Source organism: Stegostoma tigrinum, chromosome 1 (assembly GCF_030684315.1).
Source record: "Stegostoma tigrinum isolate sSteTig4 chromosome 1, sSteTig4.hap1, whole genome shotgun sequence".
NCBI lineage: Eukaryota > Metazoa > Chordata > Chondrichthyes > Orectolobiformes > Stegostomatidae > Stegostoma > Stegostoma tigrinum.
The window spans coordinates 158028949-158137690 of record NC_081354.1 but is presented as its reverse complement, the minus strand read 5'-3'; the positions used below and the strand labels follow the sequence as shown (position 1 = coordinate 158137690).

The window sequence follows — 108742 nt, the reverse complement described above, 5'->3', positions numbered from 1 at the left end:
CCCTCTCTGATGAAGGGTCTAGGCCCGAAACGTCAGCTTTTGTGCTCCTGAGATGCTGCTTGGCCTGCTGTGTTCATCCAGCTCCACACTTTGTTACACTTTAAATAATTGCAGGATCCGGTGTCCTGAGAACGGCAGTGGCTGCTGTGAATTGTCAGACTGATTTTTATACCTTATCTCAGATTTCCAGCATCCATTGACATTTGTCCAACTCTGACAGTAAACTCTAAGATCGGTCAGAGAACAGGCCTATCTTCCGCCGCAATGCTGCTCCTAATTTCAAACAATAACACCGTCACCACGTCCCCGCCCCAACATCGCGCGCTCTTGACTTCTCTAAATCCTATTGGCCAGATTCCAGCTAATGGCCCCGCCTCTCCCTTTCCACTATCTTTTCCTCCTATTGGTCGGAGGGCTTGTCGGACTCTAGGATGCGGCCCCGCCTTTCCCTGTTGGTCAGAAAGGCTGTCGGTCAGGGCATTGCCCCTGCTGCACAATTGCCCCGCCCCGCGGTTCGCTTCGTTTCCCCCAGCACCTGAGGTGTCTGTGGTTGTGGAGTCGTGCTGCAGATTCGGGAACCGTCAGTGTCGTAAGTTGTCTTTGGTCGATGTTTAAAGGTCTTCGGGTGACTCTGGTGTGTGAGCCTGAACCCTTGGGGATGGGTATATCAGGCGGTTCTCCTGGGTCTGACTTACCTGCTGAAGACACTGTTTGCTCTCCTTCTCGGCAACTTCACTTTATTGAGGGTTGGGGCTGGGCCGTTACACCAGTGCGTTTTCGGTTGTGAGCAACCACATGCAGAATTTTTCATCTTCTGTTGTGTTTTTGAAAACCACATTGGAGTTTGAATCATTGCCGCTTCTCTTCCAGGGTTGATCGCCGCGAAGAACTTCATTCCTCCTTCTCGACGTGTTTTTAACCTTTGTTCGTCTTCATTGTTCTTCACTTCCTGTGTAATCAAAACTCGCTTTCATATCCACTTCGCTCTCCTCAGCAATTGTCTTCGGACTGCTCACTTATTCAGTGTGGATTTCAGTCGGTTTTCCACCTTCCATGCTTGCCCCGATTATTGCTTACATCTCCAAAATAATTTGTTCCTTGAACCTTGGCTCTTGTTTGCACAGAAGCCGAATTCAGTGTGACTCCAGCTCGCACCATCTCGAAAGCTGCTGTGACTTGTATTTCCAGTTCACAAAAACGGGAGAAATAGTAACACAACGGCCTATTGAACCTGTTCCTCGTTCAGTTATGATCGTGGCTGATCTCCGATTCAGCTTCCCCCTGCCCGTCTGCTTGTTTAAAGGGCCATATATTTGCTTATTGCAGCCTTAGACGTGTTCAACCATGGACTATCCACAATTCTTTGGGAGAGATTATTCCAAAAACTTTCACAACCTTTCAGAAGGCCAAGGTCTTTGCTTCATTACTTTGCTTTATGCACCCAAATCAATTAATTTATGGCTGGGTACATTGGTGAGCTTTCCTTGTGAGCACAAAGTTGGAACATATTCAACCAAAAATTTTTGTCTGCCCAGTGGACCCTTTTTTACCTTCAGAATTCATATTCACCCACACCCCTTCCTTGTTTTGCCCCCAAGCTAGAGTGTTTTACCAAGAACTTCTAATGTGAAAATATCCATTACAATTCTAGTCTATAACCTTTTTTTAAGTTGCAGTATTCTATTCTCTTAGGTGTAGCCCTAATATTATCCACAAACATGGTGAAATAAGAATGACCTGAAATGTCAGCATGTATTTTTCTTTTCTCCACAGATCTGCTTGAACTGCTGAGTATTTCTGAGGTTTTGTCTTTATTTCAAACAAATTGTATGTAGTATTTTGTTTTTGGAATGTCAAGGGAGGTACTGTTTGCTAAACTGACCTTGCAGGGACAAGAGTTAGCATGCCAGCTTTCTGATATCTCTCCCAACACTGAACGTGAAGAAGTTTCTTCCAGGAGTATCACTGTCCTCACCTTACGTATGGACATTTCACTACAGCCTCTAATGTCATAATTCCATGAATGAGGTGGTACCTCTTTGAAACATTCCTGGAGGGTTTGACAGGGTAGATGTTGAAAGGTTATTTCCTTTGTGGGAGCATTTAGGACAAGAGGGCAGCGTTTCAGGATCAGGGGTTGCCTGGTAAGGACAGAGTAGGACTTTTTTCTGACTTTGCCACAGAAGGTTTAAAGGCTGTATTGTTAAGTATGTTCATGTCCCAGTGTGGATAAACTTTGTGACTTCATCTCCTCAATCATTTGTAATACAGAATTGGGAGGCGATGGCCTAGTGGTACTATTGCTGGACGGTTAATCCAGAGACCCAGATAACATTCTGGGGACCTAGGTTCAATTCCTGCCATAGCAGATGGTGGAATTCAAATTCAGTACAGTATCTGGAATTAAGAATCTAATGATGACCATGAACCCATTGTCGATTGTTGGAAAAACTCATCTGGTTCACTGTCCTTTTTAAGACCATAAGACATAGGAGTGGAAGTAAGGCCGTTCGGCCCATTGAGTCACTCTCCCATTTAATCATGGCTGATGGACCTTTCAACTCCACTTACCCGCACTGTCTCTGTAGCCCTTAATTCCTTGTGAGATCAAGAATTTATCAATCTCTGCCTTGAAATATAATCCCTCTTTGTGAAATATAATCCCTCTTTGTCAAATATATCCTTTTCTTAAATGGTAGGGATACTAAAACTGCATGTAATACTCCGATCTGGTCCTTACCAAGACCCTATATAACTGCGCTAAAAGTCCTACTTGTGATGTTTTGGCTTTCAGATCTTACAAATGTCATTAACCTGAAACTGCGTTATCTCCATATCTCACTTGACAGATGTTGCCTGACTTGAGTATTTTGTTTGCATTTAATTGTATGATTGTGCAATTGGATTTCAATTTAATTTTCTAGTAGAAGGTGCACTTCTTATTGAAAATATTTCAAATTTTGCAGACTACATTAAACTTCCCTTATGTTGAATCACCAGTCATATGACTTGTGGCATTTGGTTTTCCACTTGCGGTTTAATTTGGCTTAGGCTGCAGTAAGATAAGCTATGCAGTGATTGCAAAACGTGGATTTTAAATGTTCATCCTGGTGATGGATTACCAAGCAGACTTTCTGAAAATGCTGAATAAATGTAAGACTTTGACATTGGATAATGACCCAAATGACAAAAATACATGACTTGTTAAATAAGGCAATTCACTTATGTGACTTACCAAACTGGTTTCTGGGATGGTAGGACTTGTGTAAGAAGAGAGAGACTGGATTGGTTAGGACTATATTCGTTGGGTTTTAGAAGAATGAGAGGGATCTCATACAAATCAATAACATTTTTTTTACAGGACTAGACAGGGTAAATGCAGGAAGGGTGTTTCTGATGGCAGGGGAGTCCAGAAGGAGTCACACTTTAAGTGTGTAGGGCAGGCCATTTTGGACTGAGATGAGGAGAAATGCCTTCATCCAGAAACTAGTGAACCTGTGGAATTTTCTGCTACAAAAAGTGTTTGAGGCCAAAACATTCAATGAGTTAGATATAGTTCTTCAGAGCTAAAAGATGAGAAGTATGAGGTAAAAGCAGAAATGGTGTACTGGGATGGACGTTCAGCGATAATCATACCAAATGGAGGAACAGGCTCCAAGGGCTGAATGGCCTACTTCTGTTGCTGTTTTCTCTCCTTCACTAAAGAATGTGAGGGAGAGTAGAATCTTGACAGGATGTGTGCTTGTAAAGAACCACCTGACTGTTTCACAACTGGAGCTATACTACTTAAAATACAAACTGCTGAGTATGTGACATCTGACATGGATTTCTGTGCAACTTGAATCAGCTCAATCGTGTTGTGATGCTGCTTTTTCAATGTTAATTTAAATCCATATCTTAATTGAGAGACTGGCTTTTGATATGTGCCTTTCTTCCCCAATACCTGTATAAGCAAATTTTAATTAAGGTTCCGCAGAGATTCTGAGACTTGTGTGGCTATCTCATGGGGTGGCAAAGAAGAATGATGAAAATGGTGATAGATGATGTCTCTGGACTTCAGCAAGGCATTCCACAAGGTTCTGCATGGTAGATTGGTAAGCAAGATTACATGACAGTGAATCCAGAGGGACCTAGCCATTTGGATATAAAATTTCCTTGAAGATAGGAGACAAAAGGTGGCGGTAGAGGGTTTTTTTTGGATTGGATGCCCGAGACCAGCTGTGTGCCACAAGGATTGGTGCTGGATCCGCTGCTTTTGTATTTGTACAAATGATCTGGATGTGAATACAGTGGGTACGGTTAGAAAGTTTGCAGATTACACCAACATTGCTGTAATGGACAGTAAAAAGGTATCTTGGAGTACAATCAGACCTTGATCAGATGGGCTGACGAGTGGCAGTTACAGGTTAATTTAGATAAAATGAGGTGCTGCATTTTAGTAAGGCAGACCAGAGCAAGTCTTGGATAAATAGGTAAAGCCCTGGGGAGCATTGCTGAGCAAAGAGACCTTGAAGTGGAGTTATGTAGTTCCGTGAAAGTTGAACCCCACGCAGACAGGGTGATGAACACGTTTAGTCTTCTAAATTGTTTTAACGCATGCATTATTTGAGTGTAACTCAATTTTTACTGTACTTCCTCTACACCTTTTGAACACTAACCACAAAATTGAACACTAACATCAACACCTCAAAGAATTCCTGTTTTTCTCCCTTCTAAACAACTTTTAATCCAACATTCTATCCTCCCCATAATTTCATATCCTTTTAATCTTCACTGTCCCCTCATCGTTGCTCCATTTATTTTTTGACATACATGTTGCACCTTTGTTGTCAGTTGAAAGTGTGACAGATTTGACATCAGTGCAAATGGCACTCAACTGTACTGTGCTCAGCTCTATTTTTGTCTGCTGCCCTGCCGAAGTCTTTTCAAGCTGCCAGTCCAACATTTATTCCACAGTGCCGATTTAAGATGGTGAAATCAAAAAGGAGCATTTAGGAAGTATTTAAATGTGTACTAGTGATACCAGTTGTGAGTAGTTTTAATTGTCCGCCACCATTCCCAACTCGATGTGGCAGGACTGCAGAGGTTAGACCTGATCTATAGATAGTGGGATCACTTAGCTCTGTCTACCATTTGCACATCAAACAGTGAAAGCAGTAAGTAATCTTGTTTGGCTTCACCAGGTTGACACCTCATTTTCAGGTATGCCTGGTGCTGCTCCTGGCATGCCCTCTCCATTGAACTGGGGTTGATCCCATGGCTTGCTAATTGTTGAGGCGGGTATATGCTGGGCCATGAGGTTGCAGATTGTGCTGGAGTATAATACTGCTGCTGATGGTTCACAGTGCCTTGTGGATGCCCAGTCTAGAGTTGCCAGATCTGTACAAACTCTGCCTCGTTCAGCACAATGATAATGCCACACAACGCAATAGAGGTTATTCTCAATGTGAAGGCAGGACTTAGTCTCCACAAGGACTACTTAGTGGTTATTGTTACTATTACTGTTATGGGCAGATGCATCTGCAGCTGGCAAATTGTGAAGGATGAGATCAAGTGTAATGATTCCTCTTGTTGGTTCACTCGCTACCAGCTGCAGACTCAGTCTAGCAGCTTTGTCCTTAAGGACGTGACCAGTTCGATCAGTGGTACTGTTGCTGAGCCCTGGTGGTGGTAGACGGTGAACTTTCCCACCCAGAGTACATGTTGGGTCCTTGCCATCTTCAGTGCTTCTTCCTGGTGTTAATCAACATGGAGTACCAACTCACTCACTAAGGAAGGCGGTACGTGGTATTCAGCAGGAGGTTTTCTTGCCCGTGTTTAACTGAAGCCATGAGACTTCTTGGAGTCCAGAGTCAATGTTGAGGACTCCCAGGGCAACTCCATCCTGACTGCATATGACTGTGCCGCCCCCTCGTTTGACTGGTCCTGTTGATGGGACAGGACATATTTAGGGATAGTGATAGTGGTATCTGGGACATTGTCTGGAAAGTATGATTCTGTGAGTTTGACTGTATAGTTGTTGCTTGACTAGCTTGAGACAGTTCTCAATTTTGGAACTAGCCCCCGTGTGTTAGTGAGGAGTACTTTGCAAAGTTGTGTTGTTTCTGCTGTGGTCTTTTTGGATGCCTAGGTTGATGCCAGGTGATCCATCCGGTTTCATTTCTGTGAGCAATTGTTTTGAATTGGTACAACTGAATGGCATACTAAGCCATCTCAGCGCACAGTTGCGAGTCAACCACATTGGTATGGGTCTGGAGTAAATGTAGGCCAGATCAAGTGAGGATGATAGATTTCCTTCCCCGAAAGGCATTAGTGAAACATGTGAGTTTTTTCTGACAATTGATTTTGATGTCATGGTTATGGTAGATTCTTCATTCTAATTTTTTTTTGTTTCGAATGTTTGTAGCCTGTCATTATTTCATGAAATAATGAATCTGCTGTAGTGACAAATAGCATGTTATCCTGTGCAAGTTGATGATGCAACTTCTTTTAAACTACTGACGGTCAGACCAGGTAGGGACAGTAGTTATCTTCCCTAAGGTCATTGGCAAACAGAACAGGTTTTTTTGATAATTGACAATAGTTCCAATGGCCATTATTGAATTCAAATTCTGCCATCTGTTGTCTCAGGATTTGAACCTAAGTCCCCCAGAATATCACTGGGGTCTTTAAAATAATGGTCTAACAATAATACCACTAAGCCATTGCCTCCCCTTACTCCTACCCTAGATGAGATGCATCCTGGGTTAATGAAGGAGATGAAAGGGGCAATTGCAGATGCATTTACAATAGTCTTTCAATTTTTTTCTGGATTCAGGAGTGCAGTTGGAGGACTGGAATTGCAAGTATTGTGCCCCATTTCAAAAAAAGGATTGTAAAGATCAGCACAGCATTTACAGGCCTGTTAGCCTCCCTGCCTCCAAATTTTCAAAGTAGAATTGCTAGCAACAATCCTTGAGGATAGAATTAATAATCACATAGAAGAATTTGAATTACTTGGGAACAAGCAGGATGGGTTTGTAAAGTAAATGTTGTACAAAACATTAGTTGAACTTCATGTGGGTTATTCTAGATGTCACATCTTAGAAAGGATGAAAATGACACACTTGCTAGAGTTTGTTTTTTGAAGGGGGAACAGAAGGTTGATGAGGGGAATGTTGATGTGATGTGCACAGATTTCCAGACAGCATTCAATAGTGCCACATGAGCCTTATGAGAAGTTTTAAGGCTCGTGGAGTCAAAGGGTCAGGAGCATTGTGCATAGAAAACTAGCTGAATACAGTGGTGATTCATGTGTGTTTTTCAGGTTGGAAGAGGATTGATAGAGCTGTTCCTTGGATCAGTTTTGGGATCTTGCCTTCCTGATTTGAATATAACTAATCTTTGTAGGGGACAATTTCGAAGTCTTTGGCTGACCAAATTTGAGGGCATTGTAAATGTTGAGGAGGATAGGGTAGAATTCCTAAAGGACATAGATAATTTGGTGCAGTCAGTGGCAGATGAAGCTTATGCAGAGAAGTGTGAGGTGATACATTTTAGGTACAAAAATATGGACTATTCTAAAGGGTGTGCAGGACCTTTGGAGAAAGTGCAGAAAAGCTTTCCAAAAGGGTGAGAAACTTCAATTATGATAAATTGGAGAAACTGGGACTATATTTTCCTTCAAGAGGGAAGACTATGAAGATTTAATAGAGGTTTTCAAAAGCATAACTGGCCTGGAACAAATGCAAGTTGAGGGGAATGCTTTTTCACAAAGCAAGTTTGCAGAGCGGTGAAGGTCGAGTGGTACTATAACTGGGCTGTTGATCTAGACATCCCAGCGATGTTCTGGGGAACCGGGTTCAAATCCCTCCACACAGAAATAAATCTGGAATTAAGAGTCTCATGATGGCCATGAGTCTTTTTGCCAATAACAAAGTTGCTGGAAAAGCTCAGCAGGTCTGCCAGCATCTGTGGAGGAGAAGACAGAATTAACATATTAGGTCTGGTGACCCTTCCTCAGAACCTTCCTCTGTTCTGAGGAACGGTCACCAGACCCAAAACGTTAACTGTGTTTTCTCCTTCACAGATGCTGCCAGACCTGCTGAGCTTTTCCAGCAACTTTGTTTTTGTTCCTGATTTGCAGCATCTTCAGTTCTTCTGGTTTTTATGAATCTTTTGTTGATTGGTGAACCTGATAGGTTTTCCCCTACAATGTCTTTTTAAGAAAGAAAGCCGGCATCCTTATCTGTTCTGGCCTACTAGACCCACAGCAATGTGATTAACTCTTAATTGCCCTGTGGGTAGTGAGGGATGAGCAATGAATGCTGGCTTAGTCAGTGAAACCCTCACCTTGTGAGTGAATTTTAAAAAAAGTAGTTAGGGTGTAGAATGTGCTGCCTGGAGGTGTGGTGGAGGTAAGTTCAAGAGGGTATTAATAATCATTTAAATAGAAACGATATTCAGAGTTATGGGAAAATGTAGGCGTTTAGCCTAAGTCAAAAAGGGCAGAGAACCAGTCACTTCTGATGAAGGGTCTAGGCCCGAAACTTCAGCTTTCCTGCACCTCCGCTGCTTAGTCTGCTGTGTTCATCCAGCTCTACACCTTGTTATCTTGAATTCTCCAGCATCTGCAGCTCCTATGATCTGAGAACCAGTCAAGACAAGTCAAATAGCCTTTAGTGCAATGTAACGCTGTTTTGTTCGACCGTTGGTGGACAGGCCTTAGCTTAATGAGAGTCCTTCCTAAACCTTTCAGTCTCATATTCTAAATGCTTTTTGTGAAATTTTGGTCATCTTACTAAATTTCTGACCAATACTATAGCTCACATGGGTGTAGTATTATATAGAGAGAGCTTCATCAGAATGACAAATTACATGAACTTTGAGAGAAAATCTTGTCCCCAGCCTGAGTTGTGCAAGAGTTGCTAAACTGATATTTGTTTTTTTTCTTTGAAGCAAGTGTTGTTGCAAATTTACTTTAGTTTAACTTCGTCTTGGCAGGAAGGCAAATGATAAGAGTGAACAAACAAATAGATGTGCAGTTGAGGGCATTTCTAATCTAATTGTTTTTATCTTATATGTAGTTAGTGCTATTCAAAAGAATTAAACATGACCTTTTTAGCTTTCCTCAAACATTTCTATTTGTTGTCCTTTCTGTGCTGTCCCAGCTTTCTACTAATGTCACAAATTTAATGTAGGTTGCAACTATTGACAACAACATTCTTACGTAAAGTTATGTCTAATAATTTTTGCTTTCAAAATGTAGGAAATGACTTGGAATCAAAATTCAGTGTTTTGTTTTCCTAATTCAGTTTTGAAGCAAATTAATATACATTCATGCCAAAAACTGATACTGACCAGTCATAAAGCACAGAAAGAGCCCCCTTAGTCCATGTTTATAGATCTTCAAGACCAAGATGATGCCTAGACAAAGATTAAGGGATGCTGCTGCTACCTGTATTTTCTTTAAAGTAAAAACTTGTCTTCTGAGCTGCAACCTTTTCTTTGGCTTTTCCTTTCTTCCCTCCTTTTTTTTTATATATTTTCCTTCTGTATTTTAATTTTTGCTAGGCTGCACCTGGAAAAAAAACTTGAATTCCAACATCATAAATTCTGCATAAAAACATCTGGTGAGAACACTATTCATGAGCTATACATAGGGGTGTGAAAATTAATTGTAAGCCAGCACCCACCTCAATAATCAAAAGCATAAGAAGTTTGCCTTACACTGGGAAAGGACAAAAGTAAGAGTTGCTAAACATATGGGATGAAATAAGCAAACCTTTGTTAGCTTTTTATAAATTTTACTTCGGTTCAGGATTTTAACAATCATTGCTTAAAGAATCAAATTAATCAGAAGGTAAACAAAGTTAAACACTGCTTTTTCTGGTCAGTGTGTAATCACCAGCATGTTTTTGCACTTGTCATCTAACACTGTTGCTGGATCAATGCCACTTTTTTCAAGTCACATCTTTTTAATTTTCTTGCAAAAGCTCCAGCACATTGATTCTAAAATTCAGCCAAACTAATGCTCAACCAAGGATAATCTCAAATCCAGTGTGGAAACCATGTTCTTGGAAATTACTGGGTCTATTTTCAAGTACATTTCTTGAATTCCACATTATTGTAATGATTTCTAAAAGTAGTAGTACTATTTTTAATTCATTAATTCAGGGTTCCATGAATCGTATCTTATGCAGTGAATGCATAACTTTGTTCTGCCTCTCCTTTTGGTGAAAATTTAAATTGTCAGTAGCAGCATTTGGAGGACTTGCAATTCTTAGCAACTTCTAGTGTTGGAAAAATTCACCAGGAATTATTGGGGTTTAGATGCTCTTGCATGCTTGAGGATTAAAACCCTCCAAATAATGACCTGCAATACATTACAACGTTGTTACATGAGTAAATATGTAACTAGGCTTTAACGTCTATGACTATGGTGTTGCCATACAGTTAGTTATACCTTGAATGGGTGTGGTTCTTCATGAAATGATAGTTATTGAACTATGATCATTATTTGTGTACACAAAATTTTCAGGACGTTGAATGTGTCTGGATCATTAACTTTCATTGCTAACTACACCAATAGTAGGCAACTTGGCAGCCTTTTAGGCTTTGTTGCAATGTGAATGAAAATTTGTTAGTTTTACTTCCTGCTAACCTGAAGTAACTTTTTTTAAAAATGGAGATCCAATACAGGCACCCTGTTTGGGTGCATAACAGCCTGGTATGGTAACTGTTCTACCAAGGACTGTAAGAAACTACAGAAGGTGGTGTACAGAGCCCAGACGATCATGGAAGCCAGCCTTCCATCCGTAGACTCCATTTACATTTGCTGGCAGCCTTTCTGTGGCAACATCATCAAAGATCCATTGCATCCTGGTAATGCTAAGGCAGAAGATACAGAAGCTTGAACATGTGCACCAGCAGGTTCAAGAACAGCTTCTTTTCAGTCGTTATTAGACTGATGAATCGACTGTCTATCTTCAAATAGTGTTGATCTTGTTACTGTTTTTCTTGTCTCATGTTCTGTGTGGTCTAACCTGCCCAAGTCGTCTTTTTTTTTCACCCTATGATCTGTACATCCTTACTCTACCTGTACTGTTTGCAAGCCAAGCTTTTCACTACTTGGGTATACGTGACAATAAATCCAAACAATCAATCAAATCATTTCATTACACAAAAGGAAACTGAAATGTGTGGTGAAAAGCAAGTTAATTATATTAATCTCTGCAAGTCACAATCAGTTGATTTTCCACAAGTTCACATGAACAGGATGAATGGAGGTGTACCCCTCCATGTTTTTGTTTTTGAAAATTAGGCATTTCTTTCTGGAAAAAAAGTACTGGGGAAGAAAGAGACATTATTACCACCTAAATGCATTTGGATTCACCTTCTTAAACCAGCTTCTTTGGGCTTTAAATAAACTTGTATTGATATTAGAATGCTGTGAAATTATGTTATTAAAATGGCTAACATGATTTACTTGAACTCCTGAAGTCTAAATATTGAAGATGTTGTCGCGACTTAATTTGGCTGTAAGACCATGTGTGCATATGTGCCGTTCTGTCCACACGAAGGAGAAGGGCAAACCACTGATGTTGAGTCCCAGGACAAATAAGGTAGTAATTTTACAAATTAACATATTTTTCCATTAATATTAGGTGTTATTAGAATTTCCTGCATGTAGTGACCAAAAGCATGCACTTTTTAATATTGTATATTATGCTAAGATAAAGAAATATAGACAGTGCTGTGAGTGTTAAGTAGTTGAAGGGTTTCAGGCCCTCAACCTTTCATCCAGAAGTTTGCATTTTTCCTTACTTATGTTCCTGTATCAGACACACGATTGCTTCTTTCTAAGAAAAGAGGTCCGAAATTCTAAAAGTTTCACATTTTGCCTTCGTCTGTCTGTACCACTGCATATTTATATGCTACATTGGAAGGTGGGGAAAGAGTGCTGTTTTGCAATAGCAGCACTTGCTTTTCTTTAGAACAAGATGCTTGGGGGAAAAAAAACTGATGAAAGATCTTGACCCAAAATACTAATGAGGTTTCTCCCTACAGATGCTATCAGCCTTACTTTTTCTGTTTTGTTTTGCTCTTGTGCTCAATTAATGCCAGTTAGAAAAAGTTCGAATATGTATTATAGGGTTGGGGTAATAAGCTAATACCAAAAGCAGAACACTTTACGAAGAGTGACCATAGTTTGTGTAAAAGGTTACGTTTTAAGGAAGAGAGAGAATTTGGCAACTTGAGGTATAGGAAAGGAATTTCAATGACTAGATATGGATGTTTGTCCCACCACTGGAGATCAATGAGGGAGAGAATGTACTGGAGGTTGCAGTTTACATTTTGGATATCTGCTGATCCTGCAGATTCAGAATTTTGAAATGAGATTGTCCTTAACCACTTCCGATAAATACAGGCCAACAACAATCCGGAATAAACCAAGTGCTTGACTTGAGCTGAATGTTTGTTTGCTTTTAAGTAATCTTATTTGATGAGAATGAGGTTTGTTTAATGGGATCTTGCAGTTTAAAACTTTAATCTCTAGTTTTAACCTAGTCATGGCAAGGCCATAGTCTCAAACAATGTAAATTGCACTTGTCAAATATGACAATACATGTACAAATTAGATATAAATCTCTAATATTCTTCTAATATTAGAAACAAATGTTTAATTGAAATAAATGAATAGAAAAGACTTTGAAACATTACTATAAAATGGTTATAGCAGCATTTCATTGTTCCTGAAAGATGCAACTGTTGAAAAGGGGTGATTTCCTGTTCCCTAGAATTTCCATGAAACAACATAGGCAACATTCATTGCATTTCCTTTTAGACTCCTAACGTCAAATGTACAATTCAGCTTTGAATACACTTTGCAATACGCTGTCAGGGCTGCGACATTGTGAATGCACTCTTTTCAGGGCATGGCATTCACGTTAGAGGAACGACAGATTCTTGGCCTGCATGGACTTCTACCTCCTAAAATAGAAACGCAAGAAATTCAAGCAATGCGCTTTAAACAGAATCTGGAAAAAATTCATGATCCTCTAACGAAGTAAGAGCTATCTTATTTATTGTATTGTACAATAGAACCAAAAGAACAAAGTTGGTTAGATCCTTTGCATGCGAAAATAGTACTTTGAAAAGTCTGCATGTATTAATATTGACTGTACTCATTATATGTAAAATTTGAGTTTACTTGTGACATAGCTTTACTGTCCTAGGTGGATGAAAGTCAAATCATTATATGTAAGCTTTTTTCAATTTAATGCTAATCTTGCATGTTTAAAATCAACTGTTGACTTGCTCAAGATTTGTCCATTGATTTTTGTCAGCAGCTGCTCCAGCTGTGGCAAAGCTTTTTTAAAAAAAAAACAAAAAATGCTGACCAAAAACAGCTATTTTTTTTGTTAACTTTTGTCAGAAATATTTGTTAATATAACAATCCACTGATAGTTAGGAAGTAAGGACTTTTTTAGTGGCCACTTTGCAGTTCCAAAAAAATTGAAATAAAATTGTCTGTTTCTTAAAGCAAAATCTGAGTTGTTTTTGTTTGAAGTTACAACTTGTGGATCAGCAAATCAGTTACACACAAATGCTTGTTTGTGTGTTTCCAATATCTTGTAGTTTTACAACTGGTCACTTCTGTAGGAATTAGCATAAAGACATATAGATGGATACAAATATATAATAAATTTATTATGCTCTTTCATACACTTTTAAACTTTTATTTCTTGAAACCGGGATAAAGTCATTGAACTTGAAACAACAACTGGTTCTCTTTCCACAGGTTGCCAGATCTAGTAATTTTCTCTAGCATTTTTGATTTTCTTTTCAGGTCTCCAGCTCCTACAGTGTTTTAGATTATAAAAACTTGTTTCCCTCAATTTCTACTCCACACATTAAAGCTCATGATGAATTCAATTCAGTCTGGCTAATGTGACCAATGTTTAGAAATGCCTCACTTAACATTTGTTTTTTTTTCCCCCCAAAGAAAGGGGAAAAATAACTAACAGTACTATCAATTCCTATGATATAGACACTTAAAAACAGCTGAGGAGAAAAATTTAAAGCTAGTGTTGATCATAATTTACTCTTCTGATCTGGCCTCAGCCACTTTTAGACTTCATCCCTCGCCTTTTTAAGTTTACATTCTGAGCTGTAGGATTCAAATATGTGTTGACGACAACATGCTGATGACAATGGGACATCTGGGATCTTGGTGAATCACAGAACCAACTTTAATTAGTGACATTTAGAGATCAGAAAAAGAATCTGGAACTCTAGACAAGCAGAATGGGTAAATGAGATTTAAAGCAAGTAGAGAAAGAAAAATGGAGAGTTTTTTTGAGAGGGAAAAGACAATGGAAAGTTAGGGATTTTAAAAATCTAACTATAGGAATGAGGTTACACAAGTTAAATTTTCCCTTTTTGTATGTGGAGTGGTTGATTAGCATTGCAGGAACTGAAATCTTGCAGTTAAAAAGGTAATCAAGTTGTTAGGTACTGCCCTTGACTTTAGAACATAGAAAAGCGCAGCACAGTACAGGCCCTTCGGCCCACCATGTTGTGCCATGGAATAATCCTAATCCAAAAATAAAATAACCTAACCTACATTCCCCTCAATTCATTGCTGTCCATGTGCATGTCCAGCAGTCGCTTAAATGTCACTAATGACTCCGCTTCCATGACTACCACTGGTAAACTATTCTATGCGCTCACAACTCTCTGGGTGAAGAACCTCCCTCTGACGTCTCCTCTATATCTTCCTCCTAACACCTTAAAACTATGACCCCTCGTGGCAGTCAATCCTGCCCTGGGGAAAAGTCTCTGGGCTATTTAGGGAAAGTTTTGGTCACTGTCAATATGCAACGTGAACTCAAGATGATATTCTCACTTCTGTTGAGACCAAACTTAAAATTGTTGCCAATAATTCAACAGGGCATTGGGGTGTTTCTTGTTTCGCTGCAAAGAATGATGAGAAAGTGCAACATTACCACGAAGAGGGGTAGTTGTGTTGAATAACATTGATTTTCAGGGTGGGAGGTGAAACGTGGACGAAATGGGTACAAGGGTGTGCGAGTGGGAAGGGAGGAGGATCTGTAAATGCTGTTGGCTTGATTTTCTACTATGTTCTTGCAATAAAAATGGGCTTTTTTTCTCTTTTCCACTTGGAAACGTGGAATGCGTTAAATTTGTTTTTTAATTCTCAATTATTCTAAGGCCTTTACAATGCTAAAGGAAAATATCTTCACAATCATGATCCAGGAGAACTTTGCTGTCATTGTTTTTGTTCTCTTGTAGGTACGTTTATGTGATGGGGATACAGGAAAGGAATGAAAAACTCTTCTATAGGGTTTTGCTTGACAACATTGAAGAGTTGCTGCCAATTGTTTATACACCGACAGTGGGCTTGGCCTGTTTACAGTATGGACACATCTTTAGAAGGCCAAAGTAAGTCAAAAGTTCACCGTTCCCCAGTTATGCAATGTCATAGAGCTTTTAGTTTTCTAATTTCTAGATTTAATCTTGAAGGCTATTGTTGATAGGTGTGTGGATTACTGTATTCTTGCATTCAAACATAATCGTCCAAGCTGAAACTTCTTAGCATGTTATTTAATCATTGTTGTAGCATTGGTTATTTACAGTAGTTAGAGAACATTTAATCGCAGCAATAGTCCAAGTGTTATAGCTTTTGCCACCATAGCACATTATTCTATATAATATAATGCACACTTATTCATTTTGGTGGTGATGTTGGACTGGATGGGCTCCAAATTTTCTTTTATCACAGTTTTTTTTTCCCCTGAGTGCAAAGAAAGTGTTGGGTGAATATTGCTGATATGAGGACCCTGGGAAAGAGCTTAACTTTACAAGGAGTTGAATTGCTTCGAAGGAAGTGAAACAGAAAATGTAGACTTTGAACCATTTTCTGATGCTTTTATTGTCAGATAGGAAGTATAACCTGCTGAAGTGTTTAAAATTGTAAACTTTTTACAGAAATGACAACTAGGCATTTTCTAATGCTAGCGAGTTTTGAGAAGATTTGTAGCTCAGGTTGAGGTTCTGGATGTGAGTTTGCTCGCTGAGCTGGAAGGTTAGTTTTCAGACGTTTTGTCACCTTTTTATTTGAAAAAATATGCTTTATTCATAAGATGTACAAAAAATAAAACATTTATACACCTACCCAGTCATACAAGCCGCTCCGGGTTACCCGGGGGTACGTACACCAACTAAACGGAAAAAAACAAACAAAAGGAAAAAAAACAAAGCAAAGAAAATAGCCTGGCAGTCATTGCCCCGCACAGTCCCATTTGGCCCCCTGACCAGTTGGGGAAGGCGCCAGCTGGGCCCAGTTACCAGATAGGGCCTTTTTCCCGATTCTGGACAAGGGGTTTCATACGGTGGTCTTCCCCACCGCGCCTTGGCGGCGGCTGCCCCAAGCTGTAGCGCGTCCCTCAGCACGTAGTCTTGGACCTTGGAGTGCACCAGTCTGCAACATTCGGTCGGGGTCAGTTCTTTGAGCTGGCAGATCAGCAAGTTGCGGGCAGACCAAAGAGCGTTTTTCACCGCATTGATGGTCCTCCAGGCGCAGTTGATGTTGGTCTCGGTGTGCATCCCAGGAAACAGCCCATAGAGCACAGAGTCCCGCGTCACGGAGCTGCTCGGGACGAACCTCGACAAATACCACTGCACCCCCCCTTCAGACCACCTGCACATAGGCACACTCCAGAAGGAGGTGATCGACAGTCTCGTTTCCCCTTCCCCCGCAGCCGCCTCGAGGGCAGCGTGCAGTGGCGCAGAGATTCTGGGCATGCATAAAGGATCTCACTGGCAGAGCCCCTCTCACCGCCAGCCAAGCAATGTCCTTGTGCTTGTTTGAAAGTTCTGATGATGAGGCATTCTGCCAAACAACTTTGGCAGTCTGCGTGGGGAACCACACGACGGGATCCACCCTCTCCTTTTCCCGAAGGGTCTCGAGGATACTACGTGCTGACCACTGCCTGATGGCCTTGTGGTCAAAGGTGTTTCCCTTAAATTTCTGAACGAAGGACAGGTGGTATGGGACGGTCCAACTACTCGGAGCGTTCCGCGGCAACGAGGCCAGGCCCATCCTTCGCAACACTGGGGACAGGTAGAACCTCAGTAAGTAGTGACACTTGGTGTTTGCGTACTGAGGATCTACGCACAGCTTGATGCAGCCGCACACAAAGGTAGTCGTCAGGGCGAGGATGGCGTTCGGTATGCCCTTTCCCCCATTTTCCAGGTCTTTGTACATGGTGTCCCTGCGGACCCGGTCCGTCCTCGACCCCCAAACGAAGTGGAAGATGGCCCGGGTGACTGCAGCGGCGCTGGTCCAGGGAATAGGCCAGGCTGCGCCACATACAACAGTACCGAAAGCCCCTCGCACCTGACAACCAGGTTCTTACCTGCGATGGAGAGGGACCGGAGCGTCCACCTGCCCAGCTTGTCCTTCAGTTTGGTGATACGCTCCTCCCAAGTCTTAGTGCACGCCCCAGCTCCACTGAACCAAACACCCAGCACCTTCAGGTAGTCTGTCCTGACGGTGAAGGGGATGAAGGAGCGATCGTCCCAGTTCCTGAAGAACATGACCTTGCTCCTACCCCTATTGACTTTGGCACCCGAGGCCAGTTCAAACTGGCCGCAGATGTCCAACAGCCTACTCACCGACCGATGATCGGTGCAGAAGACGGTGACGTTGTCCATGTACAGGGAGGTCTTGACCTGAAGGCCTCCGCTGCCTGGGATAGTCACGCCCTTCAGGCTCACGTCCTTCCTGATGGATGCGGTGAAGGGCTCCACACAGCACACGAACAAGGCAGGAGAGAGCGGGCAGCCCTGCCTGACTCCAGATCTGACGGGAAAACTGTCCGATTCCCACCCATTGATCGAGACCGCTAACGATGTTGGTGTAGAGCAGCCGGATCCAATTGCGGATGCCCTCCCCGAACCCCAATTTGGAGAGGACGTCCCTCATGTAAGCATGAGAGATCCTGTCGAAGGCCTTCTCCTGGCCCAGGCTGACGAGGCAGTGTCCACCCGCCTATCCTGCACGTAGGCGATCGTATCCCTAATGAGCGCGAGGCTCTCGGTGATCTTCCTGCCCGGCACAGCACAGGTTTGGCCAGGGCGAATCACTGACTCCAGGACAGACCTGACCCTTGGACAGGATTTTGTAGTCCACGTTCAATAGTGAAATGGGACGCCAATTCTTAATTTCTTCCCTTTCCCCCTTCCTCTTGTAAACAAGGGTGATGATGCCCTTCCTCATGGACTTGCACATTTCCCCTGCCCGAAGCGCACTATCGTACACCTCCAGCAGGTCCTGGCCGACCAGGTCCCACCAAGCAGAATACAGCTCGACTGGTGAGCCGTCGCTCCCAGGAGTCTTATTCCTCTCCAAGGACTTGAGGGCTCTGGTCAGCTCGTCCAAGGATATCGGCCTGTCCAGCCACTCCCTTGTGGCATCGTCTAAGACCTCCGTGATAAACGACAGGAACGACTCGGAGGCCGTGCTGTCCATGGGCTTCGCGTCATACAGTCTGGCATAGAAGGATCTGCTGATCCTCAATGTCGGGCCGTGACGACGTCACCGAACTGTTGTCCTCCTTCAGCCGGCTAAGCACAGAGCTCTCTTTGTGCACCTTCTGAAAGAAGAAACGCGAGCACGTCTCATACTGTTCCACGGACCGGACCCTGGACCGGAAGATTATCCTTGAGGCCTCCGCGGCAAAGAGCGAGACTTGCTGGCCCCTCACCTCGCGGAGGTCCTCTGTGACATCGACCCCCATCGTCTGCAGAAGGAACAGGTTCTGTGCCCTTTTCTGGAGTCGCGACAGCTTTCCCCGCGCCTCTCTCGCCTTCCGAACACCCTTGAGGACAAAGAACCTCTTGATGTTCTCCTTCACCGTCTCCCACCAGTCACCCGGAGACTCAGAGGGGTTTCACGGTTCTCCAACCGGCGTACTCCCTCTTAAGCTCCTCCATGTTCTCTGGGGTCAACAGAGTCATGTTGAGCTTCCACGTCCCCTTAACGGCTGGCTGGTCGTCCTGTAAGTGACAGTCGGCCAGCAGGAGGCAGTGGTCAGAGAAGAACACCGGCTCAACGCCGGTGGACCTGATCGAGAACGCCCGTGACACAAACAGGAAGTCTATCCTTGAGCGAATAGACCCGTCTGGCCGCAACCAGGTGTACCTCCACTGCGCTCCGTCTGCAGTGTGATGAAGACGTCGAGCAGCTTGGCGTCCTTCACCGTGCCCATCAGGAATCTGGATGTGACGTCCAGTTGACTCTCTCTCTCCCCCCCACCCCCCACCCGCTGTCCCCACTCCGGATTTTCCATCTGCATCGATGATGCAGTTGTAGTCTCCGCCTACGATGACCGGCCTGGACGTAGCCAGCAGGGGTGGAAGCTGCTGCAGGACGGCCAACCGCTCACTCCGTACCGCTGGGGCTTAGATGTTGATCAGCCTCAGGGGAGCGTTCCTGTCGGTGACACCAGCCACTAGGAGGCGCCCCCCTACCACCTCCTGAACTTGAGAGATGTTGAAGTTGTGCCCTGCAGGAGAATAGCCAGGCCCAAGGAGCGACAGTCGTTACCCCCCGACCAGATCGAAGGCCCACAGGTCCAGGCGCCGGACCATTTCCCGTACCTGATGAGGTGCGGTATCCCGCACTCCTGCAGAAACAGGAGGTCCGCCTTGACGGTGGTCAGGTAGGCCAACGTGGAGACACGTCTTTCAGTGGACTTGACGCTGCGCACATTAATGCTTGCAACTCATACCCCCATTGTTGGCAGTGACCGCAGTACCCTCCAAGTCCAAGGTCCAGCCCCTCCATCTGTCCCTTCATGCCCATTGCCCGGGCTAACTGCTGGACACTCTCCAGGCTCAGGAAACCATCCGTGCTGCCTTCCGGGTGGCATCCCCCCCCCCGTCGTGGGTACGGAGGCAGGAGAGTCCGGCTCTGCGTCAGGCTGGGGACGCGCTGTTTCCTCTTTCCCACCTGGAAGTTCTGGGGGGCCCGCGCGGCACGTGACTTGGTGTCGGAGGGAGCCTCAGGACGCCTCCCGTCACCTGGAAGTGGGGTGCTGCTTTCCTTCTCCCTTGAGATCTTTAGCTTCTGCTTTGGGTGGGCCCTCTCCGAATCTCCCTCGTCAGAGGAGCTCTTTTAAACCCCCCTGTAGCTGCTTCTTCCTGGCTGATGGTTGCGGTTCCTGGGCCCGCCGATGCGCCTTCCTCCTCGCTTTCCGGACCGTCGTCCACTCCCCTGGGTTGCCTGTCGCCGCCTCCGGGTTGTCGGGGGCGAGCGGAGCCTGGAGGTGTGCTTTGCTGGCCTCGGGCCCATCCTGTGGGGCTGGGCCCTCCTGCACGACATGGCCCTCCTGCATATTAGTGGGGTCCTTGCAGGGCCCTGGTGCCTTCCTCTCCTCCGCAGGGGGCTGGCCCCGCATTGCCCCTGCCGGCGACCTGGGCGTAGGTGGTCCCCCGCCGCGGGCATGCCCTATAGAGGTGGCCCGCTTCCCCGCAAAGGTTGCAGCTTTTTTCATGTGGGCAATCCTTAGTAAGGTGTCCCTCCTCCCTGCAGATGGTGACTTTGCAGTCGGCCGCCACGTGACCTGACCTACCACAGGCATGGCAGACTTTACGTTGCCCTGCATAGGTCCGGTAGCCCTCGCTCCCGCCGATTGCGAAGCTGGACGGTGGGTGTACAATGTTCCTGTCCACGCCCATCCTCAGCGTCACCTTGACCTGCCTCTTACTGGTCCAGATGCCAAAGGGGTCCATGATGTCAGTTAGGTCCCCTTCCACCTTCACGTACCTTCCAAGGAAGGTCAGGACATCAACTGCTGGCGCGTGCGGGTTGTACGTGTGTGCAGTCACCATACGGCTCCTCTGCGCTGGCATCACGAACAGCGGGACAGCAGTCAATACAGAGAGGGTGCCCTCACCTCCTTTCTCCTTAAACCTCCAGGAAGCGCTCGCAAAGCTTGGCACTCCTGAAGGTTACATCGTAAAAACCTCCTCTGGGGAAATCCTGTAGGCAGTACATGTCCGCAGCAGCGAACCCACAACAGTCCAACAGGATCCTCTTCACGAAGAAGGTGCGGTCCACAGGTGCACCTTCATCCACCTTCTTCACGGAAACACAGATGGTGTTCCCGACATCCTGACCTGGGGCACGAGCACTTGCTGCAGCTGTCGTTGCAGGTTGGCTGCTCCCCTGAACCAGCGTTAGGCCGAAGCCAGCATTAAGATCCACCGGTTGCAAGGGTGCGCAGCCAACCGTCTTCCTTCCACTTCCAACACAGAGCACTCCTCCTCTCGGTCCACAGAAGAGTGGGTCTTTATTTTAAGAGATAATGGGAACTGCAGATGCTGGAGAATTCCAAGATAATAAAATGAGGCTGGATGAACACAGCAGGCCAAGCAGCATCTCAGGAGCACAAAAGCTGACGTTTCGGACCTAGACCCTTCAGACCCTCTGATGGGTCTAGGCCCGAAACGTCAGCTTTTGTGCTCCTAAGATGCTGCTTGGCCTGCTGCGTTCATCCAGCCTCACGTTTTATTATCTCGGGTCTTTATTTTGTTTCAGATGTAAGCTGGTCCACTGAGCTGGGAGGTTTGTTCCCAGACGTTTCGTCACCATTCTAGGTGACATCAACAGTGAGCCTCCGACAAAGCGCTGGTGTTATGTCCTGCTTTCTACTTAGATGTTTAGGTTTCCTTGGGTTGGTGATGTCATTTCCTGCGTTGGTGACGTCATTTCCTGTTCTTTTTCTCAGGGGATGGTAGATTGGCTCCAAATCAATGTGTTTGTTGATGGAGTTCCGTTTGGAATGCCATGCTGCTAGGAATTCTCGTGCGTGTCTCTGGCTTGTCCTAGGATGGATGTGTTGTCCCCAAGTGGTGTCCTTCCTCATATATATGTAAGGATACGAGTGATAGTGGGTCATGTCGTTTTGTGGCTAGTTGATGTTCATGTATCCTGGTGGCTAGCTTTCTGCCTGTTTGTCCAATGTAGTGTTTGTCACAGTTTTTGCAAGGTATTTTGTAGATGACGTTCGTTTTGTTGGTTGTCTGTCTAGGGTATTTTAAGTTCATTAGCTGCTGTTTTAGTGTGTTTGTGGGTTAGCATGGCTTACGTACTTGACATCACACCAGTACTGAAATAAATCTACAACATTACTTGTTTGCGTAAGTGAATTGTTTGCTATTTTGGAATTTGCAGCTGCATGTGACAATTTCCTTACAAATCTTAACAGACTCCACCCTGTACTCAAATTAATCGTTGAAGTGGCACTGTGAAATAAGCACCAGTTTCTTTGAGGATGAAGATCTTTTTGATTTGACAAGTGCCATGTTAGTGACAGTCAGTATCTGTGTTGCTGCTATACGGTGGCAACATGAAATAGTGTCATCTTTTGCTCAAATATTGGAGATACGTTCCAGTGTAATTTGTATAGACTAGGCACCTTTTTCAACTGGAAGTGATGGCCTTGGATCTGTGAATGAACTTGTGCAATACGCAAGGAGAACTGATCTGGTAAGGCAGACATTCATCTACAGGATGAGTCTTGTGAGCCTGATGCCTTCCTTAAGCTTGTGTGGTGAACAAATGGCTTAAATGCTATTTACAAGTTTGCCAATGAAGACAATTTTCCCAACTGTTTATACTGACTATGAAAGTGGGTATTTTGTACACAGTTCTGGAGTACCTCTAGTTGATTTTCTCAAGTAGGATGTGAAGAAACTAGTGCTTCTTTCACTGTGCCACTTCAAAGATAAACTTGAGTACAGGATGGAGTCTGTTAAGATTTGTAAGGAAATTGTTACATGCAGCTGCAAATTCCAACATATTAAACATTTTCACTTATGCAACCTCCTACCGTTCATGTATTTCTGATGGGTGTTATTCCATCAGACGTTTCTCATGGATGCCAACAAATATGTCTGGCGGAACTGCACACCGTGGGGATACCTTGGCAACATTTTGCATTTGGTGCATACCCAGGAAGAATAAAGTATCTCAAATGTTTTGAGCAGCGCGTGAAATAGTCACAACACCAAATAGTACTAAACACCATAAGGATACTGCTATTAAACTAATAAGACATTCTGTCTATCTCCAAATACTGGTCGTAACAAACAGCATATCCTCATTGATAATGGGAACTGCAGATGCTGGAGATTCCAAGATAATAAAATGTGAGGCTGGATGAACACAGCAGGCCAAGCAGCATCTCAGGAGCACAAAAGCTGACGTTTCGGGCCTAGACCCTTCATCAGAGAGGGGGATGGGGGGAGGGAACTGGAATAAATAGGGAGAGAGGGGGAGGCGGACCGAAGATGGAGAGTAAAGAAGGTAGGTGGAGAGAGTGTAGGTGGGGAGGTAGGGAGGGGATAGGTCAGTCCAGGGAAGACGGACAGGTCAAGGAGGTGGGATGAGGTTAGTAGGTAGCGGGGGGTGCGGCTTGGGGTGGGAGGAAGGGATGGGTGAGAGGAAGAACCGGTTAGGGAGGCAGAGACAGGTTGGACTGGTTGTGTGGTGCAGTGGGGGGAGGGGACGAACTGGGCTGGTTGAGGGATGCAGTAGGGGAAGGGGAGATTTTGAAACTGGTGAAGTCCATATTGATACCATATGGCTGCAGGGTTCCCAGGCGGAATATGAGTTGCTGTTCCTGCAACCTTCGGGTGGCATCATTGTGGCAGTGCAGGAGGCCCATGATGGACATGTCATCAAGAGAATGGGAGGAAACACAACTGCACCTCCAGTCGCAAACCATTTCCCCTCCCCCTCCCAGGAGGGAGCTGTTGCTGTTGCAGGAACAGCAACTCATATTCCGCCTGGGAACCCTGCAGCCATATGGTATCAATGTGGACTTCACCAGTTTCAAAATCTCCCCTTCCCCGACTGCATCCCTCAACCAGCCCAGTTCGTCCCCTCCCCCCACTGCACCACACAACCAGCCCAGCTCTTCTCCCCCCCCCCCCCCCCACCCACTGCATCCCAAAACCAGTCCAACCTGTCTCTGCCTCCCTAACCGGTTCTTCCTCTCACCCATCCCTTCCTCGCACCCCCTGCTACCTACTAACCTCATCCCACCTCCTTGACCTGTCCGTCTTCCCTGGACTGACCTATCCCCTCCCTACCTTCCCACCTATACTCTCTCCACCTATCTTCTTTACTCTCCATCTTCGGTCCGCCTCCCCCTCTCTCCCTATTTATTCCAGTTCCCTCCCCCCATCCCCCTCTCTGATGAAGGGTCTAGGCCCGAAACGTCAGCTTTTGTGCTCCTGAGATGCTGCTTGGCCTGCTGTGTTCATCCAGCCTCACATTTTATTATCTCAGCATATCCTCATCATTGTTCACAGCAATCAAACTACTGACTGTGCAACCAGCTCAAATTCAAAACTTAAAGTATACAACTTTAGATGTGATTGTTTCACAAACGTTGTTCAATTTGGAGTGGCAAAGAATTAGGCAGACAGCTAGTTAGTCGGGCATGCAAAATTGTGCATGTCTATTTGCTAGAAGCTACACGTCAATACACAGTGCCCTGATCTTTATAGGCATATAGAACATGTGCACACACTACCAGTCTCAAATCAGCAAAATAGGTGATAACTATTGTCTAGTTCATTTCTCGGGCAAATGCTTTCACCCGTCAAAGTGCGGTGTGTTAATGGTGGCTGACACAAGTTAACTGGTGCACTGTTCATTGCAGTACCCCTGCAAATCAGAGTACAACTGCCAACCAGTTAGTGCTGTCTGCTTGTTCAGTATAATTATTATTTCCCCTTTGGCATTTGTTGCAAATTTGTTTTTGTTTTTATTGAAAATTGAAAAGCTTCAACAGACTGTAATTTTTCAATATTCAAGTTCTGTGCTACCAAAATAACTTTGTACCTTTTCAACATTTTTAAACATTTCACGTTTGTTTTTTTTTCTTTCGCATTACCACAGGGGTGTCTTTATTTCCATCCTGGACAAAGGTCATGTTAGATCAATTCTTGACAACTGGCCAGATACGAATGTAAAGGTAAGTAATAAGTGGTATATTAAAATTGCAGTCAGTAGCGTGCCTGGTGATTTTAATGTTTGAGCACTGCGGTAATTTTTTGCCCGATTATCTCTTGGAGTTTATCTCAATTTGGACATTGTCCAACAATAATCAGATGATTCCTTAGATAATAGACCAGGAACTCATATCACTTAGTCCTTTTTTTCCCCTTTCTGGTTCCCAGTTCTAGAGATTCATTCATGTGCAGCTTTAGAAATGAAATAGAACATAGAACAGTACAGCACAGAACAGGCCCTTCAGCCCACGATGTTGTGCCGACCATTGATCCTCATGTATGCGCCCTCAAATCTCTGTGACCATATGCATGTCCAGCAGTCTCTTAAATGACCCCAATGACCTTGCTTCCACAACTGCTGCTGGCAACGCATTCCATGCTTTCTCAACTCTGTGTAAAGAACCCGCCTCTGACATCCCCTCTATACTTTCCTCCAACCAGCTTAAAACTGTGACCCCTCGAGTTAGCCTTTTCTGCCCTGGGAAATAGTCTCTGGCTATCAACTCTATCTATGCCTCTCATTATCTTGTAGATCTCAATTAGGTCCCTTCTCCTCCTCCTTTTCTCCAATGAAAAGAGTCCGAGCTCAGTCAACCTCTCTTTATAAGATAAGCCCTCCAGTCCAGGCCGCATCCTCGTAAACCTCCTCTGAACCCCCTCCAAAGCATCCACATCTTTGCTATAATAGGACGCCCAGAACTGGACGCAGTATTCCAAGTGCGGTCTAACCAAAGTTTTATAGAGCTGCAACAAGATCTCACGACTCTTAAACCCAATCCCCCTGTTAATGAAAGCCAAAACACCATATGCTTTCTTAACAACCTGTCCACTTGGGTGGCCATTTTAAGGGATCTATGTATCTGCACACCAAGATCCCTCTGTTCCTCCACACTGCCAAGAATCCTATCCTTAATCCTGTACTCAGCTTTCAAATTCGACCTTCCAAAATGCATCACCTCGCATTTATCCAGGTTGAACTCCATCTGCCACCTCTCGGCCCATCTCTGCATCCTGTCGATGTCCCGCTGCAGCCTACAACAGCCCTCTATACTCCAACCTTCGTGTCGTCTGCAAACTTGCTGACCTATCCTTCAATCCCCTCATCCAAGTCATTAATAAAAATTACAAACAGCAGCGGCCTAATGACAGAGCCCTGTGGAACCCCACTCACCACTGACTTCCAGGCAGAATATTTTCCTTCTACTACCACTCGCTGTCTTCTGTTGGCCAGCCAATTCTGTATCCAGACAGCTAAGTTCCCATGTATCCCATTCCTCCTGACCTTCTGAATGAACCTACCATGGGGAACCTTATCAAATGCCTTGCTGAAGTCCATATAGACCACATCCACAGCTCGACCCTCATCAACTTTTCTAGTCACATCCTCAAAGAACTCGATAAGGTTTGTGAGGCATGACCTGCCTTTCACAAAGCCGTGTTGACTGCATTTGATCAAGCCATGCTCTTCCAGATGGTCATTAAATCCTATCCCTCAGAATCCTTTCTAACGCCTTGCAGACGACAGACATGAGACTTAGAGGTCTGTAATTGCCGGGGATTTCCCTATTTCCTTTCTTGAAGAGTCGAATTACATTTGCCTCTCTCCAGTCCTCAGGTACGACTCCAGTGGAGAGCGAGGATGCAAAGATCTTCGCAAGTGGCGAAGCAATTGCATTTCTCGTTTCCTAAAGCAGCTGAGGACAAATCTGGTCCGGGCCTGGCGACTTGTCAATCTTAATGTTTGACAAAATTTTCAGCATATCTGCTTCCTCTATCTCTATCCATTCCAGCATGCACACCTGCTCTTCAAAGGTTTCATTCGCTACAAAGTTCGTTTCTTTCGTAAAGACCGAGGCAAAAAACTCATTTAGGGCTTCCCCTACCACCTCAGACTCCCCACACAAGTTCCCTATGCTATCCCTGATCGGCCCTACTCTTTCTTTGACCATTCTCTTATTCCTCACATAAGTGTAAAATGCCTTTGTGTTCTCCCTAATCCGTTCTGCCAAGCCTTTCTCGTGCCGCCTCCTGGCTCTCCTCAGACCATTTTTGAGCTCTTTCCTCGCCTACCTGTAATCCTCTAGAGCTGAGCTTGACCCTAGCTTCCTCCACCTTATGTAAGCTACCTTCTTCCTTTTGACGAGAAGCTCCACCGCTCTCGTCATCCAAGGTTCCTTTATCTTACCCCTTACCTGTCTCAGGGGGACATATTTATTCATCACTCGCAACAACTGTTCCTGAAACAGTTTCCACATGTCTATAGTGCCTTTACCATGGAACAATTGTTCCCAGTCCATGTTTCCTAACTCATGTCTAATTGCATCATAGTTTCCTCTTCCCCAATTAAATATCCTCCCATTTTGCCTAATCCTCTCCTTCTCCATAGCTATGTAGAATGTGAGGCAGTTCTGGTCACTATCACTAAAATGCTGTCCCACCACAAGATCTGATACCTGCCCCGGCTCGTTTCCGAGCACCAAGTCTAGAATGGCCTCTCCCCTCGTCGGCCTGTCAACTTACTGAGTTAGGAAACCCTCCTGAACACACCTTTCAAAAACAGCTCCATTCAAATCTTCTGCTCGAAGGATGTTCCAATCAATATTGGGAAAGTTAAAGTCACCCATTACAACAACCCTACTACGTCCGCACTTTTCCAAAATCTGCCGACCTATGCTTTCTTCAATCTCCCTGCTGCTATTGGGGGGCTTGTAGTAAACCCCTAACGAGGTGACTACTCCCTTGCTGTTCCTAATTTCCACCCACACTGACTCGGTAGGCAGATCTTCCTCGACAATGGAAGCTTCTGTAGCTGTGATACCCTCTCTGCTAAATCAATCTAACTGATCAGGAATGTTTATTTGCAGCTTCAGATTGTGTTGGCGTTATGTAAATTAAACCAGAAACATGGGCTTTAGGATGGATGACGTTTTTGTTTGCCTTGTATGATGTAGTCCTGTTTCTGCTCTCTGATTGGAAGGGCTAGACATGAAAGATGTGCGATAGGTTGAAAGAAGGATGTGCTGGTTCTTTTTGGATTTGGACATGAGTGAGTCTTTAAGAATAATGAACAGGTGGCATGATCGGAGGCAATAGTTTTATCTTTCTCAGCATTAATCTGCGGGCATAGAATATTGTGAGAAGTGGGAGCAGGAATAGTTGTCTTCAGCTTTCTGCACCACTTTAATAAATTTCTAGCTGATGCTTAATTTCAAATTAATTTTGACACCTGATCCACGAGCCCAAAAATCCATCAACCTCACCCTGAATACACTTGATGGCTGAGCATTTATTACTCTGAATAAAGAAATCAAAATATTTGCAGTCCAGTGGGTGAATTAAGTAATTTTTCCTCATCTCAGCAGCCTTTTCTATTCATTCAGGCCCTCCATAACCATTTTGTATATTTGACCTCCTCACGATATAATTTCCCACCTAGCTTTATCCTTCTCATGACATAATTTCCCACTTAGCTTTGTATCATAAGTTTGAATATGTTTGTATGCTCTGGCCCCTCATCTTAAGTTATTAATATTGCCTAGGTTTAACTGAGAAGAGCGCCCAATATTGTGCTTCCTGTTTCACAAACCACCTCAAATTTTGTAAACATCTGAGATCACTGACCAATTTGCTTGACTGCTATTCAGGACAAAAGCAAATCTGACTGGATTCCATTATGAACAGAGCAAATATTATTGCAACACACTTGCTGTGAAAATTTTTCAGAAAAAAGAAACAGCATGCAATGTTCTAAGACTGGCCTCGCCAAGGCTGTGTACAATAGCACCAAGACAGCTCTGCTTCCGTACTCTAATTCTCTTGGCATTCCAGTACTGGGGGAATAGGTTTAAAATAAAAGGGGAAAGATTTTAAAAGGGACCTCGCATTTTTTTTCGTGCAGAGAGTAATAGAATGAGCTGCCAGAGGAATTGGTGGAGCCTCGTACAGTTACAACATTTTAAGAGGCACCTGGATGGGTATATGAATAGGAAGGGTTTAGAGGGATATGGGCCAAATGCTGGCAAACGGGACTGATTTATTTAAGATTTCTGGTCGGCATGGACGAGTTGAACTGAAGAGTCTGTTTCTGTGCTGTACATGTCTATGACTATATAAAAGAGGATTTCTAATTCACTATGATGCAACTTAAAATTTAGCCCTTCAAAACCTTTTTACATAATCGTGACAAAACCAGACAAAGGACAAATTTTATATCACGCACAGTTTTGGTGCGAAAAAATATAGACTGGATAATAAAGAATCTAAAGTCAAGTCCAGACCACAAGATGAGTTGTTTTCTTAAATCCACTTTTTAGCAATATTGACATGCTGTTGTCTACAGGATGATGACCATTGTTGATCATGTGGACCTAGGTCTTTTAGGATTCTTTCTCATAAGCTTTCTTATTATTCTACTTTTTGCTCAAAGAGTGAGAGGAATGGATGCTTTCTGTAAGTTTCTTCCTGCTGCCGTGACATTTGCAGTTATTTTAACACTGCTCAACCAATTAGAGGACTGTTAGTCAGAATTTCTGTAACTTAAGGTTTGCGATGCCACTCAGAATTGCATTCTCCCCATCACTGCTTCAAAAAGCAATTTTTGTATCAGACAAATAGTGGGGAAGCTTTGGAAAGAGTGCAGAGGAGACTTACTAGGATGTTGCATGATCTGGAGGGAAGGTCTTATGAGGAAAGGCTGAGGGACTTGAGGCTGTTTTCATGAGAGAGAAGAAGGTTGAGAGGTGACTTAATTGAAACATATAAAATAATCAGAGGGTTAGATAGGGTGGATAGGGAGAGCCTTTTTCCTAGGATGGTGACGGCGAGCACGAGGGGGGCATAGGTTTAAATTGAGGGGTGAAAGATATAGGACAGATGTCAGAGGTAGTTTCTTTACTCAGAGAGTAGTAAGGGAATGGAACGCTTTGCCTGCAACAGTAGTAGATTCGCCAACTTTAGGTACGTTTAAGTCGTCATTGGATAAGCATATGGGCGTACATGGAATAGTGTAGGTTAGATGGGCTTCAGATCGGCACAACATAGAGGGCTGAAGGGCCTGTACTGTGCTGTAATGTTCTATGTAATGATATATGCAGCTGCTTTTTCAGTTGCAAAACGCTCCTGTTTTTTTTCCAGTTAGAAATAGGTTTTTCAGTTATTTCAGTTTACAGACACAAAGAAAAGTGTGATCTCGCCAATGGAGATCAGAAATAGTCGAGTGTTTCAGCAGCACTGGCCTTCACAGTGACCCTCAATGAGGGTCTGCCAATCTGAAAATTCCAGGTTTTTGAGCATTGCATTTTTTCTTTATAAAATGGCAAATTTTGAAGTTTTTCATCTTGCAGTATTTGGGACAATTTGCATGCAAAAACAACACATTAGCCTGCTGCAGTGTCTGAGCAAATTCCAACAAGAGCTGGAAGAATAACAGCTCCTTTTCCACTTGTGCAGTTTACAGCCTTCAGAGCCTGACATTTGAGTTCAGCAACCACAGAGTGTAAACTCTGTCCTCCATTTTGATTAAACCGCTTCTGTCCACTACCCACCCCCATCTTGATGGCATGAGTGTGCTTTTAACAGAGCTGACCTATTTTCTATTAAACAGACCTATTATTAACACCTATTTTTGTGTAATGACCTAACCTTTACCAGCCTTAGCACTCCCTTTGTCTCTTCCTCTGGACACTGTCACCATTCGATCCATTCACACCTCTTTCCCTTTATCAACAGTGTAAAGAAAGTCATATTTTACAGCTACAATCATTCTGAAGGAAGTGGACCGAAGATGGAGAGAAAAGAAGATAGGTGGAGAGAGTATAGGTGGGGAGGTAGGGAGGGGATAGGTCAATCCAGGGAAGACGAACAGGTCAAGGAGGTGGGATGAGGTTAGTAGGTAGATGGGGGTGCGGCTTGGGGTGGGAGGAAGGGATAGGTGAGAGGAAGAACAGGTTAAGGAGGCAGAGACAGGTTGGACTGGTTTTGGGATGCAGTGGGTGGAGGGGAAGAGCTGGGCTGGTTTAGGGATGCGGTGGGGGAAGGGGAGATTTTGAAACTGGTGAAGTCCACATTGATACCATTAGGCTGCAGGGTTCCCAGGCGGAATATGAGTTGCTGTTCCTGCAACCTTCGGGTGGCATCATTGTGGCACTGCAGGAGGCCCATGATGGACATGTCATCTGGAGAATGGGAGGGGGAGTGGAAATGGTTTGCGACTGGGAGGTGCAGTTGTTTGTTGCGAACTGAGCGGAGGTGTTCTGCAAAGCGGTCCCCAAGCCTCCGCTTGGTTTCCCCAATGTAGAGGAAGCCACACCGGGTACAGTGGATGCAGTATACCACATTAGCAGATGTGCAGGTGAACCTCTGCTTAATGTGGAATGTCATCTTGGGGCCTGGGATGGGGGTGAGGGAGGAGGTGTGGGGGCAAGTGTAGGATTTCCTGCGGTTGCAGGGGAAGTTGCCGGGTGTGGTGGGGATGGAGGGCAGTGTGGAGCGAACAAGGGAGTCACGGAGAGAGTGGTCTCTCTGGAAAGCAGACAGGGGTGGGGATGGAAAAATGTGGTGGGGTCGGATTGTAGATGGCGGAAGTGTTGGAGGATGATGCGTTGTATCCGGAGGTTGGTGGGGTGGTGTGTGAGAACGAGGGGGATCCTCTTTGGGCGGTTGTGGCGGGGGCGGGGTGTGAGGGATGTGTTGCGGGAAATGCGGGAGACGCGGTCAAGGGCGTTCTCGATCACTGTGGGGGGAAAGTTGCGGTCCTTGAAGAACTTGGACATCTGGGATGTGCGGGAGTGGAATGTCTTATCGTGGGAGCAGATGAGGCGGAGGAATTGGGAATAAGGGATGGAATTTTTGCAGGAGGGTGGGTGGGAGGAGGTGTATTCTAGGTCGCTGTGGGAGTCGGTGGGCTTGAAATGGACATCAGTTACAAGCTCGTGGCCTGAGATGGAGACTGAGAGGTCCAGGAAGGTGAGGGATGTGCTGGAGATGGCCCAGGTGAACTGAAGGTTGGGGTGGAAGGTGTTGGTGAAGTGGATGAACTGTTCGAGCTCCTCTGGGGAGCAAGAGGCGGCGCCGATACAGTCATCAATGTACCGGAGGAAGAGGTGGGGTTTGGGGCCTGTGTAGGTGCAGAAGACGGACTGTTCCACGTAACCTACAAAGAGGCAGGCATAGCTGGGGCCCATGCGGGTGCCCATGGCCACCCCCTTAGTCTGTAGGAAGTGGGATTAGTCAAATGAGAAGTTGTTGAGGGTGAGGACAAGTTCGGCTAGGCGGATGAGGGTGTTGGTGGAGGGGGACTGGTCGGGCCTGCGGGACAAGAAGAAGCGGAGGGCCTTGAGGCCATCTGCATGCGGAATGCGGGTGTATAGGGACTGGACGTCCATGGTGAAGATGAGGTGTTGGGGGCCAGGGAATTGCAAGTCCTGGAGGAGGTGGAGGGCGTGGGTAGTGTCACGGACGTAGGTGGGGAGTTTCTGGACCAAAGGGGAGAAAATGGAGTCCAGATAGGTGGAGATGAGTTCGGTGGGGCAGGAGCAGGCTGAGACAATGGGTCGACCAGGGCAGGCAGGTTTGTGGATTTTGGGAAGGAGATAGAAATGGGCCGTGCGGGGTTGGGGAACAATGAGGTTGGAGGCTGTGGGTGGGAGGTACCCTGAGGTGATGAGGTCATGAGTGGTGTTGCAGATGATGGTTTGGTGCTCGGATGTGGGGTCACGATCGAGGGGGCGGTAGGAGGTGGTGTCGGAGCGTTGGCGTCTGGCCTCGGCGATGTCGAGGTCAGTGCGCCATACTACCACTGCGTCACCCTTGTCTGCGGGTTTGATGGTGAGGTTGGGGTGGGAGCGGAGGGCTGCCCGTTCTGCGGGGGAGAGGTTGGAGTGGGTGAGAGGGGTGGAGAGGTTGAGGCGGTTAATGTCTCAACGGCAGTTGGAGATGAAGAGGTCGAGGGAGGGTAGGAGGCCTGGGGGTGGTGTCCAGGAGGAGGACTTGTGTTGGAAGTGGGTGAAGGGGTCAGTGGAGGGTGGGTTAGGCTCCCGGTTGAAGAAGTAGGCATGGAGGCGAAGATGGCGGAAAAACTGCTCTATGTCCAATCGTGACTGTTATTCGTTGATGTGTGGTTGTAGGGGGACAAAGGTGAGCCCCTTGCTTAGGACTGACCGTTCGTCCTTAGTCAGTGGGAGGTCTGGGGCGATGGTCAAGATGCGGCAGGGTTCAGTGTGGCTGTCTTCCCTGGGGTTGCTGGCTGTGGAGGTTGTGGGCGGAGCGATGAGATCGTTGGCTGTGGGCGGGGTTCCGTCGGCGGTTGGAGTATCGGGGTGGGCGGCAGCAGCTGCGGGGAGGGTGGTGTGTGAGGCATTGTAACTGGAAGTGGAGGTGGCGACTGCAGCAGCGGTCCCGGAAGTGGTGTGGCCGGCGGAGGCGGATGTGACGTCATCGGTGGGGTCTCCGGCCGTGTCTTCGTGGTCAATGGTGGGGGAGGGGCAGGGACAGACTCGGGATTTGGGAGGCGCAGGAATCCTCTGTTGGGTGGCAGGGGCCAGTGAGTTTGTTGTACTTCTGATTTTTGGTGTCCAGTAAAGCTGAGTGGAACTGGGTGTTCAGTCTGTGGATCCTGTGGAGGATAAAAAACAGCAGAGGTTCTCTGCAGGTCTGGGAGAGGGAGGCTCTGAGCTGTGGCAGGTTGGATTGCAGTGCCTGGAGGTGCCGGCACATGGCTGTGAGTGCTGTTTCAGGACTCGCAGGGAGAAACGCTTCTGAAGGGTCTGAATGTTCTGGGTGTAGAGGTGGTCACGGCTTCCTCTGCATTGGGGAAACCAAGCGGAGGCTTGGAGACCGCTTTGCAGAACACCTCCGCTCAGTTCGCAACAAACGACTGCACCTCCCAGTCGCAAACCATTTCCACTCCCCCTCCCATTCTTTAGATGACATGTCCACCATGGGCCTCCTGCAGTGCCACAATGATGCCACCCGAAGGTTGCAGGAACAGCAACTCATATTCCGCCTGGGAACCCTGCAGCCTAATGGTATCAATGTGGACTTCACCAGTTTCAAAATCTCCCCTTCCCCAACTGCATCCCTAAACCAGCCCAGCTCTTCCCCTCCACCCACTGCATCCCAAAACCAGTCCAACCTGTCTCTGCCTCCCTAACCTGTTCTTCCTCTCGCCCATCCCTTCCTCCCACCCCAAGCCGCATCCCCATCTACCTACTAACCTCATCCCACCTCCTTGACCTGTCCATCTTCCCTGGACTGACCTATCTCCTCCCTACCTCTCCACCTATCTTCTTTTCTCTCCATCTTTGGTCCGCCTCTCCCTATTTATTCCAGTTCCCTCACCCCATCCCCCACTCTGATGAAGGGTCTAGGCCCGAAACGTCAGCTTTTGTGCTCCTGAGATGCTGCTTGGCCTGCTGTGTTCATCCAGCCTCACATTTTATTATCTTGGATTCTCCAGCATCTGCAGTTGCCATTAATTCTGAAGGAAGTCATTGGACTTGAAACATTGACTCTGTTTTTCCCTCTGGATACTGCCAGACCTGCTAAAATTCTCCCCAACACTTAGTTTTTATTTCAGATCTCCAGTATCTGCTGTAGTTTACTTTTATAAATTTATTTGTGCATTCAGGATTATTTAATAAATGCCAAATAATTTCAGAATCACAATTCATGGCAGCTACTATTAAGTTATTTTTTTCAGATGTAGACATGTACTGAAATCCATGGAAACCCAATTCACTGCATCTTGTTCTTCACTGCTGTGATTTGGTGACATGTTGCTAAATTAATCCTGAGTGTGCAAAACGTTATGCTAATGTCTGATTTAGGATTGTAAATTGGGGCATGTTTACATGTACTGAAGTTGCGTATACTAGGGCCTTTTGTAAGCACGCACATAACACCTGCCCCATCATTGCAATATAGGTGATGGCTATTTCCTGGTTCATTTCTCTGTAAAGTGCATTGACTAACGAGTTCACTTGCTAATAAATCAACACTGCTCTCATGGAGTAAAGCTGTTGTTTTTCCCTTTTAATTTGGTATTACTTGTGAGCCGCCCTAATGAATGCACCACTAACAGCTTCAAGCAAATACGCTCCTGTTTATCAGTTTTAATGTCCCGTAATGCCAAGTGAACATTTGTATGACTTTGTTTAGAATAGGGAGATATTGGCTTGATATTATTGCTAACTATTAATCCAGTGACCCATGTCATGTTCTAGGGAGGCAGTTTCAAATTCCACCGTGGTAAGTGAAGTTTGAATCCAAAGCAGAAAAATAACTCTGGAATTAAGAGTATAATGATGACAATGAAACAATCCTTTTGGTCCACCAAGCCGTGATTGGTGAACCATATGGATTTTTCCTGACAATGTCCCTTTAGGGAAGGAAACTGCCATCCTTGGCTCTTCTGGCCTACATGTGACTCCAAGCCTCAGCACTGTGGTTGATTCTTTACTCCCTCTGGCAGTTAGGGATGGGCAATAAATGCTGGCCCAGCCAATGGCTGACGCATCCCATGAGCAAATCAGAAAAAGTCTTTCCTGTGTTTCCCAAACTGCATCCTTGCTTTCACATAAACCCTTCCACCTCAGGAGCTTTTACCCTGTGCAACAACTTGTCATGCGGCACATTGTTTAATATCTCTCAAATCCAAACATTCTTCCTCCTGTAGGGCATCTCTAATAGTTTTGTCCTTGAAAGTTGTAATACATTATCAGGCATGATTTGGCTTCCATAAAACCACATCAAGTATCTTGTGATTTTTCTCCATGCTCTTACCAGATCCTTGGAAAATTCTGATCTCCCATTACTAGCAACAAATTCAGGAAAGTCAGGCTTGAGAGATGTGTATGTAGAAACTGATTCTAGATGATGCTGATGAGGTCAGAAAGTGGGGTGGATGACCGAAAGGGAAACAAAGCATGGCCTGAAGGCAAGCAGTGATTTAGATATCAGAAGTGGAGTTGAAGGAAATGGACAGTGAAGGTTAACTTAATGAGTAGATATGGAAGCTGTCAAAAGAGATGGTTTTCCTGGCTGGGGTGGAGTGTATCTGTGCATGGGGAAGGGGTGATTACAGGTTTGCTGGCTAAGGAGAAGTAACAAAGTGGATAGTCTTTTTTTTGTTGAAAATGTGTAAGGGGAGTCACTGGTTGTGGAAGTACAGTGGTGAGTAGAAATCCATAAGCTAGACCATGGATTTTTAAGTGGCTGTTTTTTTTTGTATGGAGTGAGTGCTTCTTTTTTCTGAGGAGAGATGGGGGAGGAGACTGAGGAATTCAAGATATTGAAATCTCTTTCAGGCTTGGAAAGAGTGGAGCAGGGAGGCTGCAGGAGCAGTCATTGTCAGGATGGATTTAAATGTTTGTGGAACAGTTTTTATAAGAAAGAGGAAATTATGTTTGGTAGGGAGGTACACATGGCAGAGCTGGAAATTGAAGTCTGAGAATGAAGAATCAGTATAAAGGCTGACTGAAGAAGATAAGGAAGGAGAGATAACAAGGTGTAGAGCTGGATGAATACAGCAGGTCAAGCAGCCTCTGAGGAGCAGGAAAGCTGATGTTTTGGGCTTAAACCCTTCAGAAATGGGGGAGGGGAAGGGGGTTCTGAAATAAATAAGGAGAGGGGGGAGGCGGATAGAGTAGAAGATCGGTGGAGAGCAGACACATAGGTCAAAGAGGTGGGGATGGAGCCAGTAAAAGTGAGTGTAGGTGGGGAGTTAGGGAGGGGATAGGTCAGTCCAGGGAGGACAGACTGGTCAAGGGGACTGGGATGAGGTTGGTAGGGAGGAAATGGGGGTGTGGCTTGAGGTGGGAGGAGGCGATAGGTGGAAGGAAGGACAGTTTAGGGAGGCGGGGACAAGCTGGGCTTGTTTTGGCATTTGGTTGGGGGAGGGGAGATTTTGAAGCTTGTGAAGTCCACCTTGATGCCATTGGGCTGCAGGGTTCCCAAGTGGTTTCCAAGAGGTGCTGTTCCTGCAACCTTCGGGTGGCATCGTTGTGGCACTGCAGGAGGCCCAGGATGGACATGTCGCCTGAGGAATGGGAGTGGGAGTTGAAATGGTCCTACTATCTCCAAGATAAGGAAGGATACAGTTTTTGGGGGCCAACAGACAACTGCCACAGTTTTAAAGAGAAAGGAAATGTGATGCAGCAATCTGAGATTCTTGGAGACTGGGATGCCACTTTGCACCTGATCTTGAAGTTGCTGATGTTCAGATTATTCCTCAGCGTGGTATCCTAATCAGTACAATAGATCTGAAAGTAGTGGGCAATGGAGATGTGAGGTACTTGTTCAGAAACAGAAGTTGCTGGAAAAGCTCAGCAAGTCTGGCAGTATCTCTGAAGAAAAATCAGTTAACTTTTTGGTCTGGTGACTCTTCCCCAAAACTGTTTTGTTCATGGTTCACAGCATCCACAATGCTTTGTTTTCATTTGAGGTATTTGTTATAGATTATGTGCTAATACTTTAGTTTTTTGAGCCTTTGCTCTCCTTCATGTTTAAATTTATCTCCTAGTTTAATAATCTGCTATAGGAACGACATTATATAATCAGTTTGTTTTATATCCTTCTGGTGCTGCTAATCTAGCTGCTACACTGTTTTTAGAATATTATAATACTGTTGCCTCCATTTGTATTTGGAAGTTTAACCTATATTCTTAACAAAGTGTACCTCGAGTATAAAGAAAATTGGGAAATCCTATTCCCTCTCATAGTAATTTACTTGGTATTTAATTTATATGTGAAAGACTTGATTTGAAGAGATTTATTGCGCAGGATTACAAATTAATTTTATATATCCTAGGCTGTAGTCGTAACAGATGGAGAACGGATATTGGGACTTGGAGATCTCGGTGTTTATGGGATGGGGATCCCAGTTGGAAAGCTGTGCCTATACACAACTTGTGCTGGAATTGATCCCCGTAGTTGTCTTCCTGTGTGCATCGATGTGGGCACTGACAATGAGGTAACTGCATAAATTAATCTCATTGTACATTGTGTTTGCATAATACATTCCATCCTGACTAAATGACACTTTGGCTTGATTACTGAAAATCACATTTTAAACACAACCACTTTTTATTTAAAAAGCATTTTAAATATTACTAAATACAGGCTTTAAAGCTACGACATGGGTCCCAAGAGCTCCCATGTACTCCTGCTTTGCAAACTTCCATTTTCCCCCCTTGGAACTCTCAATTAGCATAAATTATTTAATTCACCAGAATGCCTATCCCCGGTTCAAGTGAAGCCCATCTCACCAGAATAACCAGGGTTTGATTCGTCCTTGGGCGACTCTGTGTGGAGTTTGCACATTCTTTCTATGTCTGCGCGGGTTTCCTCTCAGTCCAAAGATGTTCAAGTTAGGTTGATTGACTATGCTAGTAGTGCCCAGGGATGTGTAGGTTACATGCATTAGCCATGGGAAATGCAGGATTACAGGGATAGGGTAGGGGATGGGTCTGGGCGGTATGCTTCTCGAGGATCCGTGTGGACTCATTGGGCCAAATGGCCTGTTCCCACACTCTGGGGATTCTGATTTCTACTTGGCATCACCGGAAACGTTATGTTATATGCTATATATTGCTCTCTTCATGGGTGAATCACTTTTTCTCTTGCTCCTGTTGCACTCATGCTTGTCTTGCTCGCTTTCTCCTGTTCTGCCCTGATGAAAGGTGCGATAAGAGGAGAGTGAGTTCTGTTTATGGAGGATATCATTTCTAGTTTAGCTCATTAGTGTTTTTTTTTTGTAATTTAAAACTGCAATATCTAATTCAGTAATTCTGTGGGAGTTCTGTAAAATATGGCTAATATGCGCCAGAATATATCTTCTCATTACTCAAATGTTGTATACTTTCCTCTTTTGTAGATGCTGTTGAAAGATCCCTTTTACATGGGTCTTTACCAGAAGAGAGATCGTTCACACTGCTATGACGAACTTATTGATGAATTTATGGAAGCAATTGCAGACAAGTTAGTAGAGCTGCCTTCTGACTGGCTTCTGTGTGGAGACTTATTTTCACAAGGGGGAAAAGGAACCGCAAAAGGGAAAATTATTTATCAAGCATTTATCCTCAGTGTTCGGTCCAGTGATTGGCATTCATACTAACTGTCATGGTTTTATTAGTTGCCAGGCTAGGTTTTGTGGCTTCGTTCAACTAGTAGTAATGCTAGAGCTTTGGAGGAATATGACGGCACAGTGGTGGGATCCAGGTTTGATTCTTGCTTCTGTGTCTGATGTTCTTCCCAGGTCTGGGTGAAATACTCCTTTTGGATGGCTCGTGTAGGGTTGATGAGCCAAATGTTGTTTTTTGCATACAGGAATTCTGAGCATAGAAATGAGCTGTGATCACAAATCTTCCATGTTGTCCCACAAATTGGTAATTTCACACTATAAATAGAACTGTAAACATAATAATATTAACCTGAGTTTTAATAATGTCACAAATTTATATAATACATCTAATTATCGTCCAAACCAAAAGTGCAGCTTGTATCTTTGTCATCATTCCACGCTGGCACCCACCTTCATTCCAAATGGAACAATATATAATATCTGTGTTCTGGAGAAGGGTCACAGGACTTTGTCTAACAGTTTGTGTTTTTGCATTATATGTGCATTTCTTGATTGTTAAGGGGATCAAAGGTTACTGGGAGAAGGCAGGAGAATGGAATTAAGAAACACATCAGCTGTGATTTAAATGGCAGAGCCGACTCAATGGGCTGAAAGGAACAGAATTTGACCAGTTATCTTATGGACTTAATATTGAGTCAGTGAGATCTTAACTTAGCAAGGGCCCATTTATAGAATTTGCTTCCTGGGAGTCAACTGAAGGAAAGCAACAGGCCCAGATGGTGTCCCTAGCCAAACACCTCAGATCCTGTGCGAACCAGCTGGCCGAGGTACTCACTGACATCTGCAACCTCTCCCTCCTATAGGCTGAAGTCCCCGCCTGCTCCAAGAAGACGATCGTCACCCCTGTAGCCAAAAAAACACATGCAGTGTTCCTTAATGACAACCACCCAATAACTCTGACTTCAATCATCACACACTGCTTTGACAGTCTTGTCGATACCCACATCAGCTCCAGTCTCCCAACCTGCCTTGATGCCCAACAATTTTGCCGACTGACATAATAGGTCCACAGAAGATGCCGTGTCCCTATCCCTGGAACATCTGGACAACTATGACACCGATGTAGACTTCTGCTCATTGACTACAGCTCCACCTTCGACACCATTATTGCCTCCAGACTGATCTCAAAGCTGTGACCTTGGTCTCGACTCTGCAGTCTGCAACTGGATCCTTAGTTTTCTGACACATGGTTGCAATTAGTGAGGATAGGTAACTGCACCCCCTCCACAGTAATGCTCAATAGTGGAGCACTGCCCACCCCCCCCCCCAAAATAAAATGCATCCACAGCCCCCTATGGCACTCCCTATACATTTACAACTGTATTGCCAATTTCTGAATGCCGTCTACAGGTTTGCTGACAACGACATTGTAGTGGGACAGATATCTAACGATGACGAGTCAAAATACAGAAGGGTGATAGAGGGCTTGATGTGGTGCAATGAAAACAATCTCTGCCTCAACATCAGCAAAACTAAAGAACTGATTATTGACTTCAGGAAGAAAGGAGGAGAACACGTCCCCATCTAGATCAGCAGAAACCGAGGTTGAGAGGGTGAAGAGCATTGACTTCCTTGGAGTGACGATAACAGATGACCTGTCGTGGACTTTCATGTAGAGACAATGGTCAAGAAGCCACAACAACACCTGTTCTTCCTCTGACAGCTCCAGGAAGTTTGGCATGTCCATAAAACCTTTCATCAACTTCTGCAGATGCACCATTGAAAGCCTACTGCCTGGGTGCATAACGGCCTGTTATGGCAACTGCTCTGCCCAGGACTCTAAGAAACTGCAGGAGGTGTGTGCAGAGCCCAGACCATCCATCAAAGCCAAGCTTTCATCTGTGGGCTATATTTACATGGCTCATTGCCACAGAAAGTTGGCCAACACCATCAAAGACACATTGCAGCGCAGTAATGACCTTCTACAACCTGTTCCATCAGGATACAGAAGCCTGTACACACGCATGAGTAGATTCAGCAACAGTTTCTTTTATCAGACTGTTGAATGGACTCTAGCTTCAAATAATGTAACCTGGTATGCCTCCCAGCCTTTATCTGTACATCCTTTGCTTGCTGTGATCTGCCAGTACTACTTGGAAACAAAGCTTTTCACTGAATTATGGTACACATGACAATAAATCAGTCAATCGGTAGCCATTGATTGACATTGTATGGGAACTTCCCTTCTTTATCTTCAACACTTCCCTTTTGAGAAAGCGGGTTATGAGGATTCAAATACATCGCACTGTAATGCAGACATATTCAGTGAGTGCAAAAGAATGAGAGATGAAATAAACTATGAAGAAATTTCAGTTTATATTCTGGGTAAAGAAATAAAGCTACTATAAGTGTTGAGAGATGAGGAAGAAATATTGAATGTATTCAGAAAGGCGGATTTGCTTAAATGACAAAGTAGAGATGCAGGCGTGGAAAACTATTGGTACTTTTCAGCTTGCAGTTCTAAATGGATTGATGAGGTCACTCCTGAAGTATCATGAGCGGTTCTGATCTCCTTACCCAAAGAAAGGATTGCTTGCCAGTGAGAGTACAACAAAACTTTTCTTAACTCAAGAGGTTGTGTTTCTTTGGACTCCCCTATTAAGTGGTTGCTGTGATTTTTGGTGGAAATTGCATAAGCACTTGCAGAAAAAATTCCTGCAGGGCTGTGGAAAAGGTGAGAGGGACTGGTTAAATTGCTGTTAAAATTAGTTGGCACTCGCACAGTGGTCTGAATGGCCCCTTCCTGTAACATCATAATTCTGTCACTCAATGATCATCTCAAATAGTGTTCTCCTTTTTAATTCTTGATCTTATGAATTATACAGCCTGAGTATCCTGGTGTATAATTTTACCTTTGTTTCACTGTTGGACAGTAATCTGCTAAGTGATAGTGATGTCCAGTTATTGCGTAATTTAGGAGTTTTCAAAGACTACTAACTTACTCCCATAAGATGACATCGGTCAGTAGTTTTTATACTTCATTCTGTTCAATCTCTTGTGGCAATACACTCCTATGGTGATTTCCAGGGACAGAGTGAAATTATGGTGTCACCCTCTTAGCCCTCCAAGCCTGGCATGCCCAATCCTCTAGCTAGTTTTCTTGCAAGGAAGATTCTTGACTTGTAAATACAAAGAACACACAAATGGTGTAACGATTTCTGTCTTCAAAGGGTCTTCATTTTTAATTCTATCATTATAGAAATGTAATGAGGGTTCTAAATACTTCAGTAAGGGGGGAAATGTCTTTAAGAGCCAATAACTTTGGCTTTATCTCCTTTTTAGTTGTATTAACAATCATCATTTTAATAACAAAGCTGCATGGAGCTACTAAGCAATTTAACCAAACAAGCTTATATTATAGAGAGCACATTCTATGCAAGAGATAATAAGAACTGCAGGTGCTGGAGAATCTGAGATGACAAGGTGTAGAGCTGGATGAATTTAGCAGGCCAAGAAGGGTCTGGGCCTGAAACGTCAGCCTTCCTGCTCCTCTTCGTTCATCCAGCTCTACACCTTGTTATCTCGCATTCTTTGCAAGAATGGATTATGTTGATTTTCTAATGATATGCAGGGCAAACTGAGCTAAAGTTCAGTATCCGTCTCCCCTTTGACTCCCTGTGATAAGTCTTGATGGTCCAACCAAATTCAGAAACAGAATTACAATCACTTTTATCTTTGATTACAAATGCTTTTAATCCTTAATCTCTCATCTGATGCATGTCCAGCCATGTTTCTAAATAGTTATTTTTCTTCCAATTTTTGTTCCTTTCAATCATGCTTTTTAGATGACCTCTTTTTACACTTCAGCCAGGGCAATAGTTCAGATGTCTCTTAGCCAAGCATTGATACACCTTGTAGCTCTATTGGAGAATAGTGAAACACATCCTACAATGTTTTACTAAGATATTCCAATTGTACACCAACCAGGGATTGAACCAGATATCTTCAGATAAAACTGACTATATTTTACAGTTGAATAGATTATTTTATACATTGAAGATATTTTTAATAGCCTTATGCATTTGACTGACACAATCTAGCAGTCGACTAATTTATTGAATATTTTAAAAAAAAACAGGTATGGTCGCAATACCCTTATTCAGTTTGAAGACTTTGGGAATCAAAATGCCTTTGGATTTTTGAGGAGATACCAAAATAAATATTGTACATTTAACGATGATATTCAAGGTAAGTTTCTAACAACATGATTCTGTCAACAACTTTTCTTAACTTGAAATAGTTAAACACACAAATTTTGGTGCAAATAACTGGTGAACCTTAGGCACCTACACAAGTGACAAAGACTAGATAATGATGACAAGTGTCATACAGAATGTGTAGAATATGGGTTTTGGGGTCAGTGCAGTTGCAATAAAATGTGTTAAAGTAATGATTGCAAATGACTTAAAAATAATGACACTAAATAATTGAGAATGGAAGGAAAATCTTAAGACTAGCATCTTAATTAACTAGTTTCACCCCAGATATTTTAACCTCTCTTGTAGTTGAAAGACTGACAATAAGGATACTAAGGTTGAATGATCAAGCTGGTTGATAGTGATTAATTTTGCTGGGGACAGTGGCAGCCAAAACAAGAGATTAGAGTAATTTGAACAGACTTATAGCTGTAAAAGTATCATGGTGAGGGGCAAGAGCCAAAGATTGTGAGTTTAAGTTTTTAGATCTAATTGACTTGGAAGAGAATTTCAAAGGTGAATGCGCAAAGAAGTGGAATTGAAAGAGAGGCCTCTGTTGCACGTGAGGAAGTGATGACCTGGTTGTAGTCACTGGATTTGTAATTCAGAAACACAAATAATGTTCTGGGGAAATAGAGTTTGAATCCCAAAATGGCAGGTGGTGAAATTTGAATTAAATAAAAAGTCATTCAGTTGTTAGGTTTTGTTTTTAAAAATTAAACATCTGGCTTACTGACATCCTTTAGGGAAAGAAAATTGGTCTGGCCTATGTGATTTCAGACCCACAGAAATGTGACTGACTGATTGTTAACGACCCTCTGAAATGGCTTTGTGAGCAGCCTGGTTGTATTGACTGTTTAAAAAGGAACAAAACCAAATGGATGATGCACAATGCCTCAGACAACATCACCGATCCACTGGCAGGGCAGGCCCAGCAGATGTGGTGACGGAGAGTCTGGACCTGTGAAGTCATATGATATCAAACGAGGGGATGCTCAAGTTTTAGGATAATGTCTTGGAGTTCAGAAGATTGAAGTACACAATTCTGAGCATCTTGATGGGGTAGATGTGGAAAGGATGTTTCCTGTTTTGGTTTCACTTCGATAGTCAGGGATCACACATTTTATAAGAGATTAGGTTAAATATTTTGAGGGTCATGAGTCTTTGCAATACTCCCTGAAACATTTGGTATATGCTGAATCCTACAATGTACTTGAGGCAGAAGTAAATAGATTCTTGTCAAGCAAGATTGAAAGGTTGTCAGGCCATTAAAATCAGTGATTCCGATACTGCTCAACCGCCAAAGTCAGTTCTGGTTTGGGCATTCTTTGGTTCAGCATTTAGCTGCTAAGAGTTTGTTCATTTTTCTTTCAACAGTGACCAGACTTAGTCCTTGTTTTCAGCCATCAGAGAGACTTTTTTTAAACCAGCACAAGGTGGTGTATAGTGGAAGCTTTGAGCTGTGACTTGATACAATAATTGGAGCTGAACCACAAGCTAATGCACTAACGTGCCACTAATGTAGCATACTAGCACACAGAGGCCAAGGGATTTTTTTAAAAAATCCCTCCCCGCCTTGTCTTCCTAGAAACACAAACATGTCTTTTGTCCTGACTGGCCTTTCTTTTGACTCCTATTACATGCAGTGCTTAATACCATCCGCAAGAGATCACAGTTGAGTTCCTTCAGTATCATTTTTACACTTGAACTGCCACTATCTGAAGTTCCATTGCTTCTCCATGGGTGAGACATTCCATGATTCCCCTCCAAAATGTTGTGTAATCCACACAGGAATTTGAGAGAACCACTGAATTTACATAAAAAGCAGAAATTGCTGGAAAAAGTCAGCTTTTTTGGAGAGAATTCAGTTAATTTTTTTTGGGCCCTGTGCCCCTCCTTCAGATTGGATCACTGAATTTACATTTTTGGTCATTCATTGAAAAAAAAGTGAAAGATATAAATGTACTCAACATCAATATATCTAAATGTAGTTCATGGTTACGATTAGTTTTCATGACAGTCAAGCTTTGCAATTAACTATGGTGCCGTACATAGCTTTGGCAGAAGCCATTTTGGTAATATGGTAGAATTGAAACCTTTTTTGGAAGAATTTTAAAATGTAAGTCCCAAAAAAGATGAGCACTGCTTTGGGAAATGACAAATTTTAAATTTGGAGAGGGAAGGAAGTCTATAGATCATTGAAACATAGAATTCCTAGAATGCAGAAATAAGCTATTTGGCTCATCACATCTGCACTGACCATTGGAAGATCATCCCACCCAGCCCCAAGCCCCAATCCCCAATCTGTCTCTCTAACCCTGTAACCCTGGCCATTTACCATGACTAACTCACCTAACCTGCACATACCGAGACACTATGGGGCAATTTAGTATGACCGAATCACCAATTCTGCACATTTTGGACTGTGGGAGAAAACAGAGGCACTTGGCTTGACCCCCTCAGACATGGGGAGATTTTGGAATTGTACTTAGTTACTTAAAGCTGGAATCGAACCCAGGTGCCTGGCCCTGTGAGGCAGTTTTGCTAACCACTGTGCCCCCATGTCACCCTGGATAATGTGGAGTCATTTTCAAGAATGGGGTGGGTGAGAAATGTAGTCTTTGGAAGAGAAACAATGTTGGCAGGTCTTCAGCTGATCACCCAAGGGGAGGGGGAGATGCAGACAGACAAGGAGATGGGGAGCATCAATAAGAATGTGGGAGTGATGATTAAATTCAGGAATGACATATAGATTGGCTGCCTGGTTAACAGTGAGGAAGGTGGTCCTGGGTAGCTAGATGATAATTTGAACAGATCAATAGCAAATGAAAGTTAACTCTGAAAGGTGAAGTAAGAACTTTGGAAAAAGTAACAAGACAAAGGAGTACTCAATATTAGCGGGTCACTAGGAAGTACAGACCAACAGAGATCTTGGAGTGTTTGTTCACAGGTCCCTGAAGGTGGCCAGACAGAGATATAGTAGGGATATACCACAATTGCCTTTCAGTCATGGTGCATATTATAAGAGTAGGATGGTCACATTGGAGTTGCGCAGAGCATTGATTAAGTCACAGCTAGTGTACTAAATGCATTCTCGATTGCCACACAGAGGGGAAAAATGTGATTGCACTGGAGGGGGTGCAAAGGAGATCCACCACAATGTCTTTTGCTATGGAAAGAGGCTGGATAAGCTTGGGCTGTTTCTTTAAGAGCAAAGAAGGCTAAGGGGGCACCTGATTTTGAGATACGTCAGATTGAGGGGTATGGATAGGAAGCAGTAGTCTCTTGGAGTTGAAGGGTCCAGGATGAGTGGGTACTATTTTAAGATGAGGAACAGGAGATTTAGAGGGCGGTTTGAGGTTAAACCTTTTTTCACCTAGATGGTGGGTGGAATCTGGAATGCACTATCTGATATGATAATGAGGTGGGAAACCTTGCTATATTTTTTTAAAATGTATGTGGATGAGAACTTGAAATGTCATTAACATTCAAAACTAAGGGTTGGTGCAGCTAGATCAATGCAAATTCGATAAACATTCTAATGAATCAAGGAAATTCTGGATGGAAAGGCAGACCAGTAGTGATGATTCCCAGTACAGATAGATTGCCTTATGAGCAAAGGCTGAACAGGTCAGGATTATAACGACTAGGGTTTAGAGTGAAAAGTAATCTCATTGGAACATACAGGATTTTTAAGGAACTTGACGGGAAATGCTGAGGAAAATATTTCCCCTTAAGGGAGAATAGTGCTTGAGGGCATAGTTTCAGAATAAAGAAGTGACTCTTTAAGAATGAGAAAGAAGAGGTTGAGAGTCCTTGGAACTCTTTGCTTCAGAGAGCTGTGAGGGCAGAGTCCCTCTGTATGTTTAAGGTTGAGTAGATTTTGGATCATTTGGGGAATCAGACATTGAGAAAAGGATGTGAGGGTGGATATGAGGAATGTCAGATCAACTATGATCCCACTGAATGGCAGATCAAGCTTGGGGACCAAATGGATAGCCCCTGCTCTTCTTTTTATGGTCCCATAATAGAGGCAGAGCCCAAGGTTATGGAGATTATTTCATTGTGAAGAATGTTGGAACAATTGATCTAAAGTAGATGCCTTGAGTAGACCTGAGGTAACCTTTTCAAGGCTTGTGGGTTGGCCGAGTGAAACACCATCACAGGCTTAAGCTCCATTGGCATTGGCACCAAGCAGCACAGCCATACGATCCTTTTGTCACCTTAAAGTCTGAAGCGTGTGCTTCATTCATAAGAATGTAGGTTCACGATGGCATTCGCTTCCAATATAAACCTGTCTTGTCCAGACTGAAAATTTGATCTCAGTTGTAGCCTCCTTCCTCAATTTTTGTTTACTATGGGAGGGAATGCCATCGCATGCTCCTTGCCTGAGTTGGCAGCTTCGCCATATAACTTTACATTATGAAAACCATAGCGGTTCTTAAAACCAGCCACTGCTAGCGCTAAAGACAGGCACATGTGCAGGATTTTTGCCTCCCTAACCTGTTCTTCCTCTCTCCCATCCCTTCCTCCCACCTCAAGCCGCACCTCCATTTCCTGCCTACTAGCCTCATTCCCACCCCCTTGACCTGTCTGTCTTCCCTGGACTGACCTATCCCCTCCCTACCTCCCCACCTATACTCTCCTCTCCTCTCCACCTATCTTTTTTTTTCTCTCCATCTTCAGTCCGCCTCCCCCTCTCTCCCTATTTATTCCAGAACCCTCACCCCATTCCCCTCTCCGAAGGGTCTAGGCCCGAAACGTCAGCTTTTGTGCTCCTGAGATGCTGCAGGGCCTGCCTGCTGTGTTCATCCAGCTTCACACTTTGTTATCTTGGGAACTGCAGATGCTGGAGAATCCATTATCTCTATTATGCAGGATTTTTTAGCTTGTTTTGTTAGATCTTCATAAAATAGAAAGCCTTAACAATTTAAGGTGAGAAGGACAGTCCCAGATCACTTCTTTGCTTGCTCTTCTATTCACACACTTCGGAACCACATCATCTCCCTAAGTTCCTCTGTCTGTGACCTCAGACTTGCTGGCACTCAGACTAGTTCCAGCAACACAGTTTGCTTTAATCTTGCCTGCTTTGTCTCCTGTGGTGCGTAAGGTAGACTCCTTCATTTTTCTTGCAGGAGCAACATCACGTGCTGTCATTACACTCAAAATGCTTTACAACATCTATCTTCTCTTCCAGTCTTTATAGCCTTTCTTTTACGTACAGCACCCTCAACTTTATTACCAGGATGCTGCTTGTCATATTCTTGCTACTGGCCTTCTCATTTTCTGGGTAATATGGCAGAATTGTACAGTGCCTCTGTCAGTGCGAGGATCCTTGATAGTGTAGGGACTGTTTTGGTGAATGGTCAGGATTAAACCTGTGAACCGATCATGTGATGTCAACGTTGGAATCATGTTGTAGCCAACACAGTTCATGTTTTACAAATACTGTTCTCCTATTCATCAGTCGCGGTATAGCCAATTTGTGTTGCCAGAACAAAAGTTGTATGGGAGACCCCCTTGTAGTGCCGCAGATGTGATCTACCCTGATCTCACCATGGCCAATATCAAATATTAATGTTTCAAGCAAGACAGGCCTTTTTAATCTTGACAATGTTGCACGGCTAAAATCATTCTAGTTTGTCACAACCATTCTGTTTTAATATATATCCTGCTTCTTGAATCTGCAATGCTATCGAACCATGGCTTCATGACTGAGATTAGCTAGCTTGTTCACCCATTCATCCACAAATTGAAAAGCGGTTTTGATAACCCAAGCATTTGTATGTTATAAACACTTCAGAATATGACAGCTAATGGTGCAAAAAGCAGATATGGCTTCACTGAGATCATTCATAAATGTCTGAGGTTTCCTGCCCAAATGAGCCCTTTAGCATTCTGCATCATATGAGGCAGGCAAGTGGGCAGATTGTTCTTATGATCAAGATATGGAAAGGAAGTCCAATGATGGGAAAATTTGGGACATAACATCTAAGTTCTGTCATTTTATTTGTAATTACACCTTCGTTTACGCAAAGTTAAATCTATAATTGATTTTTAGTTTAAAGTAACCAGCAGATACAAGTTCTTTAAAGCTGATTTTTAAACTTTGCTTTACATAGTCAATGTTTGCCACCTAGTGTTGATTTTGTAATACACAGGCACAGCAGCAGTAGCACTGGCGGGACTGTTCTCAGCCCAGAGAGTGATTAACAGACCAATCAAGGATCACAGGTTTTTGTTCCTCGGTGCAGGGGAGGTGAGTTTACTTCTTTCCCTTAACACTGTCTGCAAAACTGGAGACAATATGACAAGCTATGTGGGTGGATTTGATGCTGAGCTAGTGAAGAAGTATTTGGTGAACAGGCCTTGAGCCTGTTTCTTGATTCCTTTATCCAGATTACCAATCTGCAACCAAGATGTATGTTGTGGGTGGAAAATGAGTTTGTGAAATGCCCTTATTAATAAACTGGCATGATTTCCTGTGCTTAGCTATTTCTATGCCTGTTATAATTTTGTAAACCCCAATCAGATGCTACCTGAGCCTCCTCTGCTCAGAGGAAAATAACCCAGCATATCCAGTGTCTCCTCATAACTGAGACTTTTCATTCCAGGCAACATTTTGGTGAACCTCCTGTGCATCCCCCTCCAGTGCAATCATGTCATTCAATTGTGTGACAACCAGAACTACACATGGTATTCCATTTGTGGACTAACCAGTGTTTTTATAAAGTTGTAACAAGACTTCCTTCTACTTTGTGTCCTGGCTAATAAAGACAAACATATCATGTGCCACCTTCACCATGCTGTCTACCTTGGCTCCTACCTACAGGCATTTGTGGACTTAGGCTCTTTGGTCTATTTGTTCCTTAGTACTCCACAGGGACTTGCTGTTCATTGGTATATATTCTTCCATTACAAGACCTCCCAAAATGTATCAACTTGCACTTATTGAGATTAAATTCTGCCGTTGCTCAGCTGATCAATATCAAACTGTAGCCTAAGGCTATCCTCCTCACTGTCGTCAACACCGGCAATTTTCATGTCTTCTGCAAAATTACAAATCAAACCTTTCCACATTCACATCCAAGTCCTTCATTAACATTTTTGTGACAAAAAAACAAGCGCTCCAGCACTAATTGTGGTGGTACACTGATGGAAAACCTTCTGAAAGGTTTTCCATAAAAGTCCCACTTAAGAGATTAACATGTAAAATTTTAAAGCACAGGGGTTGGCTGTAACGCACAGACATGGATAGAGAAGTAGTCTCCAGACAGGGAAGGAAAAGTAGGAATAAAGAAGTCTCTGCCGTGCGTGCGCGCGCACCCCCCCCCGCCCGCCCTCTGCCGCCGTCGAAGTGGTAGCCAGTGACCAGTAGGTTACATAGCTGGGGTCCTAGCTCTGCTCCCAATTTATAATCTGTTGATTTTGATGAGGGAACTAAATGTAACCTCGAAGTTTGCAGATGATACAAAGCTGGGTGCAAGGGTAATAGCAAGAATTGCAGCTGCTCAAGTTAGTCAATACAGCATGGAGCTGGAAGAACGCAGCATCAGAAGAGCAGAAAAATCGATGTTTCAGGCTTGCACCCTTCATTAGGACATGGATGCAGAGATACTGAAGTATGATTTGGACAAGCTGAGTGAGAAGGCAAATGCATGGCAGCTGAAGTATAATGAGGTAGCAAAAACAGGAAAATGTATCGGAATGATAGATCAGGAAAGGGAGAGAGACCCAATACCCGAGTGTCCTCATACACCAGTTGCAGAAAGTAAACGTGCAGATATAAATGGATGGTGAAGACGGCACTGTTGACCTTCGTAGTGAGAGGATTCGAGTTCAGGAGCAGGGTATTTCATTGTAATTGTGTCGGGCCTTGGTGAGATCATTTCTGAGATATGATGTGCAGTTTTGGCCTCCTTCCTCCGAGGAGGGATGCTGTGGCTTTGGAAGGAGTGCAAAGAAGTTTACTAGAATGATTCCTGGGGCAGCAGGACTGGCCCACGAAGAAAAACTGAATTGGTTAGGAGTGGAGTTAAGAAAAATTGAGGTCAGGGTTGAAAATCACAGAAAGCTATAAAATTCTAAAGGTCTAAACAAGGTAAATGGAGGAAGTATGTTCCTGATGACTGAAGAGTCTGGATCCAGAGGTAATGGTCGCAGGACACAAGGTAGGCTATTTAAGATTAAAACGAGGAAAAATTTCTTTACCCAGAGAGTGGTGGAATTCTGTCTCGGAATGTGCTTGAGGCCAAAACTTGAAATGTTTTCAAGGAGTTAGCACTGAAGACAAGAGATCAAACGTATGGGGAGAAAGCAGGAACATGTTGAAAGGTGGAGCAGGATAAAGGGCCAAATGGCTGCTTCCTGTCTTTATAAAGGAGCCTAAACAAGGGTGGTGAGGAGACAAAGGGGAGAACTGTTTTAAGCCTGTCATGAGGACTGTTCAACCAGGGAATCCTGAAATCAGATATATGAACCTTTGTAAATTAACGTGGAATCTCTGACTTAAGACCTGCATATATTCATGAGTTATTACCTGCAGAGAACAATGTAGTGGGTGCTATTTTAAATAATACTGTCAATTGTTATATTTAAATCTGAGATGCAGCAAGTAGTGTCTGCCTCATTAAAATCTTCCACCTTTGTGCACATCCAGTGGACACATTAGCTGTGACCTCACCAGTTTACAGCAGATTGTTTAGACTGATCTCTTGTAGATTATATCAAAGAAGTTGAGCCTGTTGTTTTGTCGGCTTAAGTATGTTAGCACCTAGTTACCAGTTAGATACTAGTTATCTAAATACCCTTAATTGAATCTGCATTGGTGCACCCAACCATTTGACTTGAGTAACAGAAGGTGCTGATGAAAATGTGGACATTTCCTTCATAAATTTAAAGTGGAATAAAATTAAAATCAGTTTATTTACGAGAGTAGTGAAAATGTGTGATTCTGACAAATGGATAATATTAAATAAAAACCAAAAGAACTACAGATGCTGTAAATCAGAAACAAAAACAAGTTGATGGAAAAGCTTAGCATGTCTGGCGGCATCTGTGAAGAATTGATGTTTTCGGTCCATTGATCCACCCTCAGAACTGGTGATAGCTAGGAAAATGTTAATTTTATATGCAGAAGACAGGGTGGGGGTAAGGAGTAAACGATAGGTCAGGATGGAGTCTAAATAGAGGGAAGAACAGTTGGACAGGCAAGGGAGTGGCTAACAGTCTGGCTGGGAGAGTGAATAGCTGTTCATGGACACTCTTAGTGGCTAACAATAGGTGGTGTGTAATGGCAGACTGATAAGGCCTGGCATGTGGGGTTGGGGGATAGGAAATGGCAGCATTCAGGCCCTAAAAATATTGAACCCATTTGAGTCTGGAGGGCTGCACAGTCCAAGTGTAAAATTAGGTGGTGTTCTTCCAGTTTGCTGAGTTGTGCTAGAACACCTGAGACAAAGATGCTGGCCAGGGAACAGGGTGCTGAGTTAGTGGCGGGCAACAGGAAGTTTTTAAGGTTTATTTTCAGGCAGAATGTGGATGTTCTGCAAAACGGTCACCAGTTTATGCTTTGTTTTCCCAATTGTAAAGGAGACCACATTGTGAGCAGTGAATGCAGGAGACAAGGTTGTGGGAAGTGCAGGTGAAGTGTTGCTTCACCTGGAAGGTACATTTAGGCTCCTGGATTCTGAGGAGGGAGGAGGTAAATGGGCAGATGTCTCTCCACTGTGGGAGTGTGGGGTGGTGTTGAGGGTGAAGGAAGTGTGGACCAGGTTGTCTCGGAGGGAATGACCCCCTCCGGAAGGCAGGCAAGGGAAAGCAATATGGCCTGGTGGTGGGGTCTTGCTGGAGATGGCAGAAATGCAGTCTGATCTTCTGGATGTGGATGCTGGTGGGATGGTATGTAAAGACAAGGGGATCCCTATCACTGTTGCGGGAGGGAAGAGAAGGGGTGAGGGCAGAAGTGCAGATGAGGGTTCAGACCTGGTTGAGTGCCCTGTTGACAGTGGTGCTGGAGGATCCTCGGTTGAGGAAGAAGCTGGACATTTCAGAGACTCCATTGTCAAAGTTCACCTCATCTGAACGAATGCAATGGAGGCCGAGAAACTGGGAGAATTGATAATGTTGATGCATTTTAAGGTTGTGCAAATAAAAAAATGATGAAAACAGTAGAAGCATAAGTTGGTGAGTTATGGTGAAGAAAGAGACGAGGCTCATGTGAAGTATAAATACCAATTTTAAGCCAAAATGAATATGGAGATTCCTAATGGCATGCAAGGTGTGTGATTTATACATAGCTTATTTATCATTATCATTAATTTAAAAGTTTGGCTTTGAACTTGTGGCAAATAGATTTTGGTCTGTGTGAGAGGATGGTTTTGTGGGGAGTTTGTCAGCATTCCTGGATTTATGGTTCTGGATAAAATATCAGTTAGAGAGTAAGAGAGACTTCCTGAAGTGGTGATGGGAATTGTTTTGTATAGGGACTGCTTTATAAAATCTAAGCTCCACTCTGTTAATACATGAGGAAGATGCTATGAAATACTCAAGACACAGAATTGGAAATCAGCAGTCAAATCAAACTTGTGGACATGATAGAGGAGAGAATTTGGTCTTGTTTGAACTGTAAAAGAATATGGTGGGGTAGATGGGATATGTATTTAATCTTTCTAATTGTGTTGTGTGTCAATAGCTTGGTTTGTTCATTTTTTTTATTCACTTCTCGAGTAACAAACTTTGTCACATTACTAAAACCAAATCTGCTGTATTGCGTGGCTTTCACTGAAAGCCAATTGCATGAAATAAAAACAAAACATGATCTATTTAGCCAAATTTCAGTCTGGGCTCTGACTTGTCCAATAATAACAGCTGGGATCATAACAGTAATGATGTTATAGAACTGAACATAACAAGGTATGCAGTCTACAATATAAGACTGAATTTTGCAGTAGAAATACTGATTAGACTGTTGCAGGTCACCATTTTAAAGTGCAATTCAATAGCAACTTATAAATTAACAGTCTGGAGCCTTGCTGTCAGAACTGTCCTGTTCTTCACTTCCCATGTTTAAACAACATCTGGCCGCTGACTGTAAAACATCACTCAGCTTCAATTGAGGAGGAAAGCAGTTCTGTGGTCGCATGCCTTGCAGTTATTGGCATCAAATTTATTTAATCAAATAATGGATGGATGCCAGAAATCTGAATTGAAGACAAAATGCCAGAAATATTCAGCAAGGTTAGCAACAACTGTGGACAGAGAATTATTGAACATTTCAGGTTGATGTTCCAATGTTATATTTATTGCCGATCCTAGTTCTCAGTTTATTTTCCAAATGTCTGCCAAAATATACCAAATAATTTAGTACCTTTATGGAGATTGTCAAATTAGGCAGAATTTCCTTTTCATTTTCCAATCATGTTTGTGCTGTTGTGTTCTCATAGAATCACGACATTGCAGAAGGTGACCATTCAACTGGTCTGTGCCAGCTCTCGCCAAAATCAACTTGGCTAGCCCCGCTGCCGCCACCACCAACAATAATTACTCCACCAACCTCCATTTTCCCTGTAACCATGCAATTAGTTTTCTAGTCACAAGCAGAATGAGTTGCTGTTCCTGCAACCTTCGGGTGGCATCATTGTGGCACTGCAGGAGGCCCATGATGGACATGTTGTCTAGGGAGTGGGAGGAGGAGTTGAAATGGTTCGCGACTGGGAGGTGCAATTGTTTATTGCGGAGGTGTTCCACAAAGCGGCCCCCAAGCCTCCGCTTGGTTTCCCCAATGTAGAGGAAGCCACAACAGGTACAGTGGATTTATTTCAGAACCCTCTCCCATCCCCCACTCTGATGAAGGGACTAGGCCCAAAAGGTCAGCCTTTTTGCTCCTGAGATGCTGCTTGGCCTCCTGTGTTCATCCAGCTCCACACTTTTGTTATCTTGGATTCTCCAGCATCTGCAGTTCCGATTATCTCTGTATATACCTCGATGATTTTGCAAGTAATTTCAAGTGATGATTTGCTCTTTATTGTTTCATGCAGGCAGCCCTGGGAATTGCTGATTTGATTGTGCTGGCCATGAAAGAAACCGGAATATCAGAAGAGGAAGCTCAAAAGAAAATATGGATGTTTGACAAATATGGCTTACTTTATCAGGTGAGCAAGAGAACTAAAACATTCACTTGCATGTCAAACTTCTGAACAAGCAACTGGATGTACAATTGGGACATCCAGGGGGATTCCCAGCTTTCCAGAGCCTGGAAAATTTGGGCCACATGGAACTGCATTTATGCAGTCACTTATTTTCTGTAATTGAATTGCAAATTTTGAGATTCGCATGAGGAGTAGTAAGAAATCTTTACTTAGTTCTCAACTTGATTTTTAATGAAATGAGAAGTGCCAGGCCAATCAGTGTGTACCTGCATGATGTTGGAGGTGGTGAATCCCGTTGTGGTTAAGTGACCACATCTGTAGCAAGTTTTGAGTGCTTGTAGGACTCAGACTTTGAGTCACTGAGAGATAATGAGAACTGCAGATGTTTGCGATTTCAAGATTTCGAGATAACAAAGTGTGGAGCTGGATGAACACAGCAGGCCAAGCAGCATCTTAGGAGCACAAAAGCTGACGTTTCGGGCCTAGACCCGTCATCAGAAAAGGGGGAGGAGGAGTGCCTAGACCCTTCATCAGAAAAGCCCCTGGCCCCAAGAAGACTTCCCACATCCAGCAGATGTTCACCTGCACATCTGCCACTGTGGTATATGGCATCCGCTGTACCTGTTGTGGCTCTCTCTACAAGTGGAGGCTTGGGGACAGCTTTGCAGAACACCTACACTCAATTTGCAATAAACAACTGCACCTCGCAGTCACGAACCATTTCAACTCCCCCCTCCCATTCCTTAGACAATATGTCCATCCTGGGTGCCACAGCGATGCCACCCGAAAGTTGCAGGAACACCAACTCATATATTCTGCTTGGGACCCCTGCAGCCCAATGATATCAATGTGGATTTCACAAGCTTCAAAAACTGCGCCCCCCACCCCCCAACCAAAAAAAAAAGCCCAGCTCGTCCCTGTCTCCCTAACCTGTTCTTCCTCTCATCTATCCACCCCTCCCACCTCCAAGGTTCACCCCCATTTCCTCCCTACTAGCCCTATCCTGACCCCTTGACCCATCCTCCCTGGGCTGACCTATCCCCTCCCTACCCTCCCCACCGATGCTCACCTCTACTGGCTCCATCCCTGCCTCTTTGACTTGTCTGTCTCCTCTCTACCGATCTTCTTTTCTCTCCATCTTCAGTCCGCCTCCCTATTTATTTTAGAACCCTCTTCCCCATCCCCCTTTTCTGATGAAGGGTCTAGGCCCGAGACGGCAGCTTTTGTGCTCCTGAGATGCTGCTTGGCCTGCTGTGTTCATCTAGTTCCACACTGTTATCCACAAGCAATGAGCGGAATTTGAGCTTCGAACGTTTAACGCAACACACCATGAAGAAGGAGAGTTACCTGGATGCTGTGTTTCAAGGTGCAGTTGGATCCCTTATATTAACTAACTAGAATTTGATCAGCTCTCAGGGACACGAGGGTGCGACAAAAACAAGGCAGAAAGAGGGATATAGGCACTTGACTCAAGGGAACCTTAGCCCTTGAACTTGTCTAACAGATTTGCGATTCTTGCTTCCAGTGTAGATGAGTAGAGGCTGTAGGAAGGACCAGCAAACTGGCCCCACCACTATCGTACAGGGAGCCATTCAAGAGAGGGAGAAAAGAGAACTGCTATTGTTATCGGAAATAATGTAGTCGGGGAATAGACACTTTTCTGTTGGCTAGGATAGAGAGTCCCAAAGGCTATGTGACCTCCCTGATGTCTAGGCTCAAAATATCTAATCTGCATTGCAGAGGAACTTTGGAGTGGAAGGGGAAAGGTCCAGATGCTGTGATCCATGTAGCTACCAATGCTACCAGAAGATCTTTGGACTGTGGGAGGAAACGGGAGCACCCAGAGGAAACCCAGGCAGACACGGGCACAATGTGCAAACTCCACACAGGCAGGTGCTAGAGGCTCGAATAGAACCCAGGTCCCTGGTACTGTGAGGCAGCAGTGCTAACCACTGTGCCATTATGCTGTCCCACATGAAACAAGGTAAATGAGCTTGTGGTGCAGATTGAAATTGGCAGGTATGATGTTTTGGGTTTCATCATGTAACACCCTATTTGAGAAGGGAAGGATGCAGAAGACAGGAAACCATGGGCAGGTTTGCCTGACTTTGGTCTTGAACAGAGGATTGATGGACTGGCAGAAGGCAGCAAGTCGGTATATAGGGCATATAGATTTTCAGGATGGCAGCCAGTACCTCGTGGCATTCCACAGTGTCCATGTTGGGGCTGCAACTGATCACATTGCTCGTGTTGCTAAGTTTGAAGATGGCATAAAGATAAGTGGCAGTAGTGCTGAGAAAATAGGCTGCATAAGGTCTTGGACAGTCTAGAAGAGTGGGCAAAGAAGTAACAGATGGAATCCAGGGTAGGAAGGTGTGAAGTTATACGCTTCAGTAGAAACAATAGAAGCGTAGGCTTCGGAAATCTGTAGTCCAAGGTCTGGATTAGAATCATAGAATTCCTAAAGTGCAGAAAGAGGTCATTTGGTCTGTAGAGTCCGCATTGAGCGCTATAGAGCGTCTCACTCGGACCCAGCTGCCCCAAGTCCTATCTCTGTAATCCCTGTATTGCTGTGGCTAATCCACCTAAATCTGAACATCCCTGGACACTGGAGCAACTTAGCATGGCCAATTGGCCTAAACTGCATATCTTTGAATTATGGGTTGAAAATGGCGCACCTGGAGGAGACCTTTTGTGGACATTGACTGCTGGAGTTTCCCAGCCATGGATAACTGTGCATCAAACCTGAGTCCTTAGTGCTGTGATGCAGCAGTGCTGACCACTGAGCCACTGTGTCACACTTGGCCCTTTTAAGGTTAACGTTGGTTGGCTTGCTAGGCTGGTCTCTTTGTTTCGCAGACATTTCATTACCCTGCTGGGTAATACAATCAGTGCAGTCTCTGATGAAGCACTGGTGGGTTTTTCCGCCTGGGTTTTAAACTCTAGTCCATTGGGCTGGATTGCTTCCCTTCCGGTTTTACTTTGTAGTGGAGTGTATATGGGGGTTGAGCTCTGTGTTTATTGATTGCTTTCTTCGTGGAGTACCAGGCTTCTAGGAATTCCCATGCTTGTCTTTGCTTAGCTTGTCCGAGGATTTTGGTGTTATCTTAGTTGAATCAGCGGTTCTCCTCATCTGTGTGGATTCAGAAGAGTGGGTATTGGTTGTGAGATAGTAGGATCTGCAGATGCTGGAGAATCTGAGATAACATGGTGTAAACCTGGATGAACACAGCAGGCCGAGCAGGAAAGTTTTTGATGTTTTGGGTCAAGACCCTTCTTCAGAAATGGGAGTCGGGAAGGGGATTCTGAAATAAATAGGGAGATGTGGAGAGGCACATAGAAGATAGGCTGAGAGGAGACAGACAGGTCAAAGAGGCGGATAGAGCCAGTGAAGGTGAATATACCTGGGGAGTTAGGGAGGGAGGTGGTCAGTCCAGGGAGGATGGACAAGTCAAGGATGCAGGATGAGGTTAGTGGGTAGGGGATGGGGGTGGGGCTTGAGGTGAGAGGAATGGTTAGGGAGGCAGGGACTAGCTGGGCTCGTTTTGGGATGTAATCGGGGGAAGGGGGAGATTTTGAAGCTTGTGAAGTCCATATTGATACCATTGGGCTGCAGCGTTCCCAAGCGGAATATGAGATTCCTGCATCTTTCGGGTGGCATTGTCATGGCAATGCAGGATGCCCAGGATGGACATGTCAGCTGAGAGTTGCGGGGAGGGGAGTTGAAATGGCTTGCGACTGGGAGGTGTAGTTGGTTGTTGCGAACTGAGCGTATGTGTTCCACAAAGCGATCCACAAGCCTCCACTTGGTTTCCCCGATGTAGACGAAGCCACAACTAGATCAGCAGATACAGTACATCACATTAACAGATGTGCAGGTGAACATCTATTTGACAGGAAACTCGTCTTATGGCCTTTAATGGGGGTGAGGAGGGAGGTACGGGGGCAGGTGTAGTACATGCTTCGGTTGCAGGGAAAAATGCTGGAGTTGGTGGGGCTGGAGGGGAGTGTGGAGCGGACAAGTGAGTCACAGAAGAGAGTGGTCCCTCTGGAAAGCAGATAAGGGTGGGGGAGGGGAAAATGTCTTGTGGTAGTGGGGTCAGATGGCAGAAATGTTGGAGGATGATGCGTTGGATTTGCAGATCAGTGGGGTGGTTCGTGAGGATGAGGGAGATTCTGTTTGGGTTATTGCAGATAGGGGGTGTGAGGAATGAGCTGTGAGAAATGCGAGAGACACAGTCGAGAGCATTTTTGATCATTGGAGGGGAAGTTGCGGTTCTTGAGTTGGGAGTGTGGAAAGAGGACATCTGGGATATTCAGGAGTGGAATGCCTCATCTTGGGAGTAGATGCGGCGGAGGCAAAGGAATTGGGAATAGGGGATAGCCTTTTTACAGGAAGGTGGGTGGGAGGAGGAATATTCTAGGTAGTTGTGGGAGTCGGTTGGCTTAAAATGGATATCGGTTTTCAGGTGGATGCCAGAGATGGAGACAGAGGTCCAGGAAGGAGAGAGGTGTCAGAGATGGTCCAGGTAAACTTGAGGGTGGTGGAAGGTGTTAGTGAAGTGGATGAACTGTTCAGACTCCTCGTGGGAACATGAGGCAGTGCTGAAACAGGCATCAATGTAACAGAGGAAGAGATGAGGGATAGGGCCAGTGTAGCTTTGGAAGAGGGATTGTGTCACATACCTGCATGGGCACAAGCTATGCCTGCCCTCTCTGTAGGGTACGTGGAACATGTCCATCCTGGGATCCTGCATTGCCACGATGATGCCACCTGAAAAAATGCAGGAAAAGCATCTCATACTTCCCTTGGGAACCCTGCAGCCCAAGGGTATCAGTGTGGACTTCAAGTTTCCAAATCTCCCCTCCCCTGACCACATGCCAAAACCAGCCCAGATAGTCCCTGCCTCCTGAACCATTCCTTCCACCTCAAGCCCCACCCCCATTTCCTACCCACTAACGTCATCCCGCCTCCTTGACGTGACAGTCCTCTCTGGACGGATGGACCGACCTACCCCTCCCTAACTTCCCACTTATATTCACCTTCACTGGCTCTGACCCCACCTCTTTGACCTGTCTGTCTCCTCTCCACCTAGCTTCGCCTCTATCCATCTTCTATCCGCCTCCCCCTGTCTCCCTATTTATTTCAGAATCCCCTTCCCCACCCCCATTTCTGAAGAAGGATCTTGACGCGAAACATCAGACTTTCCTGCTCCTCTGCTGCTTGGCCTGCTGTGTTTGTCCAGCTTCACACCGTTATGAGTATCGACCATGTCTTTTTGTAGCCAGTTGTTGTTCGTCTACCCTTGTTAGTTTCCTTCCTGTTAATCCCATGTGTACTGTTTTTCAAACTCTGCAGGGGATCTTATAGATGACATTGGTCCTGTCCATGGTGGGGAGTGGGCCTTTGGTTCGGGTGAGCAGTTGTCGTCTGGTTGATATGGGATTGTGTGGACACTCTTCTCAACTCACATGGATAGGGAGAGCAACCAATTCTATTAGGACAACGCCAAAATCCTGGGACAAGCTAAGGAAAGACGGGCACAGGAATTCCGAGAAGCCTGGTACTCCACAAAGAAAGCAATCAATAAACACACAGAACTCGACCCCCATATATACTCCACTATGAAAGTAAACCAGAAGTGAGGCAATCCATCACAATGGACCCCAGAGTTCACGGGCAGGAAAACACACTGGTGCTCCCACAGGGGCTGCACTGAGGATGTTACCCAGCATGGCAATGAAATGTCTGCAGAACAACAAACCAGCTCAGCGAGCCAACCAACCTCAACACCCACAATCCGAGCCTCAAATCTGTTCTGAAAAATCTTATCGTTAACATTTAAATTCAGTTCGCAGTTCAGAAGGCAAATGCAACTTTAGCATTCATTTCAAGATAGCTCGAATACAAAAGCAGAAAAGCACAGCTGAGGTTATATAGGACTCTGGTCAAAATGCTTTTGCGGTATTGAGTGGTTTTGGGCCTTGTATCCAAGGAAGGACTTGCTGGTGCTGGAAGGGGTCCAGAGGGGAGATGCAAGAAAGATCCTGGGGTGAAGGGCTTGTTCCCACTAGTGGGAGAGACTAAGACCTAAGGGCTCAGCCTTGGAGTGAAGGGATGACCCTTCAGAATTGAAGTGAGGAATTTCTTCACCCAGATGGTGATGCGTCCGTGGAACTCATTGCTGCAGAAAGCTGTGGAGGCCAACTCATTGGGTCCACTTAAGCACTTGGGTCTTGTGGTCTCATGGCGAAACTCTGAGAAATTAAGGAGAGTCTCATTTTGGGAGTGGGGAGGACATATTTGTAAAATAAGAGTGCTGATTTAAAGCTGAGATACAAAATAACTTCTCCCAGAGAGTTGTGAAGCCTGGGATTTTCTATTCCGGAGATATGACCAGCATTTGAAGAGGAGGTATGATGAGCTGACATGAAAGAAGATTCAAGGTCTGGGTCCAATCAGCCATGGTTTTGTGGTATTGTGGCACAGACTTGAGGGACTTGATAGTCTACTCCTCTTATTTCTTGTGCTCAAAGAGGAGGGTCAATATATTTGAATTTCAATTATGTGCCACCATATTTCTTCCAAAGTAAGTTGTTGATAAATTACCAGAAGTAACTTGTTTGGAAATGAACAATTCAAAAGTTGAGATGTTTGTTATCCTGCATATTTCAAATGCTTCACCATCTCAAAATATGGTTTGAAAGACAACCAAAAATGCCAGTGTAATACCTCCAAAACTGGATATCAAAAGTTATGAAAAACTTATCAAAATATCTATAACTTGAGTTAACATTAACTTCCTTTGCTTGAGGAAATTGATTACAAAAATAGTTGAGTATTTGCAAGCATTGAGAGGAATTATTTCCTCCTGATTAGATTGGCTATGAACAAATTATTTAAAAGGAGAATTGAATCTGTGCCAAGGTTGTTTGTTACTCTCCCTCTGAATTATGTGCAAGTACAAAATATGCAGTGATAGGCGCAGTTGAATTATTTTAAGTGGTTACATTTAATGCCATCTGTTCTGTGGTTTCTGGAAAATTATAGATAACTTTCTTTTATATTTTCCGTATAAATATCAATTGCCTGAATTCCTAGTTCTGCATACCAGATGATTAGTGCAGAAATGTCACTATAGCCTATCATCCAAAAGCAGAAAACACCTATCCTGAAATATCTTAAAACACTTTGAATTACATTGGTTATTATATGTAAATTATCAGGTACTTGTTTATTCATCATTATCTGGATTATTGATGGTGTATGTCTTTAGAAAATCCAGAGGGAGAGAAACGAGCATATAGCTTATATTTATTTAAAAAGAAACCTTTAACTGTCCCTCGATTATCAATTAACTGAGAATGAATGTTGCAGTCAAATTCTAACAGTGCTGCTTTCGACTATAGGGTCGATTGCAGCCGATTGATAAGCACCAAGAACCTTATGTCCACACTGCACCTGATCAGAAAATTGAGACATTTCTGGATGTAGTTAATACTTTACAGCCCACTGCTATTATTGGTAAGTGGTAAAACCTACAATAGAATATATGGAAATGGCTTCATTTGCTGCTGCTTAGATTTAATTTCAAATGGTGCTCATGGAAGTGTATTAAGAACTTTTCTTTAACAAGAGGTACAATCTCAATGTTGAACAGAAGAACACTGCTCTTGGAGATTGTGAACTGCAGCAGTCCCAAGTGTTTTTTGCTATTGGCGTAATTGTATATATTTTAAAGTGATAATTCAGAGTTATTAAGTCACACTCCATCACAAACATCTGTCTTCTATGAAGATCTTGAAAGTATTGTAAAGTCCAAGCCTTTATGACCTGCAACTCCATTGGAATTTCTAGTCAGCTTTTCACTTCTGTAGTTTTACCCATTATTCCACAGTATCAACTTTGCTTTGTTTCCTGTGTTTCCCACCCACACCCCTTCATCCCCTACAAAGGACCACACTAGCTTTTTTTTTCATTCTTGTCTATTTCTTTAAAACTTCTGTTTTTGTGTTATGTTCTTGCTCATTTTCTGCTTCTAAAAATAAACTTGTAAATTCTCCACTCAGTTTTTTAAACCAGAATTTCTTCCAGTATGTGTGTAACTATTATACTCGCATTAAAGACTGTATACAATTATTTTTGAAAGATATTTATGCCTGTTATCTTGTGAAATAACTTAAGAATATTAATATCCTCCTGGTGCAGAAACTGGATCTAGGAGCAGAGTCAGTGTTTGGGATATTATTTAAAATGATTTACTCCTGCAGAAAACACAACTTAGAATAAATATTCAAACAGCATTTAAACATTGTTGTTATCCTCAACTTTTTTTGCAATTGAACATAATTTTAAAAAATCAAAATAAATGTTAATTATTGCAACTTCAATATTCTTGTAAGCTTGTTTTTGTTAAAATTTCAAATCTTTCATGTGTTCTGTGTTTCATCTTCTGTATGAGTTTAAACCGTTCTATGACAAAGAAATTTAAATTCCAGCAAAAATCATGTTCAAAAATTGTACTGTGACTTGATAAAATGCTTGAGACATTAATTCTTGCATTGATCCTAACTTCAACAATTTCTGTATAAAGTGAAAATGTTTAAAATTAATAGTGTAAACCAAAAAGATGACACAGTGAAGTTGATGTATTATAAATTACTCATCTTGATGGTCAAAATATGAGCTGTTCTGACTTGCAGGTCCCCCCAATTTTTTTTTGTCTCACCCCTCTCCCTCCATCTCGCCCCTCTCCCCACATCTCCCAACAAAGATTGACTTTGTTCAATTTGTTTTTGATAGGGGTAGCAGGTGCTGGAAGACTGTTCAGCAAAGATGTGATTAATGCCATGGGAAGGATTAACGAACGACCTATAATTTTTGCACTGAGTAATCCAACAGAGAAAGCTGAATGTACTGCAGAGGATGCATATACTTTAACCGAGGTATTGTGGACAAATTATGTTCTTCCCTCATTTGCCTTCGAAAAACAAAGACTTGCATTTTACATTTGTGCTTTTTTTATGACACCAGCTGTCTTAAAGACTTTTACAATGAAGTACATTTTGAAATACAGTAACTGTTGTAATGTAGGAAATAGCAGACAATTTGCATAGAGCAATGCAATGGTGACCAGTTAATCTGTTTTTTGTGATGCTGATTGAGGGATCCGTAAGGGCCAAAACATGAATAAATCCACTGTGCTTCTTTAAGATAGTACCATTCCTTTAGGATCTTTTACATTCACCGGAGGACAGAAGAGATTTTGGTGGCATCGCATTCTCGGGGATGGCACCTTCCTCCAAAGTAGAATAATTCAGTGGAATCTGTTGACATTTATGCTCAAACCCTGACCTGAGACTTAAACCAGAACATTGAAACTTTGAGACAAGAGTGTACTGCCACTCAAGCCACAGTGACAGAACAATCAATTTTTAAACTCGATATGGCAAGTTCTCTTGAGGGAAGAAATAAATCCAGTTTATGCCATCTGTGATTTTTCAGTTCAGTAGTTTAATCAATTGATATCATCCCTCCATTCCTCCTGTAATTTTTATATATTGTATAATTCAGACCCTACTCTGGTGATTTAAGCATGTAATCAAATACACAATTAGATTGTAAATTGTCCTAAATTTATCTTTGTCCTTTTGTCTGGCAAATGATTCCATATCACCTCCATAAACGTGTTGAGTAATAATTGATTTTAGAATAACCATTGTGTGTTCCCAGATCCCCATTACTAAATGCTTAACTGCAGGTTCAACAGTGTAATTTTTTTTGCTTTTTGGCAGGATTAATAGTTTTTAGTTGGATTTTGGATATTATATGTTTGCTGTGTTTGAATCCAAAGCTGCATATAAGAATTTCCTTGCATGTCTTAATGGGCTCCATCCTGTGCTCAAGTTGACCCCTGAAATGGTGCAGCTGAATGAACTCCTTCCCTTGATGCCTTTGCTGAGAAATCGGCCATGGGTCTGGTTCTTGCTGACCAACATGTCTGATGCCTCTTTGAAGAATGCCTCGCTCTTTGCTATCTCTGTAATCTCCTCGTCTCTCAAGCCTTGGACATATTCTTGCCTGTTAGAAATCTTGAGTGTCCTCCATGGGTTTCTGTGTAGCAAGCTGCAAAAGATTTAAGCTCTGGAACATCTTCTCTCGATCTATCCTCTTGTTTTTTTTTTGTTTCTCTCCTAAATTTTTCTTCCACTTAAAACTCCTTAAAATCTTCCTTGTGTCTAAATAGTTGGCTATCTGCCCCATCTCCTTAATCTTAAGTTTTTTTTGTTTTACATTATTTCCACAAAACATCTTGTGGCTTTTTGCACTACAGATGTTAGTTAAACAAAATGTCCCAACTGTTTGATTGTCTCGCCTTGGATTTACATAAGTGCCAGTTACTTGTGCAAGTGGTTTGTTTCTTGTACTTTGGGATGTGTCTCTGTATCTCAATATCAGACCATTTGGTGACATAATCCAGAATGTATTGGTCATTTCTCTTCCTGTTTTGACTGGATACTCGTGTTAAACACACATTTATGTATGTGCCTTTGGTTCTTTTGAAAGTGGGCTGAGTAAACACTAAGACCAGAAATGAAGCAAGTGAACAACATTTGTCAAAATAGTATGCTGAAACCCACTTACTTCAATCAGTACAACTAACTTTCTTATTGTACAAAATAATGAACACATTTTGTTGCTGCATAAGTGGCTTGTCTAGATTGATTGATTAAATAATGGCACAGATTTTGTTTCAGCAGCAAAGTGATGCTGCTTGCTGCTATTCTAGAGCAAAGCTGCAAAAATCTAACAATCTCTGACTTGGGCTTAATCTTTCCCAATGTTGATGTAAATTTACGCCAAAATCAAGGAGATCAAACAGCACAGAGCAACAGTGATATCATTAAGCAGGAGAAAGAGTCAACCAAATTGTTACAGTTGCTGAACTACGAAGTAAAATACGCAGTATCTCATTTTCTGCTTGGGAGTTCAACAATAACTTTTTGAAGCCTGATTACATCCATCATGGTTTTTATACCCAGTCCCATTGTGACATTGAAAAAAACCCAAAGAGCTACAGACACTGGAAATCAGAAACAAAACAAATTGCTAAAAAAACTCTTCAATTCTGAAGAAGGATTGCTGGATCCGAAATGTTAAGACTGTAGTCTCTACAGATGTTACCAGACCTGCTACGATTTTTTTCCAAAATTTTGTTTTCATTTCTGTTACAACATTGGTTGCTTTTTAAGCACAGTCAAACCTCGTGCAGTTTAAATACCCAGTTTTTCCTATCTGCTATCAGTTCTGATGGAACATTGTTAGACTCAAAATGCTAACTGCTTTCTTCCCAAAGATGCTGCCAGACTTGCTGAGTTTTGGCAACAATTTGTTTGCTTGCTTTCAATTGTTGAAAAGTCAGTTTGTCTAATCTTAATTTTAGTTCCTGAACTCAGTTGGGCTGTGGCGAGTGTTTTAAATGCCTTTTGCCTTGCTGTATATTTTTAAAGCACACAACTTGCATGGTTACACTTCCCTTAAAATACCCTGACACTTAAATGTAGCTTTTCTCTTTTTCAAACATTTGTGATATTTAAAAAAAAAACCCTAAACATGACTTGCGCTTGGAAATCATGAAATTAAATGGCAAATTTGCTTACATCTTTAGATGCTATATTTGTTTTTTTAATTGCCTGTTTTATAGGGAAGGTGCCTTTTTGCCAGCGGTAGTCCATTTGACTCAGTTACTCTACCGGATGGACGTGTATTTCAACCAGGACAAGGAAATAATGCTTATATCTTCCCTGGTTAGTATGGTGTGTCTGTACTTGTGCTGACTTAACTATTATGGTTTGGTGTCTCCAATATTGTCAGATATATTTAGTTAACTCGGTCACGACTGCCTGTTGTATTCTGAGAATAAACTTATTTGTTGCTCTCTATTGCAAATAATAAGACCATAAGACACAGGAGTGGAAGTAAGGCCATTTGGCCCACCAAGTCCACTCTACCATTTAAATCATGGCTGATGGGCATTTCAACTCCACTTCCCTGCACTCTCCCCGTAGCCCTTGATTCCTTGTGAAATCAAGAATTTGTCGATCTCTGCCTTGAAGGCATCCAACGTCCCGGCTTTCACTGCACTTCGTGGCAATGAATTCCACAGGCCCGCCACACTCTGGCTGAAGAAATGTCATCTCATTTCCGTTTTCAAATTTACCCTCTCTAATTTTAAGGCTGTGCCCACAGGTCCTAGTCTCCCTGCCTAACGGAAACAACTTTCCAGCACCCACCCCTTCTAAACCATACATTATCTTGTAAGTTTCTATTAGATCTCCCCTCAACCTTCTAAACTCTAATGAGTACAGTCCCAGGATCCTTAGCCATTCATCATATGTTAAACCTACCATTCCAGGGATCATCTGTGTGAATCTCTGCTGGACACGCTCCAGGGCCAGTATGTCCCTCCTGAGGTGTGGGGCCCAAAATTGAACACAGTATTCTAAATGGGGCCTAACTAGAGCTGTATAAAGTCTCAGAAGCACGTCGCTGCTCTCGTTTTCCAATCCTCTTGAGATAAACGATAACATTACATTCTCTTTCTTAATCACGGACTCTACCTGCAAGTTAACTTGCAGGTAATCCTGGACCAACACTCCCAGATCCCTTTGTACGAATTTTCTCACCATTTAGAAAATAGTCCAAACCTGTTTTTTTTTCTTTTTTTTCCCAAAAGTGCAAAACCTCACATTTACTCACATTGAATTTCATCAACCATTTCCTGGACCACTCTCCTAAACTCTAAATTTTTCTGCAGCATCTCCACCTCCTCAGTACTACCTGCCTGTCCGCTTATCTTCGTATCATCGGCAAACTTCGCCAGAATGACCCCAGACCCTTCATCCAGATCATTAATGTATAAGGTGAACAGGTGTGGCCCCAACACTGAACCCTGCAGGACACCACTCGTCACCGGTTGCCATTCCAAAAAAGAGACTTTTATCGCAACTCTCTGCCTTCTGTCAGACAGCCAATCCTCAATCCAAGACAATAGCTCACCTGGTATACCATGGGCCCTCACCTTGCTCAGCAGCCTCCCATGAGGCACCATATCAAAGGCCTTTTGAGAGTCTAGGTAGATAACATAAAGCAGTTAACATGGTCTATATTTTAAGATTCTCTGCCTGAATTAGTGCAATACCTATTAGTTAGTGGCAGGCTTGCCATCTAATCTCCTAGGTTTTTCAAGTTCAAGCCTCGCTCCGAGGCATGAATACAAAAAGATCAAGGCTGACTTTCCAAGGCAGTACTGTGGAAACAATGTATTGTTGATGTCTTTTAGAAGAGACATTAAGTCCAGGCCCTCCTGGCCTGATTGGGTGGATGTAAAAAAAGTCCCATGATCTTCCTTTGAACAGCAGGAGAGTTACCCTAGTATTTATTTCGCAATCAACAAAAATGGGTTAGTTAGTCATATTGTGTTCATGAAAGTTTGTTTTGACTACTGTGTTTTCTACAATTAGTACACTTAAAGTATCTCTGGCTGCAAAGTGCTTTGAGATCCAGTAGTTACAAAAAGCGCAGGTTTGGTGCATTTTTCTCTTTTTGTTCTACCAAACTTGCCTTCATGCATAATAAATACATATTTATTTCTCCTTTTTGCTTTTGTTAACCATCCAGGTATTTATGGATGTTGATTTTTGCAAGTGGAGAGATATATGGTTATTTTTACTTTATTATTTTCAGGTCTCACTTTTATTCAGTTTTCGATCATTTTGGATTTGTTTTTGTTCAACTGGAGATTTTGTTCTGCTTTGACATGTAAAGCTGCACTGGACAATAGACCCAAAAAGGAAACTGAAAGGAGCATTCAAATACTGCAGAGATATTTTTACTGATTTTATAAAACCAGAAATTGCAGCACTCTAACGTAAAACTATCTAATTCACAATTAACTTAGAAAATCCTTCTGTGCAATGGGAGGTCTCTCCAATGAAAATCTAACCAGAAATATTGTCTGAACTTAGTTACGTGGAATAAAAGCAGAAAATGCTGAAGTACTTTGGTTAGAAGCAGGAGTGTAGAGGACTGGTGTAAAAGCTTAATGTTTGTGATCTTCTATCAGAACTGGAATAAAATAAAGATCGTTATAACTGAGGACAGAGGAGAGCTAAGGGTGAAATGAGGAAAAATCTGTTGTGGGGTGGAAAGCATGAGGATACTTTCCATTTGCACTTCCTCTTGTTTGTTTCTTTACTTGTCCCATTACCACCCACCTGTTGCATAGTACCATTATCTCTGTTACCATTTAATTTCTCCTGTCTCCCACCCTATCATGGAACTTTGTTTCAGTGTTTATTCCTAATGCATGGCATTATCATTAAATATGGGACCTGTAATCCATCTGCACGAGTACATAGTTAGAACATAGAACATAGAACATAGAACAGTACAGCACAGAACAGGCCCTTCAGCCCACAATGTTGTGCTGACCATTGATCCTCATGTATGCACCCTCAAATTTCTGTGACCATATGCATGTCCAGCAGTCTCTTAAATGACCCCAATGACCTTGCTTCCACAACTGCTGCTGGCAACGCATTCCATGCTCTCACAACTCTCTGCGTAAAGAACCTGCCTCTGACATCCCCTCTATACTTTCCACCAACCAGCTTAAAACTATGACCCCTCGTGCTAGCTATTTCTGCCCTGGGAAATAGTCTCTGGCTATCAACTCTATCTATGCCTCTCATTATCTTGTATACCTCAATTAGGTCCCCTCTCCTCCTCCTTTTCTCCAATGAAAAGAGACCGAGCTCAGTCAACCTCTCTTCATAAGATAAGCCCTCCAGTCCAGGCAGCATCCTGGTAAACCACCTCTGAACCCTCTCCAAAGCATCCACATCTTTCCTATAATAGGGCGCCCAGAACTGGGGCGCCTAGTTGCAGCCATGACTTCACCAACTTTTGATGGTAACTGAAACTATCCAATGGTTTTTGTGCAAAATATTTCTAATTCAAAAATCCGTGCTGTGATAATAGCAATCTCGTTTTAAATCAAATATTCCATAGTCTCTAGCTCCACTACCCACCGTGGCATTTTGATAATTGAATGTAAAATAATTAACTCCTGACAGAGAGATTAATTTCAAATTTTGAGTGTTCTGTATAATCAGGTTGCAGTTACCCAGAGGAGAAGCTTTAAACGTTTTGGCAGCAATGTCAGTTCTGGGGCCCTCTGCATTTTCTGGCTGGAATAATTTTTCCAAAATGCATATATACTACTTTAGCTATCACAGCTTTATTTACATTTACCAGTAACGCACAGCACTTTACTGCTGAATGTGAGGTTAGTAATGACACTCTGATTTTTGTTTTGTTTGTGTGCACACAGCATTCCATCTAGCAGTAGCACTGACCCCAAATGCATCTTTCTTAAAGCCTGTTATCCGTCTAACATCATCCAGTCCTGTTTGAAGGACACTGATTTGAACTACAAACTTCTGGTATTGTGGGATACTGCATTCTATTTTGTTTTCTCAAAACATAAATGTCTATGCAGAATTCCTGCCTGCTACTTATCCAATCAGATGACTCTCACTGAAATTGTTCTTGTTATTTGCAGGTGTGGCACTGGCTGTAATTCTTGTTGGGGTTCGTACGATCAGCAGTCACGTTTTCTTGGCAGCTGCAAAGGTTTGTGGAAACAAAATAAACTGGAATATTTGAATTTGGAGATGCAAAATTTTTCACAGGATGCACGGCAGGCCAGGCAGCATCAGAGCAGCAGGAAAGTTGACGTTTCAGGTCAGGACCCTTCAGAAATGGGGAGGTGGCAGGTAGTTGGGAAATAGAGGAGAGCTGGGGGTGGGCTGGCGTTAGGTTGGATGAACGTAGCAGGTAATGGGGGTTGGTTAGTGTGAAAGGTAGGGTGGATAGTTGGGGAAGTTGTCAGCTCAAGGAGGTAGGAATGAGAGGGAGGGTTGGATACGGGATGCGACCAGTGGTGGGGAGATTTTAAAGCTGGTGATCTTTAGGTTTAGGTCGTTGGGCTGTGGGCTTCTGAGGCAGAATAGAAGGTGTTGCTCCTCCAATTTACATGTGGTGTCATTGTGGTAGTGGAGGAGGCCCAGAATGGACGTGTCGCCCAGGGAGTGGGAAGAGAATTGAAATGGTTGGCGATCGGAAGCTATTGTCATTTGTTGCTTATAGAACACAGGTGCTCTGCAAAATGATCCCAGGGTCCATGTTTGGTCTCCTTGTAGGGGAGGCCATATTGGGAGCAATGGATACAGTAGACCAAGTTGGAGGATGTACAGGTGAACCTTTGTCGAAAATGAAAGGTTAACTTTGGGCTTTGAATGTAGGTGAGGGGGGAAGGTGTAGGGGCAGGTGTAGCACTTCTTGTGGTTGCAGGTGTGCTGGGGTTATTGGGGAGTGTGGAGCAGACGAGGGAGTTGCAGAGTGAGCAGTCCCACAAAAGGCAGATGGTGTGGAGGGAAATATCTCTTTTGGATGTTGGGTCAGACTACAGATGGCAGAAGTGACGGAGAATGATGCGGGGGTTGGTGGAGAGGTGTGAGGACCGGGGGTTCTGTCTTTATTGTAATTGGGGAGGGGTTTTGAAGTCAGAAGTGCAGGAATCAAAAGAGATGCGGTTGAGGGCATTTTTGATCACCATAGGCGGTCCTTGAAATAAGAGGACATGTGGGATGTCCGGGAGTGGGACGCTCCATGTTGGGAGCAGAGGCGGAGAAATTGGGAGTAAGGGATTGAATTCTTGCAGGAGGTTGGGTGAAAGGTGTAGTTCAGGTAGCTATGAAAGTTGGTGGACTTTGAAATAGATGTTGGTGTTGGGGCACTTAGCTGAGAGGGAGACAGAGGGGTCCTGGAAGGAGATGGAGGTTTGGGAGATCGCCCATGTGAATTTGAAGTTGGGATGAAAGGTGTTAGTAAAGTTGATGAACTGTTCAAGCTCTTCGTGAGCGCCTGAGGCAGTGCTGATACGCTGTTCAATATAGAGGAGGAGGAAGTGGGGGATGGTGCTCGGGTAACAGCGGAAAAAGGACATGTATCCTCTGAAGAGGCAGGCATAGCTTGGACCCATGTCGGTGGCCATGGCCACCCCCTTAGTCTGTAGGAAGAGAGGAGTTAAAGGAGAAATTGTTCAGGGTAAGGACAAGTTCCGTTAAGCAGATGAAGGACTGGCTGGGACTATGGGAGAGGGAGGGCTTTTAGGGCCGTCTGTGTGGCGGATACAAGTATACAGGGACCGGCTGTCCATAGTGAAGATGTGTTGGGGGCTGGGGAATTGGCAGTCTTGGAGAGGTGGAGGGCGTGGGTGGTGTCGAAGATGTTTGGTGGTCACTGGTGGGATCATAAGAGGACGGAATGAGGTGGTGTCAGAGTTGATGTCTGGCTTTGGTGATACATAAAGGTCAGAGTGCCATCCTGCGACTCTGCTATTCCCCACTCCCCTTATCTGTGGTTTGGACCATGTTAGGATTGGAGTGGAGGGGAGGTTGGAGAGATTGAAGTGATCGATTTGGAAATGAAGAGGCCAAGGAAGGGTAGGAGGTCTTGAAGGGGTGTACAGGAGGATGAGGTTTATTGGAGGCTGGAGAAGGGGTCTGCAGGGGGTGATTTAGACTCCTGGCTAAAGAACTACGTGTGGAGGCAGCGAAGAAGAGTTTGACATCCAAACATGAACAGAACTCATTGTGTGGGCATAGGGGAATGAAGGTGAGTCCTTTGCTGAGGACTGACCGGTCACCCTTGGTGACAGCGAGGTCTGTGGGGATAGTGAAGATGATGTGGCCTCCTCTACATCCAGTGAGACCAAGCGTAGACTGAGACCATTTTGGAGAGCATCTGTGTTCTGTATGCAACAAATGACAACATCTTGGGGTTGCCAACCGTTTTAACTCCCCTCCCACTCACTTTTGTGACTTGCCTGTCCTGGGCCTCTTCCAATGCCACAGTGACATCCCACACAAACTGCAGAAGCAAACCTCATGTTCTGCCTCAGAGGCCTACAGCCTGATGGCCTAAATGTGGAATTCACCAGTTTTAAAATCTCCCCACCCCTGGCCTCATCCCATATCTAACCCTCCCTCTCATCTTTGGCCTCCTTGACCTGACACAACCTGTCCGTCTTCTTCCCCACCTACCTGCCTTATCCTTCCAACCGATCAATCCCTACTACCCTCTACCTACATCCAACCTATCACCGTCCCATCGACCTTTGCCCAGCCCCACCCATCTTCCTTCTCACCTCCTTGACCTGACACAACCTGCCCATCATTTCTCAACCATCAGCCCCACCACTCCCTACCTGCCTTCACCTCTTACCATTCCATTTACCCACTCCTCCTCCCACCTATTTATTTCCCAGCTGCCTTCCCCATTCCCACTTCTGAACAAAGGTCCTGACCCAAAATGTCAACTTTCCTGCTCTCTGCTGTCTGGCCTGCTGTGTTCCTCCAGCCCCACACTGTGTTGTCTCTGACTGCTATCTCCAAATTTGAAAATTTGCCTGCTAACAGTACAACTATTTTGATTGATTTTATAATGTTTCAATTTCAAGAACGCTGCATCATCTGCCTGCAGACTTAAAACTTACAAGCATAGAAAAGCACATCATCTTTTAAAGAGACCATGCACGCTTCTTTCTCTCCCACCCGCCCCCCCCACCACCCCTCCCCGACCAAACATTTTCCAAGCAATTCTAATGTTATTCCTTCCAACCCATAAACATTCACAACAAGAGCCCAACAGAGAGTATAAACTGCACATTTAAAGTTACCAAGAAACTGACTAGTCCACTGCTCAAAGCTAAATTTGTGTTGCTAAACATTTACATGTCTAGTCCCTGTGATGTAACAGGAACCTGCTTTCAACTTGAGTGTTTCTAAGCACAAAAGCCACTGTAGGTTTTCCCACTGGATAAAGATTGACGATTACTTACAGGAAAGAGGAAACTAAAAATCTTAAGCCCTTGTACGGGGGTGTTGTGGGCAAACGTGAGGCCTGTTGACAAATGCAAAATTAATTCTGAAAGCCAGTGCTGCTTCATTACACTCGGTGGCATAAATTTCTGTTACTTGCTGCCAGCTTAGAATTAAAGTTGCAGGCTGGTACATTGACAATATAATAAATGTGTAATGCTAAAATTGAGTTCAATGATCAGAAATAATTGCTTTAAAGTTGAAAATATTTGCTCTGTGGGAGACTGTCAGCAGTACTCTTCTGAAATCCATTAAACCTGTGGTATGGTAAAAGAGTACTTTATTGTCTTACAGTTCCTCATGTAATTTTTCTGTAGGCACTGGCTGAGCAGGTGACCAATGTTGAGTTAGCCCAAGGGCGCCTTTATCCACCCTTATCTAAGATCCGTAAAGTGTCCATTCACACTGCAGCTAAGGTAAGCATCCTTGTTGTTTTAATCTGAAAGTGGAAGGGTTTTAAATCTTGTACCAAAATGTAAAGGGACATATACCTACGTTGTCTCTATTATGTAGGTCCTCATCTGTTGTGCAGGTTCCAATTTTTACTTCTGTCACTTGAGAGAAGTAAAATTCTATGGTTAGAAAACGGAGCGTTGTGTTTCCGGATTCATTTTGTCTGTACACCTCTAAGCAGCATTATCACCACAGTGCTGGGAGTGCATTGCTTGTTAGTATCTTTAATTACATTAAGATATGCGTTTTAGCCATCCTGCATATTCGATTGATTAATGTATTGTTTTGATGGGAGGGCACAGACTTTAACCTCGTACTTGTTTTCTAACATTGTAACTGTTTTTTTAAATAGAATTTTATTTTCTAAGCTCCTATGTTTTTACAAAAATCTGTGATATTGTGTACTTGACATTGTGAGACTACTAACTGTGGAGGACCAAAAGAATTTGGGAATCTTTAGACAAATAGACATACAGACAAAATAAATGTTATAGAACAGTGTGGCACAGGAACACTGCCTTCAGCCCACCATATCTGTGGTACTATTCTAAATTAATCCCATCTGTAGAACCATAGAAATGATACAGCACAGAAGCCCATTTGGCCCATCTTGCCCATGCTGATCAAAATACAGTCCAATGCCCCTTCTAATCCCATTTTCCTGCACATGGCCCAGAACCCTGCAGGTTCCAGCACATTTAGGTACATTTTAAAAGGTGCCTGTACCACCAACTCGGACAATGATTTCCAGGCATCAACCACCCTCTGCATTTTGAAAAAAAGATTTTCCTCACATCCCTCTAATCCTTGTGCCACTTAGCTTGAATCTATGACCTCTGGTTTTTGAATTCTGTGCCAAGGAAGACATGTTCCTTCTGTCTACTCTATCGCTAGACCTCACAATTTTGTCTCTCTGTAACCCCTCAGCCTTTTGTTCCAAGGAACAACCCCAATTTCTTCAGTCTCACCTAGTAGCTACAATTCTCCAGCCTGGGCAACATTCTAGTTAATTTTCTCTACATTCTCTAGGTAAATTGCATCTTTCCTGCACCAGAACTGCACATAATACTCTAGTTGTGGCCTCATCAGTATCTTGTACACAGTTTCATAATTTTATCCCATACTTGTGTATTCTATACCTCTGCCAATGAAAATAAGCATTCCATATGTCACCTTTTACCATCTTATCTACCTGTATTACTACCTGTGCACTTGCATGGCCAGATCTCTCTCTGCTTCTACTCCTGTCACCTATGATTCCTGTTTAATGTGCATTACCTTTAGTGTTTCATCTCCCTAAATGCATTACCTCGTGCTTATCAGTGTTGAACTCCATCTGCCCCTTTCTTGCCCACTCCCCTAACCCATCTGTTTCATTTTGGAGCTTTCAGCTAACCTGTATGCTATCCACTACATGGCCAGCTTCTGACAGCAAATTTTCCAGTTGTGCCCCTCATGTTCATGTATAAAAGAGACAGTACGGTCCCAAGACCAAGCCCACCAAGTGGAACACCACTTGAAATAACAATCCACCACGGAAAGCTGCTTCGTATCCTGAAAGGATTAGAAATTTTAAAAATGAGCAAGTTGGACAAAGCCTTGGCCAGACTCCATCTTGTGTACTGTTTTTGTTCAAGGTGTTGAAGTTAAGAAAAGATGTGTTTTTGGAAGGGCATATTCACGAGAATCATACCAAGGCTCAAAGGCTAAACTTTAGGATGGTTTGAAAGTAACAGCATTGAATGAACTGCTTTATGTAGAATATTGAGCAACTATCCAATGGCAATATTTAAAATATTAGGGCATTTAATGCATCTTATCCTTGATATCCACAGGGGATAGGAGCACTGATTTCCTATGGATAGCAAAGCTTAGGTACTGCTCCTTTGTAACACTCCAGTGTACCACAGAGCTGGGCAATCAAACCAGATAAGGCAGTGAGAAAAACAAAATGGGGTCCGAGGTCAACCTTGCGAGTGCACAAATACATGTATAGCACAAATCAGTGGATAATAAGGAGGATGTGTATATTTTCTATGTACCATATTTCCTCTGCTGCTTTGTCTGGACTCTCCCATTAACCTAAAGTTTACAACTAGGCCATGTGAAGATATATCAGGAAGCACTTTTTTTTAAACAAAGGCTAGCGGAAGTCTAGAACTCACTTCCTGAAGAGACTGAGAGATGGTGTTTTTGAAGATCAAAAGCTGATATTTTTGTCAAGTAAGGGTAAATGTTAAACTATTGTGGAACAAAGTCCGGTAACTGAGTTGTGAGACAAATTTTTTATGATCTAATCAATAACAGAACCTATTGTGCCAGTACAGATCAGGGCTTTGAATGGCTGGCAGCTGGTTCTGTGTATTTCAGGTTTTTAATTGGATTTTTCAGAATTTTAGATGGGTATCAGAAATTAGTTCTTTCTTGCAATTTGTTAACTGAACATATAATTTCATTTAATGTGATGCCATATTTTCTTCTCCTCTGTTATTCCCTTTTCACTTCTTTTTCAAAAAAATTATTCTTGGATCGCAAACAATGCTGAACAGGCTGGCATTTGATACATAAACCAAATTGTTTTATACGATGAACTAGTTGTTTCACGGCTCTTTTTACTGCCACTTTATTTCCAACAAACAACAGTAGGAGTACAGGAATGGGCCCTTTGGGCTAACATGTGATGGCTTTCTAAACTGAAACCATTTGCCTCCAAGCAGTCTGTATCTCTCTGTTCCCTCATGTAATCGTTTAAGATGCGTCGTGAACATCGTTATTGTGTCTGCCTCACCACCACCCCCTGGAGACACTTAGCATCTCCTCTGACTAGAAATAAAACTTGCTTCTCACATCTCCTCCCTTCCCTGCTTACCTTAAACCTATGGCCCCTAGTAATTGACATTTTTACCCTGGAAAAAAGACTTGGACTGTCCATTCTATCCATGCCTCATAATTTTGTAATGTTCGATCAAGTTGCTGTCATCCTTTGCTTAAGTGAAGACAAACTGAAGTTTTCCAATCTCTCTTCATCACTAATACCCTCCCAATCAGGCAGCATCCTGGTAAATCAGTTTGTATCTCCTCTAAAGCCTCCACAACCTTCTGGTCGTGTGGCAACCCAAACCGTACCTAATATTCCAAATGTGGCCTGACTAAAGTTCTGAACAGCTGCAACATGACTTGCCAGTTTGTACACTCTATGTCCTGACTGATGAAGGTAAGCGTGACATATGCCTTCATGACCACCTTTATCCATTTCAGTTACCACTTTGAGGGAACTGTGAACCTGAATGCCTGTAATACTATTACGTGTTTCTTCCATTTAGTATATATTTCCCCTCACATTAGAACTTCCAAAATGTGTTGCCTCGCATTTGTTCAGGTTAATCCCCATCGGTCATTTCTTGGCCCAAGTCTCCAGCCAATCTATATCCTCTGCATCTTCTGGTAATCCTCCTCATTATCTGTAGCTCCCCCAGACTTGGTGGGCGTAGTAGTTGGAATGTGCTGCCTGGGAGAGTGGTAGAGGCAGATTCCATACAGGGTTTCCAAAGAAGGCTAGATATCTCTTTGAAAACAATGAATCTAGAAAGCTGCGAAGATAAGGTTCGAGAATGGGACAAGGTAGGTAGATCTTTCACAAGCTGATACGGCCACAATGTCCTGTATCATAAAATTCTATGACTAATGCCCTCCTTGGAGGGAATTCTGCCATCCTTACCTGGACTGGCCTACATGTGACTCCACACCCACAGCAATGACTCCCAACTGCCCTTTGAAATGGCCTTGACTCCAGCACTGGAAAAGACAATGGTAGAAACTGCTCTAAAGAACTGCAAGACCTCCTAACACCTGGTGGCTAATGCCAAAATTTTGGAAGGCTGTCTTAAACTAGTCATACAACAGCCTCCTCATCGTACTCTCTTGAAATCATACCATACGGACAATGTCTCAGAAACCCATCATCATCATCCCTGGATATTTCATGCCCCACCAGCAGGATAGACTTGGCAGAGATGGTGGCACAGTGGGGTACTGTCTGGAAGGAGCTCCCCTCAACATTGACTTCACAGGGTCCAGAGTCAAATGGCTTCAGGTTAAACACCAGACAAGGAAACCACCTGCTGATTTACCACATACCATCCTCCTTCCCCTGATGAATCTATATTCTTCCATGTTGAACAGCATTGGAGGAAGCCCTGAGGGTGGCAAGGACTCAATGTATTCTTGGTGGGAGATTTCAATGTCCACCATGAAGAGTGGCTCAGCAGCAGTACCAATCGAGCTAGTCGTGTCCTAGAAGACACAGTTGCTAGACTGGGTCTGCAGGAGATGGTGAGGGAACCAACAAGATGAATAAACATACCTGGCTTCCTCTTTAGCAGTTTGCCTGCTGCAGATGCAGCCGTTCATGAGTCCGTTGGTAAGAGTGATTATTGTACTGTCCTTGTAGGGAGGGAGTTACATCTTCACGGACTGTTTTTAAAAAAAAAAATGTGAAGGATAATCTGGCATGCTTTTGAGTGTTCCCCTGTATTTTGCCTCTTTGACAACACTCGTAATCCGTTGGGAAGCAGGCATTGCTCCCTGTTGTATTGATGATGTGATGTATTCTGATTTTTCTAGCAGTAACTGTATTTTGCCATTTTCTTTCCCGTTACCTTTCCATTGTAGATAATGCTGTTTGTAGAAATTCAGTCTTAAAACTTTGTACATATGGTGTATTCTTGCCATGTGAAGCTGTATAACAATTGTTTTGATCTGTTTACAGGTTGCAGAATACTTGTATGCAAATAACATGGCATTCGAGTTTCCAGAACCTGAGGACAAAGAAGAGTATTTTCTGTCAAAGGTTTGGAAGACGGACTATGAGTCATTCCTTCCAGATGTTTATGATTGGCCAGAGTCTGCGACAAGGCTACCTAAGTTGTAGATCTATGCTTTGTTTAAAGAACTTCTTGTGTATTTACTAATTATGGAATGTTTTCCAGCTGGCAGCAGACCACTCTTTAAATTCTCTAACTTGCCAATCTCCTCCTCTTTGTACCTTGCAAAATAACTTTATGAACTTGATCTGTTTTCCTGTTTCATTAATCACTATTCATAGGAAGTGTACAACTTATTTCAAAGAAAGAAAGAACTTTGTTTATATGGTTTTCATTGTCTTAGGATGTCCTCAAGTACTTTATAGCTAACTTAGTCTTTCAATGATGTAGCCATTGTTCTGCAACAAATGCAGTTACCAGTTTGAAATACAGATTTCTCTAATTTTTAATCTGAAAGATGGTCCCTTCAACAAAGCAGCAGTACTTGAATCTGTCTCATTTGTGTCTTGAAATCTTGAAGTTTTTGACTTAACTCGAGAGCCTGGGCACTGAGCCAAGTTCAATGTTGCAGAACCTTGTATGCATTTAAAAATAAAAATGTTCTATCACCTTTTGGAAATCCGTTTTACTGGTAAAGCATTAGATACGATACTACTTTCCTCAGAAATTCTAAAACTTTTCACTATGTTGGGTGAAAGTATATGTGAGTATCCAGGAAATGATAACATTTTCTAAAACTGCAAAGTCTGTAATTGGAAGACATACCTGAAGATTCTGGTGTATTTTTACATATTGAATCATATTTTGGATACTATATGGTGAATGTGAAGGACAAATGCCAGGAATAAAAGATTAAAAACACACATTCTGTAAATTTTTGGCTTTCACATGTTCAAGAAACAGCTCTAAACTTCTCTGTTCCAGCCTCTACCAATGCTGACTGAGAATTTTCAGCATATTCTTCCCAGATTTAGGGTATCTTGCTTTTGTATCCGGAGTTAATCAGCTGGCTGATATTTGAAAAGGAAAACAAGAGTACTGCCTTGCTGGTCTTGATTTTTTAAAATACTTTTTTTGGGTATTAAACCATTGGTGATAACATTTGCAATATTATTGATTCTGCCACCATGATGGGTCTAGGCCCAAAACAACAGCTTTTTTGCTGTTAAGATGCTGCTTGGCCTGCTGTGTTCATCCAGCTCTACACTTCTATTATGTATAGATTTACTGTTGGTCTATTTCAGTGTCAATGTGCTGGCTGACCCCTTTTTACAGATTTCTGAAAAGATCCAATCTATTGCCTGAGCTGACCCCTCAGTGCACTTGACAAGCCTCTATAGGAACTTGCTGCTCAAAATCCTTGGCTTGAAATATGCCTTTACCTAATTCATTACAAACTAAATGAAAAAGTGAGAGTTCTTGAGTAGTCACTAAGGGATATTGGATTACAGGGTAGTTAGATCTGTTCCACTTTTAAGTTTCAGTTGGTAGCTATTCTGCAAAGGCTGAATCTTTATACAATGGAAAGAGTGGCTTTAGGTGGAAAAACTGTGAATCCGCACGAGACAAATAGCGATTTAAAAGAAAATGTGTGCCATTTCGAATGTCTTGCACGTGTCTGCTCTAAATCTGGACTAGCTGAGTGTCAACTAAATGGGATTAATTTGAACTTTCCTAAGATAAAAACCAAATGGTAGCAAATTAGTTGTGCATTTTAAACTTTTACTGTTGACCTCTTCCAGCATTTGTTGCTTGTTTGATAAAGGAGTGTAATTTCTGGTCACTTTGAAATCCTGGAGATGTTTACAAAGAATTGGGCTGGAATGGCACTAGTGTATTTTGAGCTGTTGATTGAGCCTGTTGAATGTGTCGACACCTATGAAGTGTAGATGTAAATTTTTGAGATCAGTAACTTTTAAAATGGACTATAGCTGTAATACTTTTTGAAACTTAAACACAATTATCATCAGTGTCACAGTTCAGAAAAATATGAGAAGAGAAATAGCTGTCTGCAAGAGAAACCAGGAAGGTTCTCGAAGCACTTTCCAATTCAAATCCTGCATTTGAATTAATCATTTTTCATAAATAAGACTTTGTGATAGTGGGAATTGTGACCTAAAACTTTGTCTCTGGTTTATCCAAAACACTTGTCAGAGTGGAATGCACTGAAAGACATGCTTGCATATGGTAAAGGTTTTATTTATTGATGATCAGCGGTAACTTCTTGACACCATACTGATTTTAAATTTTTTTTAAACCATGATTCTTGATTCCCCTGCCTTGGAGTGTAGGCTTTGTGATTTTACAAATTTTCTTCATGAAGTCTTGAGTTGAATGTGAACAACATTGGCAGATTTACTGATGGTCCATGTGTTATGTATTGATGTTTGTCAGTAATTGCTTATTACTGAAATAATAAAACAGTTTCCAGTATTTTTTGTATTTGTGTTTGTTAAAATTTAAAGCTATTTTAAGTACAGGAACCCATTTCTTTAACATGCATATAGAGCTCTGACAATGTCCCACATGTACTGAAATTTGTCATGCTTTCTGAGGACGCAATTATTTCATCACATGCAGGTGCAATAAGCAGCTAGGAAAGAAAATGGTGTGGTAGCCATTAAACCTAGAGGGCAGTTGGGGATTTGGTAACAAATGCTGGCCCAGCCAGTGGCACCCAGGTCCTGTGAACAAATATAAAAACAATACTACAAATGGTTTGTAATACGAATGTCAAGTCTTTCCACAACTGTGTAAAAGTCCTTGAGACAACAACTGGAGTACTATAGTTTTTTGTTCCCCTTATTTAGGAACAGTTTGATTTAAAATAATTATCTGTACAGATGGTTACACAAACCTTAGGGGTTTGAACTGGAATTGGAACTGGATCTTCTGGCCCAGGGTGGAGATCACTATCGCTGTACCACGAGAGCCTTAAAGTGATTAACAGTACACTTTCTCATCTTGCAACTGAATCTTTTAAAATCAAATTAGCTGCCAAGGTAGGATGGAAATATCTATCCCCTAAGCCTTAGCTTGAACCTCTGATTTACTGTGACATTACCAATACACTAGCACCTCCCGAAGGAGTGCAGTGAAGTTGGATTAAACTTAATCCTCTCGGCACGATGGGATTGTCCTCTTTTTAAGAAGAAAGTTAGTCAATTAGAAGCATATTTCCTTTGAATTAAGAACTATAAGATCTCTATTCTTAAAACAATTGATAGATTAAATACTGGGAGTGGGTTTACATAGCTTGGGGAGTCTAGAGCTTGTGGAAAGCTGCAAAATAAATGAGCAGCCTTCTGAAAAGGATGACGAGAAATGTCTTCGGTCAAAATGTTGTGAATCTTTCATTTTTTTTTTCCCCAGAGGTGCATGCTCAGTCGCTTAGTGCATGCAGGACTGAGTTCAATAGATTTTCTTAGACAATAAGAGAAAATATCAGGATGGTGAAGTTACATAGGATAAATGACCAAATCCATTTGACCTAACCAGCAGCCTAGTTGATGTTTGTACTTTGTTTGATTTCCTCCCATCTTTTCTGATCTAAATCTATCACTGAAACCATCTATTCTCTTTTGCCTCAGGTGCTTTTCTCTTGCCTTTAACTGCACCATGGTGCTGGGTTCCACATTCTTGGTGTTTTTTGGGTAGAGAGATTTCTTCTGAATTCCATATTTGACTATCTTGTATTGACAGTTCTACTTAAGCTGTTACCCTCAGAAGGAAACATTCTCTGTATATCCACTATCAAAGCCTTTCATCATTTTAAAGATCTGTTAGATCACCTCATTCCATTTCATAATGGTGTCAATTTTTTTGTAAATCTCTGCACCCTTTCCAGTATATAGAATTATAGGATACAGAAATGTTCCTTTTGGCCCATCAGTGAAAACTACAAAATCTACACTGGGCCCACTTTCCAGCACTTGGAACCATAACCTTGAGTGTTAAGACCTTTTCCATGTGCTCATTCAAGTACTTTTTTAAGATTGGGAGGTTTCCCATCTGGCCCACCCTCCCAAGCGGTGCATTCCAGGTTCCCATGGATGAAAAGATTTCTACAAATCTCCTCAAATTTCCTGCTTTTCACCTTTTAAAATTATTATGCCTTAGTTAGTGAACCTTCAATTAAAACGGATAGCTGCTTCCTGTGCAACCCACCCATGCCCCTGGTAATCTTCTACACCTCGATCAGATCCCAGCCTTCTCTTCTAAAGAAAACACACTGAGCTTATCCAACCTCACTTCATGCTGAAAATGTTCCATGCCAGGCAACATCGTGGTGGATCTCCTCTGCACTCACTCCCTCCAATGTAATCACACCCATCCTATAATTGTGGTGACCAGAACTCTGCACAGTAGTTCAACTGTGGCCTAACCAAAGTTTTTTTTTGTACAGTGCCAATATGACATCCCTGCTCCTTTTAATCCATGTCAAGTCTGATAAAGGCAATTGTTCTTTTATGTCACCTTCACGACCCTAATAAACCTATCCTGCTGCCTTCATGGATTTAAGGACAAGCATCCCAAGATCCTTCTTTCCTCTGACCTTAGTGTCCTGTAATACACTTTGGAAGAAGCAACAAGACAAATGAATCACTTCACATTTAACCAGGGCTAAATTCCATGTGTCACTGAGCTGCCCATTTGTCAAATCTGTTTATGTACTCCTGTAACTGAAGACCACCTTCATCATTGCCAATTACTCAGATAATCTTTGTCACCTGCAAACTAACCTAGTGATCACCACTCCTTGCCCCCAGCCTTTTCATTTCCCTGGAGCTCCTTTCTATTGTCTGGCTGCCAGAACTGTGCACACTTATGCACCCATTAGAGGTGGTCTAACTTCTGTGTTTGAGTGTTTTTTTATTAGCCTTCTGTATCACAATGTTTGTGTGTGTGTTTACAAATGGGAAGCTATGCTGCAGCTGTATGGGCTCCTGGTGAGGCCACACCTGGAGTACTGTGTGCAGTTTTGGCCTTACTTGAGAAGGGATATACCCACACTGGAGGGGGTGCAGAGGAAATTCCCTCGGTTGATTCCAGAGTTGAGAGGGTTGGATTATGAGGACAGACTGAGTAGGCTGGGATTATACTCATTGGAATTCAGAAGAATGAGGGGAGATATATTAGAAACATAAGATCGTGAAGGGAATAGATAAGATGGAAGCCGGGAGGTTGTTTCCGCTCGCAGGTGGAGCTAGGACTAGAGAGCATAGCCTCAAAACAAAGGGAAGCAGATGTAGGACTGAGGTTAGGAGGAACCCCTTGTGAATGTGTGGAATTCCCTGCCTAGTGAAGCGGTTGAAGCTACCTCACTATGTTTTTTAAGGCAAGGCTAGATAATTTTTTTGAACAGTAAAGGAATTGAGGGTTATGGTGAGTGGGCGGGTAAGTGGAGCTGAGTCTCAAAGATCAGCCATGATCTTATTAAATGGCAGGGCAGGCTCGAAGGGCCAGATGGCCTACTCTCCTAGATCTTATGTTCATGTGTGTGTATTCACTCAATCCATTTGATCTTTTACCCCACCGAGATTTGTTGAGTTTTGCGTAATGCGATTGCCCCATTTTTGCTACCAAATGTACAACGTCTCATTTGGATTCGATTTTACTTGCCAATTATTTGTCCATTCTGCAAGAATAGTGTTCTCCCATAGTTTGCCTGCCTTCAATATTGATTGCATCAAATAAGGATCAGCAATATAATCTGCAAATTTAAAAACTGTGTTTTTGATTCTCAAGTCCAAATTATATATGTAAATTGTGAATAGCAGTGGTTTCAATTCTGATCCTTCAGAAACACCATTTCCAACTTTTGCCACTAAGTTACAATCCTTTCTTCCTCTACCCCGCCTTCTGCCTTGAAGCCAGCTAGCAATCTATTTGCCCCTAACTCTCATTCCTTGACTTTATTAATCAATTATGAGGCACCTTATCAAAACAAATATTAGTGTTCTTGTGGCACAATGGTAGTGATCCTGTTTCTGATCCAGGAGGCCTGGTTTTAAGTCCCACTTATACCAACGGTGTGTAATAATATTTCCGAGCAGGTTGGTTAGAAAATATCAAATAGTGTTAATTTATGTTTCCTCCAAAGATGTTACTTGACAGGATATTTCCAGCATGTTCTGTTGTTATTTTCAGCTTTACAACATGTGAAATATTTTGCTTTTGTACCTTTTGACACTCAGGCCAATGTTTCCCTTCTTAGTTTCCATAGTGGTTTGGGATTGCCACCTTCAAAGTTCCATCCTAACCTCTCAAAATCTGCTTTTTCCAGACTTTAAACTTGTAGAAGATGCAAAACAAAGAGCTGTGGAACTTATAGGAAACAGCTCAGTGAGATCAAAGACCATGAAGTAACTGGCATTTGCGGAGAAATCTCAATACTGAAATAAATTTCCTGGACTCTAACATTCAAAAGAGGACTGCGTTTTAACTTTTTGCTGACCTGCTTGGAGTAGATATGTTGGTAAGGCCCAAGGAAACTGAAAATTGTGATTTTTTTTTTCACCACCCCCACCCCATCCCCATGCTTTGGCATTGAATTCCAAACTCTTTCTTCACCTGGAAACAAAGTTTGCTCTCTGTTTGACTGGAGCCCATGCAGAGGCAGAAGACACAGGTAAGTTCACACCTGATACCCGACTTCTCACATTATGAACCCAATAGTTTTCTGTTTTTAAAACCTGTCCCCAGTTCCTGCTTAGATTTTGATTTTCTAAAGTTCTCTATTATATAACAATCCCTCATCTATGAGAATGTAGCAATTGTAACTCTGTTCCTCTTCTTGAATAACACAAACCAGGTAACCTGACATGAGTAAAAGCTAGGGTCTGTCATTGAAAATATAATAACCAGAATCAACATGACTGTCAATTCATAAAACAATTTGGTTTTTCTGTGGTTGTGGTGTCTTTGTAGATGAATGTGAACAAGTGGATGTAGAAAATTTGAATTTTTCTAAGACATTTGATAAGAGACCCTTGTCATGGTATTGCGTTAAGATTAGGGTGCACACAATCAATTTACAGACAACTGGGGTTGAACAGGCCATTTTGTATGTGAAGGCTATTACTAGTGGCACAACAGGCAGTTTTTAAATCACACTCAGGATGTGGGCACCACTGGTTAGGCCAGCATTCTTTTTGTACATCTGTAGTAGCCCTGGAGATACTGGTGAGCTGCCTCTTTGCTTGGCTACACTTTCAATGCTGTGGAGGAGGGAATTCCAGGTATTTGGACCCAGCAACAGTGAAGGAGCGGCGATATATTTCCAAGTCCAGGTAATAAGTGGCTTAGAGGGAACTTGCAGTTGATGTGATCCCATGTGTCTGCTGCCTTTGTTTCTCTGGCAGTGGTCATGGGTTTGGAAGGTGCTATCTAAGAATCTTTGAATTTCTAAAGTGCATCATGACTGGGATGGTTGAAGGCTATGGTGGGGTGGGTGTGAAATATACTTCAGAAAAATCCACAAGATGAGTATAGGTGAAGGGAGCATCTAAGACAATGTATAATCAGTTGTAATGTATTTATTTCTAGGGTAAATTCAATTAGGAATTAGTTGGGAAAAGCCAACAAGATATTTCCTTCTCAAAGTGATGGACTGTTGAAAAACCAGGGTCCCTTAAAAACTCTAGTTTCCTCATATTTGCTGTGTAGAGTGCAATTTCATCTGATACTTATTAAATCAGTCATTAATTTCCACAATTTTAGTTTATGAAAATAAGAGGAATTATGGAGATAATAAAATGTGAGGCTGGATGAACACAGCAGGCCAAGCCTTCCTGTTCATCCAGCCTCACATTTTATTATCTTGGAGTCTCCAGCATCTGCAGTTCCCATTGTCTCTGATAGGAATTATGGAGACACTGATTAACAGCACCCACTGAAGAATATTCTAATCTCTGTTAATTTAAGAAATAAGTATTTGTTTCTCAAATAGTAAACTAAACCTGAAGCCAGGTCAGGGAACAGTTGTCATCCAATGTCATGACCGTTAGCCAAAAGGGTTCAGACAATTGATTGACACAGGAAATAATCGACCCCTGGACATATGATATAACAACTGGTCCAGGAGCAGAGGGGCAGTTCACATTGGGTAGTCTTGAGAGCAGTTTTTATTGGGCAAATCTCGTAGGCAGTGGGCCTCATAAAGTAGCCGTTGGAGATTTGCTTTCTCAGATGGAAGACCGAAGAGTTCTGTAACATTTTGGCTAGAGGGCAAAGTGCTGCCCATGCAACTTTAACAAGATAACACATTTTGTGCCAACGGTCTGTCTGTCCTCTGCTATCATGAAGCAGCCCTAATTGTGTCACAGTTGTATACTTTATTTATCTAATTGTCAAATGTATCATATCTAAGTTGCTGCTTCTCAATAGGCTATCAGAAATTTGCTAAAAGTTGTCTAATGCTGATATTAGGTACCTGTGATCACGGACCCACCAAAAACAACAGTGGATGTTAGAAGTGGGATATCGGAGAAATCGAAGTTTAATTGGCTTTTAAGTTTAAGAAGCTGTAAATCACATTGTAGGTAAACACAGTGAATAATAATTAATAAAGTAAAACAGGGAGTCATTATAGGATGTTTTAAAATATGATTGACCATTTCATGGAATAGTTAGAACTATTAGTAATGAGGTGTAAGTGAAAACTGTAGAAATTTGTGATGCTAATTGTGTGTTCTTGACAGGCTTTCAAAGGAGTTAATGAAAGGAACAAATGGATATTGATGTTGAAATGTATCATAGACTTCTCCCCTGTGGTAGCTAAAATCAAAACAACAGCTGTAGTACGAGACAATGGTAACCTTGGGAACATAGTTAAGAGTGCCTTCCCCACTGTTCCATCTGTACGTAATGAAGCAAAACTAGTGTGCATATATCCCCCAGGAGCCGGAAACTATGTGCAAAGGAGTAGTATCCTTGGGCACGGTTGAGGAAGAAATCAACAAGCCCCCCTTTTCCCCAGTGACGCTAAAGAAATCTCCTGTAAAAATTGGATTGTATTCAGTGCTCCCATGATTTTGACAATGAGAGCATCTTTTACAATCTGCTGAAAGTCAGTACTAAAATAGGGAGTAGTTCAAAAGTATCATCAATTCAAAACTTATTGATCATAACAGTTTAAAATGAAAGAAAAATAAAGACTGAAAGGACTGAGAATGCTGTAAATCACACAACTTGAGTTCTGTGGAAGGGCACTAAACCTGAAACATTAACTCTGATTTCTCTCCACAGATGCTACCTGACCTGCTGAGCTTTTTCAGCTATTGGTATTTTTGTCTTAAAATGAACATGGCCTTGATGTCAAGGGCAGTCACTCTCACCTCCCCTCTGAAATACAGATCTTATGTCTGTTTGAACCAATGGTGCAACCAGATCAGGAGCTGTGTGGCTCTGGTGGAACACAAACTAGATGTCACTGAGTGGGTTATTGGTAAACAAGTGCTGCTGGATGACATTAAAATGTGAGGCTGGATGAACACAGCAGGCCCAGCAGCATCTCAGGAGCACAAAAGCTGACGTTTCGGGCCTAGACCCTTCATCAGAGAGGGGCATGGGGTGAGGGTTCTGGAATAAATAGGGAGAGAGGGGGAGGCGGATCGAAGATGGAGAGAAAAGAAGATAGGTGGAGAGGAGAGTATAGGTGGGGAGGTAGGGAGGGGATAGGTCAGTCCAGGGAACACGGACAGGTCAAGGAGGTGGGATGAGGTTAGTAGGTAGGAGATGGAGGTGCGGCTTGGGGTAGGAGGAAGGGATGGGTGAGAGGAAGAACAGGTTAGGAAGGCAGAGACAGGTTGGACTGGTTTTGGAATGCAGTGGGTGGAGGGGAAGAGCTGGGCTGGTTGTGTGGTGCAGTGGGGGGAAGGGGACGAACTGGGATGGTTTAGGGATGCAGTGGGGGAAGGGGAGATTTTGAAGCTGGTGAAGTCATCTTGGGGCCTGGGATAGGGGTGAGGGAGGTGGTGTGGGGACAATGTAGCATTTCCTGCGGTTGCAGGGGAAGGTGCTGGGTGTGGTGGGGTTGGAGGGGAGTGTGGAGCGAACAAGGGAGTCACGGAGAGAGTTGTCTCTCCGGAAAGCAGACAGGGGTGGGGATGGAAAAATGTCTTGGGTGGTGGGGTCGGATTGTAGATGGCGGAAGTGTCGGAGGATGATGCGTTGTATCCGGAGGTTGGTGGGGTGGTGTGTGAGAACGAGGGGGATCCTCTTTGGGCGGTTGTGGCGGGGGCAGGGTGTGAGGGATGTGTTGCGGGAAATGCGGGAGACGCGGTCAAGGGCGTTCTCGACCGTCAAGATGACTTTCCATATTAAGCAGAGGTTCACCTGCACATCTACCAATGTGGTATACTGCGTCCACTGTACCCGGTGTGGCCTCCTCTACATTGAGGAAACCAAGCGGAGGCTTGGGGACCGCTTTGCAGAACACCTCTGCTCGGTTCGCAATAAACAACTGCACCTCCCAGTCGCAAACCATTTCCACTCCCCCTCCCATTCTTTAGATGACATGTCCATCATGGGCCTCCTGCAGTGCCACAATGATGCCACCCGAAGGTTGCCGGAACAGCGACTCATATTCCGCTTGGGAACCCTGCAGCCCAATGGTATCAATGTGGACTTCACCAGCTTCAAAATCTCCCCTTCCCCCATTGCATCCCTAAACCAGCCCAGTTCGTCCCCTCCCCCCACTGCACCACACAACCAGCCCAGCTCTTCCCCTCCACCCACTGCATCCCAAAACCAGTCCAACCTGTCTCTACCTCCCTAACCTGTTCTTCCTCTCACCCATCCCTTCCTCCCACCCCAAGCCACACCTCCATCTCCCACCTACTAACCTCATCCCACCTCCTTGACCTGTCCGTCTTCCCTGGACTGACCTATCCCCTCTCTACCTCCCCACCTATACTCTCCTCTCCACCTATCTTCTTTTCTCTCCATCTTCGGTCCGCCTCCCCCTCTCTCCCTATTTATTGCAGAACCCTCACCCCATGCCCCTCTCTGATGAAGGGTCTAGGCCCGAAACGTCAGCTTTTGTGCTCCTGAGATGCTGCTTGGCCTGCTGTGTTCATCCAGCCTCACATTTTATTGTCTTGGATTCTCCAGAATCTGCAGTTCCCATTATCACTGCTGGATGACATGTTCCATTATATTACTGATGAGCGAAATTGGCTGGTAGGATTTCTCCTCATTGTGCACAGGATACATCTGCAACTTTCCACATTTTTGGTTTGATGCCAGTGTTATAGCTGTACTGGATGAGCTTGGCTAAGGGCGCAAAATGTTCTGGAACAGATGTCTTCAGTGCTATTGTCAGAATGTTGTCAGGGCCTGTAGCCTTTGCAGTATCTAGTGCCTCCAAATGTTTCTTGGTATCATGTTTACTGAATCAAATGGACTGAAAGCTGGCATCTGTGATGCTAGGACCATCCATTCAGCACTGCTGGCTGAAGACTTTTGCGAATGTTTCAGCCTTATCATTTGCAATGATGTATTGGGCTCTTCCTTCGTTGAAGATGGGAATAGTTGTGGACCCAACTTCTCCAGTGAGATTTTAATTGTCCACCACCATTCAGTACTGGATGTGGCAGGACCTCAGAGCTTAGATCTGATCCGTTGGTTGTAGAAGCACTTTTCTCGGTCCATCACTTGTTGCATTTGCCATTTGACATGCAAGGAGTCCTGCTTGGTAGCTAAATCAGGTTGATACCTCAGTTTTAGTTATACCTGGTGTCCTCCTTCACTTTATTGAACCAGGGTTGATCCCCTAGCTTGATGGCACCTTGCAGGATATACCAGGCTGAAAGACTAAATTATGTAGGAATATAATTCAGTTACTGCTGATGGCCCATAGTGTTTTATAGATGCCCAATCTTGAATTGCTAGATCTATTTAGTCAATTCCATTTCATGTGGTTATTGTGTCACACACAGGGTAAAATGTGAAGACTTAATGCGAAGTTGGGACTTGGTTTCCACAAGGACTGTGCGATGGTCACTTGTACTGATGCAGTCATGGACAAATGCATCTGTAGCTGGCAGACTGGTAAGGATGACGTCAAATATGTTTTACTCTGTTGTTGGACCCCGAGCCATCTGCTGCAGACCCAGTCTAGCATCTATGTCCTTTAGGACTCAACCAATTCAATCAGTGGTATTGCTGAGCCACTCTTGGTGAAGAACATAGAAGTTCACCAAGCAGTGTACATTCCGCACCCTTTCCAATCTCAATGCTGCCTCCAAGTGCTATTCAATATGGAGGAGTGATGATTCATCAGCTAAGGATGATGTTGGAGGTGGGGTGGGTGGGGAGTGTTATGTTGTAGTCGGCAGGTTGTTTGACCTGATGTTGGGAGACTGCATGGGGCCTGCAATCACGGTACCCTATCAAACATGGACTGTTTGCACCCAATTATTTCTTAGCTTTGTCAATAACTTCAAAAAATTTATGTAATATATCCAGAATGTGAACAACACCAAGCTAGATTGGAAAACCAGTGCTGAGGAGATTTCAAAAGGATTTAACCCGGTTAAGTGTTGAGACAAAATGGCAATAGTGGTAATTGTGAAATTTCCTATTTTAGTGGGAAGAATGAGGATTGCTTATCTCTGGCAATTGATGAAAGAATTGAAATTTCAATCAAATGTTTGGCACAGTAGATGCTGATTAGTTGGTTTCCTCTTGCAAAATTGTCTGAACTGATAGTTAATGGTGATGTCGCTGGCCTGGTAATCCAGGTTAATACTCTAGGGGCATGGTTTCAATTCCTACCATGACAACTGGTGGAAGTTATGTTTGATTTAAAATGTCTGGAATATAAAGCTAGACTCATTAACCATGGACCATGAAACTGGCATCAATCGTCTGATTAACTAAGGTCCTTGAGGAAAGGAAATCTGCCATCCTTCCCTGGTCAGGTTTACACATGACACTAGGGTCACCATAACGTGGTTGACTCTGAAATAGCCTCACAAAACCCTCAGTTCAAAAGGATAATTAGGGAAGTGGGTCACTGGCAGGGCCACATTTCTTTATGAAATAAAACATCAAATAGAATATATATCAGAAAAATAATTTATTCAGCCAAATCAGTTCAGGCTGGATTCTAATTCCTATTTGATCCTCCATTAACCTTCCTTATCTAACTTTCAGCTTAACCTTACTTCTCTTCTTATTTTGGATGTATATTTAATCTGCCCTTAAATCTATTTAGTCTCTTTGTCGAGGTAACATTTGACCTTGTGGTAGCAAGTATTCCTGGTGCAGTTCTTTTGGCTTTTATAAAAGTAGGGAAGTTTTACAGCAGTTGTACAGGGGCTTGGTGAGACCACATCTGCAGTAATGTGTACAGCTTTCGGCTCTTTATTTGGGGAAAAAACAATATAATTGCTTTCAAAGCATTTCAGAAAAGGTTCACTTGACTCAATCCTATTATAATGGGACAATCCCATGAAGAAAGGTTTTTGAGGTTATTTATATCCTTTGGCATTTACAAGAATACATAGTTAATGTCGGGACCCTGAACAGCATTGATGTACTTTGAGATCTTGTGGTCCAATTCTATAGCTCCCTGAAAGTGGGTACACAAGTAGATTGGGTGGTGAAGAAGGCGTATGACATGTTTGCCTTTATTGGTTGGGGAACTGAGTACAAGAGTCAGGATGCCATGTTGCAGCTTTATAAGGCTTTTGGTTAACACCACACCTAGAGTATTACGTTCAATTCTGATTGCCCCATTAAGGCAGGATGTGAAGACTTTGGAGAGGCTGCAGAAGAGAATTACCAGGATTAGAGGCTAGAAAAACTCGTTGTTTTCTCTGGAGCAGCAGACGCTGAGGGGAGACTTGACAGAAGTATTTAAAATTGAGATGCATGGATAGAGTTCATGATCAGAATCTTTTACCCAGAGTTGAAATGTCTAGAACTAAGGGCAGGGAAACATGTATTTAAGGTGAGAGGGGAAAGTTCAAAGAAGATGTGAGGGGCAAGTTTATTTTTACAGTGTGGTAGGTGTGTGGAACGCACTTCCAGGGGTGGTGGTGGAGGCAGTACGAAAGGGGCATTTAAGTGGCTTTTAGATAAGCACGTGAATATGCAAGAAATGAAGGTATATAGAACAAGGGCAGGCAAAAGGGATTAGTTTAATTTGAATCATGTTTGTTCCAACATTGTGGGCTGAAGGGCCTGTTCCTGTGCTGTACAGTTCTATGTAATAAGGTGATCCTATTCAAACATAGAAGATCTTGAAACAGCATGAACACTAGGTAGATATTTCCTTTTCTGGGGAGACTAAAACTAAGGAATTAAGTTTAATAAGAGGGTCTTCATTTTAATATAGGTAGGAAACATTTTCTCAGGTAGATAGAATGTTAAACCTGTCTTCCCCAGTCCAAGCTCAGCAGATAATAGGGCAAGGAAATGGAACCTTCACTTCAAGGAGATTAGAGTATTTAAAAGAAAACGCAAAATCTTGCTAAAACTGTACAAGGCATTAATCAGACCACAACTGGAATACTTAGTGATGTGTGAAGAAGCAAGGGTGATGTAAGAAAACATTCTTTCTACAGTTAGGGTATGGAATACACTGCCTGGAAATGTGGCTAAGGTATTTAAAATGACTTGATGACTATTTAAGTAGAAATGGTGTGCAGGGATATGGGGAAAAGATGAGGGAGGTGAGGAAAACAGGCTATGAAATTAGAATCATTATGTGCTTGTTTTGAAATTGTACAGACTGGATGGGCTGTGACTGGCATTAAGTAATAGAACCAGTGTAGATAGACTGAATGGCCTCCTTCTGTGCAGTCAGTAGTTGAAAAAGAAACAAAATAATATTGGGTATGACTCGACACAAATCCAGCTCAACACCAAGTAGAAAGATGTATCAGCGATAATGGGAACTGCAGATGCTGGAGAATCCAAGATAATAAAGTGTGAAGCTGGACGAACACAGCAGGCCAAGCAGCATCCCAGGAGCACAAAAGCTGACGTTTCGGGCCTGGACCTTTCATCAGAGATCTCTGATGAAGGGTCTAGGCCCGAAACGTCAGCTTTTGTGCTCCTGAGATGCTGCTTGGCCTGCTGTGTTCATCCAGCTTCACACTTTATTGCCAAGTAGAAAGATGACAGACATCAACTGAGCACCAACACATTGCTGAAGAATGTTGTAAATAAGGATCGCTTGACCTGAAACCTCTGCTTTCTTTCCACTGGCATTGCCAGACCTGCTGAATTTTCTCCAGCGATTGCTGTTCTTGATTTTGATTTCCAGGATCCTCAGTTATTTTGTTTTCGTTCAGAGACCGGCACCTTGTTCATAAAAACCGAAAGGACTGCGGATGCTGTAAGTCAGTCAAAAACAGAAATTGCTTGAAAAGCTCAGCAGGTCTGGCAGCATCCTCAGAACTGAGGTAAGGTCACCGGATCCGAAAGGTTAACTCTGATTCTCTTTCTCCACAGACGCTGCCACAGCTGCTGCGCTTTTTCAGCAACTTCTGCTTTTGCTCATCCCCGAGTAGCAACTTTAGCCTAATACGTCAATCAATGGATATCGGCGTTTGATTGGTGAAAATGTTTAAGAATGGACCAATGGATAGGGTAGAGTGGGAAGGGGCGGGTCCAGCAGTGTGCATGCGCAGCACGTTTCGGGCCGCCATGGCGTTGGAGTTGACTTTTCTTGGCACTGGCTCGGCGTATCCATCCCCTAGCCGCGGGGCCTCGGCTGTGGCCCTGCGCTACGAAGGCGAGTGCTGGCTTTTCGATTGCGGAGAGGGTACTCAGACTCAGTTCATGCGGAGCCAACTGAAAGCAGGTAGGCAGCGGTCCCTTCCCTCTCTTCCACCCACCCATCTGCTCCTTTGCCCCCCTCTGTCCCTAACTCCTCCCACCCTTTGCACTCACACAAGTGTGGAAGAAACACGAAAGTACAGAAATTTGCAACAGAGGTCATGCTGGCTGGTTAGTACCCAGTCAGGTACACTTCAGATTTTAGTCGCGTTCTGCCTGCTAGTTATAGACTTTGTTCTGCACGCTTATGTTTTTGAATGTTGTACGGGTTACTGCTTTTTAATCGCCTTTTTCAGGCCGTGGTTTTTCAGATCATCACTGCCTTCTGGGTGAATAATTTCCTCTCTGATCCCTTCTGATTTTTCTCTTGGAGGTCACCAGATCTTATTGAACGTAGTCACAGAATCCTTGCACTGCGGGAAGCAGGCCATTTCGCCCAGCCTGTCTACACTGACTCGCTGAAGAGCATCCCACCCACACCTACCCTTGTCCCTGTATTTCCGCCCCACGTCCACCCCCTACCCCTATCCCTGCATTTCCCACCCTATCCACTATTTAGCATAGCCAGTCCACCTAACCTGCACATCGTTGGACTGTAGGAGGAAACCACAGCACCCGCACCAAACCCACACAGACATGGGGAGAATATCTGTGCGGAGTTTGCACGGTCGCTCGAGGCTGGAACTGAACCCTGGTGCTGTGAAACAAGCCGTGCTAACCACTGAGCTGCAGTGCCACTCTAAGCACTGTGCATTTGTCAGTGAAAATCTCCAGTTCTTAGCTTATGATGGAGGGATGGCCATTAATGAAGTAGCTGAAGGTGCTTGGCCCTGGGGCACTCTTGTAAGGAACTCCTGCAGTAATACAGCATCCTGCAGATGCTCTTCAGAGATATACCCTGATTTACCCATTTATCATGATTGACTTCCAATAATCATGATTACTTTCCAGTATGCTGGGTTTGCCTCCAACCTGCAGAGAGCTTTCCCTGTATTCCCATTGACATTAGTTTTACTTGTCAACTTGGACAAATGTCAAAACTGAAGCACCTGGGAAAAAACCATGTAGGCATGGGGAGAACATGTAAACTCCACGCAGCCAGTCGCCCGAGAGTGGGATTGAACCTGGGACCCTGGCAGTGAGAGGTAGGAATGCAAACCACTGAACCACCTTGCTGCCCTTTGGCTGTCTGACAGAAAACAGGGATTGGAGATAAAAGGGTTCTTCTCAGGATGGTGACTGGTGGAGTTGGGGGTCAGTGTTTGGACCACAAGTTTTCACTTTATATGTAAATGATCTAGATGAAGAAACTTTTTTTCATTTGTTCATGGGATGAGGGCTTCGCTTTTAGGCAGCGTTTATTGCCCCTTCCTAATTTCCCAGAGGGCAGTTGAGAGTCAGCCATATTGCCTTGGGTCTGGAGTCACGTCGGCCAGATCAGGTAAGGATGGCAGTTTCCTTCCATAATGGGGATTAGTGAACTGAGGACATTCACAGATGATGCAAAAATAGGCAGGTAGTATTCAGGATGCAAGGAGGCTATAGAAGGATTTAGATGGGTTAGGAGATTGGGCAAAGAAGTGGCAGATAGAGTACAACATGGGAAAGTTTGAAGTCATGCATTTTGGTAGGAAGAATAGATACTTTGTTTTCTAAATGGGGAGAAAATGCGGAAGTCTGAAGTGCAAAGAGACTTGGGAGTCTTAGTCCAGGATTCTGAAGGTTAACTTGCAGGTTGAGCCACTAGTTGGGAAGGCCAGTACAAAGTTGGCCTTTATTTTGAGAGGACTAGAAAATAGTTCGCGAGGATGTACTTTTGAGGCTTTATGAGGCTCTGGCCAGACCACTTTTAGAATATTGAGTAATTTTGGGCCCTGTATCTCAGGAAGGATGTACTCGCCCTACGAGTTCAGAGGAGGTTCAGGAGAATGGTCCCAGCAATGAAAGATATGAGGAATATTTGAGGACTCTGGGTCTGTAGATGGTGGAGTTTAGAAGGATGGGGGAGGGTCTAATTGGAACTTGGAATACTGAAAGGCCTGGATAGAGTGGGCGTTGGGGAGATGCTTCTGTTAGTAGGAGAGACTAGGACCTGAGGGCACAGCCTTAGTGTAAAGGAAAGACCCTTTAGAACAGAGGTGAGGAGAAACTTCTTCAGTCAGAAAGCGGTGAATCTATGGAATTCATTGCCGTAGAAGGCTGTGGAGGTCAGGTCATTGAGTATATTTAAGACAGAGATGGTTGGGTTCTTGAATGTTAAGGGGATTCAAAGGTTATGGGGAAAAGACGGGAGAATGGGGTTGAGAAACTTATCAGCCATAATTGAATGATGGAAAAAAACTCGATGGGCCAAATGGTCTAATTTTTGCTCCTATGTCTTATGGTCTTTTATCCTGTGTTTTTTTTTAAAATTCAGCCATATCAACTACTTGATCTTCTGTACCCAGTTATAAGCTTAAAAAATACATTTGTGTGACAGGGAATTGTGACTGAATATTAATGTGGGCATAGCAAGTCATGGCTAAAAGAGCAATTTGATTTGTATATCAAACATTATGTTTGGGACCAAAAAAGACAGATTAAATTGTGTTATCTTTATGAATCTGTTGGGAAATGCTGTGACGCACCTTCCAGGGCAGCTGGGACTTGAACTGGACTTTTAAGCTTACTGCCACTGCACCTCAAGAGCCCTATATCTAGATTAACTTGTATGCTGTGATGTATGGTACCTCCTGATAAGACGCAGTAATGTTAACCATGCATAACTGTCCATTAACAAGTTGATGGGAATTATCATTGATTACAGATTTGCAAATTAAGATAAACCCTGAGAAATTCTTTTACAATAATTCTCTCATTGCCTGCCCTCCACCCCAGATTAAGTTGTCTTAATGTATTCATCTCTCTCTTTTTGAACAATGGGACAGTGTTAGCTATTCTCCATGGCTGTGGTACCACAGCTGAAAATAGTCATTCGGAGATTCCACCATTTTTCCTTGATTCCCTTAACGACTGAGGATACATTTTGACCAGGTGTGGGGATCTATTTACTTGCAACGATGTAAATTCCTTAGCTCCTGAATGCAGTGATTGCATTGTCCTGTCTGTTATTGAAAAATATTAAGTTAAATATTAAGTTAAATATTAAGATAAATATAAAGTATTAAAGATAGTGTGTGTGTGTGTGTGTGTGTGTGTGTTGTGAGTGTATGTTATTATAAAATAATATATTAAGTTTTCTAAAGGTGGGTCCAGGCCTGAAATGTCAGCTTTCCTGCTCCTGTGATGCTGCTTGGCCTGCTCATCCAGCTTTACGCCTTGTTATCTCAAGTTAAAAATAATATCAACATTCCCCACTTCTCTCAGCTTATCCAAATAGACCCATGGTCTGTAATTAACCTTACTCTATCTTTAGTTATTTATGCATTTCTAATATCTTTGTCTATATTTAGTCCTAATGCATTTATTAAAAATATTTGTTTGATTTGATTTTCTTTGCAATTCCCATTTCCCCCTCTCTTCAACTAATGTAATAGTCGAGCTTTCTGCAGTATTGACCCTTCTGTGACTGTCATAGTTTGCTTTCTCTCTTTTTATTCATTCATGAGCATCACTGGCTAGATCTGTATTTTTAGCCCATCACAATGCTGAGAGTCTGGAGTCAGATGTGGATCAGTTGAAGTAAGAACAAAGAACAATACAGCATAGGAGCAGGACTTTTGGTCCTCCAAGCTTGCGCCTCTGTATTTTTCCCTTCCATATTAAAACTATCTTCACTTACAGGATCCATAACCCTCTATTCTCTCACTATTCATGTATTCATCCAGATGTTTCTTGAGTGCCGCTATTGTGTCTGCTTCCACCACTTCATCTGGCAGTGCATTCCAGGCACGCGGGACCCTTTGTCTGAAAAATGTGCCTCACACATCTCTTTTAAACTTGCCCCCCTCTCACCTTGAATCTGTGTCCCTTAATAATTGACCCGTCCACCCTGGAAAAAGGCCTCATACTTTCCACTCTATCCATACCATTCATAATCTTTTAAACTTCTATCTGGTCACCCTCAACCCCTTGCATTCCAATGAAAATGAACACAGTCTACCCAATCTTTCCTCATAGCTAAAATTCCCCCATACCAGGCAATATCCTGGTAAACCTTTTTCTGTACCTTCTCTGAAGCATCCACAAACTCAAATTTCTATAAAGCTACAGCATAACTTGTATATCCTTGTACTCACTGCCCCTTCCAATGAGCCATTTTTACTACCTTACCTAACTGTGCTGCTGCCTTCAGTGATCTGTGGACTTGCACACCCAGATCCCTCTGCATATCAATACTCTTAAGGGTTCTGCCATTCACTGTATAATTTCCACCTGTACCTGACCATCCAAAATGCATCACCTCACACTTGTCCGGATTAAACTCCATCTGCCATTTTTCTGCCCATGCCTCCAGCTGACCTATATCCTGCTGCATCTTTTGACAATCCTTCTCACTCTCCACAACTCCACTAATCTTTGCATCGTTCACAAACGTAATAATTAGACCAGCTACGTTTTCCTCCCGGTCATTTACGTAGATCACGAACAGCAGAGGTCCCAGCACTGATCCCTTTGGGACACCACTAGTCACAGCCCTCCATTCCAAAAAGCATCCTTCCACCACTGCTCATTGTCTCCTGTGACTAAGCCAGTTCTGTATCCATCTTACCAGCTCATGCTGGTACCATGTGACCTCATCTTTTGTACCAGTCTGCTGTGAAGGACTTTGTCAGAGGCTTTACGGAAGTCCACATCGGCAACATCAACTCCTTTTCCCTCATTGATCATATTCATCACCTCAAAAAGCTGGATCATGTTAGTGAGGCGCAATGTCGCCTGCGCAAAACCATGCTACTGTTTGTCCCTTGTTTGTTTGCTTCTAAATGCTCATATTGTCCCTGAGAATCTTTTCCCAATAATTTCCCTACCACTGACGTGAGGCTCAGAGGGCTATAATTTCCTGGATTATCCCCATTACCCCTTTCAAGCAATAGGAAAACATTAGCTATTCTCCGATCCCCGGGACCTCAGGATACAACGATGTCTGCCAATGAAGGCAGATTTCTTTCCTAAAAGAATCTAGTGACTCAGATGGGTCTTTTGCAACTTTCAACATTTATTCCAAGGTTTTTATTGAATTCAAATGTCACCATTTGCCATGGTGAATTTGAACCCATTTATCCTGCGATTCTGATTACTAGTCCTATGACAAAAACAGAAATTGCTGGAAAAGCTCAGCAGACCTGGAAGCATCTGTGGAAAGAAATTAGAGTTAACTTTTTGGGTCAAGTTAACATTTCTGGCTCCAATTCTTAGAAAGGATCGCTCAATCCAAAATGTTAACTCTTGATTTCTTTCCACAGATGCTGCTAGTCCTGCTGAACTTTTCCAGCAATTTCTGTTTTTGCTTCTGATTTACAGCATCATGGTTCTTTCATTCTTGTGTCTAGTCCAATGATATTGCTGCCATGCCAGAAGTTCCAGTTTTTAACTAATGATAGCCAGAGAATCACCTACAATAGCTCCCTTACCCTGTCCTGCATTGTTACCTTTAAAGATGTGTTTTTACCCCCTCTTAATTTGTTATCTGGACCTTGATAGAATCAGCAAAAACATGATAGTTTTTAATTGTCAGTTGGTGATACCAGGCTATGCTGCTACCACATCTCAATCCCATCGACTAGTTTACTTGTAAGACTTAGTTTGATATCTGGTACAAATTAGTTGAAATTTCCTCCAAAGGAATACTCTGAAGGGCGGCACAGTGGCTCAGTGGTTAGCACTGCAGCCTCACAGCGCCAGGGACCCGGGTTCGATTCCAGCCTCAGGTAACTGTCTGTGCGGAGTTTGCACGTTCTCCCTGTGTCTGTGTGGGTTTCCTCCGGGTGCTCCGGTTTCCTCCCACAGTCCAAAGATGTGCATGCTAGGTGGATGGGCAATTTAGCATGGCCAATAGTGTTCAGGGCGGTGTGGGTTATAGGGGATGCGTCTGTGTGGGATGCTCCAAAGGGTGGTGTGGACTTGTTGGGCCGAAGGGCCTGTTTCCACACTGTAAGGAATCTAATCCAGTCTAAAGATCAAAACTTCAATTCTTCCTATTCTGTATTATCCTCTGATTTCAGAACCCACCCAGAATTCTATGCTGTATTTCTGGCTGCTTGAGCATCCCCAGTTGAGTCACAGAATGTGTCTTCAGGTGCTGAGACCAAAGTTTTGAACTTCTCTCTGTCAGCCCACCCTCACGTCTGTACTTGACATACATAACTACCTCTTATGACCAGGTTTCTGTTTATCTGTCCTAAAAGATTATAGAGATTCATCAATAAATTTGGCTTAAAGCATTACTGTGAAGTGACCGTGGATGTTTTATGATGTTAGCAATACTATATAAATGCCTGTTGCTATGAGCACTTTTAAGATACAAATCATATAATGTTCTGATATTTCTGTTGTATTTTGTAGGCAAAATTACAAAGATTTTCATTACTCATCTCCATGGTGACCATCTCTTTGGGTTGCCTGGTCTCTTGTGCACCATGAGTCTCCAAAGTAGTTCCCTGATAAAGAAACAGCCTGTAGAGATTTATGGACCTATTGGATTAAGGAAATTTTTGAGGACGAGCATGGAACTTTCTCACTCACAATTGGTCTTCCCATATGTAGTCCATGAATTGGTTCCAACAGAAGATCAGTGTTTCCCTGAGGAATGGAGGGAGCCCTGTGCACTGAAAGCGGATGATCAACTTCACCCTCAGGAATTGCAAGGGAAAACAATTTATCATAATCCTCAGGAAGACTGCTACAATCTTGTGACTCAAGAGCAGTTCAACATAAAGGCCTTCAAGCTTTTTCATCGTATACCATCTTTCGGATTTGTAATTGAGGAGAGAAAACGACCAGGAAGACTTCAGACACAAAAACTGAAAGAGATGGGTAACTTTCGAGATTTTGTCAAATGATTACATTTTTTCATTGTGCTTTTAAAGCCCATAGAAAGCCAAATCTCTCTTCACTCCCAATATGAAGTAATCTTGATAATCCAAAAATTTATTTTTGTGATTTCCATTAGGTTGATTGATCTACATTGCCATAGTAAATGTATATATCAAAACTTAAAATAGTATCCATGTAAAGGGCAGAGATGAGGAAAGAGCTTTTGTACTGTACTGAGAAGAATTTTCTTGATCAGTATGTTTCTGGTCCAGTGAAGAAGGGAGAATTGCTGTATCTGGTTCTGGGGAATGAGGTAGTTCATTTGGTGGTAGGTGAACATTTTCGGGGAAAGTGATCATAGTATCATGAAGTGCAGGCTGGCTCCAGTAATGGACAAGGAACAATCTAAAATAATACTTCTATAGAGGAGGGTAAATTTCATTGTTGAATATGTTTGTCCTGACTCCTGGGTAATTGGAACCAAAAATTGGCAAGCAAAGCTTTTTTGATGAGGGAATGGCTGTGGATGGAGATTATATGGACTTTAGTAAGGCATCTGCTTAGGAACACTAGCATTCAGTTGGATCTGGGCATGCAGGTCCATAGTTCCCTGAAAGTGGCAACACTGATGGCCAAGGTGATTAAGAAGGAACGTGGCATGCTTGCCTTCATCGCCCAGGGCATGGAGTAGAAGAGTTGGCAATACATGTTGCAGATAAATAAAAACCCTTGTTAGGCTGGATTTGAAGTATTGTGAGGGGTTTTGGTCACCATGATACCAGCAAGACGTGGAAACTTTGAAGAGAGTATAGAGAAGATTCACCAACATGTTGCCTGGGCTCCAAGGTATTGACAATGAGGAAAGGTTAAAAAGACTGGGATTGTTTTCACTGGAAAGACAGCAGCTGAGAGAAGACATGACAGAGGCCTACAAAATTGAGGCATCGATAGGGTGGATTGTCAGAGGCTTTTTCCCAGGGTTGAAGTTTCAATTACAGGGGCCACAGGTTCAAGGTCAGAGGGGGAAAGCTGTTCTGCTCTGGATTTAGCTGGTCCAATCTGTTATGGTGGGTAGTTCTGCTTGTAGTTTTGCTCCGTTGTGGTGTGTAGATAGGGTCTATTTCAACGGACAATGTAACAGTATTAGGACTAGTAAAACAACGACAAGCATGATAATTACTGGAAGCCTGGTTTTCAGCCACAGGTGCCAAAAGCAAACATGCTGAAATAGATCCCATCTACAAGCCATTACAGAGCCAAACCAGAACCAACTCTCCACCATAACAGATTGGACCCCACAAATTCAGGACGGAACAGACAACAATGCTTCACCAGAGGCTAGGCAGCAATGAAGATGTCGCCTAGAAGGGGAACAAAGTGTTTGCATGAAAACTAGTCAGCTCAGCAAGCCAACCAACAACTCCAGATGAATAAAGGACTTTAAGAGGGTGTAGACTGTTGGAATGGGTGACTTTGTAACCAATGTATTTTGATGCAGAGTGGTGCATTTTGGTAGAAAGATAAAGGAGGGAATAGAGACTAAAGGATACTTGTCCAAATAATGTTTTGGAACAGAGAAACCTAGGGATGTAACATTTTTGCCAAGGATCACACTTGTATCTGAGCTGAATTTGATAACTACTGTGCTATGGAAACTTCTATAACCCTGGGAGTATTTGCACAGAAATCACTGAAGGTGGTTGGGCAGGTTGAATGAGTGATTAAGATACACAGAGAATCCTGAATTTTATGAAGAGTGACATAGAGCACACAGCAAGAATGTTCCACTAAACTACTGTTAAAAATTTGGTGTGGCTTCAGAAGTAGTGTTGTATACTATTATGGGCATAGTACTTTGTGAAGACTTTAGAGATGGCGCAGTGACGATCTTTGAGCATGGTTTTGTGGGGGGGGGGGGGTTTGGTGAGTGACATCTGTAACATGGATAGATTGGGCAACTGGGTGAGAAGAAAACATAAAACGGAAATTTGATAGCGTTCTTTGCGTGATATGGAATATAAAGTTGATGAACAAAAGCTTGCTATTGGCAGAAGCATTGAGAACCAGAAGGCCCTGATTTTGTGGTTTGCAAAACCTCGAAAGGAATTTATTTCTTAACTCAATGAGGGCACTGAGACTGCAGGGTGTGGTATGGATTCAGTCATGGCCTTCAAAGGAAATTAGCTTGGAAAAATTATCTGGGCTACAAGGATAGGCTAAACTGCATGTGCAGAGGGTTGGATTGATAGCTTGTAAGGTCACCTTTTGTGCTGTACTCATTCTGTGAAAAGTATGGCTTGTGGAAGTATTCACTAGTCGTTTTGCTTTGTAATTTCCTCACATTGCATTTTGTTGGAATATCCATGTCTATGGCATTGATGGTAAAAACGCTTGGTTCCATAATAGCAACTTTTGTGAAAGATTTGAAAAGTGGTGATTATATCAGTGTTTAAAGGAAAAATTGAAGGCACCACAGCTTACCAAAAGTGCTTCTTTTCCTCTTCTACTTCAAAGGAGATCCTCCTCTTGAGTGGCTGCAATTAGCATTTCTTTGTGTATTTCTAAATTTGACTGTTTAATTTTTAGGGCCATCTTTCTTTGTCTGCACAATGGATCCTTCTCTCTGTACAGTATTCAATTTGTTTGTGGATCACAATGGTGCATCAGTCTGGTAACGCTGCCAAGAAGAATTATCTTAAAATTTAAGAATACATTTATGTATTTTTGTGTCTCTTTTCTACTTTTTACTCACTCATTTTTAACTTTTCTTCCATTAATTTTATATGGTTTGGATTATTATAGGTGTTCAACCAGGACCTTTATACGGGAAACTAAAAAATGGACAAACCATCACTCTAAACAATGGATTTACAATTTTTCCCATGGATGTACTGGAAGATCCCCTTCCAGGTCGGAAAATATGTATTTTGGGGGATTGCTCACATGTTGTGGGCGATGTGAGTAAGAACCTTTGCATTGATGCAGACGTGCTGGTACATGAGGCCACACTAGACGACAGTCAGTCAGACAAGGCTGAAGAGCATGGACACTGCACTCCAAAGACTGCTGCAGAGTTTGCAAGATCATGTAAAGTTAAACAACTGGTCCTTACTCACTTCAGTCAAAGATACAAACCTACAGCCCTTACGAATGCAGGCGATGATGATGTAACGGAACTGAAGACACAGGCTAAGCTGGTTTTGGAAGGACAGGAAGTTACACTAGCTGAAGACTTTATGGTTATTGAAATCCCTCTAAACAAGGCTAAGCAACAAATATTCTCTGCACATTAACAATATTTCAGAAAGGATATAACAGTAATCTAGATCAAGATTCAACATGCTAAACTTTACAGCAAGACTAAATTGCAAATGTAGGTTTTATAAATTTACAATGGAAGCATAATTTATTATTGAAGTGGTCATCAATTTTTAATCTATATCCTTAATTAATTTGACTGTGGATCAGAAATGAAAGTGATTGTGCTGTCATGTTGTTCTTGATTTACATGGTTTGGATGTTGTATGCTTAGAATCTGTGTTGTACCTACTCCTTCCTTTCACTGCACTAAGCCTTGATAAAATTTAGCTCATCCTGTACAAAATTTGGGGTGACTGATTGATTCATTTTTTTTCAAACAAGTACTCTGTATGGTGAGATGAATTCAAGCGATTACTATGGAGATAGAAGGGTAGGGGTTGGAATTTATGAATACTCTTGGTTGCACAATCAAATGAATTTCACACTTTTCTCTCTGGAAAGATCTAGCCACAGACGACACATTTGGAATTGCAAGTCAAACCTAACAACTGAACATAATTTTTTTCTGATGAAGAGTCTAGGCCCGAAACATCTGCTTTTGTGCTCCTGAGATGCTGCTTGGCCTGCTGTGTTCATCCAGCTTCACACTTTTTTATCCATAATTTTTCTTCTAGTACTTTTGAGTGGATGTCAATGAAATATATCACAGTTCTCCAAGTTTATCCAGTGAATATCTGAACCATACTAAGTGACTGTTCTGTCCTACTTTGTCCCACTAAGGACAGCTAATTCAGGATAATGTTGGGATGTTTTCAGTGGATCAGTTTTTGCAGGGGAAAACTTGTGTTTTGTCCCTGCATCTAACCAATAAGTAGTGACCCAGCAGAAGGTCCCAATTGTGACGACGAGGTGAATGCAGTGTTGTTTGATATTGATTTGTTTTCCTGTTACCCCATTCTCACTTGGAAGGAGTCTTCAAAAAAAATTCTTTGATCAATAATATTCAAATACCAGCTTGTGCAATGTGAAGGCGAACTTAACAATAGTCACAGTTTTATTCCAGTTTTTTCCATATTGCTTGAAGCCTCAATTGTATTCCAGATGCAGTACTGGTCTTCCAATAGCTTACTTAAATGACCATTCCTTATCTAAATCTGGAAAAAGAACATTATTTACTGTTGCTTATAATTACACCCTGTACTATCCTTATTAATAAAGTTATTCATACATCCCAGAAAAAAGTATTATGTGATGTCATGGGTACTGCCAAACCAAACTGTTGTACAGTCGAGGTGTAGGGTGTAGCTTCTTTGACTTGGTTTCCTGACCTAATTTGCAAAGAGAAAAAGCAGTCCTGAAGAAGTGTTTGATCAACAGTGTTGAAACTGGTGAAAAGCTTAAGTAGGACTAGCAGATAATTTTGGGACAAAATCAGAAAGTAGAGTTAACATTTCAGGTCCAGTGACCATCCTGTAGATAATTGGGGTGCAGCTTGAATCCATCCCGCTGGTTGAAGGATGGATGTAGTCTACTAATAGTGAATACATTTAGCTTATGTGGAATGTTGCATTTTGTACCATTGTCCTAAAAAAAAATCAAAAGTTGAGTTTCAATTTTGCAGCGATCCCACGATTTGAACAATTACTGCACGTGGCTCACTGTGAGATAGTGGTTGACTGAGAAAATAGTATCTCTGAGCTTGGCATTTCAATTTCACATGTATGAACTTTTGAAATGTACTTTTGCATTTGTTTGTGTGGGGTCAAATATGCTACTTGGTTTTATTTTTTTAAAACTCCATGTCTTCAGACAAGAACTGTGGGCTTGGCTAACCTTTTCAGTCTAGTTTTTAAATCATTTGATGTTGAATGAGAGGAAGCATTAAATCCAGTTTTGTTTTTTCTCTTAACAACCTCAAACTATACTTCCAAGCCTTTGGCATATGCCTCGCCTCCCTAGTCATGATTGACAGCATGTGGCCAGAACCTCTCTGGTATTGCTCCTTTATATTGTCTTGTCATGCTCCCCTTTCTGACTTCCTATTTAAAATTAATGTTGTTCACATGTAAATTCTGACACTTCCTGCATTGCCATCCATTGGCAGTGAAAAATGCGTTATGCTGTCCTTTGTTCTATATCCTCTTCTATAAAACAGCGGTTGTGTTTAAAATCGCTTTTAAATGAAGTGGTATTTTCAGTCCTCTATATTTTGACTGAACAGAATGATACCCTCATTTTCAGTATGGAAACAGTAATGGCAACATAGAAACAGGAGTAGGCCATTCAGCCTCTCGAGCCTCCTCCATCACTCAGTGAGATTGTGGCTAATCTGTGACCTACCTCCATATTTGCAAAAGGCAGCTATGTCCCTTTATACCTTTACGTAACAGCAATTTATCTGTTTCAGATTTAAAGTTAACAACTGATCCAGTTCTGGATGTGAGTTTGCTCGCTGAGCTGGCAGGTTAGTTTTCAGACGTTTCGTCACCATTCTAGGTACATCATCAGTGAGCCTCCGACGAAGCGCTGGTGTTATGTCCTGCTTTCTATTTATCTGGTTAGCTTTCCTTGGGTTGGTGATGTCATTTCCTGTTCTTTTTCTCAGGGGATGTTAGATTGGCTCCAAATCAGTGTTGATTGATAAAGAACAAAGAACAGGACATGACATCACCAACCCAAGGAAACATAACCAGATAAATAGAAAGCGGGACATAACACCAGCGCATCGTCGGAGGCTCACTGATGTTACCTAGAATGGTGACGAAATGTCTGAAAACTAACCTTCCAGCTCAGCGAGCAAACTCACATCCAGAACCTCAACCTGAGCTACAAATCTTCTCCAAACTCGCT

General features: G+C 43.1%; 2 protein-coding genes across 6 annotated transcripts; both read left to right on the top strand.

The window, feature by feature from the left end:
- The first annotated feature begins 438 nt into the window (after positions 1 to 438).
- me2 (malic enzyme 2, NAD(+)-dependent, mitochondrial) lies at positions 439 to 82294 on the top strand. 3 transcript variants are annotated; one of them, XM_059649663.1, is made up of 16 exons: positions 439 to 589; positions 11482 to 11603; positions 12915 to 13048; positions 15298 to 15447; positions 24983 to 25058; positions 37901 to 38062; positions 38966 to 39069; positions 43311 to 43420; positions 49590 to 49687; positions 55467 to 55580; positions 62988 to 63102; positions 64381 to 64523; positions 67283 to 67385; positions 71204 to 71274; positions 74903 to 75001; positions 79807 to 82294. In XM_059649663.1, the coding sequence occupies exons 2-16, from the start codon at positions 11496 to 11498 to the stop codon at positions 79966 to 79968; spliced, it is 1749 nt and encodes a 582-aa protein (XP_059505646.1). In that variant the 5' UTR covers positions 439 to 589; positions 11482 to 11495; the 3' UTR covers positions 79969 to 82294. The 3 variants fall into 3 exon arrangements, with proteins under 3 accessions (XP_059505646.1, XP_059505653.1, XP_059505648.1); XM_059649665.1 differs by lacking the exon at positions 439 to 589 and adding an exon at positions 871 to 1411; XM_059649670.1 differs by lacking the exons at positions 11482 to 11603; positions 12915 to 13048.
- Positions 82295 to 86250: 3956 nt separating this feature from the next.
- Positions 86251 to 108507, top strand: elac1 (elaC ribonuclease Z 1). Of its 3 annotated transcripts, XM_048551290.2 has the most exons (4): positions 86251 to 86339; positions 91804 to 91915; positions 102161 to 102631; positions 105434 to 108507. In XM_048551290.2, the coding sequence occupies exons 2-4, from the start codon at positions 91861 to 91863 to the stop codon at positions 105922 to 105924; spliced, it is 1017 nt and encodes a 338-aa protein (XP_048407247.1). In that variant the 5' UTR covers positions 86251 to 86339; positions 91804 to 91860; the 3' UTR covers positions 105925 to 108507. The 3 variants fall into 3 exon arrangements, with proteins under 3 accessions (XP_048407247.1, XP_048407158.2, XP_048407331.1); XM_048551201.2 differs by lacking the exons at positions 86251 to 86339; positions 91804 to 91915 and adding an exon at positions 95497 to 95681; XM_048551374.2 differs by lacking the exons at positions 86251 to 86339; positions 91804 to 91915 and adding an exon at positions 95776 to 95827.
- The last annotated feature ends 235 nt before the right edge of the window (positions 108508 to 108742 follow it).

Excerpts from the sequence above, each read along its gene's own strand:
- me2 (XM_059649663.1), top strand. The coding sequence starts at position 11,496 with ATGTTGTCGCGACTTAATTTGGCTGTAAGACCATGTGTGCATATGTGC. Across the intron at positions 39,070-43,310 it reads ATGGAAGCAATTGCAGACAA|GTATGGTCGCAATACCCTTA; the intron begins GTTAGTAGAGCT and ends AAAAAAAAACAG. Across the intron at positions 63,103-64,380 it reads ACAGCCCACTGCTATTATTG|GGGTAGCAGGTGCTGGAAGA; the intron begins GTAAGTGGTAAA and ends TGTTTTTGATAG.
- elac1 (XM_048551201.2), top strand. The coding sequence starts at position 95,501 with ATGCGCAGCACGTTTCGGGCCGCCATGGCGTTGGAGTTGACTTTTCTT. Across the intron at positions 95,682-102,160 it reads GCGGAGCCAACTGAAAGCAG|GCAAAATTACAAAGATTTTC; the intron begins GTAGGCAGCGGT and ends TGTATTTTGTAG. Across the intron at positions 102,632-105,433 it reads ACAAAAACTGAAAGAGATGG|GTGTTCAACCAGGACCTTTA; the intron begins GTAACTTTCGAG and ends GGATTATTATAG.